The sequence below is a fragment of the Xenopus laevis genome, chromosome 3S (genome assembly GCF_017654675.1).
Source record: "Xenopus laevis strain J_2021 chromosome 3S, Xenopus_laevis_v10.1, whole genome shotgun sequence".
In the NCBI taxonomy this organism is placed as follows: Eukaryota; Metazoa; Chordata; class Amphibia; order Anura; family Pipidae; genus Xenopus; species Xenopus laevis.
Genome location: NC_054376.1, coordinates 59,381,574 through 59,525,752, shown reverse-complemented (window position 1 = coordinate 59,525,752; position 144,179 = coordinate 59,381,574). Strand labels below are relative to the sequence as shown.

Genomic DNA, 144,179 nt, shown 5'->3' with positions numbered 1-144,179 from the left:
CAGGTGTACGAAAATGTTGGTCACTGTGGCGCCTGGGAGTCGCCTTGTGAGGGGGGGGATACTGTCAGGTATTGCTGGGAGTCGAGCCGGGGACCTTTGGGTTTCTGGCTCGATACCCTAACCATTTGGCCAGGTGAGCAGCCTGTAGGGTTGCTCACTGTGTGTAACCTGGCCTCTGCAGTCCCAGCCCAGCTGCCGCCTGATTGGCCTCTCCAGCCCCAGTTCAGCTGCTGCCTATCTTAATCAGCCTATCAGGGCTGCCTCTTCCCTATTTAAGGGCAGCTCTCAGACCACTCCTTGCCAGAGCATTGCATGGTTTTCTAGTACTGCGGCATCGCCCCTAACTAGGTTTCTAGCTCTTGCCCCTTCTCCCTTGTTAGTCTGCCTTGTCTTGTCCTGCTTACCTTTCCTATCTTGTACCTTTCTAGCCTCGACCTTGTTCCAACCCTACCTTGTACTCCTCTCTTGCTATCCAGCTTCCAGCTCTCTAGCTATCCTGCTCCAGTCTCCCTCTCTTGCTATCCTGCTCCAGTCTCCCTCTCTTGCTATCCTGCTCCAGTCTCCCTCTCTTGCTATCCTGCTCCAGTCTCCCTCTCTTGCTATCCTGCTCCAGTCTCCCTCTCTTGCTATCCTGCTCCAGTCTCCCTCTCTTGCTATCCTGCTCCAGTCTCCCTCTCTTGCTATCCCCCAGTTTGATCTACGCCCGCACCGTCCTGTCCCATCCAAGCCGTTCCACTCCTGCCACGTCCAGTCCTTTCCTGTTGAGTCGTCGCCCTCTTCTTCCTGTCTTGTCCTGATCGTCGTCCTGTTCCAGTCTGACTTTTCACCCTCATCTACCTGTTCCTGCTTCCCTTCAAGTTTCCCCTTGGCACATACAGCCCCTGCCTCAAGGACTCGCCCTTTCCCTTCAGACTCTACAGCGCCCCCTACCTAATCCTTGACAAAATCATGGCACACACAATAAAAATTGAACCTCTTCTATTGGCAAGTAAACACCTACTGTCTGCAGGACATTAAAGTAAGTCTCTTAGTGACCTCTACATGAAATAGCAGGCAAAGCAAGAAATAATTATTCAGTGTATGCTATTTATATGTATTCTTTCTGTTTTATTAATAAATCAATTGGAAATAACATGAATTGACAGACTTTGTCTGAGGTGTAACTGTTTGGAATGCTAATTTACTGATCTGGATATTCTTGGAACACATTACCACAAAGGCATTATCATAATACCTTAAACCATAAATAGAAGCTTGAACCTGAACCGTTTTTGACATGAGCTCATTCGGTTGGAATGGTGCATCTGAATTTTCAAAAATAAATATAATCCGTTTTTTACACAGACATACAGTACCTAATTCCACAGATCGGGATGAAACCATGATGCTTGAGCTGCAGGGACCAGTTCCCACTCCCCTTCCTTGAAAGTGGTTAACCCACTCCCTCAACATGTCTCATTGTGAAGTAAAGTCCCACTGTCCCCACTGTAACTGTGTCCAAAACTAAAAAAAAAAAAAAGCCATAACCATAACAAAAGGACATAGGTACTTCTGAGTTCCTCGCTCCTAAAGCATTTCATCAGAGATTTGGAAAAATGTATGATTGATTTGTACACTAGTACTAGTATACGTGTATAACACTACCTTTATTGAAGATACATTACTAGTGAAACACAAATGATAGTTTGGGGTGATGAATTTGATTCCCTTTCAAAGAGACAACTAACTGTAACGGTTGGCACCCTAAATCTAGAACCAATGCCAAGCACCCTGGTCTCGGCTCGTGCTTCTGCCTGTAGCAGCCGCCTTTGGCCTTGGGAGGAGCCCTCAGCTCCAACTAAAATGTGTAGTTATAATTTGTGATAGTAATGCTATTATGCCTTAATGAAACCAAAAATTTCCTATTCAAGTTTAATGCAAAACTAATTACATTATGCAATTATTCTGCATACAATTTGTTGCAAAGCTCCATAGAATCTGTTCCCCAGCAAACCTGGAAGGAGAAGCTAGGCCAAGAGGCAGATAAGATGATCCATCTGTTATTTATTAAATGCCTAATGGGATCTGTCACAAAGCAATGAGGTGGAAAGCCCAGGTAGAGGACAACTTGTGCTAAGAGTAGCCTCCGGTACCAGATATCATAAAGGTCACCTCTTGTGTCCTTCAACCTGGATGAAGCAGCTAGTGAATAAATCGATCTACATAAGATTTATCAGGAAAGAATTTTGATTGTATGTCAGTATCTATAAGCTGTGAAAAAATAGGACTAATAAAAATGATCTTTTTTTGAGAAAGTGCATTTTTAACATTGAGCTTTAACAGGAAATGTTGCAACCTTTCTAAATAATAGAAGGTTTAAAGAGACACATCTAGTGCCGAATGTTTCATGTTAATGTTATCTTTTAGTGCTGAAAACTGTCCTGTAATGTTAAAGTCAAGGATAAATATTCTTAATATATATTGTGGGACAAATACTATGTGGTCTGCACCTTATAGTATGTTAAGAAATGCTGTATGAGTTATTGTCTACCATTTTGTTATTTTTACCTCTTAAGCTGGCCATAGACGCACAGATCCTATCGTAAGAATCGTGAATTCGTATGATTTTCGGATCTGTGGAGAGTGCCAACATCTTTCATCCGGCGGAGATCGTCGTTTGGTCGATCGGTCAGGTTTGATTTTGACCCAACCGATCCTGCCGGAGCCCACTGCGCATCGTAATCGGATCGTTCAGGTTACCCCCGATATAGCCATGCTCATTAATGGCATATCGGGGAAAGATCCACTCGTTTGGCGATGTCGCCAAATGAGCGGATCTTTGCGTCTATGGCCACCTTTAATCCAACAGTGAAATATCTACAATCTTCAATAAAATGAGCTGTAAGATCATCTGTAAATCACCTACTTGAAGTAGGGCTCGATTGCAACATAGAGAACAGCTGCATGACCAACATCAGTATAATGTTAGACCAGTCACAGACAACATTTGAAATACAAATTTGGCCCCTGACTACTAAAAATATCCACAGGTTATTTTTTTTCCTTTGTGGAGCAAGCATTAATAGTAGCTGAGGACAGAGGGCCACATGTAGCCTTAGGCTGCATGGTGGGAATGACTGTGTTAGACACTTGCCTTGATGCAATCCCTGATAAGTTTGTTAGATTTTTCCGCATATTTTCCGTGTCCCCCTAGAGAGAGTGATTTTTCAGGTGCATGGCATGCATCTTCATTTATCAGAAAACTCTGAGTAAATAGATTACATACTTACCTCTTAACCCAACACATGTGATCTCCAGCCCCGCTGGAGAGTAATCTATTTCATCCATCCATGTGTAGATGAGCTGGAGATGAATCTGTCCCCTCCTTTGCAGACAGGACTTAGTAATGCACCTGCTTCATAGAACCGCAGGTCTCTCCATGCCCCTGGCATGAAAAATAGATTGCTATTTTGGAAGCCACTGGCAAGTACGAGAGAGTCTCTAAGAGCCCCAAGCTCATTAATCTTAAATCAGGTTGAGAAAAAGAGTGTTTATGGAAGTGCTGCTGTTTGGAGAAGCTTAAGGGAGGAAACAGAATGGGTTCAGGTAGAAGAATCATTTGTAGATTTGTTGCTTTGCTTACACATATGCTATGCGGTAGACAAAAATGGAAGACTTATGCTTTGATTACAAGCATAATTTATAATAAAGGTCTTAAATGAAATGTGTATACTATGTAGTGTAGTGCATTTATATTCACATTTACTTAAAAGCTTAAACATTTATACAAAAAAAGGTGTCTGCTAAGCAGACATTAGAAAAAAAATAGGTATGCAGCTATACTATAGGTTTCAAAAGGTGATGGAGGACAAACTCCCATTGGCCACATGTCCACAGAATTAGCTTCCCCTGTTTAGCAAATATAGAGAAAAATGGTGGCTGGGGGTGATCCCCAAGAGATCTGGGCAACTGCCATCACACTTCTTGCAATGCCCCTGCCTTAGAAACCTTAGCAAATTCCGAGTGATCTTGGTCTTGTGCATCTGCCTATCTGCATATGAGTAAGGGCCATGCCACATGATGCATGTGTAGATAATTCTTGTATGCTTAATTTTTTTTCGTTCCTTTGGGGTCAACTACTTTGACTACCATTTGTAGTACATACTGTCTGCATAAGAAAGAATTTCTAAAATGCTAAAGGTATCTTTAAGTTACCTTTTAACCTTTTAACTAACCTTTTAAGTTGTTGATATTACGAGGATATATTAAAGGAACCGTTCAGTAAAAAAATAAAAACTGGGTAAATAGCTGTGAAAAATAAACAATGTTTCTAACATAGTTAGTTAGCCAAAAATGTAATGTACAAGGGCTTGAGTGACTGGATGTCTACATAACAGAACACAACTTCCTGCTTTGCAGCTGATACCATATTAGAAACTTTTTTTTTTTTTTTATTATTAATCTAGTTTTTATTTTTACAATGAACTGTTCCTTTAAACACTAACATCTCCAAGGTATCTTATGTAAACAGCAATTTTAGGGGGACATTGTGTTGGGCATCTGCCATGGTTTGAAGGGATTATTCATTTCCTTGTCATGCACATAAGAATGTTAATCTTATAGAACTTTGTTGCTTTTGTCTGTGAATTACCCTCATGTGTTCCCAATGACTGGGCCAATTAAGGCAAGTTTGCTACCTAACTTCTCCATTCTGCCAGGTGTTCTTCAAACTCCTCCTTAAATGCTTTGTTTGGTGTACTGAAATTTTGACAACCTCCCTATCAGGTGTTTTTTTGCAGGTGAAATATTAAAACTTTGCAGGTCAGAACAGATCTTAGCACACCAAACACAGTAACGTAATGATGTTAATGTTGGATGGTATGGGTGTCTGCTACTGTAAAATTTCAGTGTAAAACCAGTACAATGCAAAATGTCATTAGGAGTTCAAGGAACTTCTACTTCTTTGAGTGACATCAAAAATTCACATGGCTGAAGTGCCTTTGTCTGTTGACCTTAAAGGAAATATCCAAAAACAAAAGCTGATTTATGGTCAGTGGCTCAAAGACACGAGGCACAATGTAGCTAATGTGTAAAAAGAATGTCACCTTCTCTTGGAGGGACAATAAAAAAAACATGCACACAGATGGAGCACATTGGCTCTTTGCTGGGGCTCTTTTCTGCTCCAGCAGATGCTCCTGGCTGTATTGCCCCAGCCCATTGACCATACAGGAAATATCGAAAAGCAAAAGTTGATTTTATGCCAGTGTCTAAAAGACATTAGTAACAATGAAGCTAAAATGTCTAAATAGAAATATATACACACAGATGGAGCACAGTAGGTTACCTAGTGATGCGACCAGCACAGCATAGAAAAATGTGACACAACTGATGCTCATTGTTCAGAGAGGCAACAATACAATTGTTGTGGCACAAGAGAGAAAGGCCCCAGGCTTTTTTTAATTAAAAACGTAAACTGTAATGAACAGTTGAGAAAGATATTCATATGTCTCAAACATAAGACAGTTTAAGCTGTACAGAAAATTTTCATCGGAAAGGTAAAAAGCAGTTACTGCTATTGGAGTCTGGTGACATTGGCACCAAAAATAACTAATATTAAGCAAAAATTTTCTTTTTTAAAAGTATGCCTATGAGTGTATTACTCCAAGGCTCCATGAAAATATGCAAACTTATATTAAAGTGGACCTGTCAAGACACGAAAATCAGTATAATAAAAGTACTTTTCAAACTAAACTGGTCTTTAGGCTGGGTCCTAAAATCCACTTTAGTAAAGTAAAAAATAGTAACTTGAATGAAATAGAGAATGGCTAAGATGGTAAAGGGTATGGAAGGTCTCAGTTATTATCAGCTGGAATTGTTTACACTTGAGAAGAGACACTTAAGAGGGGATATGATAACGATGTATAATTATATAAGGGGAACATATAATTTGCCTAATTTTAACTTTTTGCATGATACATACAGTGACAGTCTAAAACTATTTGCAACTGATCATTAAATTATTTTTACTGTTTTTTTTTAATTATTTAACATGTTGTTCAGCAGCTAATTGGGTGGGATCCAGTTTATCGAAGCAACCAGGCAGTGGATTAAATGATTGGAAGATGAACAGAATAGGGACTTAACAGTATGATATGTAGTAAAAAGTTACTATAACTTGTAAAATTGTAGCCTCACAAGTTATTTGGTTGTTGGGGACCCTGAAAGCCATATAGCATTTTGTATTGGAAGTTGGAAGTGTAAAAAAAAAAAAAGCAAATTATTGAAAAAATATAAAAAACCAGATCCATTTCTAAGAATAACTATTCCATAACATGCCAGGTTAATTTAAAGGTGAACTACCCCTTTAGGTAATAAACAGAACTGAAGCTAAGCAAGTTTTCTAAAATATATTCAAGCCAAAGCAGACAACTTTTCTGTGAATTATACATTGCTGCCATATTTCAAATGGCTTGAAACTCAACTCTTGGCTATCTTTGTTACAAGAAGGGGATTCAACTTGAGCCATCTGTTACCTGTTTAATTTTTAACTTTCTCCCATTCTGCTTTCATTCTTGCTACATCCTTATCAGTTGGCTTCTACTGAGAGAGACCATCTGCCCCCTCTCCTCAGGCTCAGCTGATGCTAGTGGTGATGTCCATATTCTTGACTCTTAATGCTCATTACCACACAGTCAACTGCATTTTTAAAAGGAAAAATTAAGTTTCTGAAAATCATTGCAAGATTCAAAAGCACAATTTCTGTGATCAAGAAGTGTAAGGAACATATTTATTTGATATTCTGGAACATAGAATACCAGCAGGAACAAGTCAAATTGAGTTTGTTATCTCAATTTATAGCTAGTGCTCTATATGCCCTTTACGTTACATTTTTCATTTCATACAGGAGCCACAATGGGTTCAACTCAAATCTCAAGAAACAGCACAAGTTTTAGTAGTTTGGTCTGGTTCTGCCTGACTTGTTAGGCCTAGGCAGGGATGAATCTGGGGCTGCTGCCGCCTGAGACAAGGTTCTCACCTCTGCGTCAAAGGGGGGCAGCATCGCTAGTGCACAGAGGCTTGTAACTGGCGGCTCACTGCCACCTGAGGCAAGGTTCTCACCTTGTAGGAGCGGGCCTAGGCTCCACTTTTATGATTTAGTCCCACTCTAACCTATCTCTAAAAGGTCTCTTTCCTCAAGTGGCTAGGATGCAACTGATAGGAAAACTCAGTTTTAGATCTTCATGTTTAATCTGTTGGCTTTGGTTGTATTTGTGTTCAGGAAAAGAAAGAAGATGACAGGAGGTTGATCTCCTCTTTCACCTCACACCCAACTCCTAGTGCGTGCCCCCATGTTTGGTGGATAGTCTCATTCAGCTTTCAGCTTCTGGGCTTCAGCTGGTTTTTATGTTTTCCTAGTGAGACTGGCTGACCTGAAAGTTTCTTTGGTGATGACCTATACAGTATGGGGAATATCTGTGCAATTATCTAATTTGCAAGAACTAACATGAAGGAGCTTCAGTTTCCTTGTTTGCCCTGCTTAGGCCAAGAAATATTTCCTGATTAAAACAATAAGCTATGGAAGCAGTGCCAAAGGAGTACAGAAGAGCCATTTGTTGCTCTTTACATGTCTTTAAATTCCGTTTGGGTGGACATAGCTGAATATTCCATGAAACAGTTTATCAACTGTAAGACGATAGGTGTAATATACGTCATGCGATGCTGAATCTTGCTGAAAAACGCAGAGAAACAGAATCCTGGATTGCGGCATCCCTACTTGTTTCACATCTTTATTATTGAATAGATTTTTTTGGCATCAAAAAGCCCAATCCTGAAAAAGTCACAGTTAATAAATTGGCCACTTGGTGTCACTAGGAAAATAATTGATAATTAAAATATGTTTATGTAAATTTTACGATTATGCACAATCATTATGGACTTTATATATTGGTTGTGACGAGATGTTTAATGTATACACGTAGGGGCCGATTCACAAAGGGTCGAATATCGAGGGTTAATTAACCCTCGATATTCGACTGGGAATTAAAATCCTTCGACTTCGAATATCGAAGTCGAAGGATTTTAGCGCAAATAGTGCGATCGAACGATCGAAGGAATAATCCTTCGATCGAATGATAAAATCCTTTGAATCGAACGATTCGAAGGATTTTAATCCAACGATCGAAGGAATATCCTTCGATCAAAAAAAGTTAGCCAAGCCTATGGGGACCTTCCCACGAAAATATTATATTATTATTATTATTTTTTTTAGTAGCAATATCTTTCTTCTTTTTTTTCGTTACAATGCATACATAAGTGCTCACATGTTCAATGCATACATAAGTGCTCACATGTTCCGCAATCCCCTGAATTCTTAAGGTGGGCGATAGATAGATGTTAATATATTTAACAGATCTTTTAATTATCATAGGACCTGAAACAGTCATTGAAATGTACAATTTGTCCATCAACAAAAAAGGCCATTTCAAGCGATATCATCTAGTTGGTCAGGAAAAATGTGGGTAGCTGCCTGCTTGGCCCTGCAAACAATTGGCCAATCAATACATTTCACTGTGACCAAAGAAAACTTTCTAGCCCAGCTGATGAAAATCGTTAGATGTATGATTGTTCGGTGCCCACTAACCTCACGATAATTTGACGAATTTGTTGGATCGCACAAACATTGTTGGAAAAATCTTAATGTCTATAGCGACCTTTAATCAATTGTTTTCTATTATACATCTGTTCACCTGTGAGTATCTAGTGTGAAAAAGTCTTAATGTTTGGATAAAATTACAGATTTTATGGTTAATTTGCATTGTATTATAATTTGTACATAAAAATGATCACCCCTGGTCCAAAAACAAGATGAAATTTGTTCTGTTTAGGATCATGTGTGGAAAGAAGAGATGATTGCCTGTGTGTACAAAAAAAATGGGCAGTGACATGTTTATTATGAATAGTAATAGAGCCATCTGCTGGACAAAGATTATAAGAGCAATGGTTTGAAAACAGATTTTATTTAATTCCAACTTCCAATTCAGTTAGCATTAACCAAGTTACTCCATCAATAGTAATGGTAAAAAAAGGTGAAGCAGGTTTGGGTTACAAGATCATGGTATTGGTTAATCTGCTAAGAAATTGCTAGCAGGCAGTTAGAGATCTGACTCAGAGTGTCAAAGGTTAATGATGAGGTGCCCAGATATATTTGGATTTTGTCTGCATATATGTGATATTTAAGGATAAATGAAGATATACCATCTCGTAAATAGTGAATGTACAGGCAGAATAGCAGAGGGACAAGTTCAGAGCTCTAAGACACCCTAACAGTTAGCTGACTGTGCTATCAAGAAAAACAGAGAAGGTTAGAAAGGTAGGAGGAAAAACCAGGAAGCACTTTGACCCTGGATGCCAAGAGAATAGAACATTTGCATTACAATGGAATGGTAAACGATTATTAAAAACAGAGCATAAATCCTGGAGAATAAGACTAGAAAAGTAGGGTAGTCTGGAGATCATTTATAACTCTACATAAGGTTGTCTTAGTGGAGTGTGCAGGTTGAAGACCATGGGGTGCAGAGAAAGTTAAAGGGATACTGTCATGAGAAAATATGTTTTTTTCAAACCGCATCAGTTAATAGTGCTGCTCCAGGAGAATTCTGCACTTCAATTTTCAAAAGAGCAAACAGATTTTTTTTATATTCAGTTTTGGCATGGGGCTAGACATATTGTCAATTTCCCAGCTGCCCCCAGTCATGTGACTTGTGATCTGATAAACTTCAATCACTCTTTACTGCTGCACTGCAAGTTGGAGTGATATCACCCCCTCCCTTCCCCCCCCCAGCAGCCCAACAAAAGAACAATGGGAAGATAACGAGATAGCAGATCCCTGGAAGATCTAAGAACAACACTCAATAGTAAAAGCCAAGTCCCACTGAGACACATTCAGTTACATTAAGTAGGAGAAATAACAGCCTGCCAGAAATTAGTTCCATCCTAAAGTGCAGGCACAAGTCACATGACTGGGGCAGCTGGTAAACTGACAATATGTCTAGCCCCATGTCAGATTTTAAAATTGAATATAAAAACATCTGTTTGGTCTTTTGAGAAATGGATTTCAGTGCAGAATTCTGCTGGAGCAGCACTATTAACGATGCGTTTTGGAAAAAACATGTTTTCCCACGACAGTATCCCCTTTAAGTAACATGAGAAAAGACCAGATATTTCAGGAGTTTAGCAGAAGACCTGCCAATGAACACAAAGCTATGAGACTTTCACAAATCATTTTGTTATGTTAAAACCTTAACTCAGCTTAAAACAGTCATCATCTACAGTATTATTTGATTGTGGTTCTATGTGTTTCTATAGTACAGATGTCGATTAAGGTCCATTTCAGCCTCGGATTTCAAAGGAATCATGAATTTAATTTCATGAACTTTGGGACAAGTAATTGGCTTCATCTTTAGCAGTTCATTGAGTTGTTAACTTTGAATTAAATTGCTGAAGAGGAAACTTAAAGGAGAAAAAGAGCAAACGTGATAAATGCCAAGCAGACACAGTGCATTGTTTAATAGGTAGAGATTATAAACTTTACAAAGATATCAACTTTACAAAGATTATTGCAGAATAACAGACATGGCGATTAAAGGCAAAAGATTTATTAAACAAGATTTTACTCAAGAAATAGAATATCAACTATAAAACATGTTCAAATGAAATAATCATTTTTATGAGCTTCACTAAGAAATGTAAACATTTCATTTTTAAACACCATTTTGCTTTAAATAAGCTCAAATCTCTTAGTAGCATGAGTTTACACAAAGAATTCATTGCCAATAAAAAAAGAGCAAGAAATACTTTAAGTATAGAGAGCTGGGCTTCCAAAACACGCAGAGTTTCTTCCTTGAAGTAAGTGGCAGATGGTGACAGAAGTGAATATCCTCTGAAATTTTCTATAACGGAATAATTTACCTGTTGGCTAGTGCATAGAACTCAGAAAGGCTTAACTCTACCTGGGGAGCAAAAATGGGCCCAGTGCACTTTTAACCCACAAAAGAGAACTAAAGCCATAAGTAAACACTAAATATTAGATTTTGTTTATGTACTTATACTTAGTAATCATTCCCACTCTCCCTTGTAACTGCTTTTAATATATTTCCCTTTTGGTCTCACCATTACTGATTTTTACCCAACTGCACTTTCGGTTCTGTTGTTATAGTTACAATAGGACCAGCAGAAAGAATATAGGCATACATTTATCTCTTAATATGGCCACAAGATATCTACAGTATAAATGGAACATACAGTACATTAGTAAAACACTACAATCCCAAAACAACTTTGCTGTAGGTGAATTATTTTTTTTCCTTTTTATTGCCAAAAGGAGTCCTGATTTCTCTCTTTTCTTTACAGTTATAACAATATATTGGCTAAGTTTTGTTTATATGTTCTTTTTAATCAGAGTACACACTCTTTTGGAATTTGGATTTAAATATAATATGCAACATTGTTGAATCAACATTCTATTATGCTCAGGGCAGCAAACAAGCATTACCTGATTCACGTTAACGCCTTTAATGATGTACTCTACTTATACTGGTTACAAGGAAGTTTACTAAATGGAAAATCCCTTTTCTAATACAGTAGAACCTGTTTATATGTTTTTCAAGGGACTGTGGAAAAAAAACCTAAAATCTGGGAAAATGTAAAATAAGTGCAATGTATTAAGGACATGTAAATGTGCAGGAATTACTATAATAAGTTATTTCACATTCTCCAGCAGCGAAGTAAAGAAATTTCACCACGGTCTTGAGTCTTTTCCCCTCTCCCTCCTTTTCCAACACGACTGTCTCTTCCCTTTGCTGGCCAGTGGACTGGGGGGATTTTGATTCTGTATGATTATAATGTTATTGGCTGACACGTTTGTCTAAATTATGTGGATTATGTTGTAAAGTTTTCAATAAAAAACATAAAAACCCTTTCTCCTCTAGCAAAGATTACCTCTTCATAGTGCTATTAACACTCAGGCCTGCCCCCTTCTTCTCAAGCACAGCTGCTGCTTCCCTTTGCCACTCACTTAGTATTATCCAATACTATCCAATATGACATTTGTCCAGTTTTACAACTAATGAAATGATTGTGTACCTATGCCTGTGTTATGCCAAGGACCACAGAAATAAAGAACTTCCTTATCAGCAGTAACTATTTGAAATTAGCTCAGTGTTGGACTGGGATGCCAGTGGCCCACCAGAAAATCTTAAACCATGGGTCCCCTTCCCAAACTGTTATTCCTCCTCTCCTTACTAAACTTCTTCATTTTCCTAGTCTTTTATATCTACTTACTTTTTCCCATAAAGAAATAAGGAACGACCAAATGGTTAGGCCAAATGGTTAGAAGCAAAAGGCCCACTAACACCTGGGCCTACTGGCAGTTTTCCTGGTATCCCGGTGGGCCAGTCCGACTATGATTTATCATATATTAGTAGAACATTCCACACTTTAGTGCTTGGACCATGCACAAATCCCAGATTGGTAATTCCTTTTCTTCCCCCTTGATGGCGGGCCTCACTAAACTTTATGCAGTTTAGATATAATCAGTGGCCGGAATAGCCATAGTGAAGAGTCAGTGGCATAACTAGATATATTACAGGGCCCACAGCAAATTATTTTTCAGGCCCCCAAAATGTCTAGAGGTTGACCTGTTTTACCAATAGTTATTGAAATTGTGTATGAATTAGAGCCTCATGGAGCCCCTATACCTTCTGGGCCCCCTTCCTCTGTATGCCATGTGTGAAACGTTTTCAATTTATGATGATTCTATACAGTTGTACATGTTTTGCTGTTTCTCCAAGATAGCAGGAGTCCACACATAAATTAGCACATCTGCACAACCAGTGGCTCTGCTACAAAGACAATCCTGAAACCCATGATAAGTACCACTTTACAACCTATGGAACTCTAGGTATCCCACTGCAAAAGGCTTCTAGGATGTGTTTTTGTGAATTTGTTATCATTACAATAAATTGGGAGACAGAATGTACTTGGAGCTCACGTGCATATATGTGCTACTAGGGAACACTAAGAAGCATGATACCCACTGGGAAGAATCTAGGGCTCTTCTTATTTCTTTTCAAAATATTAATCTACATTAAGGGGCCGATTCACAAAGGGTCGAATATCGAGGGTTAATTAACCCTCGATATTCGACAGGGAATTAAAATCCTTCGACTTCGAATATCGAAGTCGAAGGATTTTAGCGCAAATAGTGCGATCGAACGATCGAAGGATTATTCCTTCGATTGAACGATTAAATCCTTTGAATCGAACGATTCAAAGGATTTTAATCCAGTGATCGAAGGAATATCCTTCGATCAAAAAAACTTAGGAAAGCCTATGGGGACCTTCCCCATAGGCTAACATTGAGTTCAGTAGGTTTTAGATGGCGAACTAGGGGGTCAAAGTTTTTTCTTAAAGAGACGGTACTTCGACTATGGAATGGTCGAATAGTCGAACGATTTTTAGTTCGAATAGTTCGATTCGAAGTCGTAGTCGTAGTCGAAGGTCGTAGTAGCCCATTCGATGGTCGAAGTAGCCCAAAAAACACTTCGAAATTCGAAGTTTTTTACTTCGAATCCTTCACTCGAAGTTAGTGAATCGGCCCCCAAAAGTTACATATAGGTCACGTTGATTGTTTTTCCCTGATAGTTCTGCTTTGGTAAGTAATTTTTACTTGAAGTTCCAAAACCTGACTGTTTTGTCAACCTGACTGTCCCATCTCAGTCTGTCAGTTAGAGTTTCTAATGCTAACGGGCTCCTGCTGCACAAATATGGCAGCCCCCTCATACAGGAACACGGGGGAAGAAAGGTAATGTAAAATCATCTGTAAATACTTTTATGGCAAGATTATAAATAGCATTCAAAGATAATGTTATGATGGAAATAAAAAGGTTATTTTCTGGTGTCAGTATCTCTTTAAAGGGGTAGTTCACCCTTTAGTTACCTTTAGGATGTTATAGAATGGCTAATTCTAAGGAACTTTCAGCTGGCTTTCATTTTTTGAATATTTGCCTTTTTCTCCTGACGCTTTCCAGCTCTCAAATGGTAGGTCACTGACCCCATCTAAAAACAAATGCAGTCTAAAGATGGCCATACATGCTACAATTTGGATCTTTCCCAGGACCATTGGTCATACAAAAGATCTTTCATCCACTCTACTAACGTTAAGAGCTGAATGGTCAGATATGCAGGTGAAAACAAAAAGGATTCTTTAGCTCTATCTGATGATTTAGCATTAATGTTACAATGTTTGGGGACCTTTAAAGGTGCACAATCAGTCCTGCCCGACTGACAAGACTACCAACATCCCAAGCTTTTTACTGATATCTGTCACCTTGTCTCCCACCACACATTCGCCAATTGTCGTGCAAAACATTTTTAGTATGATAATATCGGTGCGTCTATGGCCACATTAAGGGCTCAACTACATGGTTTGCATTCTTCGGATCTGACACACTGAGAGGAAGAGCATGTGACGAGACAGATGCACCGAATATAATGTAAGTAATAGAAATGTCGCACTTACAAACTGCATGCATCCATCACGACACGACTGTCGGATGCGAGTGCTGCACGGTTTATCCGACAGTCCTGTCATGTCAGATGCATGCAGTTTGTAGGTGAGAGATTTCTATTACTTACAAATTTTTTGTTACTGCTACTTTTTTTTTTGTTCAGACCACCTTCTCTTCATATTCCAGTCTCTCAGGTAATTGGATAATTTTGGCAAAAGCAACCAGATTGCTGGAGGCCTGCTGAATAAAAAGCAGAAAAGCACAAATAATAAAAAATGAAAACAATTGCAGACCGTCCTAGAATATCACTCTCTACGTCATACTAAAAGTTTATTTAATGGTGAACAATCCCTTCAAAATTGTTCAAGTTACATTGTAGAATACTGAAATGCATAACAAGAGACAAGAATGGCTGAACTGTTTATAGTAATTAAGCAGGGCAGTCTGATTCTGTAAATCAAAATAGGCATGTATGTCCATGTATGGACAAAATGGAGAGAAATTGTGTCTTTTTATAATGCAGAAACAAAAAAATAATATTTTGTATTACATTGCAAACTATACTAACCAAAGATCGTCACATTTGTTATAGGGCACTTAAAGCCTAGCTAACATGTAGTATCTGTTTATCCCATTGCATAGATATAGGGTATGATTCCAACCATACACAAGCCCTGTTCAAAGTCCTAGTAAACAGCCCAGCCCCACTGCATGTGTCATTTATTCATACCTGTGCTGTGTGTTATCTAACCAGTGTCAATGTAAATAATATTCAAATTAAGTACACACCAACCATTTTATAGGGCTCTATAATTTGACGTTAGCCTCCTTGTACTTGAATAGATACTGCGAGGCTTTCAAGAAAAGATTGTAGGACCCTTTCCAAAAACTTTTGCCAACACTCTTCATTTATTGTGTACATGAATAAACAAGTTTAAGTGGTGGGATTATGGTTCTTGGTCCTCTCAACCATTGCCCGTATGGTCGAGCAGCTATCTGGTTGGCAAGCCAGGACATTTGGAGTAACCTTATGAAACCCGGTTTGCTCCATTCAAACCAGAGATCATGCACAAAAGGTGTTTTAAGAAAAGAAATGAAGCAAGAAGAGGTGGGACCCTTTCTTTTCAATGTTTGCATCCTTTTTTGACAGATTTAAGTCCTTAACAACTTCCTTGCAAAATGGCTTTTGCCATGTGTAGTGTGTGTAAAAATATTAAACAAAACTTTCCAGAAAACATACATTTTCACTGGTTTTAATGTTATTTGTAAATGTAATTGCATTTGACAGCAGCGTTTGTTTATTCCTTTCTGTTCTTTGTGTCTGACTCTTAAAACAATGTAACTGGTGAGTTTTCCTACCTCTATCTTGCACCATTGTTTCATGAGTCAAAACCAGGAGTGCCGGGAATGGAAACAGTCAGACATACAGTGAAACCTCAATGTTTACATAAACTTTCCCTCATTTGAGATATTTTTTTTTGTCATCCCACCTAAATATTTTGCATAATACATTTCACGGATTTTAAACCATTTTTTTCTGGCCCCATTAAAAATAAAATTGGGTGTCCTACTGTATATTGTTGCAAGCAGCAATTATATTTAGAAACAATAGAAACACCTGTGAAAATTTGTGATGAATGTATAATGGAATGTTTCTTAGAATTACATTTTCTTTCATTAAGCAGTAGTCTTTGTGTGAATACATCTCAACCTTTGTATTGCTTTATTTTATATACTAAACTTACTGTAAAAGCCCAGAGGTTTAGCAACCCTAATTACAGTAATCATTCATGTCCCCAGCAGTTTCTCATCTTGTAGGGTGATTTTTTAAATGTTAGTAACAGTGCACTGTCTCAATGTGGTCTGGGCTACTGTTGAGAGGCTAAGCTTAGGGGCTGATGGAAATCATTATAACATTAGCAGAGAATGAGGTTAAATCTGTCATAGGAGCTCATTTTAAAGAACTATACTGATTGATATGATATTGGGAGCTGGGCCATTAGTTAAGTTAACTGAAGCCAGCCTGTAAAAACATGTAAAAAAAAAGTTGAAATGTCTCTGTGGTGTCAAAAAGGGCTGTGATTGGGCACTTGGTAGCCTCTATGTGGTCTGTCAGCCTACATGAAGCTCTGTTTGGTAGTACACCTACAACCAAAAGTTGCCTCCATGTCTGGAATTAAAATATAAGCACATGATTTGAGTTGGTGAGCAACATTTTGTTTGGGAGCCACTGGTTCGGGATCACTGCCAGGCCCGGATTTGGGGCGAGGCCACATAGGCCCGGGCCTAGGGCGGCACATTTTTGGGGGCGGCATGCCGCCCAGCCACTCAGTGGGGGCCTGTGCTCCCCAGTGCTCCGGCGCTCGCAGCGTGTGGTAGTGCGGGCGGGCGCTAGGAGCGCGCAGAGCGCACTGCCTAGGGGTGCCCGCCCAGCGAATCCGGCGCTGATCACTGCTCTACATTTAATATGATAATGAAATGTGATGCTGTTCTAGTTCCAGCATTGTTCCTATATGCTGTAGTGCAGGCCCAGACTGTCAGACTGTGCGTTCTGGAAAATGACAGAAGGACTGCTGTAAGATGCCATAGACCAGTGATCCCCAACCAGTGGCCTGTGAGTAACATGTTGATCTCCAACCTTGGATGTTGCCCCCAGTGGTCTTAAAGCAGGTGCTTAATTTTGAATTCCAGGCTTGGAGGCAAGTTTTGGTTGCATAAAAACCAGGGGGCAAATTCACTAAAGGGCATATGTTTGCCAGGGAAAGCTCCACCACACTTCAGTCACTTTGCCAGTTGTAAATTCGCTACTGTTACGCTAATTCACTAAAATGCGAAGTTGCATCTCTGTAGCCAAATGCTGGCGAAGTTTCGCTAGTGTTAATTCGTCCGTGCGAACATTTCATAGCAAACTTTCACCAGCGTTCATTTATGCTTAGGCCAATTTGAATAGGGCGGGTACATATATACTGTATAGATGTCTTTATTAGTGATGTTGATGCAAATGCTTGAAGTGTCCACATATTATAACAAATATCCAAGAAAGCATAATAAAAACAAAAGTGATCCTCTAATGCCCTAGACATGAGCCCACCCTAAAGCAAATGTGGCATGCCCCTCAAATGGTTGGAAAAAATGTTAACACTAGTGATGGGCGAATTTGCGCCGTTTCGCTTCGCCGAAAAATTCGCGAAATTCGCGAAACAGCGAAAAATTCGCGTAACGGCGTCAGCGTCTCGTTTTTGACGCTGGCGCCCGTTTTTGACGCCGGCGCCCGTTTTTTACGCCGGCGTCCGTTTTTCGGAAAAAAATTTTTGACGCCGGCGAATTTTTTCCGCGAATTTTCGCGGGAGTTTCGCGAATTTATTCGCTGGCGGCGAATCGCGCAAATTCGCCACGAATTCGCGCCTGGCGAATAAATTCGCCCATCACTAGTTAACACAAAAATCTTTAGACTTTTGAAGGCAATCCCACTATAAAATAAGAAAAAACACCAGAGTTTTTTTTAGCACTTTTATGATTTTCCAGCATACAGGATTTGATCCATTTTATTAGTTCGACCAGGCCTAAGGTGGCGAAGGAAACTTTGGCAAAAGAGGTAACATTCTGTAAAATCATCATCAACGATCATTGCCATCTAGCTGATATTTTACCAGCCTGGGCAGCAAATGTTATTAATAGGGAAACAAAAGATGTTAAGGCCGGTATTGTCTAGAAAATTATGACAACCTTTGGCTTACTTGTTGGCTTTACTTGTTGCAAAGTAGCACTGGTCTGAAAGAGTTAATTCCAAATGTCCCCAAGGCATTTAATCTGCCACCGGTTTTGAGGGAAGCCGATATTCTTAAAGATGTCATTTTACAGGGAAATTAATCAAACACATTTTTTACTACAAAGACTGTTTGAGCATTTAAATAGTAAGAAACTGCTGCTCAGAAAAAAAGCAATTACAGTGTGGTGAAGTGGTTAAGCACTTTCTGACAGCAACGTCTGCTGTCCTGGAGCAAAGAAACTGACAGCTTAACAGATAGCTCTGGATGGTAATTAGCAACAGAGATGCTAATAATGAAATCCATTACACACAACTGCAGAAAGCAAAAGCATGCAAGGCAAGTGGAGGGGGTGGAGTGAGGGAGAATTAAATAAAATTGTAGGAATATGGATAAGAAGGAGAGGGGTTCAGGATCAGATGTAGAAAAGGAAGATGGGGAGGGTAACAGAAAGGAAAGTTGAGATTGCATTGTAGAGAAGGAATTGTAGAAGGAAAAGGAAAGACCCCTGCAAACATGAATTTAATAAAAGAAAGATACCTCATTCTGAATTAGCCTTGCCTGTAGTTATCAGATGCTTTGTTCCAGAGTGTTAATCTGATCCAGAAGGCTGGCTAAATTTGGTAATGGTCAGCCATGTAAAGGCGAATTAGCTGCAAAAATTTGAGCGGTTGTGACAACTTCTCTTCTGAGAGTTTGATATCCCTGCCCCAGGGCTACTAAATGCACAAATCAAGAATATGGCACAAATGAACTGGCTTTGTTAAGCAGCAAGAAGAATTTACTTTTTGAATTAAGACAATTTTTCCTAATCAAAATTCCTAATTTTGGCCTAATCAGTTGCATTTCCATTATTGTTATACTTAGTACTGTTTGGGTTTCTGATAAGATTAATTAAAATCTTCCTGGACTCTTTAGGGTGGTGGCAGACAGGAGATTACTCACCCAGCAACAAATCTTCTCTACTTTGGGCGACTAATCTCCCCAAAATGCCTTCCTGCCGGCAAGAATACCAAGTTTTCCTCGTGAGGCAGACTACAATACAGCAATCCCCATGGTCCAGGGCTTGGTGGCCACAGGCTCTGCTGTATGGTAGTTACACCACTGGTTACTGCCACCCTAAACGTAGCAGTAATTATAGAGTTTCTACAATAGGTTGTGTCAACAAGATCAGCAGACTTGCACTAACAGAATCGTTCACTAATGCTGTTTTAATGCCATGCACCATAAGTAACACAATTCCCACTCTGAAAATCTTAGTTGCAATCACACTTCATTTCATTCTGCTTTTAAACACCCATATGGCATTTTAAAAATGTATAAACTTTGCTCTCTTGTGTTTTACTCTGTAGACATGGGTTGAAGAGTAATCACTTTGCCCAGAAGTTATAAAGCATTTTCTTGCCTCTGCAGCGTTTTGCAGACTGCATCCCTGTTGCTACATTCGTGATATTGGATGGAGTATCACAAGGTCAAATATGCCCTTGATAGCAAAATCCTCTTATAATTGCTTCTGGAAAGAAAGCCTGGGGCCTTTGTAGCAAAACAAAACAGCAATAAAACAATGCCTGAGCTATATTGGTGTTATAACTGATTTGAGCAGATTGTGTAGCTATTTGAACCTAATGTAACACTCTTGTTACGTATGCAACACTGCCTGCATTAAAGAATGACATGCTATGTAAAAGGTTGCTTGCATGCATAGATTAATGGATCTTTTCTTTTCCTCTCTGATCCTGCAGGATTTCTTTAGCTTTGGTTTGCTGTCTTTTTTCCTAAGTGAATTCATAGCTGCTGTTGTTATGTTGTGTTATGCCTGGGCCACTATTAATTCAAGCATAATCACCAGGGACTCCGCAACAGAGAAATATTTGCAGATATTCATTCTGCAATGTCAGAAAAAATTTATGCAAGCTCATCTTTAGCAGAGAGCAATTCTCAGAAAGCCAACACTGCATTGTTATGTTCTTTCTGTAAACCAGCAGTTTATAAACCACACACGTCTCCTTATAAATCCTGAAAATGCCTTATAAAGTTTATACATATGAGACTAAAACTAAAATCCTGGCATGAAATTCATCATCAAAGCCTGTAACTAAGATAGGGCAAATGTGCCTTTGACAGTTGATTGTTCAACTTCGAAAAGCAATACATGGCAACGTACTTATATACCATAAAGCAGTGGTTCCCAAACAGAGGGGTTTTCCACCCCAGAACGTAAGATTTAACATTATCACTTATTCTTTGTCCTTCATATTCTTTATTCTTAGTAAAAAGGAGTACCTAGAATGTTTTCATGTATATGTAACTTAGTTATAAGCCAAGTTGGGCTCTGATCAAATGCTGGACCTTCTAGGGTTGCTTAAACCAAAAAAGTAATATAAAAACAACGACTTTAAGGGACAGGCAGGCCACAAGTATGTTCTACAAATCAAAGAACAACTCTTAGCCCTCTGGCTGTATAAAAAAGGGGGTCTGCCACATCTTAGCTGTGTCTGACTGGAGAGAGGGTGAGAATCATGATTGTGTAGATTCACTAAAAACACTATTCAGCTGCTGTGCATGCATTTATTGAATTTAGGCTTCTTCCTTCCATGCAGTATCCTGCACTGTTCTCCAACAGAACCAATGAGACATAAAGCATAAGTGAAGGTAGAATACTCTGGCAGTAGTCTTTGGCTAATTGATCATGATTATTGAGTGGGAGTGCTATATTTCTTGCCGTAAACAAGGGGTGGAATTATGTTGTGCAAGGAACTCATCAGAGGTTTTAGATCTATAAATTACCAGCAGTTGTTCAACACCTACTGCACATCCTGCTGCTACACTAATCTCCAGGCCTTTCTATGTGTGGTACCTTTCTATCGGGCTCCTTTACCAACAATGAGCAAATTTGCACCTAGGCAATAACCCATAGCAACTAATCAGTGATTAGCTTTGTTAAGACAGCTGAAGATACACTGAAAGCAACAATATGATTGTTGCCATGGGTTCTTAATGTCCTAATTTATATTTTTAATGCTTATAGTATGTCCATATTTGTAGTTGACAACAGTTTCTCTACTAAACAGAATGGAAAGGTATAGTTATATGTATATGTGTGCTTCACAGGTAATTTAGAAATCCTCCAACCCCTTCTTAAAGCTACCAAATGTATCAGCCAGCACAACATTCTTAAAAGGAATATTTCAGCACTTGCCCTTTAGTGTTTTTTTTATCTTTATGTCACATTCTCTGGTCCTATATATTCAAGAGAGAGACCCTTTTCTCCAGAATTTGAATAGTGTGTGTGTTTAAGAAGAGGGAATGAAAGTTCAGACACAGCACAGTGGAGCTAAGTCCTGCTTGTTAAGGCAGATCATTTAAAAGATCTGTTGAAATCTGTGGCCAGCTTGTTTTAAAGTGTTCTCAAAATATTTATTGTCCTTCTGGTGACACTGAAGAATGCCAGAGTAAAATCTTTAGGGCAGAGACACGCTGCAATTTCGGGGAGATTAGTCGGCAGGAGACAAATCTCCCCGAACTGCCTCCCCTGCCTTCCCGCCAGCTAAAATGTAAATCGACGGCAGGATGGCACTCGGAGCGCTTCATTTTCTGAAGTCACCTGAAGTTTCCTCGTGAGAGAACTTCGGAAAACAAAGCACTCCAATTGTGGTTGAGAAGAAATTACTCAAAGCAAGTAATCATTTTTAGCTGAGCAATAAGCACTCTTTCAGATGAAAACAATAGCATACAACAAAAACATGCTTCAGCAAATGGACAGCGATATGAAGATAAAAGCAAGAGATAAATTGATGTTCCATCTCTCTATAAAGGTTCCTATTGCAGTGCAGAGATTTCAGTTGGCTATGAATATAACAAGAGACATGATAGCTTTCTGTACTCCCAACAAACAGGATTACAGCTTTCCAGTGGCACAGAATATATTTTGATGGAGAAGACAAGCCTAACATGACATTTTTTTAGGGGTTTCAGTTACATTTATACTAGCCATTGTATTGATTGATACATTTATTGATAACCAGTATTTTTACAGTCATATGTATATAAAATCGTCATTTTTCAAAAACCAAGTAGAAATACATGCAATAGGAGAAAAGTTTAAGGTATTATAAGGCTGGAACACCTTATTTTCTAATAGACAGATGTCACCACGATGTCATAGTCTTTTTTTCACTTAGAATCTCCATCTCATTTTTCTGGATGTTTGTTACACTTAGCAAACCTGCTGCCTCACTATTCCTACCCTATGGACACACAATATCCTGACTGCAGGGTCTAGTCCCTGCTAGCTGACACTAATGTACCCATAACCCATTCACATGGACTCTCGTCTTTACATCTGTTTTTCTTTGCATTTGCTAAATCCTGTTTTTTCACAGCTCGCCTCACCTCTCAAAAGGTTATCACATTATAACTAAACCCATGCAGGCTCCATTAAGGGGAACAGACCCAAAGAGGATGGACAGGAGATGCTGCACTGCTCTGCTTCTTGCTCTCAGGATTCCAAATAGGAGTACTAACATAGGTGCTAACATAGGTAATACACTGTGCGGGGAGGACGAGGTAAACATAGCAGATCAAGGGTAGTTGAGGGGGGCTGTTATATTTTGGTGGGGTTGGTTCTCCTTTAGATTTTAAAGGAAATGTAATACCAAAAAATAAAAGCTTTTTAAAGCAATTAGAATATAATGTACTGTTGCCCTGCATTGGTAAAAGTTTTGTGTTTGCTTTAAAAAGACTACGATTGTTTATAAGTTTAGGCTACTTTGTAGCCACGGGGGCAGTCATTTAATCTGAATAAGGAGAAAAGGCACAGGTTACTTAGCAGATAACATAAATTCTGTAAAGAAATACAATTGTATTCTGCAGAGTATCGGTTATCTGCTATGTAACATGAGCCTTGAATGGCTGCCCCCATGGCAACACAACAGCTTGTTTATATAATCTATAGTAGTGTTTCTGACTAAAACAAACACACTAGCTTTACCAGTGCAAGGACAACGTACATTATATTTTGAATTACTTTTAATTTTTGGTGTTACTGTTCGTTTAAACTTCAGTTTTTTTGAAAAAAACAGTAAAAGAAATGAAAGATAGAAAGCAATTGAAAAAGTCTATGTTTATGGTGAACAATCTCAACACAACTGAACTGAAAAAAAGTGTTTGGAAGGTGAAGGAGGGTTCTTACTCCTTATGCTTTTACAAGTGCATGCTGAGCATGAAAAAACACATATTGAGATTATATGCATTTTTCTTTAAACACAGTTTGGCATATTTATCAAAGAGTGAAGTTAAAGATCGCCACAGTCTGCAGTGAAATTCCGCCACTCTCCATTAATTTCTATGGGATTTTTAAAAGAGTATTTATCAATGGTGAAAGTGAAAGTTCATCCTTTGATAAATATGTCTTTCAAAATGCCATAGAAATACAAGGAGAGTGGGGGAATTTCATTCGAACATACTGTGGTGGTCTCTTTGATAAATATACCCCAGTGAGTTTTTGAGAGTTCCAAATGCAACCCTCTATTCTATTGGTTTCTGAATGCATGTGAATGCAATGGAGTTAAAAACAACTCTGACCACTACAACTAGGCAGAATATAATCCATTGGTTACTGTTTTTAGGTGCGCTCAAGCATGTGTCTTAAACACATATCAAACCAGGGATTGGACTCGGGGGCCCTGGGTCCACCGGGACTGCTGACCAGGGCCCCCCTTCGGCCCCCCTTGCATATATGCAAACGGCGCCCCATTGGCGCGCATGCGCAAAAGGCGCCCTTTCGTCGCACATGCGCATAAGTGATGCGCATCGGCAAAAATACATCTTTTTTTTCAAAAAAATCGAGCATCGGGAGAGGGGCACTGTGGCACTGTGTCAAACATATAAAAAAACACCTGTGTGTAAGAACACCCATGACAAAAAATAACATAGAATTTTTTTCAAATTCAAAAATTATACATTTTTTAATTATTGGCCTTTTTCTTTTGAGCTTTCAAATGGGAGTCACTGACCCCATCTAAAAACAAATGTAAGGTGACAAATGTATTGTTATTGTTACTTTTTATTACTCATCTTTCCATTCAGGCCCTCTCCTATTCATTTTCCATCTCTTATGCAAATCAATGCATGGTTGCTAGGGTAATTTGGACCCTAGCAATAAGATTGCTGAAATTGCAAAATGGAGAGCTGCAGAATAAAAAGCTAAATAACTCAAAAACCACAAATGATAGAAAAGAAAACCAATTGTCTCAGAATATCACTATCTACATCATACTAAAAGTTTACTCAAAGATGAACAAACCCTTTAAGTCATCTCATGTCATCTTAATTGTTTCTAAATTAACTGTCCTTCGTTTTAGAGTTTATCCATTGCTACTCAGTTGAGTCTTATCCCAAAACTTAGTTTTGCTAAAGTTGCTGTAAATCAGGTTGGGGTATGAATGTCTGCTATTCAATTTGGCACTACTTTTGTGTCATAAAATAGCAAGATCTCAACTGCGACTGTCAGTTTAATATAAATAAGTTCTTTTGCATAACTGAGTTGCTCTTATTTTAATATAAGGGGCTTCCAGCACATTTTGTGATTTACAAAGCGAAGTTTTTTACAAACATGTATATTGATAGTCTACATATATCATTTAAACACTATTTACAATTGTACAAATGTTGGTAACAAAAACAATTTAGATACATTTTCTAAATGTACAAAGCAAAAAGAGATCAGATTACATTTATTATTTCATCATGCAGAGCAATTATTATACAGTGTAATTCAAAAGGTTGGAGGCCCAGGACAAAAAACCCCCACTGCCATGCCCAAAATCCAGCTCTGGTTTTTTAGCACCGGAAAGAGGGATGTTCTGAACTCTCCTCTGTTGCTTAGAGCAATATGTAAAAATTCGGGCTGGGAACACCATGTGTGGCACAGAAGTGAAGTGCGGACCAGCATCTAGTAGCTGTTTAGCACATTTTCAAATAAGTTTTCGATATTAAAAATCTGTCAGATGTTGAAATTGTTTCTCTGTCACCCCTCATTCATAGATGCCAAAAACAGCTTCCCAAGCACAGTAACTGGAGAGAAAAAACATTTTACCCATCACTTTACCAGTCTTGCAAAGTTGTTCATGCAGTCAGGGTTTGCAGGCATGGAGAATTTCTGACATTATTATAAATTGGTTGGGACAGGACAAGCAGGATCATTGGGCTGTGTCAGGCTGCTATGCTGATACAGCAGGCTGCATAGGAATTAGGTTTCCTTGAGTGAAAGAATTGCGTTGGTGTGAAGAAGGCAAGGCTATTGAGAAAAGGAATTATGCAATGTCTACAATTTACATATAATTCTGGCTAAAAGAAAATAAAGCACCACCCTGAAACACAAATCTTTTGCAGCTGGTGTATAAGGAAGCTATATCATCTTGTGGTAACCCTTTCAAGCACAAGCTAAGAGTAGAAAATGCAGGATGCTTTTTGAAAGAGGTTGGATTGTTTAGATGCTCAAACTTTTAAGCATTTAATAACACGATGGAACCAAAATACACCCCAGACTCCATCAGTAAAATAAAATAAAGGTGTAGCAATATTTTTCATCAAAAGAAGTCTGCATATAACTTGCCCTTTGGCAGACATATAAAAGGTTATTTTTTTTCATTAACCTACATTATATCACTATATCACTTCCATGTTTGGGTTATTTATTATCATTGTTAAATGATTTAGAAGACAAGGATTGTCAGTAACTTAGGGAACACAGAGCTTTTGTACTAAATGCAAAAAAACAGATAGGAGTGCTGCAATCTCCACCAGTCGCTCTATCAAAGGCACAAAACCCGACACAAGAGTGTAGAGTGAGGCCAGGCCAATTTCAAGAATCAGGAAAGAAGGGGTGTTTGCCCAGGGCTCACAATCAGACATTTTATCCACTACACCTTTAGCATGAAGAATCCTTCAAAAAATGGCAGACCCTTTGTTTTAATTAACAAGTGCTCCGCAATATATATTGGACCAAATGTTTCCTATAGACTTTCTTAATAAAAGGTTAGTACTTTAAGTGAAGACATTTTTGTACTTGTAGTATTCCATGTAGAGGACCAGCTATAGTGTCTCACAATGAGCACAAGATGAACAGATCTCTGCATAACGTTCTTTATTGCCTACCTTTTTACATTATTATTGTTAAATAATAAATAATTACTTTTTTTTTTTTGCAAGACCCTGTTGTGCAACAGCTTTTATTCAATTTTTATACATATATTTTGTAAGCACCAGGGCAGTAACCCAGATAAGGGAGTGCATGAGGTATCCTACGATTTTGTGTAAAAAAAAAAAATATATATATATATATATATGTAAATATTGCCCGTTTACATCTCTTGCCTTGAACCACCATTTGTTCATGGTCTCTGTGCTGCCTTAGAGATCACCTGACCAGAAATACTGCAGCTCTAACAGGAACAGAATGAAGTGTGGAAGCAAAAGCCAGAACTCTGTCTGTTGATTGGCTCATGTAACTTAACATGTATAGTTTGTTTGTGTGCATTTTGAATCCTAGGATCCCAGGGGGTGGCCCTTATTTTTTAAAATGACAATTTTCTATTTATGATTACCCAATGGCACATACTACTAAAAAAGTATATTATTATGAAAATGGTTTATTTACATGAAGCAGGGTTTTACATATGAGCTGTTTTATGCAATACATTTTTATAAAGACCTACATTGTTTGGGGGTTATAGTTTTCCTTTAAGAGTAATACCGTCACAGATTTGATGGGGCAGCTGCAAGGTTCCCCATTGAGATCTTTGACCTGGGCCCAGCTGTGTTCTGAAGCAGCGCTGACAACTGAATTTCACACAAATAACCCCCATTTTTTTCATACTATGCGCATAGTGCTTGCAGATTGCTTGCTAAATTAACACTTATGTCTTTGCCATTTTGTGCAACATACTATATGCTGCTTCAAGTGGTACCCTGCACTAAGCTCTACTATAGTTTTATAAATAGGCTGCCATCCAGCCATGGGGAGTGCTATTCAAGCTTCAATAGGAACCTTATACTCAAGGCAATAAAATCACTTTGCATTATATTTGTAAGTGTGTATATTTATTTCTTTCAATAGTTTCCTTAATGAAAATAACAAAAAGCCTACCCTATACAAGTTAGTTAGGAAGAAAGGGAGAAGCAGAACAAATGCAAGATACGATAAAGTGCATGCTGAAAATGTTCCATGTAGCCTAGACAAGAAGATTATATAGTACGCCAAAGACCATTTGGAGACTAGGGATATAATTATAGGCAATGCTTCGCAGTTTTCTCTAGCAGCAAAGTGTTTGAATTGAAGTAATAATGCCGATGCTGCTATCTCTGTTTCACTCCCCTTGTGCATAGAGTATGTGAGATAGAGAAGGAGGGAGGAGGGTCTCTTATTAAGTGCAGCAGAGACAGTGGCTTGTCTCACAGTGCAGGGAGCACAGGCACATAAGTCAGCTCTTGCACCTCAGCTCGGATGATCCTCTATCTGCCTACAATTAACAAATACAAACACAGAGTTGAGTAGATATTACCAAAGCAACAAATCTACCTAGAAAGCAAATGGAAAACTGTAACAAGCGGAGTGGGATGTCTGAAAAGCTGTACAACATTGTAGTTATTTTGTATGTTGCAAGGCTTTTACTTAGAAAGAAAAGTGGAATCGCATGAGCCTAAAGGGGTATTCTACTGATGTCTTAAAGGATGAGGCTTGGAAGAACATCATTATCCTGTACTCTTTGCCACCACATGCCCAATATTCAGGATATGTGGACATTATTGGACCATTGTGTTACCTTCCAACAAGATTTCTGTAAATGAAATAAAAATACACCTATTATAAAGGAAAAATAACAACAGACAAAAAAGAAAATTTGGGAGAGGAAGACACCTATCAGTAAAAAAATCAATAGACCTTTGTGCACCAAGCCAAGGGGTAAGTATGTACAACTTACATTTTATATTTGTAAATGGGTAGAGTAACATCTATTTTTATGTTTTATATATGAAGCAAAACTTAGGAGGAAAAGAACTATGTAATCAGGCATGTCTAACCTAAAATACCCCAGATAATGGTTAACTTCAACCTCAGCTGTCAGGGTGATGCTGGGAGTTGCAGTTCATGAAAAGCTGGAGGGTCTTGGGATGGCCGTGTATGTCCTTGCTTAAAATATTAAACAGTTGTTAATAATAATGTTTTATTATATAAAATGTGCTTTCAGCAATGTCCACTTTTTAACCAAAGGGGGCTTTAATTTGAGGCCCAGAGCCCTCCTGTCCTGTTCTAAAACCTTCCCAGTGCAAAAAAGATTTTCTTACAGATTGGGAGAAGTTATATTCCTAGACAGGTGGCTGGAAACTTCTGCTGATTCCAAATGATAACGCCAACGTTTATAATAAAGTATTACAAGCAGGATATTAAAATGTAACTTCCACCCAGCTAAATATGAATATTCTGTGAGTGATCCAACATGTCTTCTCCTACAAATATGTTCCATTTACAGTATATAAGGTTGCTTTAATCCTTGGAACAGGTATTTTATTTGCAGGTTTGATATGGTACAGGTATAGGATCCCTTATCCGGAAACCCGATATCCAGAAAGCTCAGAATTACGGAATGGCTGTCTCCCATAGACTCCATTTTATCCAAATAATCCACGTTTTTAAAAATTTTAAAAATTATTGGAAATAGAGAACCCATGTCTCTCAAGTACTCAACATTGCCTTCACTGATGGCAATTCTGTATATCTATGTGTACAATAACCTCCAGTAGGAAGCACAACAAATCATTAGCCACATGAGGAATTAATTAACCATATGACTGGCTTAAGATGGCGACAGATCCGATCGTACGAATCAACGTACGATCGGACTTTCTCCCGACCTGCCACTAACCATAAAGATAAAAGTCTTACCATTCAGAAGTAGTAAGAACAGATCAGCCGATGTTCTGCCCCTGACAATCGTACGATTATGTCTGACAAAAGCTGGTGACAGTCTCCCACTGAAAATCGTATGATCGGCAATACATGCAGAGATATTACCCGCAGCCGACAGAAATTTTCTAACCTGTCCGATCGACCAAACGACCAATCTCTGCCGGACGAAAAATGTTGGGACTCTCCACACACGGTCCGAATATTGTACGAATCCTCGATTCGTACAAGCGGATCTTTGCATCTATGGCCATCTTAAGGGGCAGCCAGCTGTAAATTGCCATGTATTCCTTTAGTTGACATACTGTTTTTTCTAGCACTAACCTAATTTATTTTTGTAATTAGTGTGATAGCCTCTAAATCAGGGATCCCTCAAAATATATATTACACATAGAATACAAATGTCACAATATAAAGTTGATTAGTAATTAATACAGATAATTACTACATGGCAGCACAGAAACCAGTGCAATTAGCTTTAGAATTTAATAATCAGCCCTGTAGCATCATCTTATATTACAGGCCAACCTAATTTTCTGTGATAATTTGTGACAGCCCCTAAGCTTAGCTTCTCAACAGCTGCTCAGAGCAGTATATAAAATATGGCATTTTTAGCCATATTCATTTTTAGGGTTTAGTTCTCCTTTAAATAAATATTTAAATCAATTTGTATACTGTAGAACTGTTTGAGAATCATACATTTTATCCTATTTTTTCTAATAATTCTAGTTGGTGTCAATCTATTTGAGGACCTTTAGAACTTTTCCAGACTATAATACTATATCTGGACTGCTCAAATTAACCCTTATGCAGCCTGATGGATCCTAGGCACACTTGACAATAATAAGGCAGACTCTACTGCTCGAGGAAAATACTAACTAAATCCTGCACATCATTTAGCTATTATGACATGACATGTAGCAAATTGTTGCAATTATGATGAAGAGGCAACCTGCATCTTTTGATGGCTTAAGTGATTCATCCATTATCAATCAGAGAATCATTGTTATTGCAAGTATACAGGTCCCTTTGGTGAATTCTGTGCTGATTCACCACAAGAGAACTGTAGACTTGCTCTAGACAGTTAAAAGATGTTCTGGGTTGTCATTAAAATCAGTGTTCTTGCCGGATAAATGCTCACAGATGTGGTCTTTACAATCTATCATTCATTTTCCAGCTGAGTTAGATAGTCACTTACTAGAAAGATAACTTTGCTCTGTAACCTTTATTTTGTACTCTATATCATGTAGGGCAGAGGAAATTTTAAAAAAATCTTCTCTCTCTAAATTCAGAATGGAGAACTTCCGCCGGGTTCAGACAGTTGATGAAGATGATGGACAGCCTTTGCCATTCAAGAACCTTCACCCAGATGTAGTAAAAATGAGAGTGAAAGAAGGCAGTAAAATCCGTAACCTCATTGGGTATGCAGCAACCCATATGTTGTCAGAGGGAACTGGACAGATTGTTTTCAGTGCTTATGGTCGAGGAGTAACCAAAGCTGTCACCTGTGTAGAAATATTGAAACGAAAAATAGATGGTCTTCACCAGGTCACCAAACTTCAGTATAAGACACTGCAGGAGGTATGGGAGCAGAAAGGGCCAAATGTTCAACATCCAGCTCCGTGTCTCACTGTACAAAAAAAATACCCATCAATCAATATCCTCCTTTCCAAGGAACCCCTTGACCCCCAAGAGGAGGGATACCAACCCCCACAGTCAATGGTCCCTACAGAGACTGCAAAGAGGTTTTCTGAATCTGATATTGAGCACTGTACCTCAAAGAAGAGAAAAAACAAGAGTAAAACAGAAGAGTCTGAGGGATGATACTAAAGTTTTAAACACATATGGCAAGTTATACCTCAGGAACAACAATAGTTACCTACTAGTGTACTTTTACATAGGACAAGGACAAACTCAGTTATCATCATCTTAACATCATCTTCATTTTGATAATATTGCAGCAATAGAATGGTATCTTAAAAGCTTTAGCTAAAAAAGTATTATATAAACTGGTGAGCAATTTTATTGGGAAATGTGATTAAAATAGAAAAAACTACTTGGGCATGTCCAAAGTCCTAAATCCTTCACCTTTCCTGCTAGAGCTGATCACTGAGAAGTGAATCTTTTGGTCAGTGTGTGGCCAGCTCCAGCACAGTGTACAAAAAAGTAATGGACGGGGTAATGCTCATAAATAAAGAAGTAATGATAAGGAATATGGAAATATGGAAGCTAGTGAAAATAGCAATGGCTGAAAGGCTGAAGGTTGGATAACCATGTGCAATTTTATATAGCAATGTCCTTTTGATAGTCTTACTACAGTTGACAAATCTGAGCTCATTTTAATTTAGAAACTATGGGTTAGAAGTTTAGGACTGCATCGCAAAACCAACTGTTTCATCAAAAGTTCAGAACCTGTACAGTTGGTAATAGTGATAATACTACAGTCACTGTAAAGAAGCACACAAGTATGTTTGACTGTATTTTTTCATTTATGATTGATTCCCAGATCCAAAACATCCAGTCAGTCATTACAGAACTGAAAGCATAAGTCTTGATCTCGAGTTTAACTGTTGGTCAGCAGAAATAGTGTCGGACTAGGCCACAGCAGCAATGGGTGAGGTCAGGACCGCCATCAGAAATCGCAAAGCCCCATACGTCAAAATTTCCTGGGCCCCCTGAGCTGCGCCCACCGCAAGCCCCACCTACAGGTCCGCCCTCCCCACCCCACAGGTTCACCCCCCACCACACAGTAAAAAAAAAAATATTGGTGGCTAGGGTTCCCACATGTTAATAAAAAATAAAAAGATATTGGTGGTCAGGGCACCCCATAAAAAAACATTTGTGGCCAGGGCCCCCATTAAAAAATATTGGTGGCTAGGACCCCACATGAGAAAAATAATTGGTGGCCAAAATTGGTTGCCAGGCCCCCCCCCACACACATTATAAGAAAATTGGTGGCCCCTTAAACGTCCATGCCTTCCCGAAGTCAGCAGCTCTCAGAAAGATGGAGGCCTGGCTAATCATGTAAGTGTGGCGTGGCCGGGCCCCCCCTGTCCCCCACCTGTCCCCCCGTGATGGCTGCCCTGGATGAGGTATATACAATATGAATTCTGCCTGCAGCACAATTTAAGTCAGGTGGAAGGAGACTGCTGCTGCAACGCATCAGGGAGGTGCAAATGTGGAAAACTATGTAGGGGCCACAATGGACCAACCAAGACTCACCAGGATTGTGGACCATCTAACCACAAACTGACCAGGTGGGACAGTCTGAGCAGAAATATTTGGCATGCACTATACATAGCCAAAGTCTATTTAAAGTCAAATACTAGACATGAACATCTCTTTTATGTTATCATCTTTTTATGTTAGAGGAATAGTGCTTTTGAGGTCAAAAAGTGCTTCAAAGTCATTACATTAGTGAAGGAATTAAACGCATGAACTAACTAAGAGCCTGTGGCCAGCAGTCTTTTACTACTTGAGTTGTGGCACCCAACTCCTGTGACATAGCTGCTGTCAGTTTTATTGATGACGATGCCACAGATTCCCTCTGCTTCACTTGCCCTAAGGCTACCCAAAACATTTTCTAATAAAGCTTTTCATTTTGGGCTTATCAAAGGCACTTAGAGCTACAAGGCTAAAGGCTTGATTATATTAGCTGTGATAATTTACTCTGTGTCACTGTGCTTCATGTTGATGGAATAAAGCTGTGCTCATATGTGGTTTTATATTTTGCGGCAGACAACTCTTGTTATTTGCTCTTGTGTGTTTTAGGTTTGGTTAAAAGCAAAACAATTGGAGATTACACTCGGAAGCTAGAAGTTTATTACTATTTGCATGCAAAGCAGGCTGTAGTGTTTTGTGTTTTGTTAAACAGTAATAGGTCTGAAAAGAGTAGTTCAGTATAAAAATAAAAACTGGGTACTCATGTGGATAGAAGCCCCCATACACCTGTCACACAGAAAATGACAGTTAGCCATTCTGATAATCAAGTTTTGCAAATGATTTTAGCATAAACCAAACAGAAATATCTTCCAACTTTCACATTTAAAGCATAAAGCAAATATAAATAAATTATAGTACAGGTATTTTGATGGATCAGGATATAGAACAGCATAAAAAGACATTCGGCAGGATGCTTACTATAAATGCCTTAGGGATAATAAGAACATGCTGTTTGGTACATGGTATTCAAATCACAATCTTAAATTGCATATAGAATGTATAGGGTTTCCTTTTTTTCCTATTAATAACATTGGCATCAAGCATAATTTTTACCGGCCAGGCCAGTAAAATACCGGCCAGGTGGCAACCTTAAGAATGAAAGCACCTATCTATGCTCTACTTACTGTTACCTTGGTACTTCATGGAGACTCTATTACAGTATTAGCACAGATAATTAAATTAATGTGTCCCTATAATTAATGTTTAAAATAGTTATTATGTACCCCATTACACCTGGACTAGGAATCTGGATATTCTGGATCATGATTTGGAACTGGAATCAGCCCATGCCTTTACCTCATTGACCAGGCACACTGTTTTGCTCACATATATTTATGGCAGTAGTGAAAAACATATCATGTGTTAGTAATGCACTGTGTTAATAATAACGTAGATAAGTTGGGTTGAAAAAAAACCAAAGTCCATCAGGTTCAACCACTCCAAATGAACACAGTACACATATATACACATACTTATACCCACGTATATATACACTTACATATATAAACTATATATACACCAACATACCTCCCAACATTTTGGAAGTAAAAAGAGGGACAAAAAAAAATTTCCGCAATTTGTGGCCACACCCCCTAATTACCATGTTTGTTTTACAAAATTTGGCAGGTTGTGAAAGTTTGAAAATATTTCTCCTTATCTAAACTGTGTGTTTGTGTCTCAAAATTGTTACAAAGTATCTTATTTGCACCTGCTAGCCGTTCTGGGCTCTCTGCTAAAAGCCAATTAAGTGAGAAACTTTGTTTCTTTTTCTGGCTGTTCAGTGCAGAGAAAAGAGGGACTTTCCAGTACAAATGAGGGACTGCGGGTTGAGCAGTCAAAAGAGGGACTGTCCCTCCGAAAAAGGGACAGTTGGGAGGTATGCACCAATGTCTATACTATGTGTATAATCCAGCAGGGCATTCCACAACCTCACTGCCCTGCTACTGTTTCATGGAGCTTTTTCATGGAGCTATTGTTAACAGTGACTGAGCCTGCCACATGAAATCTGGGGACCCCAGATAAAAACAAAAATTGTCTCTGAAGAGTTCAATTTACAGTTACACATACAGAAGATAAGGTATGTAGGTGAACTGGATAGTGGGAATGTAGGTGTTTGGTGGTGGGATTAAGGAGGGGCCTTGCAGCAAATGTTTTGCTTGGACCATATGCTTCTAGGTTCTTATACCTTACATCTTTCATCTCACGGCTGCTTGTTGTAATTTACAGAAAAAAAGTAACCTAGTACATTCTTTTTATACAAATACATTTGTCCGCACAGGAGTGCAATATTCCCTTATTAGGAACTTTACTTGCAGGTTTTTGCAAGGGTGTCTGGCCAGAGATGTACCTTACAAGAGGAAGTAGCATGGTACTCCCAGGACCTTTTTTTAAAAAAAAAAAACACAATCCTGTAGATAAAATATCTTTGCTGAATAACTTGTGCACATATGTTCTCACTTCTAGCTTGTTTTGCATATTGCCCATTTAAATGTAAATACTTTATTGAAGAGGAATCTCTCAAAATGCTTAGTATCAATGGTTCCTGATTACCGGTGACAGCGAGAGTATGGAAAGGATTAGCTATTTTTGCAGTTTCTTTTTAGATTGAACCTATCCTTTTTATGCATTATTGGAACTGACAAATCCTTTGGGTTTGGTACATTTCTAAAATTGGTACAAAATAAGACTGCCAGAACAGCATTGAAATATACATGAATGTGTATGAATGAATAGATGAAATATTTGTATTCCCATCTATAAACAAGCAGCATACACACTGACTTTCTGGATATTACCTCAGGTAGAACAGGTTTGTGTTGGCTCTGTTATATTCTGTTGAACAGTTTCAGTTCCCCCCCACAAAATCATTTGTATCATTGTGTTTGTTTCTTCTTACCACAGACATTCTCATGTCATTCTCAGTGGAAGCAAGATAAGAGATAATAAAAGCAGGGTGAGAAGACAATTGCTTACTGGAGAATGCATCCAAGCTGCTACTGGGAGATATGGGGATTGAGATTTTATTCCGACTCTCATCAGCCAGTATGTTTTTTATTGTGAGCCAAACCTAAGAAGACCCTGCAGAGATGTCATAATTCACTGTCTTTAAAGAAAAATATAATAGGAGCTGCACAAAGCAGATTACATTGGACTTTCCATGAGGACTAGCAATATGTATGACCATTATGCTGTGGGAATTTAAACCTCTGTATGACTGAAAAGTGGTGAAAAAATTAATAACAATACACACACACATCTGGGGGCAGATTTACAAAATTCGAGTGAAGAATTCGAATGTAAAAAACTTCGAATTTCGAAGTATTTTTTGGGTACTTCGACCATCGAATTGGTTAAATTCGTTCGAATTCGAACGATTCGAACGATTCGAAGTAAAAATCGTTCGACTATTCGACCATTCGATAATCGAAGTACTGTCTCTTTAAAAAATACTTCGACCACCTACTTCAGTAGATAAAACCTACCGAAATCAATGTTAGCCTATGGGGAAGGTCCCCATAGGCTTGCCTGTGATTTTTTGATCGAAGGATTTTCCTTCGATCGTTGGATTCAAATCCTTCGAATCGTTCGATCGAACGAAAAATCCTTCGATCATACGATCGCAGGATTTGCGCAAAATCCTTCGACTTCGATATTCGAAGTCGAACGATTTTAGTTCCCAGTCGAATATCGAGGGTTAATTAACCCTCGATATTCGACTATTGATGAATCGGCCCCATAGTGTGTGTGTGTGTGTATATATATATATATATATATATATATATATATATATATATATATATATATATATATATATATATATATATATAAACAAGAAGAGTCCGCAATCCTAGGTCTTGTGAAGAAAAAAAGTAAATTTAATCAACGTTTCGGCTCTTAAACGTGAGCCGTCTTCAGGAAGTGAAAGCCACATACAAACACAGCTATATATACACAAAATAATTATCAAAAGAAGCGCCAAAGCTCAGCATGACGCTAGGGATGGGCATGCACTGTTGGGTGACGTCATCAGTGGAAAAAAACAGTGTAAACATAATAGGAATTTCAATGTTAGAAATTAAACGAAGTGGAATAATACAGTGATAAAAGTTTCTTAACGTGTTTCAGTGATGTTTAAAACCAGACCAAAGGCTGCCCGAACAGTGTTGTTGTAGGGAGATCGTTCAGCTATTAAAGGGTAGGGTAAAGCATGTAATGAAAAGCAGACCCTGTAAGCATTTTCTTGCAACATTTGTTTTGCTTTTTAGGAAATCCTTTTTTTGTACATTATTACAAATTCCAATGTGTGTGGCTAAAAACTTAATTTGTTTATTGAGTACATTCCATTTGTGAAGTGACAGAACAGTGTTTCTTTATTTATCTCTAATATGCTTTGAACTTTTTTCATTCCGTTTTCGATTCGTCCACGTTTAATTTCTAACATTGAAATTCTTATTATGTTTACACTGTTTTTTTCCACTGATGGCGTCACCCAACAGTGCACGCCCATCCCTAGCGTCATGCTCAGCTTTGGCGCTTCTTTTGATAATTATTTTGTGTATATATAGCTGTGTTTGTATGTGGCTTTCACTTCCTGAAGACGGCTCACGTTAAAGAGCCGAAACGTTGATTAAATTTTTTTAGGACCTAGGAGTGCGGACTCTTCTTGTTTATTTGTATGCATTATATTCCAGCACCTAGGCTGTAATTCAGGTTTTCTGAGTGCACCGACTATTTTTGTTTTGTATATATATATATATATATATATATATATATATATATATATATATATATATATATATATATATATCCACTGCTACATTATTTTAGTCACATAGCATGACCTTCCTGAGAGACAGACAATATGTGATATGTTGGAACAATTATTTTATTGCACTAGGCAGGGTTTTCATTCCCAATGTTCTATTTTTCACAAATTTATTTTGAACACTAATTTAGCATTAGTTACAGACTGGCCTTACAATAATTTAGGAAATTGAATGTAGGCCAAGCTAGCCACTTGGCCTGCACCAATCACAATGCATCTATCTTCCAGTCCCATAGATATCAAACTTCCAAACCTGGTTTTGGGGAGATTTGTGATCTGGTCATGGACTGTCCTACCCATGAACACCAGTTACATCCCAACCATTCCCAGAAAACACCCCATGGTTGCTCCCAAACTGGTATATAAATCGAAGTAATTACTCATTACATTACATTACAGGTATTTGCGTTCAATCATACAAAGGTGTGCCAAGTCAGTTCCAGAATTCCCTCAATTGGATTGAAGCAATAGGCACAGCAGACTTGCTTTGCTCCAAAAGAATAACAAGTAGACCTGGACTGGCCATCTGTAGATTCTGGCAAATGCCAGAGGGGCTGCTGTAAGATGCCATAAAGAGTCACTATTTATTGGGCTGGTGGGGGGCTGTTTGTAAACTTTAGATGGTGGGCCCACCGGTAAACCGTGACCATGGGCCCACTTTCCAAACTATTATTCCTCCTCTCTGAAGTCAACCTTTTTATTCTCCTAGTCTTTTATAGCTACTTACTATACTTTATTATTATTATTACTCTACAATACTTCCATTATTAAGCCTCTTTTTACCATAAAGAAATAGGGAATGACCATGAAATAGGCCAAATGGTTAGAAGCAAGAGGGCCCACTGACACCTGGGCCCACCGGGAGTTTTCCTGGTATCCCGGTGGGCCAGTCCGACATTGATTACAGTCACACATGGTGTATGATCCACTCCTCTCCATCTGCATTTTGTAGGCAGGCAAATTCACTCTCATGTGTAGCTCAATGTGGCCCCACTGGCAGGCACAGTTTCGACCTGAGCACAGTTACAATGAGCAGAGTTAGGCCACAAATAAAGTAGAACCCGATCATTGCTCCATGTAGCTGCACCCAATCTGTCACTGTGCCTGTCAGTGAACCTACATTGAGCTGTTGAAGAGGTTTTAAAAAAGCTGGCCACTACGTAAATACGCTAGCGGCATGTGCCATTGACTAAGCTTGAAACCGCTGCACGGACCGTGCCGAAGACGTGGCGAACATCCGCATGTGTGTTTATGCCCTAAATGTATATGTTTCAACTTGCATACAAATTCAACAAACCTACAGAACCTATCTTGTATGTAACTCGGGGACTGGCTGTATATTATTGTATTTTTGAATTTATGCAGATACAGTGAAAAAGCAATTTTACATAACCTAATTTCAAGTTTTCCAGCATTTTGTTATGCATAATATATTTCCCTGATTTTAAGGTTCAAGTTTAAGGTATACCATAATTTTTGGTCCCCTGAAAATATAAAATAGGGGTTCTACTGTATTAATATGCAAATTGGGGTTCAAATCTAGTTTGTTATTTGGTTCATTCTTTTGTGAAAGTATATGATGATACGTCCCACTTTCATAAGTGGTTCCACAAGAGTCAGTATATAGCCAAATCTAAAAATGATGGCTCTTGTGCATGCCCACTCTATACTTGACATTGACAAGATAGTTCATCTTAACACACAAAATAGGCTTTCTCATACTATATGCCAGTGGTGGGTCTCCATGAAGCCTAGCCAGTCTTGTGTTGGGTCCATAATTCCCAGGGGCCCCAATGTCATCAGATTGATGTGGCATGTGTACAGGGTATGGGCAGAGTGTGATTGTGGATAGGGCTAGAGTAGAGCTAAGAGAGGGCAGGGCACAACCAAGGGCCCGAAGAAGCATGAATCTGTTCCTACTATATGAAAAGATGATAAACTGCCAACCAATCAGTAGAAGGTACTGGCTACTGTCTGAATGCAGGTGTTCAGGGCCAACTCTACAGAACTCTGTACTTACTGCATGCCATATTTAAAGCTGAAACACATATGTGGACAGATATTAGAAATAACATCTGAGCATTGCAATTCCACATTGAAATGTTTTCGAGTGGTGATTGTGTTTAGGAAGACCTGGGACACTAATGTGGAATCTAACTGTATTTTCACATCATTTAGGGAAGTGACATACCTGCCTATTTCAGCTTGTGGAATGTCAACAAAATCACAGAAGCACCAATCTGATCAAAGGCCATAGAGCCTGAAACAGTGCCTATTATCCAGGATGTATTGGCTATTGTACTAATATGTATAAGAATAAGGATACCTTGCACTTGACTGCACTGTGCTCTATGCCCTGTTTTGGAGACATATTGTGTGAAAAACAAGAATGTGGCAGTGCATTATACTCTTTAAAATCTATAAGGCATGTGCTGAGAAAAGTAGTGTTTTGGACTGATTTAGCGAAAATTTCTGGAAAAAACCCTGCTAGCCCTGCACACCTGTTGCCTCCTTTCCCAGGCTGTGCAGGGGAGCTGGTGGCACTTAGCACATTGCACTGCAGGATAGGAACCAATCAGCAGTTAGGCTGACCTGATAGGCAACTGAAGCCTGTCTTTGCTTGTGTGATAGCAGGGATGTGATTGACTAAACCCCCTCTTACTGTGCTTTTGGCAGGGACCATTAGGACACTGCCATCCCTCATTTAAAATCAGACAACAACTGAAACAGATCTATATGGAGCCATTTTTAAGGAAAATATTTATGTAGCACAAAGTAAAACAAGATCCATATATTATTCATTATTACCTACAAAATTAGTGAGGTTTCACCTAGCCTATATGTCTCCTACACTACATAAGGTGAGCAATATTTTTTCAGGCTCAGCAGTTGGGCCGGAACTAGGGGTAGGCAGAAGAGGCAGCTACAAAAATTGCAATTAAAAAATATTTCCTGTATGATGCATTCCACTCCGCTAATCAAAGTTCATGCAAGGGCAAGCTGGTAAGGGTAGTGGGGTCATGGGTAGGGTTGCCACCTTTTCTGGAAAAAAATACTGGTCTTCCTATATATTTATGTTTTTTCCCTATTAATAACATTGGAATAAACCATCATTTTTACCTGCCAGGCACAAGTACCTCTTGGCTAGCACTGTCAGTAGGGAAGGAAGGGTGTCCTTTTGTGTCCATGTTGCTCTTACATTTGGGACAATGGTAAATGACCCCCCCACACACACACTCTGGGTACTTGGAATTGCTTAGATTCCAAAATTCTTTTTCCAACAACCTCACCTCCCAACTGTCCCATTTTTGGAGGGACAGTCCCTCTTTTGACAGCTCAACCCGCAGTCCCTCTTTTGCACTGGAAAGTCCCGTTTTTCTCTGCACTGTATAGCCAGAAAAGGAAACAATGTTTCTAACTTAATTGGCTTTTGGCAGAGAACCCAGAACAGCCACAACAGAATATAAGATCATTTGTAACAATTTCTAGCTAAGCAAATAAGTAATTGTAACAATATAAGAAAACAGGTCCCTTGGGGTAAAAAAAGACTCACAGCTTAAAGGGCAATTCACCTTCATTAGCAAAACTGTCATAACTGGAAAAAAACACAGAAATATGTTCAAACTTTCATAACCTGCCTCTTTTTATTTACATAATGTTTGAACTATGGGAGGAATCCAATAGTTAAAATCCAATTAAGAAATTGATAGGACAAGTATACGAATAGCCGTTGTGAACTTTTTCATTTCAACACGAATAGTGTTATAACAAGTATAATGGCTCCTTAGCAGGCGAAGGTTCTGATTCCTGTATAATGACGCTACTAAGGTACAACTGCTGCACAACGTGATACTTCGCATCCTGTCCTGTGCGGGGCGCTCTGAACAAAAGCCCTCACTTTGTTACCGGCACTACTCGATGGTAGTCTGACGTTTTCTCGCAGAAGCCACGCCTCTCTTTCCCCTTGTCTGAGTGTCAGTGCTGGAGCGTGGTTGAGAGCGAGCGTGCAGTGTGCGCGTGCCTCTTTCTTCCGGCTGTGATAACCCGACCTTACACATCGCTTCGCTGCAGCCATGTTGGGAGCCGCTCTCCTCAGGCGTTGCGTTTCCTCTGGACTTCGTAGCCTTCCCCGCTGCCGTCTGCAGCCTGTCTCCGCCGGCTCCCCAGGTGAGCGCGCGATATTTGTCCTTACTTCCGTCTTTCCCTCAAGCCGATGTGCCCTTGAGGTCAGAGTTAGGACGCGGGCGCCCCCTGAGTTCAGCTGTATCCCACCGCCTGACATGCTCGAATACTCCTACACCTGTGTGGGCGGCACTGCTTGAGTCTGCTCCCAGCTACCAATGTCTTAGTGAAACCCTGCAAATTCTGCCCGCCCCCTCCTTCAGCTCTGCCGGTATCAGTTCCCTTGGCTTCCATTGAAAGAGTTCTGGAGCCGCCCGTTGCAGTGCCCTTGTAATGACCGAGGCAGGCTTTAAACGAGGCCTACTTGCTGGATAATTGTGACTTGTACAACCGCACTGTAGTCTTGTTGTAGAGGATTCTTGCAATCGCAGTGCAGCAGCCTGGGAATGGCAGTGTGTTCACTCAGGGAGATGTAGCAAGACGTCAGCTTCTGATCTGTACAGTGATGCTATTCCCTGGCAGCAATGCACAAAACTCCTGTCTGATGGGGAGCCCTGTTTCACTAATGCAATTATGACTCGGGCAGATCCTGATCTGCTCTCAAACACTCCAGCTTCATAACACACACAACACAAGGCAGGATATGTCATTGTAACGTTGGGAATAGGTGCCTTCCAAACTGAAACTTTCCTGAATGATGTGCAAATTATACTGTTCCACAGCAACACAACACATCTTTATTTTATAGTTATTTCTTTCTCAGCCATTACATTATTCAAATTATATAATAAAATATATATATTAGAAAAACAGGGTATTCTGTGCAGCTGTTGAACTGTTTCCGGTATCCTGAGAACTGCAGGGCCATAAGGTGAAGCATTAGGACATGTGCTGTTTTTCAGTTTGCATTTCAACTAGTGATCATTTATTAAGACTTGGTGTTACAAAAGATCCAGTGTGCAAATGTGGCTTTTTTTATCTTCAGTTTAGTCAATCTGCTCTTTGCCAGTAAAATGATAGAAGACAGGCTCATTGTCAGCAGTATATAGAGTATAGACATAAGGTATAATTGTATACTTTCTTTTATTACACTTCACTGTTCACATTGAAATAATTCAACAAGTTATTATGGATTTAGGTCAGACAGTTAAAGATTGAATGATGTTTTTTTGGTACTCTATATATGCTTTCTTACAAGAAATCCATTCTGCAATATAGTTATCAAATGTATCACTGCTGTATGTTAAAACTTGCTGTCTTATCATATGTGGTTATTAGTGTATCACATAGTAGCAGCAGCATTAGATCATTTATTTGTTTATTTTGTGTGTGCAAGTTAATCAGCTCAGTTTTTAGTATAAATGAGATCTAGTATTTCAGATTTGAGTTTTGTGTATACATAGTCTCTATTTAGTTAAGGGTAGGGACACACTGGGCGATTTGGGGAGATTTAGTCGCCTGGCGACTAATCGCAGCGACTTTTCTCCCCGAATGCCTCCCCTCACTATGCGCCTGGATAAAATGAAAAGTCGCCGGCGCTAATCACACACGGCGATTCGTTTTCCAAAATCGCCCGAAGTTGCCTCACGAGGAAACTTCGGGCGACTTCGGAAAACAAATCGTCGCGTGTGATTAGCGCAGGCGATTTTTCATTTTATCCAGGCGCAGAGTGAGGGGAGGCATTCGGGGAAGATTGGTCGTGGAAAGTCGCGGCGATTAGTCGCCAGGCGACTAAATCTCCCCAAATCGCCCAGTGTGTCCCTACCCTTAAGGGTTGGGGCAGACTGGGAGATTTAATCTCCTGGCGTCTAATTGCCTCTTCTGCAGGGCGACAGTCTCCCTGAACTGCCTTCTGCCTGTTTGAATGAAGAATCGCCTGCACTAATGCACTCGCGACGCTTCGATTTCCGAAGTTGCCTCACGAGGAAACTTCAGGCTACTTTGGAAATCAAAGTGCAGCGAGTGCATTAGTGCAGGCGATTCTTCATTCAAGCAGACGGAAGGCAGTTCGGGGAGATTGTCGCCCCGCAGATGAGGCGATTAGTCGTCAGGCGACTAAATCTCCCCGAATCTGCCCGTCTCCCCCAACCCTAAAAATAGAAGATTGTTGGTGGTCTGTTCAATTTGAGATTGTTGTGTGGTTGGCTTCCATTTAAGTTGCTCTGTGCTTGCAACTCCACTCTACCAGTGAATCAAAAAACAAAAAAGGAAGAACTTCTTCCTTTTCAGTTTTTTTTATTCACTAAGTTTATAGGTTTATTAACAGCACAAATCAATCAGTGTCTATTTCTAACCAGTCGTACGTGTGTTTATAAAAGCAGCTGATGGTGGTGTGTGTGTATAAAACCCGGAAGCAGAGGTGACTTTGAGGAACTAGTGTATGTGTAGTGAAGGAGAACTGGATCCTCCCATCCCAGCTGCTTTTCACTTCCGGACCATGAGAGAATTGATATGTGCACAGACCTCAAGTGTTTGCTGTTCATAATGTTGAAACATCATTTAATACTGCAGTTTTTATGTTTTGCTTTGTGATAGAGGTGGGAGTCAGTGTTCCCTTAAATGAATTTGTGAACCCGTCAACTTAATGAGATCAAAAAAATAAGCGAACTCCTTTATTGGGCTGATTTATTATTACACTGTTTATAAATATAAGTTCAACTTTTTATTTTCACAATAAAGTGCAAAGTAAAGTGTGCACAAATGCAAATTAGTTCCAAAGCTTCCTTGTGTTATTTCAGGGGTCCCTTTGTGTGTTAGACCTACACTAAAGCCACTTATTTACAGTACATATAAAATATTAAAATTACAGAACTAATCATTTTTCGCGTAATAATGAATCACAAGAATACGTTTAACAATCACTTACTTAAAGTGATACTGACTATAAAAATTTTCTTTTCAAAATATTAATCTACATTAAAAGTTACCTATAGGTCACGTTGATCGTTTGTTCTGCTTTTGTAAGTAATAATTACTGCTTTGCCAACCTGACTGTCCCATCTCAGGCTGTCATTTGAGTTTCTAATGCTACTACTGCTGCACAAATATGGCAGCCCCCTCATAGAGGAACATGGGGGTAAGAAAGGTAATGTAAAAGCATCAGGCAAATACTTTTATGGCAAAATTATAAATAGCATTCAAAGATAATGTTATAATAGATATATAAAAAAAAGTTATTTTCTGATGTCCGTATCTCTGAGGATTTTAAAGGAGAAGGAAAGTCAAAAATAAATTTCAGCTCTAAGTGTTGCCAATGAACAGAACATATCTTTAACAGCAAACATTCCCTCATTAGTTTCTTCCCCAATATAAAGGCAGCAATCGTTTTAAAAAAAAGTTTAAACATGTATATAAAATCATACCCAGTTTGCAGTCCGAAAATCACTCAGAATAGGGCACACGCATGCGCAATAGTTAGCAGCAGTGCCCTGCGCATGCGCACTAGAATCTGATGTGTACCTTTGGTAGAGATGACGTTGTGGTCACGTGATGGAGCCGTACGTCATCACTGACCTCTCTGCCCCCGCCTCATTCATTCTATCTCCAATCGCGATCCTGCTTCCTAGGACACTCAGTGAGGTTTAAAGCTCCTGCGCTCGCTCTGGTTTAAATTTACAGCTTGTCAGCGAGCAAGCGCAGGAGCTGAGGGGCTAAGCTGCTAATAAAGATAAAAAGCAATCCAGCGAACGGGTATATCTGACTGAGGTCTGCAGTGATTTATTATAAAAAAAAAATGAAAGGACGCATACCTTTATTGTTAACTCTAAAGCTCTAGGAGCTTGCCCAGGGCGGAAGTGACGTGCCTATTTGAAAATGGCGGCGCCAAAGTTTACATTACAGCAAGACTTCTAGACGCTGGTGGCCAAAAACTATTCTGAAATTACAGTTTTCATTGCGGCGTTTCAGAAGGGGGCCTGATGACGCACAAAATGGAGTAGGTTATATTTTTTTCGTTTCCTTCTCCTTTAAAAGTTTGTAATTAGTAGCTTATGTGTTTTTTTGGCAACTTTTTGTTAAAATACCATGATTTGGAAGGGCTGCATATATTAAATTTTCCTTATACATGTGCATACTGTTACTGCCTCCCTTTATTTAATTCAATGTGCTTGGAGGCACTGTGTGAGAAGCACAAAGAAGGCAGAAGATACCAGATCAAAAGGCAGAAGCAGAGATAGGTAGTGACATGTGATGGAAAATTGCTACATGAACATGAAGTGGTGTCCAGTGTGATGGTAACTTAAGCCTTGGTAATTGAAGTTTGTATAGCAGGAATGTTTACATGAGTGGCACAGCAGCAATGGGAGTCATGATGTGGGGATAAAATCATTAAAGTGGGGGTAAAATCTTAATACATCTCAAGTATGAACCTTGTATGTAACTGAGCCTATGTTATTTCCATCCCCATGAATTTTTTTTGTCATTATTCCTGAGAGTAATCGTTCTTTGCCAACTCCTCCTTCCTTTATGTAAGTGTTTTTTAAATGTGGAGCTGTCCCATCTATGGGAGCTTGAGCAGTGGCTTGGGGAGCCCTTCTATGTACCAGTAAACGTGCTGCTATACTTTTACTTTGTCAGTACATAGACTTTAGGGTGAAGACGCACAGAGCTACTAGTAGCAGCTACTTGTTATGGCTACAAAATAGACAATAGTGATAATTGACTTTGCTAAGACACTACATCTGTCTTGGCAGGGGCAGGTTTCAGTATTGCCTATGACGGTATATTTTTTTAGAATTTTGTAGCCACAGCTAGCTTCTACTAATGACAGTGTGTGTCTTCAACCTTACAGTCTAAAGCGCCTAAAAGGTTAAAGGGTAACTATTCAGAGAATCTTATACAGTTTGCATGTGGATAAAAATATTAAGATTTATGTCCTGTGTGCTTGTTCATTGAACTCCTGACAAATAGTAAGGAAAACAATTCTATCTGTAACAAGAAATGTGGGAGTAAAGACACTCCTGCATTCTTCATTGCATAATGTATGAGTGTCCTTGATTGGCATTGTGGTAACAGGAGATACTTTAGTACTTAGTATAGCAGCAGCAAAAAAATTTTTGTAACTGAAAACATTTTAACTTATATTAAATGTTTAAAATACAAGCTGCTGTGTAGCAATGGCAGAAATTGAACAATGGCTATATGGCACAGGTTAAATGGTGGATAACAGATAACACCATTGTGTTCTGCAAAGCTTATCTATCTGCTGTGTAACCCGAGTCTTTTCTCCTTTGAATGGCTGCCCCCATGGCTATATAAACTATAATAGTTTCTGAAGCAAACACAACAGTTTTACCAGTGCAGGGCAACACTGCATTATATTTTTATTACTTTAAAACACTTTCATTTTTTATGTTACTGTTCCTTTAAAGTGTGTATATGACTGTATTGCTGGAGGGGAACCCTTTATAAGCTGTAATGGTTGGGGCACATTTGATGGACACAAGGAAGCTGCAGTATGTTACAAGTTCGTTTTTTATTTTATTTTTTTTCATTCTTTTAAAAATCTGAGATGTTTTTCCTTTAACAATATATTAAAGATACTGACACCAGAAATTACATTTTTTTTATCTATCAGAATATTGTCTTTGCATGCTATATATAATTTTGACATAAACGTATTTTATATTTTATTTTATATAATGTTTTTAGCTTATCTATCTGATCCCCCCATGGTCCTCTTTGAGAGGGCTGCCATATTTGTACAGCAGTAGTCCCTTAGCATTATAAACTCTGACTGGCTGAGAAGGGACAGTCAGGTTGGCAAAACAGTGAGGTTTGGGAACTCCCAAGTAACTTACTCAGTTGGTTTCAGATTGTTTACCAGAAATAAAGACTTTTTCCAATCACCGACCGTTTTTTTAATATTGAAGTGTAAAGTTTAATTTTTCACCTTCGAAAGCAGCTCGTGTTCTATATTGATGCAGAATCCCAGAGTTTCATTAAAGGCAGCTGTTAAGATTGATACAATGGTTGATAATAATCCACAGATACTGCTGAGTAATGTATCCACTAAATGTAGCAAATTGTAACAGTTCAGATTCAGCTCCTGGATCACTAAGCTGCCACTCAAACACCAGAGACAGGGACATTAAATAGAAAACTTAGATTTTGAGAAAAATGGAAGGTAATTGAAAAATCATTATTTCTGCGGAACAATCTGAAAACTGAAGTGAAAAAGTGTTTGGAACACTTTAAAGGAACAGTTCAGTGTAAAAATTACAACTGGGTAAATAGGTTGTGCAAAAAAAAAAAAATCTTTTCAATATAATTAGTTAGCCATATATGTAATCTATAAAGGCTGGAGTGACTGGATGTCTAACATAACACTACTTCCTGCTTTTCAGCTCTCTAACTCTGAGTTAGTCAGCGACTTTAAGGGGGGCCACATGGGACATAACTGTTTAGTGAGTTTGCAATTGATCCTTAGCATTCATCATCGATCCAAAAGTATATTATAACCCATGTGCCTCCCCCCTCAAGTCACTTATTGGTTACTGCCTGGTAACCAATCAGTGGAAACCAAGATAGCTGAAAAGCAGGAAGTAGTGTTCTGGCTATTATGTTACACATCCTGTCACTCCAGTCTTTATACATTACATTTTTGACTAACTATTAAAAACATTTTTTATTTTGCACATATCTATTTACCCAGTTTTTATTTTTAAATTGAACAATTCCTTTAAGGTAATGTTCATTCTGGATGTTTTAATGTTTCATGTGATTGCTTAGGAAGGAATATCAGGAATGTGCTTTTTTTCTTCTTAACTCTTCCATTTTCTTAATTCCCTTTTACAGCTGCAGTAGCTGCTCGCTGTTATTCTCATGCCAAACATGAATCAGATGAGGAGTTTGATGCTCGCTGGGTGACATACTTCAACAAGCCAGATATTGATGCCTGGGAACTGAGAAAAGGTGAGATTTACCTTAACCTCTATAGACTGGAAGGAAGACTGCACTTGAATTCTTTGTAGTAAACACATCGTCATTTTTGTTTCAATCGAGTATGCTTGATCACAACCTTCTTGTAAATATTTGATCTGCCTTTCAGGTTTTTTTGTGTGGGCTAATTCTGTGTTTGAAGTAACATAAGTAGTGGGTAATATTGACCATCTGTGAAAATGCATCTAATGACAATTTGCAATGCTTTATCTGCTAATCACTGTTTATAGCCTTTTCAGCCGCTCTGAAATAATTTGCATTTGGTCTCTTCTTGCTTTTTAAATGCTTAAATCCCAGTTAACAGCTCATCTGGTGTTCATCTTTCAGACTGACCGTAGACCTACTTAGATTAATTATTTTGATAATTCCTTGGCATCAGTTTTTCCAGAAGCAAATCCAGTGAAATAAAACACACAATAGCTGCATTATCCCTTGTTTTAGGAATTCCACTCTACTATTTGAGCATTGGAAGGTGTGAATAACCTATTCATCCTCCATTAAATTGGGATTTCCTTTAAGTGATTTGCATGTCTCTGCCCATAATGCCTTACATGATTATTAAAATCTCATTTTTGGTATGAAGGCAGTGTTATGTGTGTCGCATAAAGCAATTAAATACTTTCTGTGTTCAGAAGGTTTTACACTGCGTGTCTTGCAATGTGTAGGGCTTTTTGTCTCCTTTTATCCCCTCTCACCCTAATCAGTTCGGTTTATCTGCTTCTATGGGTCATGATTCTTTTAACCTTATTGGAGTCATTTATTGCGGGAGGCGGATAAACAGTTAGCTCTTCTCGCCCTAACGAGGTTGGTTTCACCCCTTTCTGGATGCATAGTTGGCCACAGGGGCATAAAGAGTGATTTGCATGTTTCTGCCGATGCTTTATGTGAGAGTTAAACTTTCATTTTTGGTATTTAGGCAGTGTTATGTGTGAGCATGAGAACTGTCTTGCATTGTAAAGTAGAGTCCTGCAGCGGGTTTGGGTACCCGCGGGTTACCTGCAAAAACCTGCGGTAGCCTGCGGGTTTCAGGTAGAAGTTCCGGGTGCGGTTATGGACGCGGGTTTGCTGGTTGGGCCGCAGGTCTTCTCAATAGCGATTTTTACTCTTTTTTTTCTGATCACGTCTACTTCCAATGATGTCACTTCCGGTTTACAATGACAGCACTTCCTGATTCTTGATGGTCAGCGGTTCCCGGTTGCGGATAAGGTACTTGCCGGTCGGGTAGCGGGTCCAAGCGGGTAAGAATGCGGGTGCGGATTGAAGGGTACGGGTTCCAAAAAATGGACCTGCGCAGGACCCTATTGTAAAGGGCTTTTTGGCTCCTTTTAGCCTCTCACCCCAACCGGGTCAGTTTCTCTGCTTTAAGCAATAAGAAATATACAGCACTGCAGTATGTGGAGAGATTTTTTTGTGGGGGGGGGGGTATTTTACTATGTATGGGTTTGAAATATACAAAAGAGCTTCTTCCTGTGTCATTCCCATGCTCAGTGAAAAAATACTCTGTTCTACACGCAAGCTGTATGTGACTAGTCAACAGGAATAAACTAGTACATACATTGCAAAGTAGATGTAGCAGTTACACCAAACGGGCTGCCATTTTTAACGGAGTTGCGATGTTAGGGTGAAGAGACCCATGGAGCTACAGGTAGCAACTACTTGTTGTGGCTACAAAATGCCAAAAAAACCCTGCCATAGACCATACTGAGAATTGCCTCTGCTAAAACACATGTGGTGTCTTCGCAAAGCCAGTTATCACTCTCGTCTATTTTGTAGCTGTGACAGGTAGCTCTGTGTGTCTTCATCCCTAGGTGCTCAAAAAAGTGTTTTTTGTTTGGTTTGTTACCAACAGGAAGTCTACAGCACTGTGCCCCTGCGGAGTCACATGTGAGGCCTCTGTAATCTCAAATGCTGTCTATGACTATTGTACAGATTTCAGTTTTGCTACAAACACCACAATGGCTGAATATTGCAAGGGATCAGAATAACCTATAAAAGGTGCAAAAAGGAAACATTGTTATGCTTTACAGCAAAACTTCTATAACATAATTGTAAGAATGAATAAGAAACCAGTGGGATATCTCTTGTAAGGTAAATTTTATACTGGGTGACTTCCCAGAAGTAGTTAGGGCACCTACTGGCAAAAAAACATTTTCCCCAACCAAAGGTTTTTTTTTTTTCTTCTTCTTTTTTTTTTTTAAAATTGCCCCCGCCAGCACTAGGCCACCCTCGCCAGGAGGGAGCTCCCAGTACAAGCTGCGTGTTGGGATACATGCATGTGCGTAATGAGCGAATGCCGCAGCATACTCACTATGAGCATGACGTCCGAAGCGCATTATTTGCGTGCGCTATGCATAACATGGCTGCTCGTACAGGGAGCTCCCTCATGGTAATTGTTTTTTGCTGAGAGTTTTGTTTTTGTAATTTGTTAGTTGAAGTTTCTAAACCTGTTTTGCCAACCTGACTGTCGCATCTCCGCCTGTCAGTTAAATTTTCAAATGCTAACGGACTCCTGCTGCACAAATATGGCAGCCCCCTCATAGATGAACACATGGAGTCAGATAGGTAATGTAAAAGCATTGGGCAAACACTTTATGGCAAAGTTATAAGTAGCTTTTAAAGGCAATATGATAGTACAGGTATGGGACTTGTTATCCAAGGGCCTCGGGTATTCAGGATAACAACTGATCTATCCGTATCTCTCACAAGGAAACATCGGATGACGGAAAATGAAGCACTCTTGAGTGCCATCCTGCTGGTGATTTACATTCTAGCCGGCGGGAAGGCTTTTCGTGGGAGATTAGTCGCCCGAAGAGAAGATTTGTCACTGGGCGACTAATCTCCCTGGAATCTTTGCATGTGTTACCACCCTTATTGTAATGAGGAGCACCATAAAAAACTTTTAAAACAAAGTGTGATTGCTTTGCCATCAGCATTGATTTGTGCTAGCCTAATTATGACTAGCTAAGGGAACAGTCTTCTCATTACAGAAACTGCTAATTAGTTGAAAAATGCAGAATTGTTTCTTTAAATAGTAGACTTTTGGAAATGTCATTTCCAAATTAAGCTTCCTGGATAATGGGTTTATGCAAAATAGATCTATCTGTATAGATGTATCTGTAACTATAAAAACATTACAGTATTTGCCTTAATGATGCAAAACAATTATCTCTGTTTTGACTGGCTTAACACTAGGGTACAGTGAATTAATGAATTCTCTTTTTCTTTAGGCATGAACACTCTCATCGGTTATGATCTGGTTCCAGAACCAAAAATAATTGATGCTGCTTTGAGGGCGTGCCGTAGGTTAAATGACTTTGCTAGCGCTGTTCGTATTCTAGAAGCAGTGAAGGTGAGGCATTTTCTATTCAATTTGTTTGTCTTCATTGGTATCTACCAAGCTTGCCAAATAAATTGCATTTCCTTGTTAAAAACACTCTTAATTTAATTGCCTGTTTAGCTGACAATGTCTGTCTTACACTGAAAAGCATTCAATTAGTGGTCCCTGAGCTATATAAAGTCTGGCTTGTTAGTGTAATGGTGCTTAACCCCCTCCATCTTGGTTTGAAAATACCTTCCCATTGATGTTAGTGTGAATTGCCACAAGCAAAGCAAAACTACTGGAAAATGCAGCAGAGGGCAGTTTCTGGCGGATATGTAAATCCCAAATGTATCCTGTAGTGAATCCTCCATAATAAAGTTTTAATTTTGATTTTACATTCACAAATTCAATGTAAATTACGCCATTATACTATTTTTCCTGCAGTTCGTATATGTTGGTTCCCAAGTGTAAATAGTCAAGCCGTTACTGTTTAACGGAATCCGTACCCATTTCATGTGTTGTATACAGCTAGCATCATACTACAAAAGCCTAAGTAATGTATCTATAGCACAGTAAAGCTGTTTATCTATTTTGTCTGTAGGACAAGGCTGGACCTCACAAGGAAATCTACCCCTATGTTATTCAAGAGCTTCGACCAACTTTAGATGAGCTTGGCATCTCCACCCCAGAAGAACTGGGCTTAGATAAAGCATGAGCATTATAGGTACGAAGGTGCCTGTGTGCTATATTCCAGATGTTTGCTGAGCGAAGGCTACTGTCCAACTTATTTAATGTTTTGTTTTAACTAAAAATATATAGAAACCATTTTTGAGCAACCAGTGCCCTTCAAAAGCACTCTGCCATCAACCTTGTGTTCTTTTTGTGCTTGTGGTATTTTAAATGTCCTATTGTACAACAGAGTCCTCTATATATTTTACATATAATACCATTGCTAATACCATCTTTATTTTATTTCTATAGGTGATCCACCCTGCGGTTTTATTAACCATGCTACTTGATTGTACACAGCCATCCAGAAATACAAAGATGTTAATGTATTACCTTTATTTGAAAAAAAAAGCAACACATTGTTCTTTTATTGAGTCCTAATGTCTGTAATAATATGTTGGACTAATAAAGGGATATTGTTTGAGATTCCAGTAGTTTAGCTTGTTTTTCAGTGAATTATCAGACATTCTTTGTAGAGACTTCAGTCAATAAATACTATATTGAAAGTATGTACCGGTATGGGATCTGGAAACCTGTTCTCTAGAAAGCTTCTAAATTACATACTCCCATGTATAAAAGTCTCTCACTCCTACAGTTACACTGCAGAATTCTTTTTTACAGGTGATTCTCTGTCCTGTCTCTATACATGGGATATGAAAAAACCAGGGGACGTGTCCCTGCTATGGATACTGTGACTGGCCACACACCCTGTGGTATGCCATTCCTACAGCAGAGTATTTCTAGTTTATTGTAATGACATTTTAACACACTAGAAGGTCAATTGGTGGATGAAAATGAATGACCAGTCAGATGTCAAAGTCCCCATGCAAACAGATCATAGAACTATTGTATCCTAGACATCATTTTTATTAACTGCTGCAAGACTCCTTAAATATTCACCTATAAATTCCTTTGGAAATAATCTCATCCACGTTGCTCATCCACATGTTGGGGGTGATCGCTGGGTTGGCTAGGACTCCTGGCCAGCTAGGCCCGACACTGCTAGTGTGTTAAACATCCCCGCCCCCCCCAGTGATTATGCCTTTCCTTCTCCCAGAAAAAAGATTAGGGATAGGAGTGGATAGATGTGTGTAGGTAAAACAAAGGTAGGTATTGATGGTATTGGAGCAGAACGGAATTTCAAGACACGGCCCCCCCCCTTGCTGTGTTATAAAGGGGATGTGAGCCACAGAAAAGAGATCATGTTCTGCTTAACTGAGAAAAGTATGCAAATCAGGTATGATATATTGGAAGAAAGAAACATTCATAAAAAATGTTTTTATACTGAAAATGTTAGCAGTCATACCAGGGTGCCTGAGGATCTAGTAGAGACACTATTAAACAAAACTATTCCATTACTACCCCTAAAATGTCATTGCTTTTGACAATGTTTTGTTGATGGGGCCTAGGCATTAGGTCAGTTCTGGAATGTCTGTGGTTAAGAATTTGCAATAACAAATGCTCTATTGATCTTTAATTAGAACAAGAGTACCCAACCCAATTTCACTGGTCCTGGAATTATTGTAGATGTATTGTCAGACTGGGGGGTCCAGGGTCCACTGGGGCTGCCGCATCAGGGGCCCCACACCCCTTTGGCCCCTGCAACCCCCTCTGCCCTCCGTGTACATACCTTGTTTTCTCTTATTGCAGCCTCAGTCATGGCTGGGGGAGGTCAAGGAGCTTCAACCAGGTTTTTGGGTCTAGTTCGGCAGGCTCACCAGGTTTTTTCCCGGCCCAGTATGACCCTGTATTAATTTATTGTGAAATTCATCTGTCGATGACCCTTATCAAAAATGACTGGTAACATCAACACTGTTGTTAAAATGGAAATGCAAAGCCTCAAAACAAATGAACAGAAAATTTCTCATTGTCCAGTTCTAAACACTTGCACTTTACATACATTATTTTTTAGTTTGCAAGATATTAACAGTTTTTAAATTGTTTGAATTTTAGAAAACAGATCCCTCTCCTGGCCATTTTGTGGCTGGCTACGGTTGGTTGAAAATTAATTTAGTAAGAAAAGAAAAAAACGAGTGTCTTGTACTTTGCACTGCTTAAAAATTAAGTTAGAGCAGAGAAGTGTCATTTGGTGTTTTACTGGTCACTAGTGATGTGTGGGTCGGTCCGAAGACTGTGAAACTTGTGGGTTTACCTGCAGGTCAGGTGCAGGCCTGGACTGGCCATCTGTGAGTTCTGGCAAACGCCAGAGGGACTGCCATAAGGTGCCATAGAAAGTCACTATTTAGTGGGCTGGTGGGGAGCTGATTGGGCCTCTGTGTACCTGAAATGCCAAGGCCTATTTTGACTCCCAGTCCAGTCCTGGTCCAGTGGGTTTGGGCCCACGCTTGCTCAAACTATTTGGGCCATGGGAGGTTTGTGACCTAACTGCTCCACTTCCACATAAGGGCCGGCTGGCTCCACCCCCCTCTGTGATATCAGAGTTGGGGCGGCACGGATATATTGGACACACGGAATGGTGGGCCTGGTTGGTAGTAAAGCATCGGTTTTGGGTCAAAATTGTATCAACCTGCACATCACTACTGGTCACTTATATAACAAACAAGGGAAAGTTGTGCTCAACACTACTTTATAAAACCATTACGTGGGGATGCAATGAGGTTGTGACCAAAAAATGCATATAGACAAATACAAGAGTCCTCTGCACTCAACCCATTATCAATATATTTAAGACAGAGACATTTTGTGCATACTGCTACTGAAAAATGCCTTACCCTTTAAACAACACAGGGATTGTATGTCCATATATTGCAATATATTTAAGCTGGCCAACTACGTCAGTCATCCCTGGTCTGGCCAGTCCTACACTCAATTTTCATCTGATTCATTAAGAATTCTATTGCTTCATTATACATTTTACATAAGTTTTACCTGCAAGTTACTTGCTGCTTTCAAAGTAAAACTTGGTTGCCCTTTTATTGGCCACCAGTGGGATCACCTGACTATAGCTCGGAAGGGCAACCAAGTTTGGGCGTTTTACTTTGAAAGCAGCAAGTAAGTTGCAAGTAAAACCTAATCCCTTTGTAAAATGTATAATGAAGCTATAGAATTCTTAACGAAACAGATTCAATTTGAGTGTACGACTGGCCAGTTATGAGGTGTCTGACGTAGTTGGCCATCTTAAATATATTGCAATATATGGACAAACAATCCCTGTTTTGTTTAAAGGGTAAGGCATATTTTAGTAGCTTAAGGCAAACAATGTCTTAATGTCTTCAATATATTGATAATGGGTTAAGTGCAGAGGACTCTTGTATTTGTCTACTGGTCACTTCTAAGCAGGGCAACATCACAAGACCATTCTGACTAATTGTCTAAATTTCAGCTGACTGTAGTCAGTTGTACAAAATAACCAAAAAATGGCATTGTTAGGGGTTTAGCGACTGCTCTATTTGAAATACCTGATTTTAAGTACTCCCTCATTTTACAGTGTGTTGTCCTACCAATATATTCTGCATAATACATTTCCTTGCTTTTACATTATCCCAGATTTTACACCATTTTTTCTGGTCCCTGAAAAATCTAAAATGGGGGGTTTAACTGTATAATGAACAACACCTGTGGACATTTCCTGTAATTGTACAGTCAGAGATTTACCTTTCAAAGGGAAAACAGAGAAGTGTTCTGGTGTAGTTCTACCTCCCAAATGTCCCGTTTTCTGCAGGACAGTCTTCATTTTGACCACTCAATCTGCAGTCCCGGATTTTTATTAAAAAGTCCCAAGTTTCTCTTTGATCTCCTACACTGACTCCTGAAAAAGATACAACGTTTCTGAAACTTAATTAAATAAGAGGCTTTTTGGCAAGCAGCCCAGAATACTCAACGCCTGCACTTAGATGCATTTGTAAGGATAAGAAAAGATACAATTGAAACAAACAAGTCTCTTGTGGGAACTGTGACCCGTAGCTTAAAGGGCAATTTCACCTTCATTAGCAAAACTTATAACATGTAAAATAAGGCCTCAAAACTCCCAGAAATGCAACCCCAGTTGCACCCCCACATTCATTTGCTAGTCAGAAGTGGCATAACTAGCATACAGCCCTGGAAGAGCCCAGGTTGTCTCAGGGTCTGCTGTATGGTTCCCTCTCAGCTGGCTGCTGCCATTTACCTCTTCCTGCTCTTACCAACACTGCCCCATGCCTTTGAGCACGAAAGGCGGACTGGTTGGAGAGGGGGCCTGGAAATCCTTTTCAGCGGGTGCCTGGCTCCTTATACAATAGAACACCCAATTTAGGCTTTTCAGGAAATCATAAAAAAAATTATGCAAAATCAGAAAAACACATTATGCATTATATATTGGTGGAACCACATAAAAACAATATGAAATGAGGGGAAACTTAAAATCAGGATGGGTTGGCAGAAATATCAACCAATGGACAATAAGGGTGATAATGATCCTAGATTTTTTTTAACCCTATTCCTCTTGACTCTTAAGTGAGCCCAAAAATGGCTGCCCTGGATCATTATTTGTCTCATGACATGAAGCTAGCTGAAACACCAGCCTGTAATTAGTATTTACAATTTGGATATTTATAATGGAAAACCATGACGATGATTAGCATTATAAACGGACAGGCTGTGTGTCAAGTTGGCAAAACAGTCATTTTTAGGAACTCCAAGTAACAATTACTTACAAAAGCAGCACAAAACGGTCAACATGGCCCATAGGCAGGCCCGGACTAGGGTTGCCACCTGGCCAGATCCCAATGTTATTAATAGGGAAAAAAATATACCTCCCAACATTTTAGAAATAAAAAGACAGAGAAAAAAGTTGCCGCGCATAGTATGGTGACTTTTTGGCCACGCCCATTTTTGTGACCACACCCCCTAATTACCATATACATTTTACAAAATTTCATCAAGGTCATAAAAGTTTGAACATATTTCTGTGTTTTTTTTTTTCCAGTTATTACAGTTTTGCTAATGAAGGTGAATTGCCCTTTAAGCTGTGAGTCTAACTTTTCCTAAGAAACCTGTTATCGTATATTGTTACAATTACTTATTTGCTTATCTTGAAATTGTTACAAAAGTATCTTATCAGCTGCTGTAGCTGTTCTGGGCTCTCTGCCAAAAGCCAATTAAGTGAGAAACATTGTTTCTTTTTTCTGGCTGTTCAGTGCAGAGAAAAATGGGACTTTCCAGTACAAATAAGGGACTGCAGGTTGAGCTGTCAAATGAGGGACTGTCCCTCTAAAAACTGGACAGTTGGGAGGTATAGGAAGGCCGGTATTTTTTTCCAGAAAAGGTGTCGATCCTAGCTAGGGTTGCCACATTTCTGCAAAAAAATACCAGCCTTCCTATATATTTATCTTTTTTCCCTATTAATAACATTGAGATCAGCCATCGTTTTTACCGGCCAGGCTGGTAAAATACTGGCCAGGTGGCAACCCTAACCCTAGCCTGGGGCTCTGGCAAATGTCAGGGTCTGCTGTAAATTGCAATAGACAGTCAATATTTATTGCGCTGGTTGGGGGCTTCTGTTTACTTGTAATGCCAGGACCTATTGTGAATCCCAGTCCGGACCTGCCTACAGGCAACTTTTAATTTTTATTCATATTTTGAAAAGTAGTTTTTTTGTGTCAGTGCCACTTTAAGTACTAAAGTCATACCATCCAACTGTCCCATTTTTAGAGGGACAGTCCCTCTTTTGACAGCTCAACCTGCAGTCCCGTTTTTCTCTGCACTGACCAGCCAGAAAAAGAAACAAAAGTTTCTAACTTAATTGGCTTTTGGCCCAGAGCAGCCAAGAGCAGCCTAGATAAGCAAATAAGTAATTGTAACAATATAAGATAACAGGTCACCTTCATTAGCAAAACTGTAATAACTGAAACCACAGTAATATGTTAAAACTTTTAGAACCTGCCAAATTTTGTAAAATTAACATTGTAATGAGGGTGTGTGGCCACAAAAGTGGGCGTGGTCAAAAAATCGCTGCGCTACTGGTGCCAACTTCTTTGCCCTCTTTTTACTTCCAAAATGTTGGGAGGCATGCTACTGTTAATAATAAAGCGTTGCAACTTCGTCTATGTTTTTTGTTTCTTGGAAGCGCCTCGCTTGAGTCAATAGAATTTCGTTCCTAGATCTGTAAAAGGATTCCGATCCAGTGACCACGTGACTCAAGAAGGCTGCCGCTCGTGACCTATTTCCAATACAGGAAAACTAGTACAGGGAGGTATGTCCCTTAATTAAAATGGCTCTGCGGTGTTCATCTCTAAAGGCGTACCCGCAAAACGCGTGACAACACGCTGGGCAATTGATTGGTTAACGCTTCCTCTATCTGTTATACTGAGCGGAGCGAGCCTGGGCCTGAAAACGCGCTGTATGCTGGATAGGTGGAGGACGACGGGGTTCGGCAGTTTTTGACAGCCGCTGCAAGGTAAACTCCACGTCCAGAATGGAAGATAGAAGCCACCCATTTCTCTATAGAATTATTCCCTATGTGGTATAGGGTTGCTTTTGAACTACAGCTATCTACGGAGTGAGAGGTGCTGGTGGAGGGAGTTAGTTCACCAGTAGCTGGGGGACCGCACATCTCGTTCAGCTAATACTATTTAATCCAGCTGTTATTATTTAATCCAACTGTTGCTAGGCAGAAGCACTACAGTAATATCTGTTTTTTTTATATCACACTATCTCTTATATGTAATATAAGGTACTAAGTTTGCCCAGGAGCCATAACCCATGACAACCAATAAGATGCTTGCATTCAAACAGGTGACTAGTAAATACTACATGCTGATTGGTTGCTATGGGTTACTGCCCCTGGCAAACTAAGTGCCTTTTATTACATAACCCCATATTTCTTTAATAATGTTTTTTTTAAATAGATAAATGTTGGCTGATATGAGACTTTCTATTGCCATCTGTCTCCTGCTTCCTCTGTATCAGCTCACTGATCTCACTTATCCTTCAGGTTAATCAGGTGTGACCAGTCCCCTGACCTGTTCCTATGTGCCTGGGGCTGGTAGGACCCTAGATCATGCATTAAAATAAGGTTTAGGAAAGCTGTAGCCTGAAAAAGACCCTACCGATTCTATTAGGTGAGTGCAAAGGAATCAACACAAGCTTATGGGGAGGGTTTCCTTGTGCTGCAGTGGACTAAGCCTATGCCAAGGTGAAAACCCTATCCGGTATCTCTTGTTACTATGCTAAATGTGGCCACGCTCCCCAATATAAGTAGCTCTGTTGTTTGCAATACTCCTGTATTAGAACATTGTGATATTTTGGTGAGATGAAGTGATTGCACTGGCACACACAGAAGTCAGGTGTTTTTGGGGATTAAAGGGGAATTACTGTTATCCAAGATCGATTCATACAAAACCAGCCTGCAAGGCAATAAGAAAAAAGTTATGCAGGCATTCTGATAGGAGTTGAATATACATTGTACTTTTTAGGAAGAATTTTAGTGGTCCCTTAAAATGTCTAAGAGACCCTGTTATTTTCTGCATAAATATGCTTTGGGAGGTGGGTTTTTTTTTTTTGCTTACAGACTATGCATATAGTTATTGCTTATATTATTTCACAATATACATTACTGTGCTTTATGTATAACTTAATAACTATATAGTATTGCTAGGATATGCAATGTACAGTTTTACTTTGTAGAAAAGTACACACAGAGCATAAAAGTACCATGTGGTAAGAGACACAGTAGTAAGAATGGTACCTGTCCCATAAAGCTTACAGTCTAAGTGAGTCTTTAGGTTACAGCTTTGGAGTACTGAGTGTATTGGCAGCTGACTGCTCTCTAAGTAACATCAAATAGGAATAACACTGCTCTGCTAATTTTTTTGTGAAGTGTTGTATGATATGTGTATCTCTGGTTCTATAGCTATTTGGTCATTCTTGTAAAGAAGTTCAGTTCACCTTTTTTCCATCCATTGCAAAAATAAACGTAACCCTGACTTCTTACCCTTAACAGGTGATGCAAATGGAACCCAGAGGAGCTAATTTTGAAAAGAAAGGGCCTTATCTTATGGGCAAAGGGACAACAATTCAAGCCAAGCTACGTAAGTGATAAAACGACACACACTGCACAATTATTATTATTATTATTAACATGTATTTATATAGCGCCAACATATTGCGTAGTACTGTAATAAAATATATTTCAACAGAGCATGTTCTAGAGAATCATTTGTAATCTGAGGAAGTGATATTTGAAAAAGTGTGGTATGTGTATGGAATCTCCGTAAGATTAATGAATGTTTTTTTCTTAACCATGTTTGCTCCTAATATTAAATAAATAGGGGTTCATTTCTGTGGAGAATGCAGTGTACCAAGTGCAAAAAAAAGGGCGCTCTGCACAGCATGTAATGTAAAGGAATAAGGAAAAGGTCTAAGATCTGCAGGATAGTCATGGATCTTTTTAACCATGTATCTAATATTTTGTCCTTAACTTATACTTGTATATTCTCCTCTTTCTATTTAGGGTATCTACCATTAACATTTCAGTCTCTAATTAGGATCAGTGAATGGTTGCTAATTTCATTTGGACCCTAGTAACCAGATTGCTGAAACTGCAAACTGTATAGCTGCTGAATAAAAAGCTAAAAATATACAAATAATAAAAAATGCCTAAGCCAATTGCCTTAGAATATCACTCACACAATAATACAAAAATGTAACTCAAAGTTGAATAACCCCAAGATTTAATAAATTTCTCAGGCACGATAGCTTTAACCTACTTAATGCAGTACTTCTAGAGTTACAGTGCAACTGTTTAAATCTGATACATTATTATCTGATACATCTGAAATTGCTAAACTTTGTATCATCTAATGTATCAAATTATAAAGACACATTTCACCTCTAACTTAACATGTAATAAAGGTGTTCTTGACATTTAACTGCTTTGCTTTTCTATTCTACCTAAATGAGGGTCACTGATCCTGGGAACCAAAAACGTATTCTCTGTTAGTCTACAATTTTATTGTTCATGTTACTTTTTATTTATTTTTATTATAGAAGGAAAATAAACCCCTGATAAAAAAAAACAAAAAAAACAAATATTAGTTGAAAATCAAAGTCAAACATGAAATATAATGTTAGACCACTCATTAACTAATGTCATTAACCTTGTGTTAACATTATCACTTTGTTCTATTCTCAGAGAGGCAGCGGGATTTGGCTCGTGCATCCCTTAGGAAGAAGGGTGTGCTAGGGCCAACAGGCAAAGTGCACCCTGCATCAAAGAGGTAGGCATCTTAATAAGCAGATATATTTATTGAAACTAGGTATATGTTTACTTACTTAAGTTGGATTGAAAAAAGGCCAAAGTCCATCAAGTTCAACCTCTCCTAATTAATCCCAGTGCATATATTATACACACACTCATATCAACCTCTCTATACACTCACATATATATACATTTATACCAATACCTATACTAATTGTTGATTGTAGGATGATAGAATTGTAGGTACATAGCCATTTAAATGTTATGGTTAACTGGCTTTTGAATGTTGAAGACAGACCACATGCACATGTATGCTACAGATCCTGTTGGATACCCTTAATTTACTTCACCACAGCCTTTATCTCCCTTAATTGTTGTTTGACTGAGATAAAAATCTAGCAAAGGAATAGAAAACCTAACCAAAGCATTAATACATAATGGAAAGTTATAAATGCAGCAAATCTGAAGTAACAGAAAACACAAATGATATACAGCGGTGTATTGAAACTATGTATTCTGTAAAGTACTCCAACTTCCCCTCTAACCATAACTGAGGATATATATATATATATATATATATATATATATATATAAATTCTGTAAAAAGAAAGCTGTTGCACGCAAGGGACTTTTGTCTGAAGGTAAAATAAAACTTAAATTTTTACCTTCAGACAAAAGTCCCTTGCGTGCAACAGCTTTCTTTTTACAGAATTTATATATACATATTCTGTTGGCACCAGGGCATGATCCTCCTTTGAAGTGTGTGCAACAGTCTTACAAGCTGTATATATATATATATATATATATTTATATATATATATATATATATATATATATATATATATATATATATATATATATAAAAAAAATTTTATTTTTTTTAAATACATTTCTCTTCTTACAGGTCAGTGAAGTTTAATAAGGGATATGCAGCCCTCAGCCAGGCCTCTGATGAAACGCTTGTGTCCCTGGATTCAGACAGGTGAGCTCTGTAAATATGTATCAGAGGAACATGATGGTTTGTGGGGTCATGAATATGTAGGACACCGCCCCCTGTTACAGAAGTTAAAATGTCTTTTACAAAGTAAGGCAGTGAGAGGTAATTTAATTGTTTATTTAGAAATCATCCATTCTCCACATTCCACTATACAATATTAACAATCCATATTCTTTTATAACCTCTGTGTCTCTTCCTGCTATGAACTGTAAATAATCAGTGTAAAATACTGTCTAGGGATGCATCGATTCCAGGATTCGGTTCTGGATTTGGCCTTTTTCAGCAGGATTTGTATTCTGCTGAATCCAAGTGCCTGGCCAAACCGAATCCAAAAACTCACATGACTTTTCATCAAACAGACAAGGAAGTTAAATCCGTTTTAGCTGCGCTCTGCATGTCTGATTCTTGTTCATCTTCGAATTTGGTTCGGTAACCGACCTTACACAAAGGATTTGACCGAATCCTAAAATAGTGGATTCGATGCATCTCTAAAATAATGTAAGCTTGGGCAAACTTAAAACAAAATGCTTTGCAGTGGTGATAAAAGCAACCGTGCTCATGTTCTGTGTATGCAGAAAGCAAGAAGTGCAGGTAATTTCAGATTATGGCACATGGTGATTGATGTTTTCCATTGCTGTGTGTGTCATAAAAGTAAAACTCGAGTGCCATGCTCAACCATTTATCTAAGATAAAACTCTTCCTCCATGTGTTCTTCAGAATATTACACCTTTTAACACCATGATTTCTGCTGTCAGAGATCCATGTGTCACAGTTTCTTATGGACCTTGAGTTTCAAGTTGAGGCTTACACATGCCAAAATACTAGCAACTACAAAAATGAAAACCATTAAAATGATAGTGACGTTCGTTAAATAATAAAAATATAAAGTTTAACTATCACCTGAATCGCTATCCAGTGTAAATGTTACTGTTGAACAATTAGTTGACTCTGGGTTGAAGGGTCAACCAAAGCCCCAGTCTGTAGTCTGGTACGTTTCTCCTTAGATTTTGGCTGCCCTACAATCAAATTGTCAATTTGCAACATCACGGTCAGGATCTCTGTGAGTGAGGGACTCACAATGGGGGAGTGCAAAAAGACAGGGAGTCATTATTTTAAAGTAAGGCTAACGGTGAATGGGTCATTTTCTCCAGCAGTGTATATACACTAGTGGAGTCCCCCTTTTTGTTTGTTTTTTTTACTGTTGCCAAACCAAAATCTGCTCTTTGTGGCCTGGAAGGCTGATCCAGTGTCTGTCAATGCATACATCCAGGGAGAGAAACGGCTTTATATATACCAGTGGTGAAACTGACCCATATGCCATTAGCTTTAGATAGGCATTTGATATTTAAGTAACAGGATGGTGACATTCCTGAAAAATGTTTAGTTACTATCCCATCACTATGGCATACTAACTATTCCAGTCCTGCACATTGAAAGCTGTTATTGTAATGCAGAAGTATTGGTTTTTATTGTGGGGTGTTGGCTTTCAGCTCAGAAGTTTTCACCATCTGTTGTCTAAACAAAGCTTCAACCAGTGTCTTGTGTAGCCTTATGGTACATGGGCTCTTCTGGAAACCACATTAACATATGTATATAACAGACTGGGGTGTTTTACAACTTTGCTTTTAGCCTTAGACCTGTAGCATTGAATCTTGTTCATTTGCATTCTTTTGCCTTCTGGTTTGCTTAATGGTAAATATGGTGACTTTAGCTCAATAAAGCACAGTGGTAAAAAGTCCCAGTGCTTACACTTTTCTTTACTATTTAACACATTTAGCAGAGATCCTTATGGGCTGTTTTGCCTCTTAGCCAGAAAAATAAATGTGGAGGGCCAATCCGTCATTGCCCACCTATTGTGTTATAGTCCTATGCTACAATGCTCCACAAGCACCACCAGGAACAACAAGTATTTTTAAATCCAAACCTAATTTGTGGAAAAATACTTAATTTTAAACCTTCATGGAAGTCCTTACATCTATGTTATTTCTCCCGATAGTGATACAGAGCTGGAATCAAGGTGTTCATCTGGATATTCTTCAGCTGAGGTAAGAGTTGCTATCATCTATCCATTTATTAACAGGACTTTTTGCTTATGTGAGAACTAAAGCTCAATAATTCTGTTTGCGGAATTAATTTTATAAAAACATGATAAATTTGCTCTGTTGTAATTTCCTTAGTTTCAAATCGCAGTTCCAAATTTACCATTCTCATAATGTCCATGCTACCCCTTTACATTATATTCGTGTCTACAATACAGTGTTGCTGTATAGAGTGTTATGCTTTGACCATGCTTAGGCAGACATGTTGCAATTTTATAACTTATTTTGCATGCAATAACATGAAAAAGGAGAGTGATCATCAGCACACAGTTGCAGGCTTTATGATAATTGTTACAAAAAAACAAGTTGTTAGCATAAAACGTTTGCCAAAATATGTAGTCTCACATGTAATATCTTAGCCTTTTTTTGTACATGAATCTTACATTGCTTATTGGTGAGCAATTATGGATCTGTTATCCAAAATGCTTGCGACCTGTGGATTTCCAGATAAGGGTTTATAATTGTGCAGTATAAAAATAAAAATTAGGTTGTGCAAAATAAAAAATGTTTCTAATAGGGATGCACCGAATCCAGGATTCGGTTCGTGATTCGGCCAGGATTCGGCCTTTTTCAGCAGGATTTGGATTTGGCTGAATCCTTCTGCCCGGACGAACCAGATCTTAATTTGCATATGCAAATTAGGGGTGGGGAGGGAAATCACGTCACTTGTTGTCACAAAACTTGGAAGTAAACATTTTTTCCTTTTCCCACCCCATATGCAAATTAGGATTTGGTTCGGTATTCGGCCGAATCCAAAATAGTGGATTCGGTGCATTCCTAGTTTCTAATATAGTTAGTTAGCCAAATTGTAAGCTAGAAAGGCTGGAGTGACTGGATGTGTGACATAATAGCCAGAACACTACTTCCTCCTTTGAAGCTCACTTGGTTTCCACTGGTTGGTTATCATGCAGCAACCAATCTGAGACTTGAGGGGGGACCATCGGTCATAACTGTTGCTTTTGGATCTGAGCTGAATGCTGAGGATCAATTGCAAACTCACTGAACAGTTATGTCCCATGTGGCCCTCCTTCTAGTCACTGACTAACTCAGAGTTAGAGAGCTGAAAAGCAGAAGCTTAGGTTCTGGATATTATGCTAGATATCTGCTCACTCCAGCCATTATAGATTAAATTTTTGGCTAACGTACTATATTAGAAACATTTTTTATTTACAGTTTTTATTTTTACACTGAACTGTAAAAATAAATAAACCCAATAGGATTGTTTTGCTGCCAACATGGATTTATTTAGCTTAGTTACCATCAAGTACAAAGTACAGTACTGTTTTATTACAAAAAAAAATTAGGAAATAATTATTTACTTAAAATGAACTCTGGGAGATGGCCTTTCTGAAATCAACTTTCTGCATATCAAGTTTCTAAATAAGAGATCCTATACATCTAAATTACTTTTTAAAGGCTGAATGACAGCTAGAAGCAATATTGGACTACAAAATGTACACAAAGTGAAGAAGGAAATTGCCAGAACTTGACCTAACCCATGTAGCATTAACCAGCTGCTCCATGCACCCATATGACAGTACTTGGTATAACTTGCATGTAGAACAGCTGCTAGAAACAGTCATTATTTTCACATGTTAACATGGTTGTGGATTAATTGCATGTTATTCTGTAGCAGGTCTCACAAGATGTTAATCGGCAGCTCCTTCAGGATGGCTACCACTTGGACGAAATACCGGATGATGAGGATCTCGATTTGATTCCACCAAAACCTGTGCGCTCCTTGCCCTGCTCCTGTTGCCTGGGGGAATCCTGGTCCTGCTGTATCCAGTAAAGTATTTTAGGGAGAGTATGGCTTTCTACTTTCTCTGATCTTGGAGGGTTATTGAACAGGAGTCTGCACTGAATCGATCCTTATATTGAAGACCTATGCCATGCATAGCAAATACTAATCTTACAAAAAAAAACATTAACCAAAGAGCTTCTCATTGTTATCAAGGATTTTGCTATCTAAAGTTCCATATTGTAAAATGAAAAATGTGAGAACCTATAGAAGCAGTTGCTCACAATTTCACAGGACACAAATGGCCTACTCTTACCCATGACTAATATATGTAAAAAGAATATGTAAATTAATTTTATAATGTCTTGCCTAATGGAACATTTGAAGAAATCGGTTCTCTGTTGCATATGGCTGGAATTGGATGGGTCTCACTTGCAGTATCGCACAATAGATTTAATTCTTCCAGCCCTCAAAATAGGACCTTAATTAAATTCCGGGTATGGACTTTGCATCTAAAGACTATTTACAGCATATCTGGAAGAAGTGGACGCGTCCTCGCTGTTGTCAGGTGTAGTTCTTTACACGTTACTGGTAATTGGACTGTTACTATGATATATCCCACTTACCAAATTTTGGCTACTGTTACATTACAGATGTTGAGTAATACAGACTAAATAGACAGGCTCCCTAATTTATTTGGAAACCTGTTATCTGTACTCCTGAAAATGTTGGTAAAAGCTGCTTTCAAGGTAAGCGCTTTTGGCTTAAATATGCTAGAAACATTTATCCATTCTTACCTTGAGCCTGAGTTATTTTTTTTATTTATTTACTCTAAATAATCAAGTTGTTAAAGTAGACTCTGTCTTGCATACTGTATTTATATGTTTTTGCAACTTACTTTGTTAAATGTGCTGCCTATGAATAACTGATGTCAATACAAATGGATAATTTTCATTTTACAGGAGAGCTGTCCATCTGGAGTCCTTTGGGCCAGATGTTGACTTCTAAGGAATTTGTCTGGTCCCTGACTGCTCAACAGACCTCTCTGGATGTCACCATTGTTTTATTATAGTGTAGCCACTGAACATTTAGGATAGTAAAAGCCTGGCCTAATAAGTGCCCAAATACAGCTTATGTTAATAGTAATGGAATGCAGAGCATTGTTACAAACGTTATTATGTGCAGGTCATTTTATGTAATTTCTAGAATGTCCTACTCCTATGACTTTTAAAGGTCACGTTGCTCCAATGATTTCCAAAACACAGTACTTTGGGTCAGTTTCAAAAACAATATTAAAATATTCATAGTTCAATCACAGTCAGTTGAGTCAGAGTTCAGGACACCATGCAAAGTTAACAGATGTGTAGTGCCAACTTCATATTAAAGGTTTCAGTCTAGTTATAATTACCATATAATTCTAATTACAAAGGGCCAAGTCTCTTATTTTCACATTTATATGTAAGACGTCATATTAGGATATGCAATATGGAGGAAGGGAGGACTATTAAAAACCTTTAAAGGGCAACTAAAGTCTATAATAGATTAATGTTAGAAATGCTGTATTTTGTATACTAAATATCATCATCATCATTTATTTATATAGCGCTGTCAAGATACGCAGTGCTTTAAACATGAACTTACTGCACTAGAAGCCCAGGTAAAAAAAATGATTTATGCTTTTAAATTTGCCGCAGGGGACTGTCATCCTGTAACTTTGTTAAACGTCTTTGCAATACCAAGACTAGGCACATGCTCAGTGTAGTCTGGGCTTTAGTTGGGAGGTTAAGCTTAGGGATCGTCATAAATGATCCAAAGACCACAAGTCAAATAATATCTGCCAGAAGCCGATGCAGCAAGACTGATTAATAATCAGAATATACAGACTGCACTGGGTCTGTGGATACAAATCTACACAGTTGTTACAGGAAAACAAAAAAAGCTGCTCGAGCTCTGGAAAGTAAGGTGGGGGGCTCCCCCGTCATTTGAAAGTATAATTGTTTCCCTTCACAGCAGTTGGGGACCGTCTGAAGTTTCCTAACTGCAGCTGTCTGAGCAAGTACAATGAAGGGTGAATTTCACTGCATACAGTCAGGTTCATACGGTACATATTTTTTAATTAAAGTATATGGGAGATTATTTTTTCATTAATGAAAGTAAAAATGGGATTTTTTGCCTTTACATCCCCTTTAAGATTAACATATGGTATAACTTGTATATCCATTACAAGTATTTAACTTCTTAGATGCAGGGCCATATTGGGGCAGAGCTAGGGTTGGCTGCTTTGGCTGTGTCATTGCAAGTAATTTGATGATGCTTAGTGGAAGCTGTCTCTCTACTGCCAGCTTAGTGACCGGGCAGTTTTTGTAGTGTAAATATGTCAGTCTAGTGGAGGAGGAGAGGGGGCATGGAGATTTCGCACATTAATACCCCACTGGCATACACATAGATGATTCAGTCATTAGGTTTGACAGGTCGATTGAATTGTGTATACATTGGAATTGGCCACTGATTATGTTCAGTATATCATTCATGTATCATTCATGTTTCTACCATATTGGAATGGCTCAAAACAGGATGAGCTGTGTTTTAGATAAGTGCTCTAAAGTCTTCGAGATGGCTGAAAATATTGCAGTTGAATGCCACCAGTACAAGTGAAATGTGTAAAGGAACACTAAACCCAATCATAAAGGTGTCCCACTGCACCCTATAGTTCTCTATAGAAGTAAGAAAAAACGTAATTCCACATGGAAACCAATTCACCAATTAGAATTCTACTGACCAAAAACTTCATTACAGATGCAAGAGAACCAAACCAATGAGAATGCTAATTTCTAGCACTAGGTCATCCATCTTGCTCTTATCTTATATACAGAGATTATTGTGCCATTTTGGGGTCATTATAAGACACTGGAATCAGACATGTCGAGAAAGGACAGACTTGTTCTGTGCTGGGAACCTGTGCTTAATGTTTCTAACTCCAAATGCAGGAATAAAGAACGTGGAGATTTAAACTCATCAGATGGGATTTTTGGATGATTATTTTGCATTCTAATGCTCCCCTGGAGAGCTGGGGAAAGTTGTTTTTTTTTTGTGCAAAATTATGTTAAGAATAAAACCTTGATGTTGCTAGGTGACTTTGGAAAACTAAACGCTCCAAGTGCCATCCTGCCGGCGATTTCGAATCTTCTCGTCTGTCTCTGCCCTAAGGGCTCTTACAGACGAGCGTTTTTACCTGCGCTCCGTTTTTCGGCGTTCAGCCGCAGGGGAGCGCAGGGATAGACACATTACATTTTTTCCAATGGGACTGTACTCACACAGGCGCGTGTAGGCGCCGAACGCAGGAAAAATGCAGCATGTTGCGTCTCAACCTGCGTTCGGCGTACAGTACAGTCCCATTGGAAAAAATGTAATGCGTCTATCCCTGCGCTCCCCTGCGACTGAACGCAGAAAAATGGAACGAAGGGGAGTGCAGGTAAAAACGCTCGTCTGTAAGAGCCCTAAGACTTCATATCTACTTTTCTAATAACTCTCTCTCTCTATTTTGTAGAGTGCCTTAGAGCCAGGACAATCAAGCCTTTTGTCTGCAAATAGGAATGTATTTTAAAGTTTATATATATTTTAAAAATGGTTTTTTTTTATATATATTTTAAATTCAACTATGGCACTCATGCTTGAGAGATAAACTTGTGTCCTAGAACCAGGCATCATGGCCAGAGATTTTTGGGGTAGTACTAATGCTAATACAAACCTTCAGCTTTCTGTCAATAGATACCATTGCTGCCAGAGGTCTGCTTTGGTATTAAATAGTAGTTGAAAAAGAATTGAAATGTTCTTTCCTTTCTCCAGAGTTGCATTTTTACGGTGCATATACTTCTTTACATAGTGTGATTTATGAGTAAAATAAACCCTAAGATTTTTTTTATAACTTATAATAAACTTATAATAAATCTTCTTTCAATAGGGATCCATGCCCTGTATTGGTATTCTGTGTGTTTGTGTATGTATAAATATTAGCAGTTGGTGATTGCCATTCGAATATACACTTTAAACTAGATAAATGTTGGCAAATGTTTGAGAGTTGCAGTTGAAAAACATACATACATCAGTGCAGTATTGAAATTGTTGATACACTCATTAATGAATGTGAAGTTTATCACTTGTGTCTCTTTAATTTATGTACGTCTAAACGCAAACCAGAATCATCTTGTGTACCCTGTCGGCGGATTTACACAAATGGGACATTTTTGACAACAAACTTCACATCGTAACAAAGATATACATAGTAAGCCTAGAACTTGGTTTCTCAAGACTGGAGGTAGATGTCTGACCAAAAAGCAATTTCAGGTTAGATCTGGATATTCCTCAAACTATATGGAGTAGTTGATTGTTTTGGAGGAAATGAGAGAAATGTATGCAGAGCTCTTTAAATAAGCTATGTATGTCCTCCTACATATGAATAGGGATATAATGCTTCTGGAAGAAGAGCAACCTCCATCCTTTAAATAAGGAAACTAAACAAAGTATTACTGCTGACCTTTCCTAATCAAAGGCAGTTGCTTTTGTATTAGTCACAACCGTGTTGTCCTTTAAAGCTGGACTCTACAAGCGTTTCGTCGGATCGACGCCCGCCAACAAAACGCACCCGACAAGTCAGATGGAGTCGCACGCGTGAAGATAAAATTGGACTGAATGAAAAGTCGGAGTCAACAACTACACGGTCCGACTGTCGGATGAAGGCGCTGATTTCTGCGTCCACAGTTGTTACCTCTGACTTTTCATTCAGTCCAATTATATCTTCACGCATACGACTCCATCCGACTTGTCGTGTGCGTTTTGTTGGCGGGCATCAATCCAAGGAAAAATGCTCGTGGAGCTCTACCCTTAATGTTACTAAAACTATTTACCAACTGCAGGCACTCTGCTTATAAATTGGATGTATTTTCCATTTTAATGGTCCTTTGGTTTGATTACAAATTACACAGTGTTTTGGGAATAATGGCAAAAGGGATTAAGCTACTGGGAGAGGGAGGCTGATGTCTTAACAGGAAAGACTTGCAGAACAAGGTAAATTGTATCATTGAGAGTAGGAGTAAATGTGTAGAAAGGGCAGGGCTAGGTTTAGCTACATGCCTGGGACAGTTTGTATGATATCAGTACAGTCTGGCAGGTTTTATTCCTGTCCAAGGAAACTACATATTCCTTGTTCTATTGGGTACCTAATTTGGCAAATTAGATGATATGTTAGACTTGTAACCCACACCAACCAAAGTTATATTAGTGTTTTGAAAAAACACATAGGGGCAGATTTATCAAGGGTCAAATTGAAAATTCAAATTTTTATGGCCAAAACTGTCAAATTCAACTAGGGAGTTATTCAAATTCGATTCGAGTTTTTAAAAAAATTCTAATTAGATTTTCGAGATATATCATACTCTGGCCCTTTAGGAACTCGAATTCCACTATTCGCCACCAAAAACCTGCTGAGTTGCTGTTTAAGTCAATGGGAGAGGTCCAGGGATCAATTTGAAGATGTTTTCAGCCTTCCTGAGTTTTTAAGTTCGAATCGAATTAGATTAGAGTTTTTGGGTCAATTCTATTCATCCGAGTTTAAAAAATGTGATTTTTATTAAAAAATTTCAACTGGTCGAATTTCGAGTTTATGGGAAATTCAATCCTGGATAAATGTGCCTCATAATATCTGTGTGTGTGTGTGTGTGTGTAATAAATTGTATTTGTGTGTTCCACGGATTCTGAACTTGCTTCATATTGTACCATTTTAGTACATTTCTGATTTGCACTATAGTCACATGGCTGATAAATTCCCATCTGTCTTTCAATTGTTCAGATAACGTGTCTAGCCTGTGATGTGTGTGCTCCAGAAAGCAGAGACTTGGCATCATTTTCATACTACAGATATATTTTGCCTTTTATTAAATGTATTTGTACTATAATGTATACTAGTTAAATGCCATATAAACCTTTCCCTGGGTTGAGGCATTGTGTATTGTGCTGCCTATATAAGGAAGAGGTTTGGAAATAAATGTTATCAATATCTGTGGCCTTATGTTTTTATTCAGTGAAATATACAAAGCTGCATCTAACAAATATAATTAAGGTCAAAGGGATAACTGAAAATGTTCACTAGTGTATTAGTTGGTGCTTTGCCACTTTAGATGACAAAAAGTTGATGCCAGTTTAGATTCCAGCCCTGGACGGGAATTCAAAATAGGCCCTTACATTTTAAATACCCAGAGGCCCAATAAATAGTGACTGTCTATGGCATCTTACAGCAGCCCCAGGGGCGTTTCTGCCATGAGGCAAGGTGAGTACCTTGCCTCAGGCGGTATCTCCCCACAAGTTACAAGGGGTGACAAAAAGCCGCTCCTTGTTACATTAAGAGCCAAATTTCCGTTTTTTTTAACCGGAAATTCGGCTTTTCTATCGCAGAGAGCGAAATTGTGGTCTCTGCGCTAGCGAGGCGGCCCCCCCTGGACCCGTCTGATATTTTAAGTTAAGCACGACGGGCACAGGGGGGGGCGGCATTTCAAATGCTGCCTCAGGTGACAAAACAGCCTGGAGCCTATACAGATTGCCAGTCTGGGCCTGGTTACTGCAAACACCTTTCACATTCTGCGTAGACCATATATAAGTGGACAAGATTTCATCACGGTATCTAAAGGTACCTAACCAATACTGATGTCAAAATGCATAAATCAACTATTCAAAAGAGGTTGTACAAATTAGAGGCGGGCACATGGGTCATATCTGTTGCTATTAAATCTGAGCTGAATGCTGAGGATCAATTGCAAACTCACTGAACATGTCCCATGTGGGCCACCTTCCAGTCGCTGACTAACTCAAGAGTTAGAGAGCTGAAAAGCAGGAAGTACTTGTGTGCAGCCTTTATACATTACATTTTTGGCTAACTAACTATATTAGAAACATTTTTTATTTTGCACAGCCTATTTGCTTAGTTTTTATTTTTACACTGAACTGTTCCTTGATTGTATGTATGATTGTAAAGTGAAAATTGTCCTTGTTTTTGTTCAGTTTCTTACACTAAGTGCACAAGGTGTTCTTAGTTTTTCTTATAACTGTGTTTAGTACACACACACTCTTGTGCTCATGAATCAAGCGCAGAAATAAAATGATAGAAATCAATCTATTGACCACAAAAATTTAATCAGTTACGCAATTCCACACAAAACACAGATATATTATATAATTTTTCTTTACAGTAAAGTGCTTCCCTTTATGTAAAACCATCTGACACATTTACATTGCCTGCTTGTACCTATAATCAGTTTGCTGCCTAACATTCTAAGAGCTGACCACTTATTTTAGATCTCATTTCAGCCCAGTCCAGTAATTGTAATGTATCAAGAAAAGGTTCCATGGTATAATCTGCTCACATAGCCAATAACCCATCTCTTCAAGCTTACCTCAACACCATCAATATTAATATAAAGGTTCATGGGCACACGTTTGACTTGGATTATGGGATCTCTTACGACATTCCTTATATAGTATCTTTGTCTGTCATCATAGCAGGCAGCATGCCCTGAACAGTAAAAGGGTTTGGGAGTTGTCATTATTCAGTAATACACTCTCATTGGTAGAGATAAAAAGGACAGAGCCTGGAGTAAGATGTAAACCTGCATAGGGTACATGGCTTGTGGCCTCGCCTCGAACGAGCAAAAGAATACTGGCCGAGTCTAAAGCTGCTACCTGATACTGGGATACTGATGGTGGAACCTGCAAAAAAACAAACCATTTTAATATATAGATTGAATACGCATTTCAGGTCTATGACATACACACACGGGACTCCAGTGGAGCACAAGAGAATTAAGTGGAGCAATGGTTCGCCCATAATACTCGTTTACATGGCACTTGTACTCCATAACACAGCCAGCACTTGATTTAAGGCACAGTGGGGGTCATTTATCAACACTGGGCAAATTTGCCCATGGGCAGTAACCCATGGCAAACAATCAAAATGCTGCATTTATTGTTCTACTTACAGCTTTAAAAAGCTAATCACTGATTGGTTGCTATAGGTAACTGCCCATGGGCAAATTTGCCCAGTGTTGATAAATGAGCCCCAGTCTGTGCAGATTGCAGCCTTTTTTGTACACTGTATAGAGCATTGTAAATGAGGCCTGTAGTGTGCTTACAGAAGAACTATGGAAGTCAAAATGCCATAAATTGACTGTTCCAGAGAGAGCATGAGAAACACTCTGCCTGTGGCAGACAAGGGCTGTGACAAACAAACAATGCACTGAACAGAGGCGGGGGTCTTCTACACCACCTGTCTGCTACATACAATGCTGTAGCAGACCCCGACAGTTTCAGAAAACTTCACACATCCATTCATGCAACTCTCACAAGTAACGCCTGTTTCTAGGAGTTGCATGACACATTGGATAATCCTATCACAGTAACTACACAGAATCAACACCTCTGTGAATTTCTTCAGATGTCACCTCTTTGAAGAGTTACAATGTACCATTGTGATTGGATTAGTGGAAGAGTTTATATGCCAAGAACTTCCCACACCAGTCAGTTGAACTGAAGAAGCTGCTCGGATGAGTAGTGAAACTTCTTCATTTATTACTCTTTAAGTCCATTTGTTTTTAGATTTACCTATACTAGATATCCCATGACCTGGATGAATGGAAATCTTCATAGTCATATTGTCATGGGAAATTTTTTTCAAAATGCATCAGTTAATAGTGCTGCTGCTTTTTTTAAAATAACAAATATTTTTTATATTTATTTTTGAAATATAACATGGGGCTGGACATACTGTCAGTTTCCCAGTTGCCCCCAGTCATATGACTTGTACTTCAGTCACTATTTACTGCTGCACTGCAAGTTGGAGGGATATCACCCTTACCTTCTCCCCCTCCAGCAGCCCATCGGCAGAACAATGGGAAGGGAACTAGATAAAAGCTCCCTGGTAGATATAAGAATAGCACTCAAACGTAAAAATCAATGTCCCACTGCGACTCAGTTACATTGAGATAGAAAAACAATAGCCTGCCTGAAAGCAGTTCCATCCTGAAGTGCTGTCTCTTTCTAAAAGCACATGACCAGGCAGAATTTCATGAGATGGCTGCCTACACACCAATATTACAACTAACAATACATTCATTATGAATGAAATTTTATATGGTAGAGTGAATTATTTGCCATGTAAACAGTGTAATTTAGAAATAAAAACTACACCATAAAAATCATGACAGAATCCCTTTAACTTTTAGTATGATGTAGAGAGTGCTATTTTTTTTTATTATTTATGTTTTTTGAATTATTTAATTTTGTGATCAGCAGCTCTCCACTGTGGAATTTTAGAAGCTATCTGGTCGTAAGGGTCCAATTTATCCTAGCAACCAGGCACTGGTTTGAATGAGAGACTAGAATATGAACAGGACAGGGTCCAAATAGAAAGAATAGTAATAACAAGTAACAATAACAATAAATTCTTGTATCACAGAGCAATAGTTTTATGGCTACCAGGGTCAGTGACCCCCATTTTAAATTTGTAAAAATAAGAAGAGAATGACAAATAATTAAAATAAAAAACTAAATAAAAATTAAGATAAATTGAAAAATAAATCAGGCACTGATGAAACCATGATACAAGTCTGCTCCCTAATTTGATACTTTGTGGACAATCTCTTACCTCTATCTTGATGACAGAAAAATCAGGTACAGGAGGGTTAAAGAGGAGAGCATAGGGATCCTCGCTGACAGGTGTTGATGGGAACAGTTTGGTGCTAGCTGGAGCTGCTGTATATGTCAGCATTTCACACAGGGTCTGAACATCTATAAACTTGGGAGTCAGTCCAGCACGTACAGTGTTATCAGAGCAAGCCATGCACTCTATGCAATCTATAAGAGAAAGCAGAAGGTAAATGATCATGTAAAAAAACTGGATAAAACAAAATTATCACAACAATTTGCATCCTATGACTAACAGTGCTTACAAAGAATTAACATTAAACTCTAATGCTCACCCCCTTCCAGGTATGCATGTGGTTCATTGGCTCCCAGAAACATGGCTTCTCCAGGCTGCAGTGTCAGAACATTGAGGAAGTAAACTGCAAAACAGCCAATATCCCCAGGAAACTGGGAGTGTAATGTAAGGAGAAGGTCTCCAAGGCAACTAGAGACATCCTTTCCACTCTTAACTGCATGAAAGAAAGAGTGAAGAAGAAAGAAAAAAAGTTTAATAATGTGGAACTAGTCAGGGAGAGAGCAAACACTGGGCATTAAACACAGCTTTGGTATGGGGCAATCTATGACTTAAAAAGATATAAAAAGAACTAAAGCCTCCTTGGAGCAACAGAACCCCTTTACAGCCTTCCTTCGGCCCCCCTCACCTCTCCCTTCCTGCACACTGTATTACATTACAAGGTGCCCCTAGTTGAAAAACGGAGCCTAAAATTCAGAGCAGCGCAGCGGAGTTCCCTGGTGTCATATTCTATCCATTCGCATCCTCTTCTGGTCTTTTCAACTGTGCATGCTCCTGCAGGCCTTGTGTCAAAGTGGATGGGAATGGATAGAAGATGGTGCTGGGGAACTCCTCTGCACTACTCTGCATTTTAGGCTCTGTTTTAGGGGTGCCTTGCAATGTAATACAGTGTGCGGGGAGGGAGAGGTGAGGGGAGCCAAGGAAGGCTGTTAATGGGGGTCTGTTGCTCCAAGGGGGCTTTAGTTCTCCTTTAAGAAAGGGTGTCCCAACACCAATAAAATGATAAACAGTGCAAGTCTGCTTGTTGTGTGCTTCTTCCCATAAAGAAATTTGTATACAGCCAAGTTGTGGCACAAGAATAAGAAGTAAAGCAACATGAACTCCAGAAGAAACAATCTGAGATTAGATACTGCTTTCAATAGCATTTACATTAAAGGAGAAGGAAAGCTACAGAGGCATTTTATTGCCAATAGATTAGCTGCACTAGTGCAAGCTAGAATGCTATATTTATTCTGTAGAATGTTTTACCATACCTGAGTAAAAAGCTCTAGAAACTCTCTGTTTGTTTAGAATAGGAGCTGCAGTATTAATGTGGTGTGACATCACTTCCTGCCTGAGTCTCTCCCTGCTCTGGGCTCAGATTACAGTAGAGAAGGGAGGGGGTGGGGGGAGAGGAGCAAACTGAGCATGCTCTTGCCCAGGGCAATGAGGTTTAAGCTGAAGGCAGGAAGTCTGATACAGAAGCCCATGTGTACACAATAGAAGGAAAGAAATGCAGTGTTTCTTTTGACAGGGGACTCAGAGCAGCATTACTTTGGGGGTTTACTGGTATATTTAGATGGACCTTTTTGATAAGGCTTACTTAGTTTTAACCTTTCCTTCTCCTTTAATAGAATGTTTTAATAAAACCATTAAAAACGGTATAACTGATGTATACTTGAAACATCATTAAAATTTTAATGACTTTCACTATACCAAAAAAGTTTTGTGGGGAAGGACTACTTTAAAGGAATAGCAACACCAAAAAATGAAAAAGTGTTTTAAGCCGCAGATACTGTACACAGAGCTACTAGTATAAGCTTCTTATCACTACAAAAAACTAGACAATAGTAAGGGTAAGATTTACTTAAATATATATACCAGTTTGGTAAGATTCTTTAATATGTCATTTAATATGATATAAACTGTTGCTTTAGTGTTCATTTTGGGGGTATAGTTTTCCTTTAAAGGAACAGTTCAGTGTAAAACTAAAATTGAGTAAATAGATAGGCTGTGCAACATAAAAAATGTTTCTAATATAGTTAGTTAGCCAAAAATGTAATTTCTAAAGGCTGGAGTGACTGTATGTGTAATATAACAGAACACAACTTCCTGCTTTTCAGATCTCTAACGCTGAGTTAGTCAGTGACTTTAAGGGGGGGGTCACATGGGACATAACTGTTCAGTGAGTTTGCAAATGATCTTTAACATGCAGCTCAGATTCAAAAGCAACAGTTATGATCCATGCCCCCCCCCCTAAAGTCACTGACTGAGTAACCAATCAATGGAAACCAAGAGAGCTGCAAAGCAGGAAGTAGTGTTCTGTTAGACATTCAGTCATTCCAGCCTTTATAAATTACATTTTTGGCTAACAAACTATATTGGAAACATTTTTTATTTTGCACAGTCTAACTATTCACCCAGATTTTATTTTTATAATAAATGTTCCTTTAAAGCAATGACAATATAACGTACTGTAACTGGTAAATGTTTGCTTTTTGTATGTTTGCTTCTGAAACACAATTATAGTTTAATTAAACATGCTTCTGTGCAGCCAGGGGCAGTCATTCAAGCACAGGATACACAGTTGATAACAGAGTTCTGCCACTGTATACTACAGATCTTTTCTATTATCTGCTTAGTAGTCCATGCCTTTTCAGCTTTGAATGGCTGCTTCCATGGCTACACAGCTACTTGTTTATATAAACTGTTGTGCAGTTTCTGAAGCAAACACACCAGTTTTAACAGTGCAGCACAACAGTATATTATATTTTCATTACTTGGGATATCTGCAGGTAAGCCAAAGCTAAATAGGGACCTGTACATCATTTTCAGCCACAAATAAATATTTACTGTAATCATATACAGGAGCAGTTACTGTTACAATCAGTGAAGACTAAGGTAACAAAGCAGAAAGGTGTGAAACAAAAAATATACAATAAAACAGTGTGGTATCTTACATTGCTGTGACACACGTTGTACCAGTAGATTAAGTTGTTCTGCACAGTCCTTCTTGTTACTTTGCATCATGGAAGTGAAACAATTTTTCAGAGCTTTCCGCACCTCCACACCCTCACTGAGACCTGTCACACTTGTCTCTAACTTTTCAGCTGCCTCCTTGCCAATCAAGGTATGAAACTCTGGTACAGCTGCAAAAAGTGCACAGAAAATATTAGATGGGCTTTAATCCTGTCATGATAGTGCAATCACAATGCTCTTACCCTTTAAGAAGCCAACAATTTCAGGAATTGGACGAAATCCACAAAGGCCTCGGAAGGGTGTAAGAGCTATAGCCATCTCTGGTTTGTGATTGTCATCAGGGTAGTGCTGTGGAAATTCAGTGTGCAACCTTTTAGCCAAAGCCTACACAATAAGTAGGGTGGTAAAAAAAAGAGTATTAGTGAATATTAGATAATCCAGAACAACACAAATACACAATATAGCCTTCCTGATCTATAGTTCACATGCACAGTTAACAACACTGCCATTTTTATGTTTAGTATTAGTCTTCTTTTTCAAGAACATCAGGACAATTCTAACTAGAGCTTTATACTGTTTGTCTTCTTCAACTGCCCTCTAAAATGCTTTATTAGTGCTTTCCTAAAGCTTGTATTAAGCTTTTCCCCAAAACTGTTTACATTTGGACCTAAAGATAACATATTTAGGGATAATTGATCAAATGTAGCAGAAATAGTGCTGTCCACCATCCTCATGATACCAAGCTCAATATAATGTATTTCTCATTAACACAGTTTTGTGTTTATACACCTGCCCTCTCTTACCTTGTCTGGATGAGCCTGGATTGATAGTGCCAACCTCACAGATAGTACTTTGAAGAGGAAAGGCAGTTGGTTGTGGAATATCTCTCTGACTTTTGTACCTAGGCATTCTGGGTGAGCAGCAATCCACTTTCCAAGGGTTTTTTGAGCTATTTGGTTGTCTGTGATAATAGCATCTCCTTTAGGGTGAGCTCCCATCCACAGCTTGGGGTAAAAAGACATTAGGGCAGGTGAAAAGGAAGAAAAATAAGAATCACAATTTTAAACAAACATTGTAAATTTAGGTCAGTAAAAGGATAGGGACTAAAGTTTATTGTGTACTCAATCAATGATATGGTTACCTCAGCATATGGCTTGTCTGGCACTACTGGCCTTTCTTTGTCACCTCTTGACCATAGTCGAGCCACTTCGCTGTCATTGCCCAGTTTTCCCCATGCATAGTCCTGAACAGCACAGGACAGTAGAAATACTACAAATTTGAAGAAAAAACAGTTTGTTAATATTAAGAAAAAGTTTAAAATGCAAGAGTCACTATTCATCCAGCACTGTGCTGAGCCAGGCCACACGCTCTCTCCCAACAATATGAACTAACATACTGTTGATGCATCCTAATAAAGATATGCTCAGAATCTAGTGCTTCAGACAGGGCAGTAATGGACGTAAAATAAAAGTTAAAGGGCATTCTGAGCCACCAAAGAATGTTTTCTTTGTGTAACTGTACTACTACTACTTTACTGTTCACCCTAGTCACCATAGTCTACATGCTCTCTTCCCCATCTCCTCCCACGTTTCAGGTGAAGCACTTGTGCAGTGTGAACTAAACTTGCAAGTGCTAATCCAGGTATACCATACTTTGGGCTGATGGAACCAGACAAGCCAGGACCATAAGGTAAGCATAGAGAGAATATGAGGGTTTTATTCCTGTTACCACGGCCTCTACATTGCTAAAAGTCCAAGCAGGTTCATACTGGGCATGTAAAGCATTGATGGGCTACATTATAGATAAATTAAGTCACCAACCTAGGTCACTAACAAAATTACTATTAAAGGACTGATTCTTTACAGAGAACAAATAAACTTACTGCTCTACTAAAATCTGAAGCAACGCCACGGATTGGCTTGAGGCTGCATAGACAGTGCTACAATGCTATAACAGAGCAGCAAACACTCACTATCTAGTATAATGGCGCATCCTTTCTCACCATTCAACACTTTTTGCAATTCAGTTGTTTTCAGATAGTTCAACAGAAATAAATACTTATTTCAATTACTTTCTATTTTGTATTTGTGACCGTTTTTCATATATCGAATTTAAAGTTTAATTTTTCAAATTCATATGTCTGGAAGGGGGGATCACCGACTAAACTTTTCTAAATGATACATTAGTTGACACATTTCTTATTATTGTCCCTGCCGAGCGGAAACCATTCATTTCATTAAAGGCAGCGGTTGATACAATAATTCCTAATATTCCACAGATGCTGCGGAGAAATGTAGCAACTAATGTAGCATATTGTAACAGTTCAGAATCTGCAGCTGGATCACTGACCTGCCAGACTGAAGCACCAGAGACAGGGACATTAAACTGAAAAAAAACATGGCAAGTGAAAAATGTCTTCTGGTGAACAATCTGAAAACAACTGAACTGAAAAAGTATTTGGAAGGTGAACAACCCCTTGAGTGAATGAACATGACAAATTGTATTTGCTTGTTCAGTGTGAGAAATGTGCAATAAGAAGGTTTTAGAGGCATGTGAGTTGATTCATGGCACACCAGACATTCTGGTGAAGATGGTTTCAGGTCACTTTCCACTGACAAAGAGTATCCCTGAACCAGTAATTGCTGCCTGAAAACAAACCAGAATGTATTTTAGGAAATATTTAGAGTTTGAGCAATTTCCTGTGCCTACCACTGCTGTTAATATGATGCAAGGCATGCTTCATTGCAACAATTAAAGCACCTAGAGTGTCAAAGACCGAAAAGGGGAAAGAAAACTCCTGAAAACATTAGTATAAGGACCCTTCCTTCTCTAAGACAGTGCAGACCCTAAAAGGGCATTTATGACGATCGGGTGGGGGGGGGAATAACCATAATATTATTATTATTGTTAAAGGTATGTGGGCCTTTACTATAAGGGCTGTCACATACTTGTTTAAGTATATGAAATCCTACTAAATGCATGCTGGAAGCTTCAAAACACAGAAACTTTTATTATTTTGTTTTACACACAAATAAGTACACATTCTACATGAACTTCTCTATTTTAATACATTGTGCATCAAATGTATAAAGATGTGGCACATTCAGTTAATAAAAGCAAGTATGCTAGAACACAGATCTTAGAGCTTGTTGGTACCATAAGTCAGGGGTGTTAGTTTGCCTTTCCTGGGATTGAAGCTGATCTTATGTTAACCTCTTTCTGTTTTTATTTGGTTCTCTGATCCTCAACTGAATGGATCTTTGTTTGAGTTGGACACCAGAGTTGTGTGTCAGAACATTCTCTTCTCTGTAGAACAATAAAGGCACATAGGGGTCCATGAAAAGCTGATGACTGTGTACTGTAATGTTTCCTAGCCAATTTGACCCTAGGCCAGTACTGCTGGTATGTGTACAAGCGCAGATCACATATCTGACAGAAAGGAGATCACTTTGACCCCTTGCACAAGAGGTCGGGGCAAAAGATGCAAATTGACAGCCAGTGTCAGTGTTTGAGTATGGGCAAGTGCAAAACCCCATATAGACTAGCTGGGGGTATGAAGGAGCTGCAGTGCAAATCTGGTAGGACTCGCTGCTCTCCTCGAATGCCCCACCCCCAGCCATGATGTGAATCCTGCCAGCTCACACTGGTACTGCTGCCTGCCAAGCGGCTCGCCCGATGTATCCTTTTCCTTTCAGTCGTGCCGGTGCCCTCTGGCGGTGATACATAAAGGTGACATCTTGCCCTACTCCGCCTTTAGCCCTGAACCATTTCATCCCCTGGATCATAGTGCCACTCACCTCTGGGCTCTGCCATCATCTGCCCTTACCCTCCGCAGCAGTGTTGTGTGCTGTACCGTCACGCCCCGGGTCACTCTGGGAGTTGTAGTTCCAGAGACAGAAGCGTAAGTTGGCAAATCAGGAACGTTTATATGGCCGGAACCCTGTTTGGCTGCAGAACTACAACTCCCACAATGCCCGAGCAATTAAAGGACGTGCTTTGCTGCTGGTCGAAAACTCACCGTTGTTTGGTACGAAAAGTGAATGCATTCCCACAGCCTCCCACTTAGGAGCGGTTTTGCACTATAAACTCGGTGAATGGAAAGGCTGACAAATGGGCACCGCTTGGCACTAGACATAGTATTGTGTAGCCGGTGATTAAGGTTACAGAGAGTGAGACTTTGTTTGCAATAGCAGCACAGTCGCAACAACTTCCACGGAGGAACTGTAACCCAACCCCCTTGCTGCATAAGCGCAGCGTCACCACAGAACGCTCTTACCTGAGCAAAGCCCCACCCCCTTCAGCCACCTGTATGCCGCACCCCCGAGCCAGCAGAAATACAATTGGAAAACTTTAGGCTCCGCCCCTCGCTTTGCCGCCACGCCTTTTCTAACCTGAGTTTTGGCAAGGAAGTCTGTTTCCTGTACCTCACTTTTCATGTCATCCTTGAGCTGCCTCATTGCTACTAAATGCGCGTGATGATTGGCAGAAACACAAGGCCTATTAGTAACCGCGGCTCTGCTGTGCTCCTGTGATTGGCTGTATTAGGACACGGGCCGCTCCTTCGCACTGCCGCTTCTCAGCCCAGTGGCTGCTGCTCCCGTCACATCCCGGAAGATTTTCGATCGCAGGAGATCCGGCAGTAGGCACTGGCCGTCTCGCCTCTACAGCCATGTCCGGATACGATACGAATCCCTTCGCGGACCCGGTGGACGTGAATCCATTCCAGGTAATTGTTGTGGGTATTATTAGTTCTGCACTGGGAAGTCATACTGGTCAGTCTAGGTAACCATACCTACCAGAGCCAACCTGGAGTCAGTGTGCTACTTGAGCAGGTGCAGCTGGGTGGGGCTTAATGGTGTGACACGTGACCCCTGTGGTACAGGTTACTTGGGTAATGGCGACCTTGTCAGTCAGGTCTTTGACAGTCTAATGCTCTGTCCTGATCTGCAACTGTAATGAAATCTGTCCTGTCCTAAACGCCCCTCTGGGTGTTCTGAAGGCAAGAATTCCTTTTGTAAAACTTTCTTTTACAACAGAGCCACCTATATAACCACAGCTGAGAGCCACTTTATTAAATCTAATCTATTAAAGGGGTGGCCAAACTTTTTGCAACAAGGGCCAGATTTGGTGAGGTGAAAATGTGTGAGGGCCGACCATTCAGCCCGACATTCTTTGAACCTTTAACATCATTTAACTCATTTAAACAAGGAATCGTGTAGCTGTAGCAGTAATATTTGGGCACATTAGTGAAATGATCTGCCACTTGGTCTATACTGCTGCCTGTGTGCTGAAGGTGTTAGCAATAGACACATACTGGCACATAGTGATGCACTGCTCTCACATACTTCTTTAGTTTACTGTACTGGCAGGTCAATACGTCTATTGCACCTTCAGCCCTAAAGAAGAATGCAAGAGCAGCGCATCACTATGTGCCAATACTTGTCTATTGCTAACACCTTCAGCACACAGGCAGCAGTATAGACCAAGTGGCACATCATTTCACTAATGTGCCCAAATATTACTGCTACAGCTACGTGATTCCTGATTGCACCGTGCTCGCGGACCACATTATTATTAATTTCATGATGGAGGCCAAGGGCCAATGTAAATTTGAAAACAGGCCGCAATTGGCCCCCGGGCCTGACCTTGGACATGCCTGATCTAGAGTATATATGTGCCATCTTAATATTGACCTCATGGTCTGCTGGTAATCCTTGTGTTTGCATTTAGCTGTATGTGCAGGGAAATGTCTTCTAGAACAAAGATTCACAGTGTAACCACAGTAACCAGTTACATGATGTTTCTCCATAAACCAGAAGCAAGCCAATTAAAAATGAAAGCTTTGCCGTGCTTTTTTCTCTTTTTTGTTGTGTAAATTGTAAGAATTGAGTGTATTTTACAAAGTTTATGAAAATGTTTGCTTATGTAATAGCTAGACTCTTTATAGCTTTGAACTAGGGCTACTGTAGCCTTTAAAATAGTTGTTTCCTTTGCTTGAAAACAGTGTACAGTATTGTATAAAGAAGAATAGTTTGGGGGGGGGGGGAAATGTTTCCAAAGCAGTTATTGTCACTTGTTATGCTTGAATAGAGTCTATTTCCTGCAACTTCCTAATATTACAATTTGTCTTCTGTCAAACAACTCCAGTTTTGTCTTGTCAGACTATAAGAACTAATGCCCGTTGATAAAAAGTAGAATTAACGTCACACAGGGAGATTCAGAGCTGTTTCACAACTGAACAATTTTGAGCTTGGCGGGTGGTAATCAGAACACTGGTGGGTGCACTAGCAGGTCAGATGATTAATGCTTAACTGAATATCATTGGACCCACAGGAACACCTGTCTGTAAAGGGAATACCCATATAAATGACTGGAGGTAGGGGCAATTGATTTCAAGTATTTTGTTGCCAATTGGTTGAGCTAAAAATCACCCAGGTGGCAAAACACTAGGACAAAGTAACACTGAGGTGGCTCAGAAAGCTTGATGTCTTTAAGTGGCCCAATCAAACCCCTTATCTGAATCTGACTAAGAATCCAACTAACTATGAATCCAACTAAAACATCCTGGAACAAATTTTGTCTGGAAAAAATAAAGTCTTTAACCTGCTCAAAGCTGGTACCTACCCAAAAAGGTGTAAATATGTGAAAGGTGGCTATATAAATATCTGGGGATTGACTAAACATGAAAACAAGTCTATTACTTATGTATACTTATACTAAATATTGTGTTATAAGAAACACTTAGATACAGTGCTTTGAAATAAGACTAAAATAATTGGTGTCAATACTTTTGCAAGGCAGTGTATATGAAATTCAAATTTTTAATGAGACAGAAATAATACATTACAAAGCTTATATAAAAAAAATGGTATTGTATGATAATTATCAGTTAATACATAATTAACATATGATTAATGATCATATGAAAATACTAAAATGAATGACTTCAGAGTGGTGACCCTAGGAGTTAATTTATTAAAGCCATAACATATTTATATGAGAGCATCACCAGGTTATAAGTGGGGAAAATAGCCACCTGGTGTACTGTATCTGGTGCGCAACAAATGACAGAGTGTAATAAAGTGCATCCCAGTATGAGTGATATAATGTTATTGGTCCAATTTAAATTCTATGTCTCTGTCTTGAAAGAGACATGTGGCCAATGAGATAGATATGCCAGTGTCTCCAAATTGGTCCTAAATGGATGTTCTATTTAAAGAGGCTCAGGGTATATATTGCCCACTAAACACAAGTGCTTTATGCAGTATAATATTAATCTTCACCTACCTTTCTCCCAGTAAACTACTACAGTTTGCTAAATGGTTACTATAGAAACACAATTGCTCAGAAACCTTCTGACTGACCAAAAATGACTGCTGAGCTGGAAACATTAGCCAGTGTTAAACATTTCTAACATGGGAAGGTGATATCCTGTCCCATACCACAATACAGTCTCGTTGCCCATCATCATATTAATGGTTACAAGCTTAATATCAATTAGATTAAAAATCTCAGCATCTTCATCTCCATGCCGTCTGATTTAAAACTGGTATAAAGTAACTGCAACAAGTTGATACAATTGCTGGTGTTTATATGACATTGTAACTGTAAAAAGTGGCTAAGTAGATGTACAGCTCAGAAGTAAACATCTCTGTATAACAGCACATCCTGTTTAGTTGCCTTGCTGTAATATGACTGCTTTCCTGTACTGGTATTTTTTTTATACTGAAGTTACTTCAGTGCCTTTGCACAGCGAAAATGTGGCTTGCAATATTTCTCTCTCTCTAGATTTCTATGTATTAAACTGCCAGCCCAAGCATAAGAAAGACAGCATTTTAACTGCTTGGGGTTTCGCATGAAAACTGTATATCCTACTGCATTGTATAGTGTAGACCAGGGATCCCCAACTTGTTTCACCCATGAGCAACATTCAGAAGTAAAAGGAGTTGGAGAGAAACACAAGCATGAAAAATGTTCTTGGGGTGCCAAATAAGTGCTGTGATTGGCCATTTAGTAGCCCCTATGTGGATTGTCAACCTACATTGAGGTTCTGTTTGGCAATTCACCTGGATTTTATATAACCAAAACTTGCCTGGAATTGAAAAATAAGCACCTGCTTTGAGGCCACTGGGAGCAACATCCAAGGGGTTGGAGAGCAACATGTTGCTCACAAGCTACTGGTTGGGGATCACTGGTGTAGACAATATTCAGTAGGCCAATAAATAATAAAGTATCTGAGAGAACAGTTAGATGTGAAAATGTAATTGAATTCAAAGATGTAAAGAACATCAAGTTCAATAAATGTAATAGGCCAATAAAAAAATCTCATGCACACTATAATGAAGTTCCTATAGTCAGTCCTTATATGCTTATTCTCTCTGTCTAAAATTGTCTATTCTCTCTGTTGGATGTCATGATTTAATGGTAGAAAAGTTGCATAGGCTGATGTTAGTTTGTGAGGCACAATCTCCACTTATGACTATGGCAGCTCCATTCTGTGACATCGCCAACAAGCAAAGCATTTTGTCTTTTAGGTATTTCTCAAATGTGGCTTCTTCAAATTAATAGAAAAGACCACACTAGCACACGAAACTTGTGTCTGCAGGGCAAGCCCTTGCAAAAGTTTTACTGCGGTGGTGCAACGTTTCGTGGCTCCGCCCCTTTGTCAATTAACCCACAATTTCAAATTAACCCCCTGCTAAATACACAGTGGCACAGATTTTTACCAAATGCAATACGTACTTTGTTACTGATTACATAGAAATATATATATATATATATATATATATATATATATATTTCTGTTGGGTTTAAATGTTAAATCATCTATTACCTATAGATTTTTCTATTTATTACTGCTTTTCATAGTACATAGTTGGTGAACGAAATAGCCAAAGAAAAAAAGGTGACTGAAGTCAAGATTCAAGAAAGCTCAGGAAATGCCTTCCTTTTCTGGTTATTCCAGTTATAGTAAATTGCACATACCCAAACATGCAGGGGCCATACCCAAAATAGAATATGCCTGGCAGTCCCTATCTAAAATCCAGCAATACGAGTTCCTCCAGGGACCAAAAAAAGGAATATCCAGTAGAGTACAAACAACTCCTTTCCTTTTTTACCAGTCAGTTCCAATGTAGTCCATATGGGTTTTTAAAAAAAAGAAAGAAAACATCATATGAATATCCTTTGGCAATCGTTCGAAATTTAATTTCAAATTAAAATCGTTTGATTGAACAATTAAATCCTTCGAATCGAAGGATTTTACTTCGATGTGTAAAGACTTTGAAAAAGTATGTAGAAGGTCCCCATAGGCAAACATAGCAATTCAGCAGGTTCAATTTGGCGAAGTATTGAAGTCGAAGTTTAAAGAGACAGTACTTTGATTATCGAATGGTCGAATAGTCAAACTTGTTTTAGTTTGAATCAAAGTCGGATATGGCCTATTCGATGGTCGAAGTACCCTAAACATTACTTTGAAATTCGAACTTTTTTAACTTAGAAAATTCACTCGAAGCTTAGTAAATCTGCCCCATAATGTATAGAAAATTCAAGCATGTATAGAATGTCAGACCACTGATTAAATCAGTTATCAAGATATGCCTTGTTTGGGTGAAAATAAATCACTTTGTTTACAAATCAAAGCTTGTGATAACCTTTCTTGGTGCTAGAATTACTGTAAGCACATTGTAATTCTCCTGCTGTTTCTTCTGTAGAACAGGTTTTATTGACATGAAGGTACGGTCCAACAAGGATACGTTATATGCACACCCTACTTTTATCAGTGCCAAAGGATTCCATTGTTTGGGTTACACATATGAGCCAGTGGGTTGCTTATTTGTCTGTTTACGGTTGGCGTTGTCTCTGTACTTTTAGATGTTCGGTAGGCAGAAACCTCACTAAAGGTGGCCATTATTTGGCTTTTAAATTTCTTCTTATTTCTCTAGTCTTTCAGTTACATAGATCTGTTGAATGAGTGAAATGGGGCAGTCACATATCAGCAAATCAGCAGACTTCTGCACCACTGGTTGCAGTGCATGAATGTTTCTCATGTGACACAAATGTGACTGGGTTTGTGAAAGGAGTGTCCCAGACGTATCATTTTAGCCCAACCCAAGGTAAAGATCCACTGCAGTGACCATTTATGAGGCTGTGCAATATATATGTGGATAGAATCTGAATGTTTTTCCCAGATGACAATTAAATATTTTAAGTACTTTTTTTTTTTTCACAATAACTGTTAAATGTTTGAGATTAGTAACTGCATGACTTACATGTCCGTAGCAAGGAGAGCAAAGGTATTCATCTTTGTCCCAATATACCTTCGTTTATACTGTCACACTGTCACCTAAAACTGAACCTCTGTAAAAATGGATCGCATATTTTTTTTTATCTTCCTCTGTACCTCAGGTTTTCACTTAAGCTGGCCATAGACGCAACGATCCGATCATACGAATCGTGGATTCGTACGATATACGGACCGTGTGTGGAGAGTCCCATCATTTTTCGTTTGGTCGATCGGTCAGGTTAGAAAATTTCTGTCGCCTGCCGATAATATCTCTGCGTGTATTGCCGATCGTACGATTTTCAGTGGGAGACTGTCACTAGCTTTGGTCGGACATAACTATCGTACGATTGTTGTCAGGGGCAGAACATTGCTGATCTGTTCTTTTACTACTTTATTTGATCGGAATGGTAAGACTTTGATCAGAATGGTTAGTGGAGGATCCGGAGATGGGAAAGTCCGATCGTACGTTGATTCGTACGATCAGATCTTTGTGTCTATCTGGCCAGCTTAACAGTCTATTTCAGTTATGTTATATCTTTTACAATGCCAATTCTATCTGTTCCTGTCATCCAATTTCCTCTCAAATTAAAGTCAGATTACACTCACATTAAAGTCCTTAACAATGAAGAACCCCATATATTGATAAACTAATAAAACAGAACCAGTGTCACTTGAACAAGAGCTTCAGCTTGAAACATGTTGTGTGAGATTTCCCAAATAAAAGCATTTGCAGCACTGCTGGGTTCTATCCTGATTCTGTTTATTAGCATTTGAAGTAATACCAGCACAGGGTATTTTTGAAGTTTCAGAGCCCAAGTTGTGAATGTTTCAATAAATAGTTTCTCTTGATATACACTCCTTCCCACAACCTACACTCTGCTTCTGATTTTTGCTTCTCCTCTCTTCACTTCATCCTATTCCAAACTGAAGACTGCTTTTGAGCTTCTTCCTGTCTTTTAAACTGATACGTTCCTTCCATACCTTCAAACGCTCACTAAAGTTCCAACTGTTTAGAGAAGCATGTTCAATGCATTGTAATTAATCAGAAATTATATTCCCTAACCCTTTAGGGAACCTCTGTTCCCCAGCCCTTTAGATTGCAAGCTCTTGGGAGAGCCCTTAGATTGAATTTTTACTCTGTAATGGTAATGTTTGCAAACTTATGGTAAGAAACCTTTCAGTATAAAGCGCTGCATAACTTGTGTTATGTTTGCATTGTGGAAATAAATGGTGATGTTGATAATGCCAGGATGGAGCACAAGGCAATAAATAGGATTAATCGATTTAAACATCTTGTGTTTCTGACATTTCAGTAGTACTTTGCATCAATTTTAGAATCAGAAAGTGTTCACAATAAATTGTATAGCTTATTGCACCTGTGTGTTTTACAGATCCAGCAGCAGAGCTGGAGAACAGATATAGTGCCTGGGTGTAGCTGCAGTGTTTTGGAAAGGAATGTGACCAGTATACCATAGGGGGTTCCAATCAAGATTACAGTAGCATTGCCTCTAAGCACTGACCTTATGTCCATGGATATGTAACTTTAGGAATACATTGTAGCTGTGGATGAAATATTTATCACTGAGCTGTAGAAACTGCAACCACCAAGTTATTCCTCATGCTAAGGAACTGATTTATCAAGGACTGAGGAGAGAAATGTAGTGACTAGACTAAGAACCACATTTTCCCACAACTCAAGATCTCTAGATATTTACCAGCCATTTTTGCATTTTGTTGCTGCAGTTTTAGTATGTTTTTGTCAATCCAGTAACTTGAAAATACTCAACGTTTAAAAAAAAATCTCGGGTTGCTTTACCATTGACATCTAAGGGGACTTTGTACAATGAGAGCTCTTGATCAATCTGCCCCTAAACGTAGGCCCTAGGTTACCAACATAGACATCAGTGTCAGCCCCAGCCAGGGAACACATCACTACACAATGGTGTATGAGACACATTTCATAAATAACCTTATAACTGTTGCATATGTGCCCAGATCTTGGTGACCACAAGCCTACAATTGCAGGCCCTGCTCTGGAAAAAGTAGTGAGGACCTAAAACATCATTTATCACACATGAGGTAGAGAAAAACACACTTTCCTGCATTTGGCAGAGCTGTATTTATGAGGTGTGGGCACAAAGGCTTTTCATTGATATGTGCAAGTTAGTGAGCACTGGCAGACACAGGCTGATGCTGTATTCGGCACTTTGTGTGAAATGCATATGGCAGCAAGTACTTTTTTTGAATGAGCACTAATGGACACCGTTTTGCTCCCCTTAGTACTCTAAAACTTGCCTTTAGGGTCTTGTTAATGACCTGTTTCCATCATGAGCTGCTGTGATATTAAATATTAGAGCTCCTATGAATCCAGTGGAAGCAAATAATTACAGTTTTTTTTATATCCTTGTCTACTAGCTGTTGCTTTTAAGAAAGTCTGTATGATGGCATTCAGCAGCCAGAAGGAACGTCGTGGATGCAAAATTCACACCCAGGCAATCCCTTATTCTCACACTGTCGGTCTATTTCTGTCACATAACAATGCACCAAGCATGCCTCCACTTCTATCCTACAAGGTGTCTTGTGAAAGTTAATTTAGTTATGAGTTTTATAGAGGGCTGTGAAGTAGGTACATAAATCCTTTGACTCTGACTCTGTTTTTAAAGGAACACCAAAAAAAAGTTTTTATCAAAGTAATTAAAATATAATACACAAAAGCCATGAATATCTTGTAAATTATATCCTTATAACGGTGAGTTCTGATGTCATCAGTTATAAACGGTGAGTTCTGATGTCATTTCTTTCACATGACTCACCGAAACTTGTGTATTATAATAAATAAAGTACCCCCAGTTGCAAAATATGAGAATATTATAAGTTACCTTGGAGTTCCATGACCTGTATAAAAACACTCGGCCTTCGGCCTCATGTTTTTATATGGTCATGAAACTCCTCGGTAACTTATAATATCCTTATATTTTACAATAGGGGTTACTTTATTCACTATATAATGTACTGCTCTGCACTGGTATAACTGGGGTGTTTATGTCAGAAAGAGTACTATAGTTTATATAAAGCTTATGTGTAGCCATGGGGGCAGCTCTTGAAGCTGGAAAAAAAGGAGAAAAGTCACAGGTTGCATTGCACATAACAGATAAACCCTGTTCAATATGGTGTTTTATCTGTTAATTGTTATGTAAGCTGTGCAAACACACAGATTTTACCAGTGCATGCTTATACAATATACAATATGTTAATTACTTTCATTTTTGAGTGTTCCTTTAATATACAAATGTATTTTCCATGTTGATTAAAAGAAGTTTAGTACACAATAGTCAAGGCATTTTATAACTGCCAAAGCTCAAACATATAAACCACATCCTTTGGTTATCCTAAACCAAAACAATTGGAAAACCAAAAACAATTTATATATTAATTGAGCCTGGCATATAGCTGTTAAATATAATTAAAAATAGAATTGATTCTGCCATATCTTCCTTCATAGAAGCACTTAAATCTGATTATTTATCGTGCTTGTATGTAAAGTGAGGTTTGGGGGGGCACTTTTTTGCTGTTCTAAATACATTTGGAACTACAGAATGGACTATAAGGAAACATTTTAATCTTCCTTGGTATGGTAAGAAGATGCACAATCATCTCTTTAGTTCTACAGCTGTTCCACTATATTTTTAATCTGAATAAACTAGTTTTATGTACACTCTCCATGCCTGCAGAGGGGCCCCACTATCCAAGACTGAACCCAGGTTAGGGATTCTGTTAAGAGGTGTAACATTCCACAAATGCTCTTCAGTTTACCATAGTAAGTAAATGGGAATTAATCCTAGTAAGGGAGACCATGTTTATCATGGTATTAGCAGAAAGCAGCAGGTGGCATTAGGCTGCAGGGTTTAGCAGACATCTGTAAGGAGCTGACTAAAGAAATGTGTCTTAGGGTAGGGACACACTGGGCGATTTGGGGAGATTTAGTCGCCTGGCGACTAATCGCAGCGACTTTTCTCCCCGAATGCCTCCCCTCACTCTGCGCCTGGATAAAATGAAAAGTCGCCGGTGCTAATCACACACGGCGATTCGTTTTCCGAAATCGCCCGAAGTTGCCTCACGAGGAAACTTCGGGCGACTTCGGAAAAAAATCGCCGCGTGTGATTAGCGCAGGCGATTTTTCATTTTATCCAGGCGCAGAGTGAGGGGAGGCATTCGGGGAAGATTGGTCGTGGAAAGTCGCTGCGATTAGTCGCCAGGCGACTAAATCTCCCCAAATCGCCCAGTGTGTCCCTACCCTTAATCTGCATCAGTGTTCATTGTGTAATTATGTGCAGTTTTTAATTAAATACAGGTATGGAATCCCTTATGAGGAAACCTATGATCCAGAAAGCTCTGAATTAGGTCAATTTTAAGCAAATCATTCTAATTTTTAAAAATGATTTTTTTTTTGTAAATAAAAAAAAAATAGAATAATAAAACAAAATCATATATATGATGGTAACTAAACTGCATAAATCCAAACTGTGTAATGTTTAGATTTTTTTAATCAGGCTGGTAACACCAAAAATGTGTAATTCAAATATAATGTATTATTACCCTGCACTTGTAAAACTGATGTGTTTGCTTTAGAAACACTACTAACGTTTATATGGAAAAGCTAGTGTGTAGCCGTAGGGGCAGCCATGCAAAGGAGAAAACGAGGTGGAGAGCTTAAAACCTTGAACACATACCTTTGCGGTACCAGGTGCTGTACTGAAGGACCCACGCCTGTTACAGGGCCAAATTATCCAATCAGAGCAGATATCAGCAGCACACCGTAGATATGAACAACGTTTCCGGGCGGCCCGAAACGTTGCCCTGTTTAAAATGATTTGATGCAATAAAATACACGTTTGTTCATATCTACGGTGTGCTGCTGATATCTGCTCTGAATGCAAAGGAGAAAAGGCTTAGGTTACATTGCAGATAAGCTCTGTAGAATATAATAGTGTTCTACAGTACTTATCAGTTATCTGCTATTTAACCTGTGCCATTTTGTCCTATTTCAATTGCCACCTTCACAACACAGCAGCTTGTTTACAGTATATAAACTATAGCAGTATTTACTGAAGCAAACCGATCCGTTGGTGTTACTGTTCCTTTAAGGTGTAGAGAGCCAACTTACAAAACTATCTCTTATGCAAAAAACCCTAGGTCCCAAGCATTGTGTATAACAGATCTTATACTATAGGTGGTTGGACCAATTTACAGTTCTGTTCACACAAGTCATATGCAGGACCATTTTCATAGCGCGTGATATTAACCAAAGTTCCTAATCAATAACAGACCGATGTCAGTTGAGAAGTCCAGACACATTTTTAAAATAGTCCCTGGTATATCAAGGACGCAGAGGCCTAAACTGCCTACCCACAAGCTTAATATAAAGTGATGGTCTATGGCAGTCTACTGAAGCCCATTTGTCATTTGCCAGAATATAGAGATTACCAGCCAGGGCCTTCCCCTCCACTTTTAACTGAGTGGTTTTTTTTCTCTTGACTAGATAGCCTGGTCTACACTATTGTTATTATTATTTCAATGGAAAAAAGAGTGTGGCAGTTTACTCTCCCTGATTACACTGTGCACCATTTGTCTGGCTACATACTAATATAGGATACTGTATATTGTTCTGTCAGTCTTTGAACTGTGCAAACATTTTTGCATTTGTTGCCCCCTGCCCTTTTTATACCTTTGCTGTCATTCTCTAAATAAGTTGACGATAATTTCTGAAGTCACCCGAAGTTTCCTCGTGTGCCCCTGCCCTAAGGCATAGAGCAGGGCAGACAATTAATTTCACTTTCTATTCAGCACTTCCTAGATGTCACTGCTCTCCCCACATTCCTGCCACTGTCTTCACCGTCCTCTTTAATAAATATCTACTTTTGTTCCATCTGGATTCAACCCACCCATTACTAGTTTCATTACTTAGTCTCATTTGGGGGCCATATTAGGCTAAATACCCCAACAGTGGATTCTATATTTTGTCAGCTAACACTAATCCATCAGCATAATTTAAGACTTGCAATAATTAATTGCACTATGTGAGTTTAGTGTAGAACATAACATTGTAATATTCAAGTGATCTGGTGTATAGAATCCAAAAAATCAACAAATTATTATTAATGAATCTGAGTTGCCTTCATATCCTAAATAGATCATGTAAGAATGGATAGATAGATCTGAATACTGAGGCAGAGTATGGAACACTGATTTAAGTTTACTGGCTGATTCTTGTATGACTTAATAACAAGGAAATAGGAAATAACAAGAAAGTGAGAACACTTGACATATGTTACTTGGTCACACCTGCTTCAGTGTGAGTCATACAGTTGAGAAACCTGTTGAAGATTACGTGGAGTTCTCACTCTTGTATATAAATGGCATAATCATGAATACAGTCTTTCTGAAGGAAACTCGTGACCAGTTTCTGGCAACATTAAAGCATGACACACTGATGTTGGAGATAATGGAGTTCATGGGAAGTATACTAATGATCTGTGTCATAGAGTATATATTTAGGGGCCCATTTACGTAGCTTAAGTGAAAGAATAGAATAAAAAAAACTTTTTTTTGGCTACTTTGACCATCGAATTGGCTACTTCAACTTTGAATCGAACGATTCGAACTAAAAATCGTTCGACTATTCGACCATTCGATGGTCAAAGTACTGTCTCTTTAAAAAAAAAATCGACCCCCTACTTCGCCACCTAAAACCTACCGAGGTGCCATGTTAGCCTATGGGGAAGGTCCCCATAGGCTTTCTATCAATTTTTTGGTTGAAGAAAAATCGTTCGATCGATGGATTAAAATCCTTCAAATCGAAAGATTCGAAGGATTTAATCTTTCGATCGAACGATTTTTCGTTCGATCGAACTATTTGCGGTAAATCCTTAGACTTCGATATTCGCAGTCGAAGGATTTACATTCGGCAGTCGAATAACGAGGGTTAATTAACCCTCAATATTCGACCCTATGTAAATCTGCCCCTTAGTTTTCATTAACATATTAGAATATATAGTCTGTCAGGGGTCCTCATACTACGGCCCGCGGGCAAGAAACGGCCATCCAAGGTTATTTACCCAGCCCCCGCTGTGGCCGCGTCCAGTGTCATTAGCATCAGTCAGGGGGACATGGTGATGTGAGTTCCTGAGGTCGAGGAAAAGAGAAGATCTGCGAGCAGCAGCTTTGTAGTAGTGTGCCACTCACCGGGTCCAGGTACTCCTCTTGCACGCAACCTCCGCACATGTTGCGGTCTTAGCTATGGTTACAGGGGAATCGTCAACCAAATCCCCGCTCTCCGGGAGAGACAGATACTGTACGTAGTTAGGTGCGCAGGGCTGCCATCAGTGGGGACAATTGTCCCGGGCCTGATGGCTTTTTTATGTTATGGGGGGCCGCCATGCTGCGTCTCCTGGATCAGCCCGGTCCCTCTTGGGGTGATATCACTCCAACTTGCAGTACAGCAGTAAAGAGTGATTTGTTTATCAGAGCATAAGTCACATGACTGGGGGCAGCTGGGAAATTGACAATATGTCTAGCCCCATGTCAGATTTCAAAAATGAATATAAAAAAATCTGTTGGCTCTTTTGAGAAAAGGATTTCAGTGCAGAATTCTGCTGGAGCAGCACTATTAACTGATGTGTTTTGAAAAAAACATGTTTTCCCATGACCATATCCATTTAAAGGACCAGAGAAATGTAAAACTTATATGCTTCCTTTGCATGTTTAAATATATGTATTCCATGTTTTTTTTATAACCATTTATATAACAAATGTTATTTAAAGGGATACTGTCATGGGAAAAAACATTTTTTTCAAAATGAAACAGTTAATAGTGCTGCTCCAGCAGAATTCTGCACTGAAATCCATTTCTCAAAAGAGCAAACAGATTTTTTTATATTCAATTTTGAAATCAGACATGGGGCTAGACATTTTGTCAATTTCCCAGCTGCCCCATGTCATGTGACTTGTGCCTGCACTTCAGGAGAGAAATGCTTTCTGTTTTTCCTTCTCAATGTAACTGAATGTGTCTCAGTGGGACATGGGTTTTACTATTGAGTGCGGTTCTTAGATCTACCAGGCAGCTGTTATCTTGTGTTAGGGAGCTGCTATCTGGTTACCTTCCCATTGTTCTTTTGTTTGGCTGCTGGGGGGGGGAAAAGGGAGGGGGTGATAATCACTCCAACTTGCAGTACAGCAGTAAAGAGTGATTGAAGTTTATCAGAGCACAAGTCACATGACATGGGGCAGCTGGGAAATTGACAAAATGTCTAGCCCCATGTCAGATTTCAAGATTGAATATAAAAAAATCTGTTTGCTCTTTTGAGAAATGGATTTCAGTGCAGAATTCTGCTGGAGCAGCACTATTAACTGTTTCATTTTGAAAAAATTTTTTTTTCCCATGACAGTATCCCTTTAAACATTGATTAATAATAACAGCACTGCTTGGAAAATACTAAGCTCCCAGTCTCTATTGCCAGTCATAGGTCAATGCTGAAGACTGACCAGTTAGTTAGGTAACTAAAATCAGGTGTGTGGAGGATTTTTTTTTTAATGTAAACACACAGCATTTTCTATACAGTGCCTGCCTTTTTATTGGTACATTTGCATGGGATCTGCCTTGCTTTATAAAATGCTTATGCCTTGGTTTCCCTAGTGGTCCTAAACAGTATATAAAATAAATCCTCAACCAGTGCAAAAAAAGTAGGTTGTTTTCATATTAACTGTATATGTGTATATGCTGTATATGTATATGCTTTGACAAAAGGAATTAATATTAAAAGATAAATTTATAATTTTTCAATGGCAGACCTTTCATTGTTTATTATATTCTACTATGAGCCGTTAAGAAGACAGCAAGATAAGTGATATTTTATTTCAGAATTACTACAATAATCGGTGTACTTTTTGTTTCATAGGATCCTTCTGTGACACAGATTACAGCTGGCAACCATGGCAGTGTGGAAGAATTTAACCCATTCACTGAAGGTTCTCATCTGGTGGGTACTGAATAATTATAATAATGCACAAATCTGCTAATGTAGTAGAGCTTATGATGAAGGCACCAGTATATTTCACCTACAAGCTAGATGCTATAAAAACAACCCCTGCTGCCTCCTGGTACCAGGACTTTGCACAAATCCAAATATTCCTTTTAGTATCCATTCATACCGAACCATAATGTGTATAGAGGTATAATGTTATATCAAAAGATATATGTCCCAAGGCTTATTTTCAGTAAAAATAAATTATTTATTAGTATTCACATTTTAAAAAGTTTTTGATACATACTGACCCCACATGGCCCACCTTACGCGTTACCTAGGAGACACCTATGACTGAGTGCCGGAGGGTATGAAACGCGTAAGGTGGGCCATGTGGGGTCAGTATGTATCAAAAACTTTTTAAAATGTGAATACTAATAAATAATTTATTTTTACTGAAAATAAGCCTTGGGACATATATCTTTTGATACAAGTTTTTGTGTGCCGATGTCCCTGTGGCCATGTCTAAAGATATACGGAAATCAGATGTATGGACTCCCGATTATAAAACAATTAGAGGTATGATGTTGTAGTAATAATAATAATGAATAAGCCCATTCAACTCATTATCATAAAGGGCACAAAGAGGGTCATTTTTCAGTCAGTTTGGCCCACATATTTGGGCCACTAAGAATACCATGAGCAAAACATCTTTTTCCATAGGCAATGTAGCTCTAATAGACACATTTTAGTTTATATCTCTCCTATATATTTTAGCAGCAGTGTGTTAATGTTAATGTAAAAAGCATGGTGTTTCTTCTAACACCACTTGTGCCTTATGCCACTTCAATTGCATTTGCCTGCCATTGTGTACAAAGGGTGGTATTTGCCCTGAAAACACTAAAGTATGAATTTATTATGCATGAGGCAGGGTCATTTGGGTGTCTTCTATGCCAGCATTTTATCTATGGTTTCTCTTCTTCTTAACGCACATTCAACTCTCTAATTTTAGAGTGAAATGATTCAGTGCTGTTAGTGTATTTATATGAAATCTTTAGTCATTTCTGCTTAGTAAATATGCCCGTAGTTTAAGGATCTAGTTCAAAACACTTAAATTTATCTTAATTTAGTATATTGTATTGTTTATGAATTATTTGTCAGACCTTACTGTACGGCTTCAATTACAGTATAGTGTGCTTATTCTTCTTGCAGGCCTTTTGCTTTAAACGTGGACTCTAGACTCTATATCGTGAGACCTGTCATGATCACTTTATTTAATTAAGACAAACTTCTTTCTGTTTTTCAGACAAATCCCAATCAGAAAACCATCCCAGTTCAGCCTGCTACTCAATCCCAGCCTGCCGTGCTCCAACCCTCAGTTGACAGTACATCACAGGTAAATGTTACCAGAAAATTATGTCCTTGTTCAGCATTTAAAGGGGTTGTTTACCTTTAAATGAACTTTTAATATGATGCAGAGAGTGATACTCAGACAATTTGCAATTGTTTTTCATTTATTATTATTTGTTGGAGTTTTTTTAGCTTTTATTCAGCAGCTCTCCAGTTTGCAATTCAGCAATCTGGTTGCTAGGGTCCTAATTACCCTAGCAACCATGTACTGATTTCACTAAGAGACTGGAATATGAATAGGAGTGTCCTGAACAGAAAGATGAGCAATACAAAGTCGGAATAACAATACAGTTGTAGCCTCACAGAGCATTTGTTTTTAGATGCGGTATGTGATGCCTATTTGAAAGCTTTGCACAAGTGTCCCGGTCAGAACCCCTACTGCATATTATTATTTCTTTTTTTTGTGACGTTATTTAATACCCATGTTTCTTTAAAGGTGTACTGATAAACAAGCCAACTTTATATGAATTGCTTTAACAATTGGTTCTAAATTAATATTATATGAAAACCCCTTTTGGCAAAGGTAAAGGCAAGTAAGAATGTAAAAAGTTCCAGCTTCTTTGTCAATGCTTCATTCAAGTTAAGCCATTTTAACTGCAGTGTGTTTTCTGTTTACACTGATCTCTTAATGGAAAAATGACTAGCCTAAAATAAGCAAAGATGAGGTACTACAAGTGAAAAACACTGTCTTTTATTGTGTTATATTTTGATCTAAGAAGGAAAGCAGGTTCATTGGACCAGTGTTAGATAACTGACAGGACTTGATATTACTTGGTGACAAGCTGTGCTGAGCTGGAGGCAGCGGCGGATTTCGCGGGCAAGCGTCCAGAGTCCACGTGGTCCTGGCACCCAATCTGTACTCCCCAGTGCTCCCAGACCCAGTGATGAAAGTCACTATCCCGAATACCCACAGCACACTCCTGTGAGTTTATCAATGACCATATACAGTGTTGGACTGGGGGGTCCAGGCCCATGAGTGCTGCCGCATTAGGGCCTCGTGCACATTATTATTGCATATTGACAACCAATCTTTTTCTTGCTGCAGACAACTCCATTCCTGCTGTGTGGCATCTGAGCATATCACTGCCCTCTGCTGGAAATAGTTATTTAGGCTAGGGAAATCCATAGCTGATGTATGCTCCAATAAACTGACAATTATTTACCAAGCAGAACCAATCATTTCTGCTATCTTTTTGGCTATCACTGCACAAATGAGCTATTTGCATTTCGTTAAGTGTGAACACCAACTGAGCATTAAACAATTGTAAAATGTAATCTATTTACCCAGTTTTTATTTTTATACTGAACAATTCATAAAATGTATTCTAAAAATAATTTCCATTTTTAATGGTCCATTAAAATCAGATTACCTGAAAGTTCATTTCCAAAAACAGAAACAATGGTTACATTTTACAATATTTTTATCCTTTGTTTCTTCTGTAAGTAAAATTGCTTTCTTTCTTGTCCTACCTTCATAGTGTTAGAAAACTTTCCCACCTCTCTTGCTTTCCCTACAGGCTGCAGCAATGGCTGCTCAAACAGGACTTCTACAACAACAGGAAGAGCTGGAGCGGAAAGCAGCAGAGTTGGACAGGAAGGAGCAAGAGATGAGGAATGTAAATATTAACTGTAAGTAGGTTTATGATCATGTTTAGTTATCTGTACGTCACAGTGCAAGCCTGTTAACTGTCAATCTTTTCTAGCGTAATAGTGAGCTTTTGTTTTTTGGCACCTGTGACTAATTTATCTTTTCCTTAACATGATGTAATAATGCTATTCAGGAACTCTACATACCCATAATGGAATCTTTCTCTGTTATTGTGGGCATTACTCAATTACCATGTTTTCTTATAAGTTGTATGAAGTTGAGCATAGACCTTACAAAATAGGACTGTCATGTTATTGGAGGATTTTTAACCTATCAAATAAATATATTTGCAGTTTGTAGTATGCAGCAACAATCAGACTTGGGGTTTCTATTTTTCCTTCCAAATGCCAATTTTAACAGGAGAAGCTAAACATTGAAAATTGTCCCAAAATGAAAGTATGCCATACTTAAGCCCAAATATTACACATTATTCTGTCTTATTTGTACTTGACTTTCCCTCCCCTTTTTCCCCTTTAAAACATTTTTCCAATAGATATTGATTAAAATGTTCAGTGATGTATTTGCAATTGAAAGCAGTATTTGTTTACCCCTTTTTTGTTCTGTGTCTGACATTACAATGTTTCAGGTAAAGATAAACTGCCAGGTGGATACTGCATTCAGTATCAATTACATTTATAAATTTACATTATCAAATACATTTGTTTTGCTTTCAGTACATGGAATGCTCTTGGAAGTAAATGGATGGCGGCACAAACACACGAAACAAAGCTCTTACTTGTTAAAAGTTACCTTATCTTTAATGTTCACTAGTTCTCTACCAACTCATTTTCTCTCTTCAATCCCACAGTAAGACAGAACAATTGGCCCCCACTTCCTCCAAAATGCCCCATTAAGCCATGCTTCTATCAGGACATTTCTGTCGATATTCCTGCAGATTATCAACGTACCTGCAAAATGCTCTACTATCTATGGATGTGTAAGTATGGTTTCACATGCCTAGGGCAGCAAACATGGAAATACAAAGATATCAAATCATGCGTGGCATCATGATTCTAGGGATTTTGAAAAACAATATTTAGTTAGTAAGGTGCAGGCTCCTCCAAAGCTTATGTCAGATGGAGCTGACAATCGTAGCAAAAAAGGGAAAAATTGGGGCTGAAAATCGGCCTGTAGAAATATGCAGGCAGAGAATTCACCTTCTGTCCTGCCTGCACCCAGAACAATTGCATTGCCCTGGGTTCAGGCACTAGTAGCTGATTTGGGTGTTAGCATGCTCCTGTGTGGTTTTTTTTTTTTTTTGTTGCCAAAATTATCCATATGTGCTTGGGCTGATACAATTGTCGCCAAGAATCAGTCCCTAATTGGCATTAGACTTCTGTGCCCGAAACTAATGCATCGGCTCGGGTGCATTTACACGTAGCTGATTTCGTGTTTTTTTCACCAAAATCGGGCGTGTGTGCCAGCATTTGGACTTATTCTTGGCCTGTACATACTTCCCGATTTTCATCCCCATCTGGCATTAGCCTAAGAGCCAAGTAGGATTTTGATGACAGCCCTAATGCACCAGAGCCCTCAGTATTTTATTTTAAAGAGCTCTAAACCCAAATAATGAATTGATGTAAACTTACTTTGAATGGTCCTCTGAGCACTTTTGTAATTTACATATATTTTTTATTTGAAGTGGTTTCTGATATATATGCATTTTAAAACTGCTAATACCTTTTGACTCAGCATTAATAGGTTGGGTTGCTGACACTCTGGTTCTTAAAAAAGCTGTTGAGCGGAAAGCCTGCCTAGCAGTATAAAATCATCTAAAACTACCAATATTTCATAAACCATTAAAAACAGACAACGGTGCTGCTGTACATTCAGTGCAAACAGAGACCTTACTTTAAAGGGATTGAATGCAGGGTGGTATTTCTGTACAGGCACCCAAGGCTCTGTGTTTAGGGCAGCTGATTTATTTTACATACCCAGATTTTAAGTTTTCCCACATTTTTTTGTGGTCCCACCAATTTATAATGAGTGGGTGCTTTTAACTGATTTACATTGTTTTCCCAGAATTTGTCCTGATGTTCTGAAAAATAGCTAATGTCCTTTGTGACTGTTATAATGATCTTAATTAAGATGTTTAAAATATTAACCAGATGCATACTTTTCCATGGTTATGACTGTAAATTGTCTAATCCAATTAGTCTGCACTGTATACAGTTATGCACAAATCACTTATTGCTTTAGGTTGTGTGTGACTGTACATATCCCATAGTGTAATATTAATGCTGCAATGCTTAGCCCTTGTTATTAACCAAGTAAATATTGTATTTCAAAAGAAAAACTGACTCCTGTACTTACATTCTTTGAGTACGTGAAGAATTCAAAGTAGTATTTGAAAGAAAGTTGCCATAACACATTTCTGTTATTATATTTTCCTGGATTTTACACTTTTATTTCCTGGTCCCCTAAAAAATATAAAATGGGAGATTCTACTGTAGAATCTGGGTTTTATGTTTGCCTAGTCCCATAAAGACAAACTACATTTTATTTTTTTCCAGATTTTATGTTTTCACAGAATTTCCGCTGTTTTTACATGTGCCCCTGGAATCTTTCAAATTGGAATTCTACTGTATGTACAGCAGACGTGTCTGTAGTAAAAGCTTTAGCAGACCTTATGATTCTATGGACCCATCTAAGATTGTGACCTCTTTAATAAAATATCTGACAAGATTTCTTCAGTAGATTATCTTGTTACTTGAAGGCAAACATACTGGTTCTCTAAGGGATTCATTGGATTACCTTTGGGTGTTGCCAGTCAGCCAAAGTGGGTATCAGATTTCCACAGAGCTGCTTGCTCCAGCATATCCTTTGGTATGAGCCTACAATACTTCTAACTAGAGCCTGTTATAATATACATCCACATGACTCTTGTTTCACATGATTCTAGGAAATTATTACTGTTTGAGGGGCATTTTGATTTTTTTTTAATAAACCTAGGCTATTGTAACTGCTTTTGTCGATTGCCCAGTCTGACAAGTTGCATTCCATAGTGGAATAATGGAATAATGCATTTATTAATGCATTGGGGTTTGTGTAATGATGCAGCTTGATTACATTTTGTAATAAATATGATTTATTTATTTTTTTCATGTTTTTATCTTTCCCTCCCTAGTACACACATTCACCCTATTCCTTAATCTATTGGCCTGCCTTTCTTACTTTACTGCTGTGTCCACCGGAGGGGTGGATTTCGGCCTGTCCATTCTGTGGTTTGTTATGTTCACCCCTTGTGCCTTTCTTTGCTGGTATCGGCCCATCTACAAAGCATTCAGGTGAGTTCTATTGCATTGCAATAAGAATTTTACAAGACACGTACAAGCTGCTGTTACAGACTACTATCATTAAGAAAGCATTTTCCTGTTCAACCTCCTTTTTAGCACATTCACAGAAGCTTATTAGGTGTTTAGCATTTATTCACAGAGTGTTTTCATTAACACTTGCCAGGTAACTTGTGTCTGGAAACTTAAATGATATATTAGCAGTCAAATGGAGACGTGTAACTCTTGTTTTAAACTATAGGACCATTGGTAAACACTTCCAGTTCACCTTCACGTTTATCTGTCCTAATGGTTGTTTTTTTCATTATTGTGTTGCATGTAATTATTTTTTTAATTATAACTACTGGATTTATTTGTAATGTTGTTTGTTTTCTCAATCCCAGGACAGACAGTTCCTTCAGCTTCTTTTTGTTCTTCATCATCTTCTTCTGCCAGATTGTCATTTACATTATCCAAGCAGTTGGAATACCAGGCTGGGGAGACAGGTGAGATACTGCAGCTTCATAGAGATGTTGTCTGTGGGAAGTGACCCAGCACAGACATAACAGTCTGCCAGAAAGTAGCTCCATCCTAACGTGCAGGCACAAGTCACATTACTGGGGCAGCTAGGAAGCTGACAATATGTCTAGCCCCATGTCAGATTTTAAAATTGAATATAAAAAAATCTTTGCTCTTTTGAGAATTGGATTTCAGTGCAGAATTCTGCTGGAGCAGCACTATTAACTGATGTGTTTTGAAAAAAACATGTTTTCCCATGACAGTATCCCTTTAAGCCTTAGTTCTCCTTTAAGACTCCCATTTCCCCATTTGCTTACCTTGTCTAATAATGTAATTTGTTTCTTGTTTTAGTGGTTGGATAATGGCTCTTACAATGATTAAATCAAATGTTGCCGTCACAGTTATAATGATGGTAGTGGCTTCCTTCTTTACGGTCTGCAGTGTATTCTCACTAGTCCTGCTCAAGAGGGTGAGTACCTATCGAATGACTGCTATTTGTTTGTTTTTTCTTCTTGAAAGGATTCACCTAATTCAATTCGCCCTCTTTGTTCATTTTGTCTTTTAACAGGTTCATTCCATGTATCGTAGAACAGGCGCCAGCTTTCAGAGAGCGCAAGAGGAATTCTCACAAGGAATTCTCGCCAACCGCAATGTTCAGAATGCTGCTGCAGGCGCTGCCACTGCTGCTGCTAGAGGAGCTTTCCAAGGAAACTAGTCCCCAGTATTTTCTTCTGTATTGACACAACACAGTTACATAAGAGGGATATATGGTTTCTGCTTAGATCAAGCCTTTATCTGTTTATCATGTTACCAATGGCAGAATGCAGCACTCCCAATCTTGCCCATCTCCCAATGGAAAAAGAGACTATAAAATTATATATATGTATATATATATATGGAAATATGGAAATTTCCTTGCTGTGTTTTCTTTATCTTTCTGACGCTTAATTCTCTCTATCTTGTTACTTGCATTCCATGGAAATGCAGTTTAGTTGAACATTTTTTCTGTTTTAAAACTCCTTACCTGAAGTTATTATCTGGAAACGTTATGGCTTGTACAGGATCTTGGATAAATGGTTGTGAAATTTTTTTTCCTGCATTTTGGATCTGTGCTGAAACTTCTTGGTTTGCCATGCTTGTGAATGGAATTGTTTCATTTTGCTGCAATAACGTTTAGCTGGACATGTGAGACCAGCAGACATTTTAAATTCCAGCCCCATAGCAAACATAATTTTATATAATTATCATATTTTTTTTTAAAGCTGAGCTAAGAGTTTTCAAAAATGTTTTCTGGTTTGAATTAAAGGACAAGGAAAGTCTAAAATAGATTAAGGCTAGAAATGCTGTATTTTGCATACTAAATATAAGCATAAACTTATTGCACCACAAAGCCTAATCAAACAAATGATTTATGCTTTCAAAGTTGGCCACAGGGGGCTGTCATCTTGTAACTTTGTTAAATATCTTTGCAAGACAAGACACATGCTCAGTGTGGTCTGGGCTGCTTAGGGATCGTCATAAACAAAGCTGCTGTTCATAAGTATGATTGTTTCCCTGCTCAGAAGTTAAGGGACCATCTGACAATTCCTATCCACAGCAGTAAATGAAGGGAGAATTTCACTGCATACAGTCAGGTCTCTTATAAAAACGGTACACATTTAATTAAAGTATATTGGAGATAGGTTTCTTTTTCATTAAAGAAAGTAAAAATGGGATTTTATTTTTTTGACTTTCCTTGTCCTTTAAAAGGAAGGCAGATACTTTTCATGTATAACCACGTTTATATCCTTAATTTCCTGGCATTACAAATAGATGAAAGTGCGTGGAAATCCACTTTCCAAATAGAATGCTTAAGTGACTATTGTGCCTTATTACTTAAATAGTAATAAATAGAGAGGTAAACCTGTTTCTTTTGGTTGGAATTAATAATGCCTTGATGTTTTATAAGTGCACTAGCTTTGTACGAAGAAATTCCCAAACCATGTAGGGTCTACTGGATGGAAATCTAAATAAATCCTTTTCTACAGTATGTCTTGAGTTTACTTTTTTTTAAAACTAAAATAGAATGTTTTATACATCTTTAAACGTGCTAAAATTATTGATCTACTGATATGGGGCTATATATAATCTTTTTATTGGAATGCTTAAAAAAATTCTTATTACAAAAAGCCCCTTATCTGTAAATCCCCATGGTTTAAGCAGTCGAATAAATAAATAAAATCTATTTATTTGAATGCTTAAACCATGGGAGGTTCCAGATAAGGGGTGTTTCTGTAATAAGAATTTTTTTTTTAACTTTTTATTTTGAATTTCAATTTTAAAGTGGACCTGTCACCCAGACACAAAAATCTGTATAATAAAAGTCCTTTTCAAATTAAACATGAAATCCAATTTCTATTTTTTATTTAAGCATTCATAGCTGTTGTAAGCTGATTTAAAAATCTCAGATGTCAATCAAATATTGTCTGCCCCTCCTCTATGCCCGTGGCATAGAGGCGGGGCAGACAATTACTTTCACTTTCAATTCAGCACTTCTTAGATGTCACTGCTCCCCACACATTCCCCCGTTCTCTTTACCATATAACTGTGTGGCCAGGACATGGGAATGGACATTGGGTCCCCCATTCTGGTGCAAAAACAAAATTCTGAGATGATGCAAGGCTTGTCTTAATAACAGTGTCCACAAAATGGCTGCTGCCTGCTTGCTGTAATTTTGAAATCCCAGACTGAAGGAAACAATATTCAAATAATTTATATAGTGTAATTAAAGTTCATTATCCTTGACTAATCTGATAAAATAGGATTTTGAATAATTTTTTTGGGTGACGGGTCCCCTTTAACCATAAATAAGAAATGTTTAACATCAAAGAAACCAATATGATTGTTATGTAACCTACATGCAGCTTAGTTATCATCAAGTACAAATAACTTTTATTATAACAGAAAACAGTAAAAAAAAGTTTGTCTAAAAAGGAAAATGAAAACTGCCATTCTGGCATTTTAAATGCTCTGGAGAATAGGTTTTCACATAAGAAATTCCATATTTGTGCCTTGAACAGATGCTTTATATTTGACATTTCAGAAAAAAATATAAAAGCTTTACATTTACTGTGTTATAAAAGCTTTACATTTATACAAATCAAAGAAGGTAGAGGTCAAGTAATACAGATCATCTAATAACCTGTATTAGGCAAAGGATACAAAACAAAATGCAACTGTCTGAATTTCCCATTGGTCACTGTTGGTGTAATGATCAGGAAATAGAAATACAGTACATCAGACCTAGAAAACGATAGTTTCTGAAAGTGCTCTGTCTTATTTTAAAGGAGAACTAAACCTAAAAACACATTTGGGTAGAAATGCTGTATTTTATATGCTGAACTTACTGCGACAGAAAGTTTCAGAATTTCTATAGTAATAATAATAATACAGGTTATGCATAGGTGGTCACCATCTTGCATTTCGTTAGGAGTGTTGGTGTCTGTGACACTGCACATGCTCAGTGTGGTCTGGGCAGCTGTTTAAAAGCTCAATTTAAGGGTCATTGCAAATCATCAAGCAGAAAATGCTGTTCACATATCCTAAAAGCTGATGCTATATGTGCATAATGTTCACAGGGCTTTGTCCATTTTGGAGTCAAAATCTGAAAACATAATGTGCCGCATTTTCAGCTTACTTCTTTGTTAAGCTTTAGTTCACCTTTAAAAGGCATCTTTGCACACAGAAAGGTCAACTATAACTTCAAGGCAGCTGTTCAGAAACAGTGGGCTTGGGGCAATAGTAGTGGGTTCTGCTTGAAGGCCTTTTATGCTGCTCATTGGGAAGAATAACTTTTTGATCTCCTTGATACACCATCTTGAAGATCAGTTAGGGTGAATATGTATTTGTGTGAAACTGTCACTGACTAATAAACTACTATTTCCCTATATCTATGCTCATTTCATGAAATAAGGTTTAGACCTTCACTGAGCCCTTGCCAAAGGCTGGACATTTAAGTTAGGCTTGAATTTAGAAAAGTTGACCCACTTTAAGGACAATTCACACAGTACAGTTTTGAGATTTTTTAAGTAGTTAAAAAGACAGAATTGAAAGCACTTGAACATGAATTGCCTGCAAGTGTTTTTTAAGGAGTTTGATTCTTCAAAGCACAGTGGTCTCCTTTGCCAGACAACATGGGCTTGCAAGTAATTCATGTAAATGTCAGCGTGGTTGGCACATTTTTAGACTAGTTAAATAGCTCTAAAATTCTCAAAGTTCTCTCAAAGTGTTCTATTTCAGCTACATAGTTTAGTTCAGTTTCTGAGGCTGGTGAAAAGTTCTTGATAGCACTGGCCCTGTTCTGTTTGAGCAGTGATGTCGCTAGAATTCAGCAGGGACACAAGGTAGGGTCTGTTTGTGCAGAAGACCCCCCTTCCCAGACTCCAGTTAACAGGAGTGTGGGGAAAGGGTGGGGCATCTCTGGTACATATCTAACTAGATATGCAGATTCTGGCATCGGAACATCACGGCATCCATCTTCCGGGTCCTCTGTAAGCTGACTGGGAGATCGGTATGTCAGCGCATGCACAGTTGGAGCAGCTTGCTAAATTTGCCAAATTGGACGGAAATTGCCAAAGCGCCGGAAGAAGACACGAAGACCCGAAGACCCGGAAGATGGTTGTTGAGAAGTCCCTGTAAGGGGCCCGAAGGCTCAGCCAGGAGTAACGGACCTAGGAGGAAGCACCAGTCCAATGGTTCGAGGTACAGGCAAGGGTATAGAATGAGAGTGGTCAAAGTCCAGGCAATAAGGTCGGTTCAGGCAGCAAAGGTTCAGAATACGAAATCAGGCAAAGGTCAATACACAGGATCAGGAATGATAATCACAGGAAGCGCACCCAGGAACTCACGAGGAAGAACCTATAGTAGGGCACAGTCTGTAGTGCTTCAGCATCTTTTATAGGCCTCCTTTGGCGTCAAAACAGACGCAGTGGCGTCATGACGCTGGCGTCTTCGCGCTGGCGTCTTCGCGCTGGCATCTTCACGCAGGTGTTTTGACGCTGGCGTCTATTCTGACACTGGCACTTAGGCGCTGGCGACCAATCCGATGCTGGCGGATATTCTGACGCTGGCGTGATGTCACAGAACTGCGACCAGAAGGAAGCACATGGAGAACGCCGCCATCTTGGACTCCGCCATCTTGGGACGCCAGGTAAGAACTCCTTACAGTCCCATGGCAGAATCTGTGACGAGGGGTAAGTATAAAGTATGGGGCATTTCCCCGGGGGGGGGTGTCTATATGGGGTGGGGAGTACAGGTTTCTTTTTCTCCTTTAAATGTAGTTATGATATCTGCAATTTGACTATCCAAGACCCAAGCTGTGGGCTTGTTTTTATCAGCAGAAAATCAGTATTCTGTTAAAACCAGTAGCTGGTATAAAATGAAGGCAAATGCTGAAACAGAGTCTGTTACATCCTATTAAAAATAAAGTTTGGGGAAAGTTATTTTACCCAAACACAGGGCCAAAGTAACACAGGAGTAGTTTAAAGACTAAATTGTGAATGTCTTACAATGGTCCTTTCAAATTTAGTTAAGGATTGTTAAAGCTAGTTAAAGCTTGTACATACTTATGTCCAAAGTCTTTAAACTGCTATTGCTGCAGAAGGTGGTTAAATAGTTTAAGTTGTGTTGAAAAAAGACCATCAAGTTCAAAGCCTCCTAATGGAAGCCAGTGCACATACATACATAGATACATACATACATACATACATACATACATACATACATACGCTCACACCAACCACTCCATACTCTTGCATAAACTATAACATCTTTTACCTTGGGTGGTAATTTTTTTGAAGTTTTGTGTGCTCACTCATTCGTCTGGTTGCTATTTTACACAACATCCATGTAGTGACGTCAATAAGTGAGTGGAATATGAATTGGAGATGGCCTGATTAGAAAGATTAGTAATAAAAAGTAACTGTAGTCAAGCAGAGCAATGGTTCCTTGTGCATGCACACGTCTAAGTTGAAGAACACCTGGAAGAGAAATAGGAAAGATGGTGGTGCAGTGTTTTCTGGGCCAGCGCAGTTTTATCCAAAAGTGTCTAAAAACTTACTGTAGCATTTTATTTCACTTGTGGGTGGGCTTTTCATGTCCTATGATTGTCATAAAAATACTCACATAAAAGCGTGGTCCCAGATTCCATTAACAGTCCTAGGTAAAATTAATTTATTCAAAATGGCACTTTTACCCAAATTTACTTATGTTTTTCGGCAAACCCTGGTTTCTATCCCAAACTCATTGTTTAAAAACTGGATTCCCTTCTTACTACTGTTTATTGGGCGATTAATCACCCTAGAGTTTCTCTATCTACTCTTCAATTGCCCTCTGAAGCTGGCGGTTTAGCTGCTCCTAATATGCGCTCATATTACTTATCTTCTAGACTAGTGACTGCATGGTGGTGGGTGTCCCCCTCAGGGTCAAACGCAGCTACCATTTTGGAATCTCACATTCTAGGGTCCTCAGAAGCTTTAAATATACCTTTTATACAGGGGAAGTGGCGTAAATAGAGGTGTTACACCATGAATGAAAGCTACTGTTGCTGACTGGAAACTAGCTCAAAAATGTTTTCGTAAAGAAAAAACTTATTGCTCGAAATTCTCTCCCTTATGGTTCAATCCGAATTTACCTCATTTGCTAACGATCCCTGACCCTCAACTTTGGGCGAAATATCAAATTAAGTACATTGATGATATAATTGACCAAGGGAAATTAGTATCTAACGATCTTAAATCCAAATTTAGTCTTCAAATCGAATGTTTTTCAGGTATTTACAGCTTCGTCACGCTATCCAGGCCCAGCTACCTTTTCCAAACATAGAAACTAGTCCCATCAGGTTAGAGGATTATGTCCATACCGAAGGATTGCATAAACCTATGTCCCAATTTTATAAATTGATCAGTCTCCCTATGCCACAAATACTTCCCAAATTATACTTGAAATGGAATGTAGATATACCTACGTTGACCCCAGATTTGTGGGAAGAAGTTTTGGAGTCAGCGTTTGGTTCTCTTATAGGTGTTAGGGATAAAATGAAACAATTTAGATATTTACATAGGACCTACCTCACACCACACAGGTTATCCTTGATCTCCAACACCATTCCTGATGAATGCCCTAAAAGTCATCAAACCCCAGCCTCTTTTATGCATATGGTCTGGTCATGTTGTAAGCTCCAAATATTCTGGAAAGAGATCCTAGCTGAATGTATGGAGGTTTCTTCTATCCCTTTGACTCTGGACCCTTTACCTATTCTGCTTAATTATGTTGAATGTATAACCCCTATACGTAAAACTAGAAGTCTCCTGTCAGCTTTATTTGTCTATGCCAAAAAATTGATAGCTATTAACTGGAAGGCTACAGCAGCGCCCACAAAAGAGCAATGGATAGCTATGGTAAATAATATGTATAAATTAACGTACTTCAAAAGGGGTTGTCCGGCTAAGTTTGATGCTATTTGGAATGACTGGATGGATGCACACCTCCCCCAAAATAGGTAGATGAGAAACCCACATGGAGGTAACCAAGTGCTTGGAATGGAGTTCTTCTTTTTTGTTGACAAATGTAAGAGATTAATCGTTAACTAAGGTAATACACCTCTCGGTTTAGGTATGGTTGGCCGCCAGTTTGGGGGAAATGTATTGGGTGCATATACTTGTGTATACAACACTGAATGTAAGTTCATGTTTCTAAATGACATCGGCCGCTGTGATGACATGGAACGCCAGAGTTATTGTCTTTAATGCATATCCATTGCAACCTCTGTAATGTGTAAAATGTATGTCAATGATTGTTACACGCTGATATGTGATTGTGTCAAAGTTTATTGAGCATGAACACAGTTGTATATGCACTTGGGAAAACTCAATAAAAAAAAATTGTTAAAAATACTCACATAGTAATACTTAAAACAAATATTTAAAGGAGAAAAGGCCAATTGGAATTATGTAGGAGGAGCTAGACAGGGAATGAATGCTAGAGCACCTAACAAAAAAATTTTTTTTTTTTGTTCCAAAAGGACTAAAAGGTAAATACATCATAACATCATAATAAGGAGATATATAAATGTTGCCAAGTTAAATACTAGGTCTAGGGTGTGGCTTAGGGGTGCCAGCACAGTAAATCTGGCCTGGCTTTAACTGTAGCAAACCTACAAATACCCATACATTTTGTAAACTAGAAGGAAATGAAAGGGAAGCAAATGTATACTTGCTGACAGGAGACTAATCAATTACCTCATCAATAAAATGTGCATTGGCCTGGGGTTATTTATCATAAGAAGACGTATTTAGCAGTTGTCAAGCTTTCTTCAAAATCTGATCTTGACAAAAAAAAGTCTCCAGCAGATGCATTTTTCCAAAGAAATTAACTCTTCATATCCTTTCCTCATTGTTTAGTAGTTTAATTCCCTGGTCCCTAATTGCCCATCTACCCTAGAGCTGGAGGGAATTTCTGTACCAGGACCACCGTGGCCTGTGTGGCGGTAGTTACATAGTTAAATCTGGTCGAAAAAAGACAAAGTCCATCAAGTTCAACCCTTCCAAATGAAAACCCAGCATCCATACACACACCCCTCCCTACTTTCACATAAATTCTATATACCCATATCTATACTAACTATAGAGTTTAGTATCACAATAGCCTTTGATATTATGTCTGTCCAAAAAATCATCCAAGCCATTCTTAAAGGCATTAACTGAATCAGCCATCACAACATCACCCGGCAGTGCATTCCTCAACCTCACTGTCCTGACTGTGAAGAACCCCCTACGTTGTTTGGTAGTTCCAGGGTTCCCCACCGTCAATAGACACAGTTGTGCAGGATGATGCATTGGCAGTCATATGTACATATATAAGTACAGGAGTGTGCGTGGACATTGCATCCATTTTAGAGCATCTGCACTTGCAAATGCAAAGAGGCATCAAACAGGGGCGGAACTATCAGTGGTGCATCGGGTACGATTGCAAATGGACCTGCTCCCCCTTGTTACTGCCAAACGATTGTGGTGCTCTGAATCCGTCGTATTCCATTACTGGCAACTAAAGTGCCTGCCTAGGGTGTAAGTGTTTATTGAGAAAAGGAGGGTGGGTGTATTCCAGAAAATACATTTATTAGGGTGTACAGATCAGAACATTATTTGATCATAATTAGACCAGCTACTTGCCTGTCACACTTTTCATGTCACCTCAGTGGTCTGTGCCCCCACTATGGTTACCATTTGCCACCCCTGCCAGTACAAATAATAGTTGATGCCAATGCTATTAATAGAGAAAAGATAAAAATATAGGAAGAGGCCTTGTTTTTTTTCTGGAAAGAGTGGCAACCCAATCCACCTATTCACCCTAAGTTTTCCATAGGGTGTAATGCTAAGGTGTCAAACTCACTTTAGGCTCCAAAACTCCTGGAGTTTTCACAATATCTTACGCTCAGGGCAGCCCCCTGTGATTTAGTTGTAGGAGACCCAAAAAATATAAAATAAACCATATTTTAGATGTCAGAAGACAGTAATTGTTACTTATGTCTTGTATCCCATAGAGGGGACAGGGGAAGATGGAATTGTGATGGCAGCTCCCTTTCAGAAGTGGCCAATACAGTTGTGGTTGAACAGTTATCAGTCACCACGTGGAGTGGTCTGTAGCCGCTTCTTCTTGCCCTTCCTACATTTGAGCCGAAGGTGTCACTTCAGCACTAACAAGTAAGTGGAGGGGAGCTGACCAACAGGCAATGTCAGCGTCATGATGGCGAGATAGGAAGTTGTGTAACGTGATTAAAATTTATAGACTAAAGCTGGCCATAGATAGAACGATCGGACTTCCCCCATCTCCCGACCTGCCACTAACCATTCAGATCAAATAAAGTAGAAAAGAAGAGATCAGTCGATGTTTTGCCCTGACAGCAATCGTACGAAAGTTATGTCTGACAAAAGCTAGTGACAGTCTCCCACTGAAAATCGTACGATCGGCAATACACGCAGAGATATTACCCGCAGCCGTCAGAAATCTTTAACCTGGCCGATCAACCAAACGACCGATCTCCGTGGGATGAAAAATGCCGGCACTCTCCACACACGGTCCGAAAATCGTACGAACCGAGGCTTCGTACGATCAGATCTTTGTGTCTTTGGCCAGTTTAAGAAATATACTGTGTAGGTATGAGGGGCACCATCCTCTAACGCTCTCTGTGGGGCCGCACGTAGAGTTCTCATGGACACAGCGTGTGAAGTTAGAGGCTGGTACAAGCATGGCTGCAGGCTGGGCGCCTCCTCGATTAGAAGACTTTATACTGAGCTGACTGAAAAGCTGGGAAGAGGCTCATATGCCACCACCGTCTACAAGGCGTACAGGAAGGTAACTCGTGCCCTAATTGGATATCCCTTTCAAGCTTCAAAGTTTTATTGAATGAGCTGTCTTAAGCCCTGTCTTATCTGAGGAGAATATTGCATATTCATTTCCACACAGTGGACACCATACCTGCAAGTACTAGTGAAAGACATACAGCCACCACAAGCTTTATGGATCAGCTGCTATAATTTGTCTTGAGTCTGATGATGAATCAACTTGCTCCATAGAAAAATGAAATCCACTACTTGTACTTATGCTTATGGGAGCACACACAGTAGTACTTTTCATTTATGTTGGAGGTTTGTGCACATAGCCTATGCCTCATTTATTATCACCTATTTACACTGTACAGCACCAACATATTGCACAGCACTGTACAGCATAGAGTGTATACAAATGTATGCATTTGCTGTGCTTTATTATGTGCCCAGACTCTATGCCCCTTGTTCTAGATGAGACACCAATCACCGTAAAGGAATTGTTCCGAATAAAAATAAAAGCTGGGTAAATAGATAGGCTGGGCAAAATAAAAAAATGTTTCTAATAGAGTTAGTCAAAAATGTAATGTATAAAGGCTGGAGTGACTGGATGTCTGACATAATAGCAAGAACACTACTTCCTGCTTTGCAGCTCTCTTGGTTTCCACTGATTGGTTACCAGGCAGTAACCAATCAGTGACATGAGGGGTGACACATGGGTCATATCTGTTGCTTTTGAATTTGAGCTGAATGCTGAGGATCAATTGCAAACTCACCGAACAGTTATGTCCCATGTGGCCCCCTTAAAGGAGAACCTAACCTGTGCTAATAAAAACCCCTACCCCCCTACAGTACATAGACCCCCCCTCCCTGCTCCCCCCCCAGCCTAGGTCGTACCTTTGCTAAATGCCCCTAACTCTTTACATACCCCTCGTGCAGATTCAGGGCATCGGAGTTCATGGAGTATGATACATCTTGAAAATCAAATTCCTAGTTGAATCTGACAGTTAACTTTTGACCATAAAAAAAATAAATTAAAAATTCAAATTTGATTTTTCAATTCCACCCTTAAAAATCTGCCCCTAAAAGTTCATATTTATGTTATGTTTTAGTGAGATATACACCCTCATAAGACAAATATAAACACCTGCTTCTGCCTTACTCTGCTTTTGCCACTTTTTTCTTCTTAATGTCACCCTTTCAGTTTGCCACTTCTGACCAATGTTATTTTTCTGAATTGTTTGCAGCTTGTTCCCTGCAGTTAAAACTTTGTGCATATACTGTCACCCGAGGTGGTACTTTATGTCTGTCTGTCTAAATTATTATATATATTCAATTATTTTCCTCTCTTTTCTGTGTTTCATGATTTGTACAGAACTTTAGAACAAAATAACCAGTAATCCAGCACATATAAACTCTAGTAATATGTGCAGTGCGCATACACTTGCAGTTTCTTACACATAAGCATGTTATTGTGTGCATCCTTTTCACTTGATTGTGCACCAGTTTTATGGAAACTCTTGGAACTGCAGCATTTTTAATATTCCATTTTTAAACTCGGCAAGAACTTAACTAAAGAAGTCCCATATTTTTGCAGAACCGGACATTACTATATGTCTACAGCATTCATCTTCCATTTTGTTCCATTCACACTAACAAGTCAACAAAGTTACAAACTGTACATTTAATAATAGCCTTAATAAATAAAGACGTAAATGTAAGTAGCATTTGAGAAGTCTGAGAACACAAAGTATAGTGAAGCTTAGGAATCAGGGGTGTTGCATAACATTTCCAGTCTATTAATAGATTGAAGACAGATATGAACTATTTACACAATGTATGCAAATTGCCTCACCTGCTTAGACATTGCAGTTGCATATAGACATTTGTCTTGACCTCTGCCCACAGCATTTCCCAGGTGACTTTTTTTATTAACCTTAGACCAGCACAAGAGATCAGTATGTCAGTAATACAATTTGAATGTTAGGTACCACCTGTTACATTGAATCCTCCCAGTAAATGCCAAGCTGTACCCCATTGTTCATGTATTCTCCAATGAGATCTTGACCTTATTTAGCGGGGGTACAATGAGACTGTGACCACAAAATCCATACAGAGAAATACTTCTCTTTATGCTGAAAAAACTGTTAAACATACAACAGAGGCTACAGTTATTTCCTTACTGAGTGTATTCTACTTTATAGTACATTTTCTCCACATTATGTTCTATAAATTATCATTTCATTTCCCTTGGTTCATACAAAGAATATGATCTGCTTTCTTGGGCCCTGATCCATGGAAGACTGAAAAATATGTAACCTGCTATTAGCTTGATTAGAGGAATATATACTGTTTAACATAAATAGATGTGGGTGCACAGTGTCAATGTCTGGAAACTCATTTATCTCTGCTGTTGACTAGCCTGGTTTCTCTATGGGTGAGCTAAGTAGTACTGAGATTTCTACTTTTCCTTTTTTACTGCCTCCGTAGGTTAAGGTAAAATCCATTTAAAGTCTAAAAACTGTCATCACACTTCAGGTCCAGTCAAAGAAACTACATCCCTAAAGAAATCCCCTGAAATAAAACAAGTTGCTGTTTTATTGCAATAAAAATCACCTCTGTAATATCTGTCTGTGCTACAAATATTCTTTCCATATCATCGGTAGGACAATTTTTATAAATACATTTTCTCTGATTCAAAGCACCTTCTGAAACCATATCTAATTCTAGTATGTTGTGCAGTTCCATTTTAAGATTTGTCCACACAAAAATATTTCAAGGAAAGCATGACATTGCCCAGACTCTGCACGAACATCTACCCTACTTTTGCCTAACTAATGTACAATGATCATAAATCTAATTCAAATATTGTTACATTTCAGTGGTTGTTTCCAAAAACTTGGAGTTCCAGCTTTTTTGTCAATATAGATGAGTAGTGGGTCTCTTATAAATATTAACCACATCACTGGCTGCGCATATTCTGTCCAGAGAAAAATCTGTACTATGCTAATGAGACCGAGTAAGAGTGAAACTAGTCTGTAGCCTAGATCTCATCAGATGCAACCTTGGCTGTGCTTTTACAATTTAGTGGGTTTTTAATTGAAATTCCCATCATTAATTGTTTAATTATGTATACTATAACTATGCAGTTCAATAGCAAGATGTTGGGCACCCCTCCTGTAGGTAGATCTTAAACATGCATTTCATGTTTAATCAGCCCATGATGATCTCAGCATTAGAAATGATCTGCAAGCAAGTCAAAAATACCTACAACAAGAACCGAATAACTGTGCTCTATGCCAATGGTGGTGTTACTAAACAGTGACTTACTAGGGTGTCCTATAGCACATACTACAATTACTATTCTCATTTCCAAGTCTTGTTGCAGGAGGTTTTCCATCACCACTATATTAAAGCATAGCCTCAGTCTGACCCAGCTCCTGACTTCCTGATACATCCTTGTACTGGGTGGAGACTTTTGTCTTAATTAGCTATATAATCTATAGCTTACACACATATACACACGTATGGGCTTATTTATCAAAAATTTAATTTGTGAGGTTTTTTCTACGTTGAATAAACTCACAATTTAAAAAAACCCGAATGTTTGCTTATTTATGAAAAAATCTGAATGTTAAAAATTCAATTGAACACAATCATGAAAAAAACTTGAATACTTCACATTTTTCAAGTTTATAGGTTTAAAAAACTCAAATTTGTGAGTTTACAAACTCTTGAATTAAAAAAAATTAAAAATGACTGGAATTTTGCCTAGGACAACCTGCATTGACTTCTAAATGACCTTACCAGCTTTTAAATGCCTACATTTTTTACATGAGTTTTTTTTTGTTTAATAAATACTAGACATTTGAGTTTTTGAAAATATAATTTGAATTTGAGAGTTTTTGTGCTGAAAAATTAGAATTCCAACCTTGATGAACCTCTGTACTATATAATAAGATGCCTGAATATTTTACAACATAACAATTGAAATTCTCTACATTGTACAAGTTCTGATCTTTCACTAAAATGTCATTTTTAATCGTACAAAATAGGATTTGATATTTCATGGAGTGTATAATAAAACACACACACACACTGTAAGACAATTTGCCTGATCTTTTAACTTATTTTGTGCTTTCCAGTTTTTTCCCTGTATGACTTGGAACTGGCCCCTTTTCCATTTGTATATCCTGGTTGTGTTCTTCAGAAATGATCTATATGTATCATCTATTTTGTGAGCAAAACTCAAACAACCAGCATTATTCCTCTTAACACAAAATTTGTGGAAAGGAATACATATATTTTAAACAGGTAATTGTTGTTCTCTGTAGCTTTGGAAGGGTATTTTTCAATTCCAAATAAGAATAAAACTTGTAGGGTTAGTCTCTTATTGATAGGTAACTAACACTTTTGCTGGAATTTGGGCATTGATTGTGTTTCTTTAGCTGGCCTGAATTTTATCATCAGTACTCGGGCTGTGACAGTGATATTAAATGTCCTGACTGTCTGTTAGCTTGTTTAAATCAAGTACTACAGGTCAAGAGCTCACATTACTATACACTTCTCTGCTGACTCCTTCAGGTCATCCAGAGTGGACTGTGCTTTTCCTTTGATTGATTCTAAGTCAAGATTTTGGATGCTGGTTAGCTGTCCTATGACAGATAACTTTCCTTCCTCTTCCTCATGTTCCTCTTCAATCATTTTGGCCAGTTCTTTGGGTAGATCAACATCTCCTCCAGCCAGCTGGATCTGTGCATCATCAAAGTCATTCTAAGAACAGAGGGAAACTCAGATATTAAACAAGATAATATACAATTATTTCTTACCATAGAATGCAGAACTATTAAGGCTTGCTTCTTATTACAACAAGATTAATAAACTGTTATGTTTCTTCTTGTCTTCTTCCAGCTCCACTTTGCCTGCTACAGATCATAGAATCAACAGCTCTGGCTCTTAAGTTAAAAAGTGCCAAGAGTGGATTCTATTTTCTTTTTATTCGGTATGGGAAATTGGCCATCCATGCAGTCATGATTTCATTTATACTATCTCTAAGGGAGAGGTTCTTAAATATACTTCAATTCCTCATTTTGTGTTTTCAGATCTTTTTTTTATTGAATTTTCCATAAAAAAACATGCAGGACGAATATGCAAAACTGTTAAATCCAAAATAATTACACAATAAGTTATATGAGTTAAGGCAGTATAAGGTTTTGGAAAAGTTTTAAACACAAATTCCTCATTTTGAAAACCTGCTCTTGGTCTTCAACTTAGGTCATACTATGGTTACAGCTGCATAAAATGCACACCGTTGTAATTCTGTGAATAGAAAACATCAAATAAATCTTAAAATATATCCCTAATTTTCTTTAAGACTGTCCACCCCTTCCACAACTCTGGGTTCCATCAGCGTGACCATGCCCATAGTTTGGGAGCCAGTGTTCTAAGGAATAATTTAGGTAAAATATACAGTTTGGTTCAGAATAATAGCAGTCCAACATCACTAACCTGATCAATCACTGTTTCTGGTAAAAAAAAACCCTGATATCTCTACATGGCAAATTATTTAGTAGGTGTCTTACATGCATGCTGCGGATTCTGTGTAATTGAATAATTGATTTGTTCCAAATTCAGTTCAGTTAGTGAGATTCATTCTGTGAGAAAAACAGGTGAAAATCGTGAAACAATCTGAATCGTACAAATTGTTCAGATTTGTCGCCGAAAACTTTTTCAGGTTTCACGCCCAATAACTCCAACTTTTTTGGATTTTTCCCCTTTAGAAGTTTGAGCGGAAAAATTCTGACTTTAATAAACAACCCCCACAGAGAAGTGCAGAAAATGATTGCCTGCTCAACTTAAACGATCTGAAATGCTTTAAAATGGCAAGCAAAACCTGAAAGACATGGAAGAAAACAGAAAGCTACCATTCGTATTGATTACAATTAGAAGATGGCTATGTGAAGCCAAGCTATTGGCAAGAAGACCCTGCAAAGTCCCATTGTTGAAAAAAAATTTGTGGCCTGATGAAAGCAAAATTGTTCTTTTTGTGTCTATGGGCTGTAGACAGTTTGTCAGGCGACTCCTAAACACTGAATTGAAGCCACAGTACAGTGTGAAGACAGGGAAACATGGTGGCACAAGCATCATGATATGGGGATGTTTCTCATACTATTGGGTTGGGCCTATTTATCACATACCAGGGATCATGGATCAGTTTTAATACTTTAAAATACTTGAAGAGGTCATGTTGCTTATGCCGAGGAGGAAATGCCCTTGAAATGGCAGTTTCAACAAGACAACGACCCCAAACACACCAGTAAATGAGCAACATCTTGGTTCCAAGATTGACGTTATGGAGTGGCCAGCCCAATCCCTGGACCTTAACCTTTTAAGTGCCAGCAGAATTTCACATTTTGGTTACGCGAAATGCCAGCCGTTTTTGAAACATTTTGTGCTCTCTCACTTTAGGGGCATTTTCTGAGGGGAAACCTATAGTTTACCTAGGAAAACTATACATTGTTTTTTTCGGTAGAAACTGAGCTTTCTAAATCTGCCTGAGTTTTCATGTATTTACACCTGTGCAAAAAAATTTATAGTGCTAAATACCAAAAAAAAAAGAAAAATTACCATTTTTCTTCGTATATCAATTTATACCAGAAAAATATTTCATTTTACGGATGAAAATCCAACTGATTTGGAAAGCCTTATGTCTCTCGAACGTGCCAATACCAGATATGTATAGTTTTAGGGAGATTTAGGACTTCTGTACCTCAAAAACTCCCGGCAGTATATTGCCGAATTTTGAAAGCACTAAGGCAGAAAACGGCATGCTTTAGATTCCAAGGCAAAAACTCCTGAAACCGTAGGTTTACCCCAGAAAACCATACATTTTTGAAAAGTACACATTCTGCCGATTACAAAATGGGTAACTATGTCTCTCTACTCCCAACTACCAAACATAAAAGCTTGTCTGAACATAGCGGTTCTTCAAAAAAAAATTCAAAATTCTGAAAAATCATTTCAAAGGTTTTATTTTGCTGCTCCGCATATCCCAAACTATATTAGGTACCAAGAAAAAGCACCTGAAATATGATTGCCAGGGGTCCACTGAACAATTTGATACCCATTATGCATAGGTTTACCAAAGTATCTGGCATTTAGAGACACCAATATGTAGTTAGCACATCCAAATTGTTCAGGACTTTACTTCAGCTACTGAGAAATCAACACATTGACTGCATTTTTTGTGGGGTAAAAACACAGAATTATATGTTTACCCCCCAAACCCATATATTTTTGGAAAGTACACATTCTACTGAATCTAAAATGGGTACCCATGCCTTTCTGCTCCAAACTACTGAGTCGCAAGGCTTTCCCAAAATTGTCGGTTTTGGTGAAATATCTGAAAATTTCCTCAAACCTTCAACTTCCCAGCACCATATCACCCATGTATCATTACGTACTAAGAAAAAGCACCCTAAATATGATTGCCAGGGTTCCTCTGAACATTTTGGTGGTCATTGTTCATAAGTTTACCAAAGTATCTGGCATTTAGAGGCCCCAAAATGAAGTTAGCGCATACAAACAGTCCCGTGGGTAACTTCAGCTAATGAAAGATCAACACATTGACTGCATTTTTGTGGGGTAAAAACACAGAAATATATGTTTACCCCCAAAACCCATATATTTTTGGAAAGTACACATTCTACCGAATCTAAAATGGGTACCCATGCCTTTCTGCTCCAAACTACTGAGTCGTAAGGCTTTCCCACAATTGTCGGTTTTGGTGAAATATCTGAAAATTGCCTCAAAGCTTCAACTTCCCAGCACCATATCACCCATGTATCGTTACGCACCAAGAAAAAGCACCCTAAATATGATTGCCAGGGTTCCTCCAAACAGTTTGGTGGCCATTGTTCATAAGTTTACCAAAGTATCTGGCATTTAGAGTCCCCAAAATGAAGTTAGCGCATACAAACAGTCCCGTGGGTAACTTCAGCTAATGAAAAATCAACACATTGACTGCATTTTTGTGGGGTAAAAACACAGAAATATATGTTTACCCCCCAAACCCATACATTTTTGGAAAGTACACATTCTACTGAATCTAAAATGGGTACCCATGCCTTATTGCTCCAAACTACTGAGTCGCAAGGCTTTCCCAAAGTTGTCGGTTTTGGTGAAATATCTGAAAATTGCCTCAAAGCTTCAACTTCCCAGCACCAAATCACCCATGTGTCATTACGTACTAAGAAAAAGCACCCTAAATATGATTGCCAGGGTTACTCCGAACAGTTTGGTGGCCATTGTTCATAGGTTTACCAAAGTATCTGGCATTTAGAGGCCCCAAAATGAAGTTAGCGCATACAAACAGTCCCGTGGGTAACTTCAGCTAATGAAAAATCAACACATTGACTGCATTTTTGTGGGGTAAAAACACAGAAATATATGTTTACCCCCCAAACCCATATATTTTTGGAAAGTACACATTCTACTGAATCTAAAATGGGTACCCATGCCTTTCTGCTCCAAACTACTGAGTCACAAGGCTTTCCCAAAGTTGTCGGTTTTGGTGAAATATCTGAAAATTGCCTCAAAGCTTCAACTTCCCAGCACCATATCACCCATGTGTCATTACGTACTAAGAAAAAGCACCCTAAATATGATTGCCAGGGTTCCTCCGAACAGTTTGGTGGCCATTGTTCATAGGTTTACCAAAGTATCTGGCATTTAGAGGCCCCCAAAATGAAGTTAGCGCATACAAACAGTCCCGTGGGTAACTTCAGCTAATGAAAAATCAACACATTGACTGCATTTTTGTGGGGTAAAAACACAGAAATATATGTTTACCCCCCAAACCCATACATTTTTGGAAAGTACACATTCTACCGAATCTAAAATGGGTACCCATGCCTTATTGCTCCAAACTACTGAGTCGCAAGGCTTTCCCAAAGTTGTCGGTTTTGGTGAAATATCTGAAAATTGCCTCAAAGCTTCAACTTCCCAGCACCATATCACCCATGTGTCATTACGTACTAAGAAAAAGCACCCTAAATATGATTGCCAGGGTTACTCCGAACAGTTTGGTGGCCATTGTTCATAGGTTTACCAAAGTATCTGGCATTTAGAGGCCCCAAAATGAAGTTAGCGCATACAAACAGTCCCGTGGGTAACTTCAGCTAATGAAAAATCAACACATTGACTGCATTTTTGTGGGGTAAAAACACAGAAATATATGTTTACCCCCCAAACCCATACATTTTTGGAAAGTACACATTCTACCGAATCTAAAATGGGTACCCATGCCTTATTGCTCCAAACTACTGAGTCGCAAGGCTTTCCCAAAGTTGTCGGTTTTGGTGAAATATCTGAAAATTGCCTCAAAGCTTCAACTTCCCAGCACCATATCACCCATGTGTCATTACGTACTAAGAAAAAGCACCCTAAATATGATTGCCAGGGTTCCTCTGAACATTTTGGTGGCCATCGTTCATAAGTTTACCAAAGTATATGGCATTTAGAGGCCCCAAAATGAAGTTAGCACATACAAATTGTCCGGTGGGTAACTTCAGCTAATGAAAAATTAACACATTCACTGCATTTTTGTGGGGTAAAAACACAGAAATAGATGTTTACCCCCCAACCCCATATATTTTTGGAAAGTACACATTCTACAGAATCTAAAATGGGTACCCATGCCTTTCTGCTCCAAACTACTGAGTCGCAAGGCTTTGCCAAATTTGGCGGTTTTGGTGAAATATCTGGAAATTGCCTCAAAGCTTCAACTTTCCAGCATCGTATTGTCCATGTATCATTACCAGCATAAAGCATCCTAAATATAAACATATGGGTCTACTAAACAGTTTGATGCCCAATGTGCATAGATATACCAAACTATGTGGCGCACAGAGACCCCCAAATGACAATATGTATAGACATTTTCACGGCTGACGCTCTGGCTGCTGCAATATGAGCACCTGGAGTGTGTATTATGCGACATTAGACCCCCCTAACAGTACAGAGACCCCAGAAAACCATATATTTTCAGAAAGTACACATTCTGACGAATCCAATATGGGTAAATAAGTGTTTCTACTGCAAACTGCCAAACTGCAAAGCAATGCTGAACATAACGGTTTTTATCAAATTTCTGAAAATCGTCACAAAGCTTGAATTCTACCCCATTATATGCCACACATTTCGTAACGTATCAGCATAAAACATCCTAAATATGAACGCCAGGGGTCTACTGAACACTTTGATGCCCAGTATGCATAGATATACCAAACTATGTGGTGTACAGAGACCCCCAAATGACAATAGTGTATATACATTTTCACGGCTGACGCTGGCTGCTGCAATATGAGCACCTGGTGTGTGTATTATGCGACATTAGACCCCCCTAACAGTACAGAGACCCCAGAAAACCATATATTTTCAGAAAGTACACATTCTGACGAATCCAATATGGGTAAATAAGTGTTTCTACTGCAAACTGCCAAACTGCAAAGCAATGCTGAAAATAACGGTTTTTATCAAATTTCTGAAAATCGTCACAAAGCTTGAATTTTACCCCATTATATGCCCCACATTTCGTAACGTATCAGCATAAAACATCCTAAATATGAACGCCAGGGGTCTACTGAACACTTTGATGCCCAATATGCATAGATATACCAAACTATGTGGCGCACAGAGACCCCCAAATGACAATAGTGTATATACATTTTCACAGCTGACGCGCTGGCTGCTGCAATATGAGCACCTGGTGTGTGTATTATGCGACATTAGACCCCCCTAACAGTACAGAGACCCCAGAAAACCATATATTTTCAGAAAGTACACATTCTGAAGAATCCAATATGGGTAAATAAGTGTTTCTACTGCAAACTGCCAAACTGCAAAGCAATGCTGAACATAACGGTTTTTATCAAATTTCTGAAAATCGTCACAAAGCTTGAATTTTACCCCATTATATGCCCCACATTTCGTAACGTATCAGCATAAAACATCCTAAATATGAACGCCAGGGGTCTACTGAACACTTTGATGCCCAGTATGCATAGATATACCAAACTATGTGGTGTACAGAGACCCCCAAATGACAATAGTGTATATACATTTTCACGGCTGACGCGCTGGCTGCTGCAATATGAGCACCTGGTGTGTGTATTATGCGACATTAGACCCCCCTAACAGTACAGAGACCCCAGAAAACCATATATTTTCAGAAAGTACACATTCTGACGAATCCAATATGGGTAAATAAGTGTTTCTACTGCAAACTGCCAAACTGCAAAGCAATGCTGAACATAACGGTTTTTATCAAATTTCTGAAAATCGTCACAAAGCTTGAATTTTATCCCATTATATGCCCCACATTTCGTAACGTATCAGCATAAAACATCCTAAATATGAACGCCAGGGGTCTACTGAACACTTTGATGCCCAATATGCATAGATATACCAAACTATGTGGCGCACAGAGACCCCCAAATGACAATAGTGTATATACATTTTCATGGCTGACGCGCTGGCTGCTGCAATATGAGCACCTGGTGTGTGTATTATGCGACATTAGACCCCCTAACACTACAGAGACCCCAGAAAACCATATATTTTCAGAAAGTACACATTCTGACGAATCCAATATGGGTAAATAAGTGTTTCTACTGCAAACTGCCAAACTGCAAAGCAATGCTGAACATAACGGTTTTTATCAAATTTCTGAAAATCGTCACAAAGCTTGAATTTTACCCCATTATATGCCCCACATTTCGTAACGTATCAGCATAAAACATCCTAAATATGAACGCCAGGGGTCTACTGAACACTTTGATGCCCAATATGCATAGATATACCAAACTATGTGGCGCACAGAGACCCCCAAATGACAATAGTGTATATACATTTTCACGGCTGACGCGCTGGCTGCTGCAATATGAGCACCTGGTGTGTGTATTATGTGACATTAGACCCCCCTAACAGTACAGAGACCCCAGAAAACCATATATTTTCAGAAAGTACACATTCTGACGAATCCAATATGGGTAAATAAGTGTTTCTACTGCAAACTGCCAAACTGCAAAGCAATGCTGAACATAACGGTTTTTATCAAATTTCTGAAAATCGTCACAAAGCTTGAATTTTACCCCATTATATGCCCCACATTTCGTAACGTATCAGCATAAAACATCCTAAATATGAACGCCAGGGGTCTACTGAACACTTTGATGCCCAATATGCATAGATATACCAAACTATGTGGCGCACAGAGACCCCCAAATGGATATAAAGTAGATAAAATTTACAAGGCAAAACAAAATAAGGCAGTAAAGAGTGAAATGCAAAAAAATCCAATAAAACCACAAAAATCAATGTTTTTTTTCCAGACTAGTGTTATCGGCCGTCAGAATCACAGTTTGAATATTTTAGCTGGGCCAAACAGGTTATACGGCTAGAAACAAGTGAACACAACATACGCAGAGCTGAAAATGCAATAAAATGGCTAAAAATTCAATAAAATGGCTAAAAATGCACCAAAATACCCAAAATTGCAATATAATCACCGAAATAACATAAAAAAGATATTGCACAGTACGGTTAGCGAATACGCTATTCGTAATGGCAATAAAACATTTTTTTCAGCCAAAAAAAGAGACGATGCGATAAGAAAAAAAAAAAAAAAGCCACAATGCCATGTATGTGCGTGTGCGTGTGTACAAATGGTAAATTACATGTTATGTGCGCGTGTGTGCGTGTGCACATGTGTGTAAGTGCAGTGAGTGTAAGTGACCCCCCCAATCCCCAAAAATGTATGTGTAAGTGTGTGTAAGTGTGAATCTAAGTGTGTATTACTGTAATAAGTGTGTGTTGGTGTGTTTGTGTGTGTGTAATTGTTGCACTAACCTGAAAAAATCGCTGGAGACTGTTGCAGGCGATCAGGAAGACTCCCTGGAAGACATCTGCCTCGTGGTTCCTGTCTGTGTGCTGTGGGGGCGGAGATCGTCGATCCGGTGCAGGCTGCAGCAGCAGGACACGTAAGTAACACGTGCCTGCTGCTGTTTTTGGGCCCCTGGGCGATCGCGCCCCAGGGGCCACTCGATCCCCTGCTCTGCTCGTTGCCTAGGGGCAGGGGATCGAGCAGGAACGGAGCGAGCGGCTCTAACAGCCGCTCCTCCGCTTCTGAACCCGGAAGTGCTGCAGAACGTAGAATCTACGTTCTGTGGCATTTCAAGTACCTTTGCCACAGAACGTAGATTCTACGATCTGTGGCATTTAAAGGGTTAATCCAATAGAAAACTTGTGGGGTGACATAAAAATGCTGAGGCAAAACCAAGAAATGCAGAAGAATTGTGGAATGTAACAGGTGCCAGAGGTTAGTGGACTCCATGTAACACAGATGTGCAGCAGTTCTCAGAAACACTGGTTATACAACTAAATATTAGTTCAATGATTCAAAGGAAAGCAAAATCTTGAAACATTTTTCAGTTTATACAGTGAATGAGTTTGTAACGAAGAATGCAGTTACTGCTATTTTTTGGAACATCCTAATATTCCCCTTCACTTTCTGTAAAGGGGTAACACAAATTTGATACATGTTTCTTCATGTTTTGATTTGGAATAGAATGTGCAGAGTTCCCGATGCATTTACGTGTATGAAAATAAAAGCTATTATAAGGATTTTGAGCTTTATTCACTTTTTTAAAACACACTGCTATTATTCTGAACACACCTCCATTTAAATATTGAAAAATACATATACACCTGTGCATATGATTTTTACTATGGGCACGACTGGTAGTGGTAGCAAGAAACCATAAAAATAGTAATCTCTGCATTTACTAAGGAGAAAAGGCCCTTAAGGGAGAATGAAACCTAATACTATTCATTTTAAATTCAGCAATTTAAACATAATCAAATGTGCTTTCTCTGTACCTATCTGAAGGCTATTTGCTTAGTAGACAGTTCTTTACCTTGGGGAGGCGGTACTTTTCTCTGAAGTGGCTTCGAAGTGTCGCTCTCTCAGCCTTGCGCTGTGTGTACAAAGCATCCCTCTCCATCCTGGATGGGGCGAATAAGTTCAAAATTGTCAATTTTAAAATAGTTTCCAGTCCTAAATCCCTTGCCTAAAAATATTGATCAATAAATATCTAACCAAACCTATAGTGATTTTTTTTTAAATTTTAACAGGTGTCCAAATATGTATGGTCTCTTACACATGGGTGTTTCAATATGCCTTCCCTTGTGTGTGTGTTTTTTAAATTCATTCTGGGGCTTTCATCTCTGCGTTGAAAGTTATGAAATTGACTAGTAGGTAATAAGTGACTTTCACAGTATCTTGATCATATAAAGCATTATTATATATAAACATAAGGATCACATGTTTGTGTGAAATAGTAGTATGTTATGTAGCTCTTGAAGGGTTTAACATTTTACACAAAGCATGAAGGAAACTGGAGAGTTTTCAAGATATAAATAATGTAGTTTGTATTGATGCACTACATGTTTCGGAGCCCTAAGGTCCTTCCTCTGGTGCAAGTCCTTCCTTGCACCAGAGGAAAGACCTTAGGGGTCCAAAACGATCCTCTAAATGACTTGATAGTCAGATAGTGTTACTGCTGTGGAGATGGCTACTCCACCAACCTGTTGAAGAGTCTGACTATCAAATCATTTGGAGGATCGTTTGGGAATAAAAATCTGAGTCCATTTAACATTTTACACCAATTTCTCCAGTTCAATCATATTTCTTAAGAGACCTGCAAACAGACACAGAGAATCGGCCTATGGATAGTGAAGTTCAGTAGGTTAGAGTGTCTGTCCCAAAGAGACAACAGTTTAGTAGTAGAAACATTCTTAAAGGCTTAGTTGAGCTGTCTAACCTCAGAACACTTTGACCTGATACTACTAATAGTTTCTCAGATGACGTGTGGTTCCAGTCTTTCCTGGACAAGCAAGGGTGATTCACCAGAAATAAATCTCAGAAATACCATTCATTGGGCCTGATGCAATATATTCTTTAATCTTGGACTACCCCTAAATTTAATATACTGAGTCTGCGGAGGTATGCCTGGAAAAGCTCCTTAGGGGTCTTTACAGCAAACAGCAATAATGCTAAGAGGAAGATTATAGACTGTGTAAAGGGGAGTTAATCGGTCCTTCCTATTATATTTAATTTATTAATTGTGCTTTGCAGGAGCTCACAGATAAGAGACTTCCTCCTAAGATGACATGTTAACGGGAAAGTGCTGCTGTTCATTAATTCATATTTTTACAATAAAAATGTCACTTTGCTTGTTAATTAAGAGGTGTCTGAGCTTCATCCCCCTTCTCACATATTTTTTTTACACACTTTTTTCATTTTGATCCTATTTCTCATTCACTTTGACTTTTCAATCACAGCCTTTTGCTATTCTCCATTACTTATATTTATATTCACCTTGTAAAATCATCTTCCATCTGACTATAGTTTACTCCACCTCTGTTTTCAACTTCAAATAACAGAGAATTATTCCAATGCTTAATAGCCTTTTTTTGAGGCTCCAATATTATTAAGATGGCTCTCCTTGTCAAGCATAACGCATGTTGTGTTTATAGCTCTAAGGTTTACTAAATCATAGGTTACCCCTGATTAAGTTTGTAGAAGCATACGAAGAATGTGTGTTAGTGGTTGTTTATTTGCTCATAATGGTTCCTTACACAATGTTAACTGCCTGGTATGCTGGTGCTTTCTTGATGCAGCAACAATTGCCTCCCTTGAGATATAAGTCTGGGGCTATAGATCAACCAGTGAGTGGTGGTGCAGGTGGCACAGGCTATACATGATATATGTTTCACAATTATGATATTATTGGTATTTTAGGATGACAAAGCATAACTCTGAATGGTAGCTAAGGGGTATTGCTAGGGAGTACTTCAAGTTAGGATTTGCCACCAAATGTTATTATTTCCCAAGATGTCAGTAAATGCATTTCAGCGTTCTCTATTGGGGTTTGTTTTTACTCTTTTAATTATGGAATTTCAGAACAGTGATCACCTCAATTGTGTTTACATTACTGTCCTAGCTAGTCTCTAGCTAAGGCTTCTGTAAATTATAATACATCGCCTTAAAGCTGAAATATTGGCTGTGCCCTCTCTGCAGGTTGCTACCTAGGCTTTTATGTCATTCTATCCTTCTGCTCATTATTGGACCTTTGTAATTGATTTAGTTCTAATCTTTCAGTTCGAGCTTTCATAATTACACCGTTCACAAATGCACAAATGCACAAAATGCACAAATGCACAGAAGTGAGCTAGATATTGTTATTACACATTAGGATTTTTTTGGTTTGCTGTGTTATGTTGTGGTAACTGATTATATCTCTGTATGGGATTATACTGTATACCATTTTGTATTATTAAAGGCTTTTACTCCCCCTGTCTTCGGTTTATTAATTCTTTACTCTGGTAAGTGACATTTGTTCTATGTATATTACTATTTTCATTCTCTATGTTTGTTTTCTTATCTTTTGTTACATCCTTATGATAACAGGCCTGCTATTCCCTGTTCACCCCAGTGTGTAAAATAACACATCTCATCCCCATGTCTGTCCTCTTCAAATAATCCAGCAGTTAGTTGAGAACACACCATGGGGAGGGGGATAGTGTCTGGCAGATGGGAGGATTATGTTTAGGAATGTTTACGACTGGAGACAATAAAATAGAAATGTACGGAACTCTGGATTAAGCTAACAGGCATCCACATAAATGGGAATTAAGGAGATTAACCCATTTGCTGCCAGCAACCTTTTGGTTTGGAAGCATTGGTTATCTGAGTCTTTTGAATGGCCCAGTAAATATCTGAACCCTACAAATACCTGCTATTCCCTGTTGATAACCAGACCACCCCTATCCTCCCCCCCCCAATGCTCCGCTAATGTGGGTACAGGAGTTTAAGTACCTTGGACTCAATGTACAAGTGGACCTCACCAGATTTTTACAGACCAACCTTAACCCGATAATTTCAAATCTTGAGGCTGACCTCCAAAACTTCCCCTCATGTTATGGGGGATAATAAATCTTATTAAGATGATATACCTTCCTAAACTCTTATACCACCTCCTCAATGCCCCAATTCAAATCCTCAAATCTGTATTTAAAAAAATCAATCGTTTGATTCTCCCCTTTACATGGCAGCAAAAAGTGCAGAGAATTGCCTGGGAGAAACTCATGGCTGATAAAGAAGATGGAGGCCTAGCCCTACCCAACCTCCAATTATATTACTTATTTACTTACTTATTTATATACAAATGTATTACATACATTGGTGGTTCCACCCTGATCCATACAATCCCAACATGGCATTGCAAGCCAATATAGCAGGATCCTTAGAAAGCCTAACCTACCCTACCGCAAACTCTCAGATATGGGCAAATTATCATCCTCCATCTCTACACCCCACAGAGCCTGGTGTAAAGACCTGAAACAGCTTAAAAAAGACCCCATACTCCTAACTCCTTCACTGCCACTGTGGGGCAATGCCAATCTTCCACAATTATATTATGCTAAGAAATGTATTATTATGCATTGGATGGGACCCATCCCTGGATTAAACTAGTTAACAAGGCTATAACGATGACTTAACTCACACATGAAGCCAGAGGTACGGACCGCAAATTTGATAAGATATGGAGTCCTTGGTGGGAGTCGGGCCCTGGCATTCAAACTATGAACGACATAGCAAATGTTTAAGTAATCCAGTCATGAGATAATAGTTTTTTAAATAAAATTAACCTGTAGTGAGGGAGCAAAGATGAGACAGAATGCAAAGCAAATACAAAGACACGTGATTGTAAAAGAATTGTTTATTGTTTGTGAATGTTTAATGTTCTTGAAAACAAATAAAGTATTACCTATTTAAAAATATCTGAACCCTGTACGTTGTAATGTTCAGCAGGGCCTCACATTTAAGCGTGGTATGGGTGGTATATGTCAGGGTTGTGTAGGTTTTACACCTTTGAGAATGTCATAACTGTAAGTATATAAAAATGTTTTAGAATTAATTAGGGTGTATGTTCTTGAGTTGTATCTAGACTAAAGGGTTTTTTTATGTCACATGCACATTCCAATACTTACTTATTTATGCATGTAGTTGATGCCTAATACAATTACATTGCTTTGTGTGATATTCTTTCTTTTCAGAATTTTGTGTCAATTGGTATAATGTTTACATTTCACTTGTGCGTTACTACTGCATTAAGTTATTATATATATTTGCTGTTGTTACTGCTCAGTCTCCCAGTAGCACACTCTGTTGACAAGCTATATGGCCATGTGGATCTAGGTATGTATTGTATACCTCCTATAGCTCAGTTTACACCCAGAGGTTTGCTGTTATTTTTCACAGGCAGTGGAATGCTTTTCCAGTTGTTGGCTCACTTTAAAATCAGTGCTTTGTTAATTGTCTCTACATTATTAGTCTTGGGGCATCCAGAGGGATATTATAGTTTGCTACTTACAAAGTTACATAGTTACATAGTTACATAGTTAAATTGGGTTGAAAAAAGACAAAGTCCATCAAGTTCAACCCCTCCAAATGAAAACCCAGCATCCATACACACACCCCTCCCTACTTTTAATTAAATTCTATTTGGCAGATTGTAAAATAGCATCAGTCTGCATATGAACAACTAAGCCTGTGTGTAAATGGAGTGAACATTTGACATTTGAAATACTTACTTTTCTTCAAGAAGCTGCTTTTGGTACTCTTCATACTCCTCTCTTGTCATCCCTTGGGCTTCTGCTGCTGATTTATCTCCTTCTCCTTTTTCCTCTCGTCCTCCAAGACCTCCAGTAAGGTTCTTCAGTTGCCCACCTACCATTGTCTTCACCATAAATGCCATATTGCTGAAATGTATCTTCTTAAGATTTTTCTTCTGAAATGTCTTTTAAATGAAATCAGACAATCGCTTGACTGTTACAGTGTTGAGGTTCAGCGGAACCGTTTTATTTAGAAACTCATTGACAGTCTTTGCCCAACACCAGGAGTGCAGGCTATGCCAAACAGAGATTTTTGGCTGCACAGGTGCTAGGGATTCCCTCTCAGCAACAACCTGCTAATGCCAAAAGTCGTTGTATCCCAAACTTTCAGCCTCCAGCTACTAACCGCTTTGTAAGTTTGTTTTTCATGGAGTTCAGTACCACAGGACTGGACAGCTCCCAATAAGGCTCTCTCTCCTGGTGTGTGAGGTTGTTGGGAGGGAGGGATACACTGTAGTCACAGCTAGCGAAGCAACTCACTGCACAATCAGTCCCTTCTGCCGAGTCTGACTTACAGCATCAAACCCATTGGCTGTCATGAAGTCACTTAGGCTTTCCAATCTGTTCACGTATCTCAGCTACAGCCCACATTTAGGAAACAACAGACACACATCTATTCTGATTAGCCGTAAATCTTTTAAATCCCCATTGGTATGTGACATGTATACTGAGATCCTGGTGGTGTCTTTGCTACAACAAGGGTTAACTCTGACACTTTATTTAGGATTGCTAACTGAGAAGCCCTAAAGGCGTTGCATTAGCACCTGTGCTACTGAATCTCTGCTAGGTTATAAGTGTGAAACATTTCAAGAACCTTTAGAAGTCGATACAATTAACACCCTGAGCTGTGTGCTCTTATACAGATATATCTATAAAGCTTTTTGGCTTTAAATGGGCATATTTAATCAGGATCATTCTAGAGGCTAACACAAATGTTATGTTTATAATGTTACTTGACCTGGTGATGGAAGTAACCATTTTTCCCTTTTTTTATTTTTTTATCCAGATATATAAAAATTTAATTTTATACACAATACCGATATTGTTTTAAGTAATGATATATCCAACCCACCCATCAAGTACGTAAAGTTAAAAAAAATGCTTCAATCATTATCATAAATCATCAGCGACTTATTAATGGCTCATGATCTAATTACAGTTGTCATGTGGCTTAATAGTCTATTAACTAAGAGACTAGCCAATTTTCTAAGCACTGTACACTAATATTAATGATTAAATGATAAAATTATTTTCTCTCCTTATATTACCGATTTTAGTGCAATCCGACAAATCTGTCAAATTATCATGAGGTTAGTGGATCCTGCACCGAATGATTTTTCATCTGACATTGGTCAATAAATCGATTGGGCAGGCAGAAAATATTCATCATTCAAAATGAAATGTATCCATTATCCAATTGTTTGCAGGACCAAGCAGGCAGCTACCCACAAAATGTGGTGTTTCGCCGGCCCAGTCCGACGCTGATTAAAACGATAATTTCAAGATAAGCTTGGTTTTAGGATAATGAAAAGATCTATTAAAAAAATCTATGGCCACCTTTAAGGCAAAGTTATATTTTACATCCAACCATTAGGGTGATGTCTAATCAGGGGGTAAAATAAAATGCCTATTTATAAAGTTGCAGTGTTTAAACCAATGCTGAGCTTCCACTGATCTTCACCTGTGTGATGGCTCTGAATACATTATTTATAAATGTGCATTGTACTAGAATTGAAGACAAACATTATATACTGTATATTATGGCTTGGAAAAGTTCAATGAAATTCATGGGAAGAAAGCAGCATAAGTCAGTAAAATTGCATAAATACTTGTATATCTTTGCTTTACTAGCCAGGTTACAGTAGAAGTGGTTCAGTGGCCTGACTAAGCTATTTCTTGAGAAATAGATGCATCATGCTTCGAGGCAAGTGTTTTTATTGTAGTGCATATCTTGGACTTACACCCTCCTTAAAAAGGTATCTTTGAGTAATTGATTAAAATGAAGCGGCTTTAATTAGGGTTTAGTGCGTTTTTTCTGTTGAAAATGTTTTTATTGTTTTCCACGTTAAACAAGCAGGAATTTCAACAAAAGATCAAAGCAGAACAATGAGGCACACCAATACAACTTGTAGCAAAAATGCCTAATAGGAAAATGAAGAGTAAATATGATTGGTGAAGCCATCTAAAATCTAATCATATACCCAAGCAACCAAACCACCAAACAACGCTCAGCGAATGTTACTAAATTTTAAAATTGCGTTTTTTTACTTTTGATTTTTAAACTATAAATGGTTTATTATATTGCTGCCTCAACCCAACTGTTTTTAATGCTGCAATTAGTTCAGTCCTGATTCTTGGCACTTCAGCATTGCATATTGCTGGCTTGTTACACCACTGACGCCAGTTGTAGGTGACTGACAGTTTGTGTAAGTAAAACATTAATTAGGCTGAGAAGTAAGGACACAATGAAGACAATAATACCTAAAAATTAAAGGAATGATAATATAATGTACTGCTGCCCTGCACTGGTAAAACTGATGTGTTTGCTTCAGAAACTCTACTATGGTTTATATAAACAAGCTGCTGTGTAGCCATGGGGGCAGCCATTCATAGCTATAAAAGGAGAAAAGGCAAAGGATACTCAGCAGATAAGAGATTACTGTTCCTTTAACAATCCACTGCAGTTTAGGGTTATTTGTGTCATAATAAAACCATCTTAAATGTATACAATTACACATGTAATAAATATATAGTAGAATAGTTTGGGGGAAAATGTAAATCATTTTTCACCTTTTTATGTCTTTCTGAAGCTGCTCATTGATGGGGTCTCAGACTCGTAAACTGTTCTAAATTGATACATTGGTTGGTACATTTTATATATTTGTCCCTGCTGAGCAGAATAGCCTATATAGATAGTGGCTAAATATTTTGAGTAATTTAAAATCAGCATTTGTAGCCACTAAATCATTGTATTCAATTCCTTTCTGATCACCACACCTGTATGTATAGGTTCTATAGTATATATTACTATTTTATTTTATCCTAATTATTTGTTATAATTGTTATAAGTTGTAGGTGATGCATGCTCTCACTACCCTGGAAATTTAGCCTCCTTCTTCCCATGGCAAAGTGTAAAATGGATTGTGTGCTACAAACATGTAGCAAGATATAATAACATCATTTCCTTCTGTTACCAAGAGATTTAATTTCTATAATCTAGATAAAAAACTGAGTATAAGGGTCAGGGCACACAGGCAGATTAGTTGCTCACCCACAAATCTCTTCTTCTTCGGGGCGGCTAATCTCCCCGAATTTTGGAAAACGAGTGCCATTCAGCCGGCAATTTACATTTAAGCTGGCGGGAAGGCAGGCGAGGCAGTTTGGGGTGATTAGTCAACCCGAAGAAGAGGAGATTTGTTGCTCGGCAACTAATCTCCCCGAATATGCCTGTGTGCCCTAACCCTTACAGTTTGTCTGTGTACAATATGAACTGTGCTACATTAACCATTTTAACAAAATAATATACAGAATCAGACAGCTGGCATTTAACAAAGCCCTTTTCTGATGAAGTCTAGATTTCTGTTCTTCACTCTCACTCTTCAAAAAACTCTCTTGGGGCCACAACTCTTTTTCCTGCTGCACAAACATAAAAGATGATCTTTATGGTTCAAGTTTTTGTTTTTTTACATTAGTGTCTTTTTCTGCTATTTTCCTGAATATCTGAAAGAAAGTGAGAATTATTGGGCAATTATGGCTTACAAGAAAGTACTCAGCTTGAAGGACCAATAATGCATCTTTTCACAATGCTTATTAGCAAATAAGGACCTTGTTGAACAATAATTCAGGTATGTACAAATTTGAGACGTGTACTTTGCAATGGTAATTTTATCAGAGTGATACCTTTAATTATCCCAGTATAGGCAAAATCACAGAAGGGCTAGATGAAGAAAGGGAATTGTCCTTATGCTAATTCTTTTTATTCTTACTTCTCTATATAATCTCAGCCTAGTGAGAAATTGGTGAGGAATTGTGTGTATTCTGGTGTATTTGTTAATATTTGTGTTTATCTGCGTTTAATATTTTTATATGATTAACATGGCTTTAATTGTGTAATGCTGCTGGCACAGGCTTCATACAATGGAACTTTAATTGTCTGTTATTAAAGGCCTTGTTTATAGAACATCTGACAACTAATTACTCATTCATTGTTCTTACTCATCTTGTGTAGTTTTTTACCTACTTTTAATTGTGATGGTTGATTTTCATAGTATAAAGACCAGTTTAGTGCTGCACCTTATAATAATAATTCTGAATTTCTTTTAAATATCCACAAGGGGGCCAAAGCTTTTACCAGGTCCAACTATATTTATAGCTACTGGATCACTGGCCTACATAGGCTGCAGATTCTTAAATCCTCATATGTCTCTACAGTATCAGTGTGGATATACAAAGGCCATGGTAAGGCATTTCTGGTCACAGATTCCGTGGCCTTAATCTGTTGCTCAGAAGCAGTTAAAGTGTTTTCTTGGTGGCCCTATGACAGTCTATAGTGTTCCTCCCTGGATCCTTGGCTCTCAGTTCTTTTTCATAAGGTTACATTTATTTGTAGGGGATGTGAAAGAGTTAACTTCACCTACATTTCAGGAACTCCCATGGACTCAACCTATACCCTGTAAGAGGGAAGTATTCCCAGTCTAGGTATATTGTGAATATTCCCTGGTTCCTTGGTCTATAAAAGTGTAGGGAACCCATAGATCAGGGATCCCCAACCTTTTGAACCCGTGAGCAACATTCAGAAGTAAAAGGTGACAGGGAGCAACACTAGCATGAAAAATGCCAAATAAGTGCTGTCATTGGCCATTTAGTAGCCTCTATGTGGGTTGTCAACTTACATTGAGGCTCTGTTTGGCAGTGCACCTGGGTTTTATGCAACCAAAACTTGCCTCCATACCTGGAATTCAAAAATAAGCACCTACTTTAAGGCCACTGAGAGCAACGTCCAAGGGGTTGGAGAGCAACATGTTGCTCATGAGCTACTGGTTGGGGATCACTGCCATAGATCATCCTCTTTGGGCTCCACATAAAACAGGGGATGGATATGTCTGAGGACTTACGGCATCAGTATTGCAAAAGTTTAAAAGCCCTAAGGTAAACATGACCTTACTGAAGCCGGGGCACCAAAACCCCTGTGAACAAGGACAGATTAATTACTGTTATAGAACACATACAAAGTCTTACAGCTAGCAAGAGCAGTCCTGTGCTCCTCCAAGGAGAGATCGGGTGGGCTAAGTGATCCCCAAGTTACACTCGCTTAGTGTAGGGAAATGAAAAGGTATCCAGGCTAGTGTTCCAGTCCATGGAAGGAATCCACTGTATAAATGTAGTACACTGATGCATCATGCATGCTGGTGAAACTATACCTCCAGCCTACCTCAAATGAATTTTTGTGTGTGAATGCGTTTATTATGTTTGACACATTTGTATTGCTGGATCTATTTGTTTCATCATTTGTACAAAGTGAGTACCTCTTTCTCCTTTTTTTGGAGGAGCCCCAAATGTGACACTTACTATATGTGAGTTTAAAGCAAGTTTAAAAAAATAATATTTATGTATCAGAAGGAACGCTTAAGCCGAAAAAATCTGAAACAAGGTGATAGAATCCCTTTATGGCAGGAAACTGTTTGGAACCTTACACACACTGGGGATCATATATCAAACATGGGAAAATTGTTGCATTTATTGCTCTACCTGCAAATGGCTGAAAAAACAGCCAATATCCGATTGGTTACTATGCGCCACTGCCCATGGGTAAATTTGCCCAGTTCTGATAGATAAGTCCAAATATTCAGGGAAGTCAAATCAAATTATGAATCCTATATTCCATGCAATAATATTATCTTCTGGACAACAACATCCAAATGGCACTTAGCCATAAAGACCGACGCTTATATGGTTATTTGGCTAGCGGAATGGATAATATCCCTGCTGCAAAAAGTAAGCAGACTTGAAACAGAAATTGAAAGAGCCAAGAATAACAGAATACAGGAAAACACTAATTTTGTTTATCAAATAAGTATTAGTATTAGTAAACTTTTCATTTCTATTTCATATTTTATATATATATATATATATATATATATATATATATATATATATATATATATATATATATATATATATATATATATATATATATAGTTTCCGTTATCATTAAATACAGTTAACATAAGCAGTGTAGCACCATCCATTTCCTTTCATTGTCTGTCACTTATTATAATGCTGAATTAAACAGTAATAATAACAGTGACACTACTAATGGCATGTATCAGTGATGCAAAAGGGTTAATGCTGAAATCATATATATATGGGGCTGATAGAAGCAAGGAGAGATTATTTTTCTTTCTCCAGATGGAACCCTTATATATAACACCATCTGCAATAAGAATACATTAATGTCAGCTCTGGCAGGTTTTTCTTCTCAACAGTTAGCACTTGGTACAGATTGTTCTGGAGCCCAGAAATAATAATAATACTGTGAGAAGAAACAAAAGGGCTGTTTTATGGATTTTCTGCAGTGTTATAGGGCTGCTGCTTTTCTTATAATGGTCAGAAGCCATATGACAAAGCATTTACAGTTATTATTGTTAACTATTATAGCATCAACATGCTTATGCTACAATCTGTGAAGATGGTCTGTTACAGGGAATGGTTCATCCCAAGATTATCATGTTAGCATTAATCTTTCAGGACCCTCTACATTTCTAAGTCCCCATTAATGCACAGTTTGCTTCCAGGCCTGGACTGGCAATCTGTGGGTTCTGGCAAATGCCAGAGCGGCTGCTATAAGGTGCCATAGAAAGCCGGTTTTTAGTAGGCTGGTGGGGCCTCTGTGTGGGCTCATTGGGCCTCTGTGTACCTGAAATGCCAGGGCCTATTTTAATTCTCAGTCCGGACCTGTTTGCTTCCCTTTTCCTCGTTCCTATTGTCTGCATTCTAAGGGATCACTAGAGCTCCTTACTGCTTTATTTTGCTCATTTCTCTACTGAAAACTCTAAAAACCCTTCACAAATCACAACAACTCACTGTCATTCCTGTTGCTACTGCCCACTACTCCTCTTTTCACAAGTGCCTATTGTAACTCATTAGGCTTATATTATTTCCCCGGTATGTTAGTAGGAATTAGATGAAAATATTGCCACTGACTATTTCATTTTCCTAGGATTCTTACCTGAAAATGCACACAAGTCTCCCAGTAAAGAACTCACCTGAATAACATTGATCACAAACAAAAATATAGTTCACTTGTAATTAATGTTCACTCACTTGTATTACCCAATTTCAGGCTGTGTAGAGGTATATAAACCAGAATAGGGACACTAAAAACAAGGAAAAGCAGTAAAACCCCACACTACCTTACTAAAATGAATTGAGATCTAATTATATAAGTGCTTAGTGCTATTATAATCATATGCTTAGTTCTCAATCAATTTAGCACCAACATACAATTAATGGTATTTCAATCGATTGTGTTATATACAAATAATAACAATGATTAAAGTGATCAAGTGCTATAAATCAGGTGATGTGACCCTCAATAAAATTTACCTACACACAATTGATGAATAATCTAAACATTCATGGTTCTTATATGAATTAAATAAGGTGCTAGTGCTGTAGTTATAATTTTAAAGTGAGTTCATGGTATCAAACAATTAAAAATAAAGTGTCAGCAATTAGAAATTAGAAAATAGTATAGAGGTGGAGTTGTCCCGAGTTGACACCACACGTGGGAGAAAGGCAGAACACTGAGGACTGTGATGAAAATGCCACTTGTTAAGTAGGAAGAGTGGTCAGTGCTGGTTGGACATGGCAAATTGTGTGCTGTCCTACAGAAAAGCATATAGTACTATTACCATCACACTAACACAGGCTTTGTCAGCATTATACATACTTTACCTCTCACCGAAGTTTTGACCAGGCTTTGTAGGTTTTTCTTAATCATGCTGAAATCTTCAGTAAAGTTGCTGGTTGGAGAAGGATACTAGTCTTTAGCTTTCTCTGCCACCTTTACAATGTTTCCTCTGTGAATAAACATTATGGCTTTCCACCTTTTCCAGAGGCTAAACCAGAACAAAGGGCCGGGGTTGGATAAACCAGTTATCCACAAAGCTCTTTAATACAGTATATATAGTATATAGTAATATAATGCCAATTTCTCATTTTTGAAGTACTTTCTTTTTCTTTTCTGTAATAGTATAATAACTAGTGCCCAAATTATTGTTTGGGTTTCACAAAGCTGAGTTGTGAACCTAAACAGGCCTAAAAAAAAAACTAATTGGGTTAAAACCACACAGGTGGCAACCCTAGTGATCTCCATCTATTGTACCACTGACTAGTATAAATGCAGATCTGCAGAGAAGGATGTTCTGTGATATCAGGTTTGCTCTTCATACTTTTTATGCTTTCATTTGTTTAAATTATACCCACCACATGCAGACATATTGTGCTGTAAGTATGAGAACATCCTATTCATTAGATAGATTTACTTGAGGAATGCATGGAAAAAGCAACAGGCATTCACAGATCCCACGACAGGCAAAAAAAAAAGGAACTGTAGATTTTATTACAGCCAAGGAGCGAATGAATACACAGCCTTACTCGTTTTGTGCACAAAGCCACATACTGATAATTTATTTAATATATCAAAATTGTACCAAGTGTTAAAACCTTATTGATATTGAATTATTATTTGAATATATGAATGATTTGTTGCAAAATGGAAAATAACTGAATGCTTTCTCCCTGCATGTGATTTGTACAGGTATCAGTATGTCAACCTGGTGGGCCGGTAAACTGGCGGTAAACTGTGGAAAATGTTTTGAGTGATAGCATGGAAAGTGATGTCACTACTGGGAGCCAAACTTTGAAGCAAAAAGCCAAATTTTCACTGTACTATACATGCAGCCCAGGGCCATACAGGGATCCACAAGTGAAAGAAGATAGTAATATGGCACTACTACAGGGAGTGAACAAGAGCACTGAACTAGGGTCTGAGGAAAGTGATTATAATCACTGGGAGCTCCCAGCACTGGCACCTCCCCAGTGATTATAGCTTTAATTTTCCTTTAAAAAAATGTTTATCTCAAAAATTCTCATATGTAAAGGTGAACATACTCTTTATCTGCTACTTTCCTCACCCTCCTCCCTGCTGTTTGGTACAGGGGCATATGGGGTATAAGGGGCCCAGTGGGACACTAACCGATTGTCTTTTTCCCAAAGTTTAAGAGTCTCTAAGATAAATTTTGCTGTGAGGCCCAGCAACTTCTACTTTTGCACTGACTTGGCACTTTTATTTACTCCTCCCTTTTGGTGTCTGCCTGGAAACTGCACTGTGAAAGGTCAGCAGAGCATGTGAGTGGGAAGCTTGCCTTTTGCTACACAGTCCATTCTGGCTTAATGTAGTTCAGCAGGTACATGTAGTCAGAACCAGCAATGTTCAGCAAATGACAGAGACACGGCAACTACATTTACAAATTACTTTAAAATGATTATAAGTGTTTAGTTTATATTCATCTGAAAGTTCTTTAGAAATACATTTCATTTCAGTATGTAGATTTATAAATAATAACCCTTTAATATTCTATAACCATAGTCCCATGGCAATTTCAGTTATCCTTCCC

The 144,179-nt window shown here is 38.6% G+C and overlaps 6 protein-coding genes across 12 annotated transcripts; 4 read left to right on the top strand and 2 right to left on the bottom strand.

The window, feature by feature from the left end:
- The first annotated feature begins 27,756 nt into the window (after positions 1-27,756).
- On the top strand, positions 27,757-31,975 carry rpp25.S (ribonuclease P and MRP subunit p25 S homeolog). Its single transcript, XM_018254680.2, has 2 exons — positions 27,757-28,277; positions 30,572-31,975. Exon 2 carries the CDS (start codon positions 30,573-30,575, stop codon positions 31,101-31,103), a length of 531 nt encoding a protein of 176 aa, XP_018110169.1. The 5' UTR covers positions 27,757-28,277; position 30,572; the 3' UTR covers positions 31,104-31,975.
- Positions 31,976-41,364: 9,389 nt separating this feature from the next.
- On the top strand, positions 41,365-52,861 carry cox5a.S (cytochrome c oxidase subunit Va S homeolog). The gene is given in 5 exon segments (NM_001091923.1): positions 41,365-41,493; positions 48,244-48,360; positions 51,615-51,736; positions 52,308-52,430; positions 52,688-52,861. Coding segments are annotated over 4 exon segments (447 nt in total). The 5' UTR covers positions 41,365-41,399; the 3' UTR covers positions 52,422-52,430; positions 52,688-52,861.
- Positions 52,862-58,371: 5,510 nt separating this feature from the next.
- On the top strand, positions 58,372-68,030 carry LOC108712977 (protein FAM219B). 4 transcript variants are annotated; one of them, XM_041588353.1, is made up of 7 exons: positions 58,375-58,829; positions 59,367-59,493; positions 60,375-60,462; positions 61,566-61,650; positions 62,536-62,613; positions 64,625-64,673; positions 66,361-68,030. In XM_041588353.1, exons 3-7 carry the CDS (start codon positions 60,378-60,380, stop codon positions 66,517-66,519), a joined length of 456 nt encoding a protein of 151 aa, XP_041444287.1. In that variant the 5' UTR covers positions 58,375-58,829; positions 59,367-59,493; positions 60,375-60,377; the 3' UTR covers positions 66,520-68,030. The 4 variants fall into 4 exon arrangements, with proteins under 4 accessions (XP_041444289.1, XP_041444287.1, XP_041444286.1 ...); XM_041588355.1 differs by lacking the exon at positions 59,367-59,493 and having other exon boundaries at positions 58,372-58,829; positions 66,364-68,030; XM_041588352.1 differs by lacking the exon at positions 59,367-59,493 and having other exon boundaries at positions 58,383-58,829.
- A 5,601-nt stretch (positions 68,031-73,631) lies between these two features.
- On the bottom strand, positions 73,632-83,659 carry mpi.S (mannose phosphate isomerase S homeolog). Of its 4 annotated transcripts, none has more exons than XM_018255566.2 (8): positions 83,578-83,659; positions 80,328-80,455; positions 79,990-80,190; positions 79,429-79,570; positions 79,168-79,356; positions 76,491-76,664; positions 76,157-76,365; positions 73,632-74,223 (listed from the first exon to the last, which is right to left on the bottom strand). In XM_018255566.2, the coding sequence occupies exons 3-8, from the start codon at positions 80,182-80,184 to the stop codon at positions 74,011-74,013; spliced, it is 1,122 nt and encodes a 373-aa protein (XP_018111055.1). In that variant the 5' UTR covers positions 80,185-80,190; positions 80,328-80,455; positions 83,578-83,659; the 3' UTR covers positions 73,632-74,010. The 4 variants fall into 4 exon arrangements, with proteins under 4 accessions (XP_018111055.1, XP_018111056.1, XP_018111052.1 ...); XM_018255567.2 differs by lacking the exon at positions 83,578-83,659 and adding an exon at positions 83,463-83,510; XM_018255563.2 differs by lacking the exon at positions 83,578-83,659 and adding an exon at positions 83,205-83,421.
- A 120-nt stretch (positions 83,660-83,779) lies between these two features.
- Positions 83,780-106,668, top strand: scamp2.S (secretory carrier membrane protein 2 S homeolog). The gene is made up of 9 exons (XM_018255568.2): positions 83,780-83,912; positions 98,426-98,506; positions 99,798-99,887; positions 101,419-101,530; positions 102,358-102,486; positions 104,677-104,836; positions 105,226-105,327; positions 105,692-105,809; positions 105,909-106,668. The coding sequence occupies exons 1-9, from the start codon at positions 83,856-83,858 to the stop codon at positions 106,053-106,055; spliced, it is 996 nt and encodes a 331-aa protein (XP_018111057.1). The 5' UTR covers positions 83,780-83,855; the 3' UTR covers positions 106,056-106,668.
- A 12,767-nt stretch (positions 106,669-119,435) lies between these two features.
- lman1l.S (lectin, mannose-binding, 1 like S homeolog) lies at positions 119,436-135,040 on the bottom strand. Its single transcript, XM_018254679.2, has 3 exons — positions 134,419-135,040; positions 129,678-129,765; positions 119,436-120,474 (listed from the first exon to the last, which is right to left on the bottom strand). The coding sequence occupies exons 1-3, from the start codon at positions 134,580-134,582 to the stop codon at positions 120,250-120,252; spliced, it is 477 nt and encodes a 158-aa protein (XP_018110168.1). The 5' UTR covers positions 134,583-135,040; the 3' UTR covers positions 119,436-120,249.
- Positions 135,041-144,179: the final 9,139 nt, after the last annotated feature.

Bases quoted from the DNA above. Each gene is read 5' to 3' on its own strand.
- rpp25.S (XM_018254680.2), top strand. From the start codon at position 30,573: ATGGAGAACTTCCGCCGGGTTCAGACAGTTGATGAAGATGATGGACAG.
- LOC108712977 (XM_041588353.1), top strand. From the start codon at position 60,378: ATGCAAATGGAACCCAGAGGAGCTAATTTTGAAAAGAAAGGGCCTTAT. The intron at 60,463-61,565 runs GTAAGTGATAAA...TTCTATTCTCAG, and splicing joins AACAATTCAAGCCAAGCTAC to AGAGGCAGCGGGATTTGGCT. The intron at 62,614-64,624 runs GTGAGCTCTGTA...TTCTCCCGATAG, and splicing joins GTGTCCCTGGATTCAGACAG to TGATACAGAGCTGGAATCAA.
- mpi.S (XM_018255563.2), bottom strand. From the start codon at position 83,232: ATGCATTCACTTTTCGTACCAAACAACG. The intron at 76,665-79,167 runs GTAAGATACCAC...TCTTTCATGCAG, and splicing joins ACAACGTGTGTCACAGCAAT to TTAAGAGTGGAAAGGATGTC. The intron at 76,366-76,490 runs GTGAGCATTAGA...TTTCTCTTATAG, and splicing joins ACATGCATACCTGGAAGGGG to ATTGCATAGAGTGCATGGCT.
- scamp2.S (XM_018255568.2), top strand. From the start codon at position 83,856: ATGTCCGGATACGATACGAATCCCTTCGCGGACCCGGTGGACGTGAAT. The intron at 105,328-105,691 runs GTGAGATACTGC...TTCTTGTTTTAG, and splicing joins ATACCAGGCTGGGGAGACAG to TGGTTGGATAATGGCTCTTA. The intron at 105,810-105,908 runs GTGAGTACCTAT...GTCTTTTAACAG, and splicing joins CACTAGTCCTGCTCAAGAGG to GTTCATTCCATGTATCGTAG.
- lman1l.S (XM_018254679.2), bottom strand. From the start codon at position 134,582: ATGGCATTTATGGTGAAGACAATGGTAGGTGGGCAACTGAAGAACCTT. The intron at 129,766-134,418 runs GTAAGTATTTCA...CGCCCCATCCAG, and splicing joins AAGCAGCTTCTTGAAGAAAA to GATGGAGAGGGATGCTTTGT. The intron at 120,475-129,677 runs GTAAAGAACTGT...CTCTGTTCTTAG, and splicing joins AAAAGTACCGCCTCCCCAAG to AATGACTTTGATGATGCACA.